The sequence below is a fragment of the Hoplias malabaricus genome, chromosome 3 (assembly GCF_029633855.1).
Source record: "Hoplias malabaricus isolate fHopMal1 chromosome 3, fHopMal1.hap1, whole genome shotgun sequence".
Taxonomy (NCBI): domain Eukaryota; kingdom Metazoa; phylum Chordata; class Actinopteri; order Characiformes; family Erythrinidae; genus Hoplias; species Hoplias malabaricus.
The window spans coordinates 69,931,298-70,075,476 of NC_089802.1; the positions used below are offsets into that span (position 1 = coordinate 69,931,298).

Genomic DNA, 144,179 nt, shown 5'->3' on the forward strand with positions numbered 1-144,179 from the left:
AGTCGGGGCATGGTCCCACTCTGAAAATTAGGAGAAGAGGATTGACGTGGCCCTTTTTTGTATTTGTAAATGTGTATTTATCCTCAGTTTTAAGAAATCCACAATCCATACGATACAGAACTTATTAAATAATATGAAATATAATATCACACAAACCATTACAGTGAAGTATATGAGATTACCTCTAGTACCTGATCCTGATCCTATTGCGTCTGCTGGTCTCCGATGATCTTCTGCTCAATCTGAGACCCTGGAGGAGAACAGGCTAAAGGTAGGAATGCTCTGCAGGTATTTCACATGACTCCTCTATATGTGTTAACTCCATAGCTGTGGGCTATAAGGCCTTCTTACTGTTTGTTGTGTGTTCTCACACCTGTCTCTCTCGCTGTAGTCAGCTCAAAGCTGCCTTTGTGAAGCCCGAGGCCGATCGCTACAAATTCTAAAAGCCTCTCGTCTTTCTCCCCATTGGAAAGAAGCAGCAAAAAAAAGAGATTTCCTTAATGTCTCTGGAGCTTCTCATAGTTGACACTGAAATCAAATTGTAACAAAGACACTTCCTCTCAGATGTAAAAAAAAAAAAAAAGAACCCAGAAGTCTCACGTGCATCTCCTTTTGAGTTTTAGTGGAGAGCTCAGAAAGATCTCACACTTTGCTCACATTTGCTGAGGTAAAAGCACACTCTTTATCCACAATCGAACATTCCCAGGGCCCGAAACGTCTCGTGTCTCCTTCTTGTCTGATGGTTTTTCTCTTGAGGAATGTCCGGAGAATCATCATTAAAGCTCCAGAACCACCAACAATCACCCTCTGAGCAATAAAAACCGTCCTCATGGTCTGTATCAATATTAGATCATGGCCTGAAGGCAAATCCAGGTCGCCACCTACAGCAGAGGTTCCCAAACTAGGGGTCATGGCTCCAGGTAGGTGGAGAAACAAAAACGAGCTGAAATGTTTGCTACAAGAAGTCATTAGGTATAAACCTGAGTAGTGTGTGTGGGGAGCTCAGGTAGGTCAAGCTCCTCGTAGGCACCAGTTACCTTTTACTTGTGTTACACACACAAATGTTATGAGGTACAGTGTCCTACAGAAACACTGGCAAAAGGTCTGTAAAAATATTCTTTAGATGCATTTTTAAAAATTTTATTTAAGAAAAAAAAGTGTATACACACACACACAAATATTAATTGCAGTTCAATGATTAAAAATCCCTAATCCTCATCTTGAAATACATTTTGAGATCCTGGATGGACACTTCTGGATCCACAATAGACTTAGTCCCAATTGGTCAAAATACCACAAGGATCCAACTACACAGACCACAACAAAGCAGGTACGACTGCTGCTGCAGTAATGCTGAGCTGATGGTGAATTAGTGTGGGTTGCACTAGCACGAGTGGATCAGACACAGTAGTGATGCCTGAGTTTTTTATACCCAACCAAAAACATCCAGCCGACAGCGTCCTGTGTCCATCGATTGTTCTAAACAGCCCTGTTCGGAATAATAAGGGGGTATTCCACAAAGCAGGATTCCTCCATTTAGCCAGTTAACTTTAGCCTAAAGGCAAGCTTGTCCAATAGGGACAGGGCTCAGGGAGATTCCTTAAATTTGGGCTTAAGTGAGGTGACTAACTGAGAAATCTCAGGAGCCCAGGAATGAGAAGCAGGGAGCAGAAGCCCTGCTTTTTAGCCATTTGCGCTTAGTTCTATTTATTCTCATGTTTTCTGACTGAAGCAAACAACAGAAAACTGAGAAGGATAATTTATTTCAGTGTGTGTGTGTGTGTGTTTTTGGGGCTGGGCCATAAATGTCTAAAATATTGCCCCCACAATCCTTGACCAGTAAATATCAATAAGTTATGCACCCACCACTGACACATGCACCAGTTGTGCAGCTATTTCCAAAAAGCATGTGATGAAATGGGAGCCTCAAAAGCCTACAATCACTGTAGTCACAGCAAATCCTCACAGCAATGTGAAGTAGAGGGTGTTAATACAGCAGAGGACAGTGTGTACATTTAAAAGTGGGACATTTTAACTGTTTTGAAAATTTGATTTCTGATACTAGCAGATGCTAACAACCAAGAGTAAGGCCTACATTTCGCTCCAAAAGTAGGTGTAGACTCTTCTAAGCCCGCATTGAACAGACAGAGATAGGGTTGGAAATTAATAATACAGAACCAACAACAGTTACACCAACAGAGCCCTCAAGTGGTGAGAAGGTGAAATTTCATGCACACATGAGACAGGACAAGAACAAGTTTGAGGGACATGTGTCTTGTTTTAACACCAGGGAGATGATTTGTCTATAAAAAGTTTGCGTTATATTTTTTTAAATATTCAACATTCCAATATAAAACAGTAAATCAAATGCTCTGACAACATAAATAAATATTTATTTTCTGTATTAGCCACAGGGTGGCACAATGGTGCAGCAGGTAGTGTCGCAGTCACAGAGCCCCAGGGACCTGGAGGTTGTGGGTTCGATTCCAGCTCCGGGTGACTGTCTGTGAGGAGGTGGTGTGTTCTCCCCGTGTCTGCGTGGGTTTCCTCCGGGTGACTGAGTGTGGTGTGTTCTCCCCGTGTCTGCTTGGGTTTCCTCTGGCTGACTGTCTGTGAGGAGTTGGTGTGTTCTCCCCGTGTCTGCGTGGGTTTCTTCCGGGTGACTGTCTGTGAGGAGTGTGGTGTGTTCTCCCCGTGTCCGCGTGGGTTTCCTCCGGGTGACTGAGTGTGGTGTGTTCTCCCCGTGTCTGCTTGGGTTTCCTCTGGCTGACTGTCTGTGAGGAGTTGGTGTGTTCTCCCCGTGTCTGCGTGGGTTTCTTCCGGGTGACTGTCTGTGAGGAGTGTGGTGTGTTCTCCCCGTGTCCGCGTGGGTTTCCTCCGGGTGACTGTCTGTGAGGAGTGTGGTGTGTTCTCCCCGTGTCCGCGTGGGTTTCCTCCGGGTGACTGTCTATGAGGAGTGTGGTGTGTTCTCCCTGTGTCTGCGTGGGTTTCCTCCGGGAGACTGTCTGTGAGGAGCGTGGTGTGTTCTCCCCATGTCTGCGTGTGTTTCCTCCGGGTGACTGTCTGTGAGGAGTTGGTGTGTTCTCCGTGTCTGCGTGTGTTTCCTCCGGGTGACTGTCTGTGAGGAGTTGGTGTGTTCTCCCTGTGTCTGCGTGGGTTTCCTCCGGGTGACTGAGTGTGGTGTGTTCTCCCCGTGTCTGCGTGGGTTTCCTGCGAGTGACTGTCTGTGAGGAGTGTGATGTGTTCTCCCCGTGTCTGCGTGGGTTTCCTCCGGGTGACTGTCTGTGAGGAGTGTGGTGTGTTCTCCCTGTGTCTGCGTGGGTTTCCTCCGGGTGACTGTCTGTGAGGATTGTGGTGTGTTCTCCCTGTGTCTGCGTGGGTTTCCACCGGGTGACTGTCTGTGAGGAGTGTGGTGTGTTCTCCCTGTGTCTGCATGGGTTTCCTCCGGGTGGCTGTCTGTGAGGAGTGTGGTGTGTTCTCCCTGTGTCTGCATGGGTTTCCTCCGGGTGACTGTCTGTGAGGAGTGTGGTGTGTTCTCCCTGTGTCTGCATGGGTTTCCTCCGGGTGACTGTCTGTGAGGAGTGTGGTGTGTTCTCCCTGTGTCTGCGTGGGTTTCCTCCGGGTGACTGTCTGTGAGGATTGTGGTGTGTTCTCCCTGTGTCTGCGTGGGTTTCCTCCGGGTGACTGTCTGTGAGGATTGTGGTGTGTTCTCCCTGTGTCTGCGTGGGTTTCCACCGGGTGACTGTCTGTGAGGAGTGTGGTGTGTTCTCCGTGTCTGCGTGGGTTTCCTCCGGGTGGCTGTCTGTGAGGAGTGTGGTGTGTTCTCCCTGTGTCTGCATGGGTTTCCTCCGGGTGACTGTCTGTGAGGAGTGTGGTGTGTTCTCCCTGTGTCTGCATGGGTTTCCTCCGGGTGACTGTCTGTGAGGATTGTGGTGTGTTCTCCCTGTGTCTGCGTGGGTTTCCACCGGGTGACTGTCTGTGAGGAGTGTGGTGTGTTCTCCCTGTGTCTGCATGGGTTTCCTCCGGGTGACTGTCTGTGAGGATTGTGGTGTGTTCTCCCTGTGTCTGCATGGGTTTCCTCCGGGTGACTGTCTGTGAGGAGTGTGGTGTGTTCTCCGTGTCTGCGTGGATTTCCTCCCACAGTCCAAAATAAACACGTTGGTAGGTGGATTGGTGACTTAAATGTGTCCGTAGGTGTGAGTGAATGTGTGTGTGTGTGTGTCTGTGTAGCCCTGTGAAGGACTGGCGCCCCCTCCAGGGTGTATTCCTGGCCTTGCGCCCAATTATTCCAGGTAGGCTCTGGACCCACTGTGACCCTGATCTGGATAAGTACTTACAGATAATGAATGAATGCATTAGCCACAGGACAGAACGAAACAACTATGTGCACGTCTACATCTCCCTCAGAGTTGTTCTGAGAATTCCAGCCCATGACTGGATACATTGGAAATGCTTTAGCACAGTATATTTTGATCCTGAATCAGAAAACATGAATGTATAAATGAGCTGTGTATTCCAGCATGGTGTACACCATAAGATATCTAGCTTGGCCCTGGAGTACTCTTTCCCTGGAGCATTTATATATGTGTATCTCTTCTTGAATACAGACCTTAATCATTTCATTACAGGAGATCTGAGCTAAGTAAATAAGGTGTGTTTAGCTGGAACAGGGAGAACACCACAATGCAGGACAGGGTGTGCCCCAGGCGTAGGGTTGAGAACCACAGCTCTAGGGAAAGATTGAGAAGATGCTCCAGCAAATAGAAATGGTTCCGGTAATATGTCCTTCTCCAGCTGTTACTCATGTTCTAGGGCAAAGATCAACAGTCGGTTACGGCGGAAACTAAAACTGAAACCAAATGACTGAACAACAGAATCAGATGTGTATCTGCATGAATGGAATGAAACCTTAGACACGGTGACTGCCACTGAACTGGAGACTCCTGCTCTAGAGGTTTAGCGAGAAAGCTTCCCTTTAATGCAAGTTATTTTTTAAACGCAGAGAAAATGCAAATATTACCAGTGAAAGTCTGAGCCGTGCTGTCATTATTTTGCAAAACCTTTAATTAAACAAAAGGTATTTCAACTCCCAACACAACTGCCATTGGTACAGTGCTTAGTAAATTTTTTGTATACGCACCTTATTCTCTGGTTTAAATAGACAACGCTGTAACATGAATTTAAATAACAATGCTCTAGAACATTCAGACATATACTTTTTTTGAAAAGCTGAAAAAGTAAATGCACAATGACATTTAACAGAATAAGCTCTTTTATATTCGTACCTTTTTTTTTGACAGTGTCCACGATAATATGAATATAGCACAGAGTTGGAGGTTGAATGTAAATAGTGGATTTAAAGAATGTGGAGCGATACGCTTACATGTAACAAGTGTGGCACATTTGGTTGAGCATCTACTGACATTCATCTCGAACAGGCCTCGGATCCGGCATGTCCATGAGTCTCCAGCAGGGGGCAGCCAGTACCTGATGGTCACCAATTGTCTCTGTTTGGCAACACATGTGGATATGTCCGTGTAAACCCCTCTGGCTGGCACTCCCACCAGAAACTCTGCATGCTGCGCGAGGGCCTGGGGACTCCGCTACCACTGGACTGTACCATCAAAATGCATCAGAACAAAAGTACCTTTAAAAAATAGGCGCATGATTAAAACACTACACTCGTGAGTTTGAATAATGGGGTTCCTGTGTCTCTGACAGTAGAATCTGAGAAGAGAACTAGCCAAGGCAACAAGCACGTAAGTCTTTAACACTTGGACGAAGGCAAGGTTTATTTTCAAACGTCTTTCTATTATCTGAGAGGACAAACGAATAGAAAAGATTAAAAACAAAAATTAAAATACAAATAAAAATAATACAACTAAACATAGAAGACGCCGACAAGTTAATAATAAAAAAAAAACAAAAAAAAACAACAACAAAAAAAAAAGAACAATCTGCACCACCATTCTCAGTCGGCACGGGTCACTTATAGTCCTCAAATGTCCGGCTTCCTGCATTGGCACTCTGCTTCAGATCCTGCCCGCTGCTGGTGAGAAAACAACGACCGAGGAGAAAAGGAGGAACTAGGCGCAGGAACGGCTTGGCTCAGCGTGAGGTCTGTTTGGGTCCTAAGGCTCATTTGTGGCTGGAAGGTCACTGGAGGGCTTTCACCAGGTAGAGCTTCTCTCCGTGCTCGCTGGTGAAGATGGGCGCCTTCTTGTAGTGCTCCACCAGCTCGTCCATGGTGTTAAAGCGCCGCTGGCCGATGCAGTAGATGCCCTCGGAGCACTGGACCTTGAAGTGCTTGTTTTTACCTGCCGCCTTCAGAGAGATGGAGAAATCGCTCGGCTGCAGGGAGAGAAAGACAAACAAATACGGATTCAGTGGGGGGAGCTTGAAAGCAAACATCAATAAACTGCCCTGTAAATCAGTTCTGCACTTTGTGTACTTATTTCAACTAATTCAAACAAATCATGTAGTGTGACTAGTTGAGCCCACACTTTGCAGACAGTTGCGTGTTCAAGATTACGACACAACACAGTACAGTGGAACCTCTACCTACGAACTTGATCCGTTCCGTGACCCGGTTCGTAAAGGGAAAAGTTCGTTTCTCGAGTCAAGTTTCCCCATTTAAAATAATGGAAAAGCAATTAATGTGTTCCAGCCCCCACCCCGAAAGTCACCCTTTTTGCACTGATATATGTTTACAACGCTCTCAAATTAGTAAAAAATACATGTAGCGTTACTAAAAATGAAAAAGAAACACAGTGTTAACAGTAATAAAAAAAGAAAAAGTTTTAAGTGGTTACACATCGAAGCCGTGATGACTGGGGAATGTGGGGAGACGAAGTGTAGATACGGATTAACTTAGCACGAATTTCGATGTCTGCTATTTACACTAAATTGCTAAAGCTACAATTTGCTAATCTTAAAAGCTCGAGGGTCGAGAGAAAATAGGTCAATGACTCAAGTCTGGGCGCTGGGAGACTCGCCTATTGGGGTCAGTGGCCATTTCCAGCCGCTGGCTCGGCGGAGGCTCGGGTTCGTTTCTAGAGTCATGGTTCGTTGGTGGAGGCAAAAAAATATTCAAATGCCCGGTTCGCATCTTGGAAAGTTCGTTAGTAGAGGTTCCGCTGTATTTGCAGATGAGCAACCTGGAAATGAATGCCATAAAAGTAGTCAAAACAGCAACCTATATATCCGTAGCTCCCAATCCTGGTCCAGCAGAATCACTGCACTGAACTTTCTGGTGCTTTGTTTACTAGGGACGTGACTGATGTTGATATTTGATGAAATGAGAGTAAATTTTAAAATGCTCTGCATAATTTAGTAGCTGAGGCTTAATGGAAAATAAATGTGTATTAATGAGAAGTGAGCCATTGTAGAGAAACTTAAAAAGGAAAAAAACATTTCCGTCTAAAGTGTTTAATGCTTAATATCTGAGAGGGTGGAAACAGTCTGTAGATGAAACCTGGTACAAGTCTCTACCATTAAATATTGCATATAAACCCCTCACTGTCTGATGACGACACTCATAAATCACAGAGTAAACCTGTGGATTGGGCTGGGAGCTAGTCTGTTAAAGATTATAAACTCTCTCCTTTTACTCACAGAAGACTCGCTGTCTCGCACCAGGAAGTCTCCTTCCACGCCCCTCTCATTTAGCGCGCATTCCGCCTGGTGCCGTGTTACGTCTCCATAGTACCAGTCTTTACCCGCAAACCTCCCCGTGTTGGAGGGTCCTGTGTATTGCTGGGGTTGAGACTCTGCCCCCCCGGCTGCTGGCCCATCATTGACCACCACCACATAGTTCTTAGGCACGAGGCCCACCTGCCCACGGCAGTTTTTACACCTCCACCACTCGGGGTCATTCTCAGGTTTCTCTAACACCTCCATGAGCTCTCCCTTCTCAAAGTTCAGCTCCTCCTCTGTGGCTGAGCTGAAAGGGTAGAGGGTCTGCACTGTGTGTAGTGCGCGGGGGCCTTGGCCGTTCACGAGAGCAGCGCGGGAGGCGAGCGAAGTCGGTGGGTCACCGCCGTCTTCTCCCGTCTCTTCCTCTTGGACGTAGTTGGAGGGGAACCAGCCCATCTGACCGTCGCAGCTGCCGCGCCACCAGCCGTCACTGCACTTCTCCATCACCAGCAAATGTGCCCCCTTCACCAGGCTCAGCTCGTCGTCCCGCTCTGCCGTGTAGGCAAACTTCACCACGGCCGGCATGTTTAGGTCATATATTCTCTCTGCACCGCCGCCTCCGCTGCCATTTGATGGGTATTCGGCGTCTGTGCTTGGCGTTGGAGAAGTGTCTCTTGCGCTCGTCTTCCGTTTTGTCTTGCCCAGGCCTGCAATGACAGAAGCAAACGTATGTCAATAAAGCACACGTGCTGAATCATTTTAACATGTCTGACGGTTTCCATTATGAGGGACTGAAATTCCTCTTGCTGAACCCATATCTAATTCCATTTCCTGAGGATACAAGAGCTACAAATGGGGCCTTGCCATTAGCAGAATAATGTGATAGGACGGACAAATCAATTTAATGACCTGGTCATTATACCCCTATTAAGGATGTTAATTCTTTGAAAATATGCCTTGCACATGTGCCTTTTGTCGTGCCTTTATCAGCCGCGTAGTTCAGTAAGGATTCGATCTGTGCAGAGTGAAAAATACAAAAGGCACGTGCAGTGTAAATAGATAAACTGGGGTTTTCCGTTGGTTTCTATTTTGTACATCAAAGGGTAAGAGTCTTTGTACTATACTACATAATGCATCAATAAATACATTTATATATTTACATATTAGCATTGGAGAATACAGCTGTTCAAGCGGTCACCAAGTTAAAGCCTGCTTTTGGAACAAATTTAGTTTATTTTTTTTGGAGTACATTAAAAAGTTACACACAAGAAATGCTGATTAAGTTTAAAGCCGTTCTAAATGCTTCCATTGAGCAGGGAATACTGAGAGCAGTGTGTCGCTCAGTTTTCAGTGGTGCAAAATAAATGCTCACACTTGGAGCCTCTCGCCTCACCAGTCTCCCATGAACGAGTGCAAAACATGATGGGCTGAGAGCTATTTTTAGCCTCCTGCAGAAACAAAAGCTATGTTTGACAGCCGTGGTGCCTTTAGACAGTCCCATAAAATGTAGGACACGCAGGAAATATGTTTTTCTCAGACAAGCCCACATAGGCAACACATGCAGCAGGCTGTCAAAAAACAGCAAATGCTTCCTGAGGAAATGGCAGCAGATGATCCATGCCTTTTATGTGCACACATCTGCAGCCTCCTGCACACGTAACTTCTCAGCCGGCTAACCACAACAACACAACACCCTCTCACCAAAGTATCTTGTTCTGTTGGTAACCCTTACAGGCCCTGACTCAGGAACTCCACACTTCAGCAATGTGCAAGACCAGCTGTTAATAGTATGGGCTCATTAAAGAAAAACGAGCAAATAATAAAGCTTTAAAATGACATCATTGATATAAGATGGCACTGAGAAGACAAGCATTAAAGGTGCTGTATCAATTAACCTTGGGCAGGACTCCCAATGCTACATTTGCCCATCAATGCAAGTCACTGTAAAAGGATGTTTTGGACATTGCTTTGTCCACATTGAATGGACATGAGGAAAGTTTAATTCTTGCATAATTTAATAGTCAAAAAGGAGGTATACATTGCCTAGTTATCCAAGAAGTCTTTTTCTTCTTTAATGTATTCTTCTTCTTACAGAACCCTTTGAAAATTATTTGAACAAACAGCACTGTGATGCTCATAAAACCGCAGCACAATCAAGTCAACAACGAGCTCTCAGAAGCACAACAAATACAGGGGGTTTCATTTTGGACAGCCCTGTGTCATTAAAGGTCACCATTTTCCAAAGAAACCGTTCTCACGAATGTGCAGCTAAAGATGAGTCATGATCAAGCACGTCGTATCCAGAGGCTCCAAACAATCAAGTCCACTGAAAGCAGTAGGAGTGTGAATGTTACAACGTGTCATTAACGGGGTTAACGTTAACAGGGGGCTAATTTTAAACTGTTGCTAATATGTCTGATATCCGTGCAAGCGCAGTCAATTCAGCACAATTACACTGTTTAAAGCAGAAAATTTAATGAAGGTGCCCCAAGCACTTCATTTGGGTTAAGCGGAAGTGGCATTTGCGATCCAGAACTAATTATCCAGCATCAGTACCTCGTGTCTCTAATGCAATCAAATCCTCACAGCAAAAATGTTCCAGCATCTACTATAAAACCTTGTTACTATAAGCTGAGAAAAACTCCCTTTTAATATCCTCAAAGCATGCCCCATTTTAATTTGCTGAACTACATAAGTCTGTTACATTTTCTGCTGTACTTGGTTGTGCCCGACTCTCTCCTGTGCCTCAAGATGTGTTAAACAGTCTGGGATGCCGACTCATCCACAACTCATTAGCCCAACTCTTCCAAACACTACTAGTCATCATCTGATCTGCTTCTAATGAGCCCAGACAGGAATGGAGTGCATCAACAGAACCTGAACCCACACACTCAGTTCTTATGCTAAAATACCAAGTACACTCAAACTAGAAGCACATGAGACCAAATATGAGCTCAGCCCACCACTGATTTTCTCCACACTCCCGTCAGACACGCGTAAGCCTTTTTAAAATAGAAATCTGGAGTCTGCAAATGTCAACACATTATACCATTTGTTTATGATTTGTGGAAGGGGAAAGTGTTAAATGAATGCAAGCTGCTACACTGCTTCAGACTTGCACACAATGGATTCTGAAAGTATGCTAGCCTTCTTCAAAGAGAGTGCATCGTCAAGGTTGAGCTTTGAAACAATGTTCAAAAGCTTCACTTACAAAACCGTGTGTGCACTGGTTTAGCTACCAGGCTTTGGATTAGTGTGTGTGTGTGTGTGTGTGTGTGTGTTGGGGGGTGTAAGTCAGAGGACTTAGTACTCTGACTTCACAGGAATAATCTTGAACAACATTGATATGTGATTCAATCATGCCAAGCATTAACAAATAAAGCCTCTGAAAAAAAACAGAAACATAAACAAAAATACTTGAATATTCAAATCAATTCAGGCCTGTAGTAATTGGCCGTAGGTAAAACCCAGAATGGAAATCAGGGACAGCGGTGGAGAGGGTAAAGTTCTGAAGCTCCAAACTCATACAGACACAACCTTGAGTTAGTTTTTACCTCCTGCCGAAATAAAAGCTATGTTTGACAGCCTTGGTGCCTTCAGCCGGTCGCACAGAATGTAGGACATGCAGGTGGTGTTTTTCCTCAGACAAAGACCCACAGGCTGTCTGAGCAAAGGCTACCTGAAGAAAGTGTTCAATGTCAGCAGAGTATCTGTATTAATCTATTAATAACATGACGTTGCATGATTTCGTTAGTAATGCTGTACACATGAGCACAAGGCACATACTAGAGGTCGTCCCTTCTCACTGTCAGGAGTGAGGTGATGAAATTGAACACAGACTTTACTTCAACGTGACAGTATCTGGTTGAGAGTTACTTATATTGGTCCTGTGTAAATATTTCTGTAATGCCAAAGTGCAATATGCAGAAATGTCATTTCTTGTCTCAAAACCATACAGGGTACTGGGGTTGTTATGAAGAAGATGAAACATTCCTGAGACAATCTAGTCTCCTCATACAGATCAATAGCAGGTCTCCATTTTAGCACATGGATCAATAGAGCAGTCGGTGGGGAATAGGGTGCCACCCAAGGCTAGGCGTTATGGTATCCTGCAGAGGTCTGGCAGTGAAAATGCCTTTATTAAGAAAAGCACTCTCTGTCTCACCTGCTTTTTAAAATGTGAGGTAATTTGGATAAAAAAAAATAAATAAATAAATATGGCTGTAATAATTGACAATTTGTGCAGAAAATAAATAAATTAATTAATTTAAAAAAGCATACGAAGGGGCGGCACGGTGGCGCAGCAGGTAGTGTCGCAGTCACACAGCTCCAGGGGCATGGAGGTTGCGGGTTCGATTCCCACTCCGGGTGACTGTCTGTGAGGAGTTGGTGTGTTCTCCCCGTGTCCGCGTGGGTTTCCTCCGGGTGCTCCGGTTTCCTCCCACAGTCCAAAAACACACGTTGGTAGGTGGATTGGCGACTCAAAAGTGTCCGTAGGTGTGAGTGAATGTGTGTGTGTCTGTGTTGCCCTGTGAAGGACTGGCGCCCCCTCCAGGGTGTATTCCCGCCTTGCGTCCAATGATTCCAGGTAGGCACCAAGACCCACCACCTGAATTGGATAAGCGGTTACAGATGAATGAACGAAAAAAAAAAAAAAAAGCATAAGCAACTTAACCAGGCATCACAGGATTGTGTCAAAACCAAAACCACAAACATTCCAGGGCAACCTGTAATATTTATGTGGTTAACGCTCTTCCTCAAAGCATTTTCAACTCAATTCAGGACTCGTTTAACCTTTTTGTGGAACCAGATGTGTATTGTCACTATTTATGAGCTGGTACAGAGAACTAAGCTACAATAAAATGACTAAATAAAACACCAACAGCATACAGAATTTTGCACTCAGATCTGCCTCCCTCTTGAAAACGTCTCTCCGATTCCCGGTCTGCAGCAGGTAAAACTCCTTCCAAACAGAAGCTCGGATGTCACTAATTAAAGGTGCTTGTAACAAGCTTCTGAGGGAGTGAAGTATTCCACAGTGGAGAGCAAACAAGTTCAATGTGTCCAAAAGCCCACTTAACATGACAAAGCAGAGTTAGAATTTTGATTCAGCCCAGCTGACATGGCAAGCACTTTGTGCACATTCATTATGGCTACTACATTCTCATACTCAGTGGCGTCAGCAGAGTAAAGAATGGCTCCCGCTCAGTAATTTGCTTATATTTATGATAGTGCTCCATTCTTCTCATTTGTCTCACTGTACAAAATCGAAATGCCACTATGAATTAATCCTAAATGGCATTATTGTGACATTATTCAATTTTGTTCTAGGCTGACAGCTTTATGGAAGGGGTGTAACTGTTATTAAAATATTTATTTTAACAGCTCATTTTGACATTGGAAGTGTGCATGTGTTTCCATTACAGATGACACAATTCCACAATTTTCAGGCAGTCAAGTCAAGCCTGTACCAAAACCAAGTTTACCTCTAAAATCTACCAAGCTAAAAAATGCAATATTCTATATATTTATATACGCATAATGATAAACTCAAAATACCCTAATACCACAACTTGTATTGTTACTAATTGGTTTACTTCAGGTTTGAAGGACTACAAGCAATTTCTCTATGATATACATAATCTGCTGATACTGGCACAGTACTGATTGAGTGTTAATGCTGAATGATTTAGATCTGTGATATTTCTGACCAACCTTGTAACTAATTTAAAATGGCCTTTCCCCTTTTAATTAAAGTAGACGTGTTTTTTATAGCCAAGAATATACGGCTTTAGTTTGAATGCTGAATGTATAATTCTGAGTCTGGTGCTGATGAAAACGTGGCAATGTCAGAACAAATATCAGAAAGCCGCCATCATTGATATCCAACGATATGCTGTGTAGTGATTTTTAATTATGTGAAATTAATGGTTTGTCATGTATTCAGACTATTAAGGTTTTCCTCTTATGCTAATTTTAAGAAGACCACTTTGTCATGGTGCCACAAGAGCAAGAATCACAGTATTTTACAGGAATAAACCCCTCATACGGTATCAAATCCTTGTAACTAAGTAAGTGACAGTCATATGACCTACATATGAAGCTACTGAAGCATACAGGTCAAAGAGGATGGGGGGGATGTCATCTTTTATAATTTGGAGTGTGAATTCAAGGACAGTAGGTAGTTATTCCCTAGTTTCCAGCTGACTCTGGAATGCCTAGACCCATGCTATTATTCCTGGCTGGAAATGTTCATTATGGCTGATGACATGGCTGATCGATCAGCCCTCCACTAAGCTGCATGATTAAAAGAGCTGAGAAACTAATTTGGCTTCACAACAAAACCCTCTAAATTAGGCCAACCTCCTACGTACACTTGCTCTTCAAGGTTCCTCCAAGGCTAATGGTTTCCAACTGTCCTCCAGCGAAGACAAAGGTGTTATCTGTAAGACCTTGCAAGCAGTCCTCTCCGGATGAGAGAGGGTGGTTAACTCAGCTAATTAACAATGCTAGATATTTCTTTCTAATAAACAAGATTTCCAACAATAATTACTTTGTGGGAAATTCCTCAACTCTGTGAACATGAATGAATGAACTCATAAGAGATAAGCAGCCCATAGCCACTTACCGAGAGTGTCCTTGAGGTTTTTCACCAGAGAGCCTTTCTTCAGGCTATTCTTGCGCTCCACATAGTTGGAAGGGACGTAGCCCGTCCTGTTGGATGCGTTCCGGACCCTCCACCATGTTTTAGAGTCATCCAAGAGCCACAGCCGCTCGTTCTTCCTGATGTCAAGTTCCTGGTCCTGCTGCGCTGTGTAGTCCCACTTGGCGATAACAATCACCTCTTCTGACATCTTTCATGGAGTCACTCTGTAACAGAAGCAAGGAAGCAGGTTAGCTTGGGTGAGCTTGACAGCCCTCCTATCAGGGTAAAACAAAGATTATTACACGGGGGTCACTGACCACAACATTTTACATAAAAGATCCGGCAGTGGCCCAAAACATTCAAATGATCTAGTTCTCTGTTGCCTTGCCTGTTTACACATTCACAAATACCTATTGATAACAGTACAACAATCGCATTTTTAGATTCAGAGCTTGGTTTTTTGTGGGAATCCAACTGCAATGTTTATAAATAAGCAAATATAATAGTATATAAAAACTTTTCTCTAGAACTCGAAGAATTGCTTTGTAGACTACTTCAATGCCTGGTTTAATAAAACTTGGCTTTACTGACAATTAAATTAAAGATGTTTCAGCTAGAAAATAAGCAGTAAAAAAAAATCATGCAGATAATATTAGTCATGCTCCCTTGCCAAGTGCCTAAATTCTAGCCTCTAATTGATGCAGCAGAGCCATAAGCATGTGTAACTTGTTCAATTATTAAGCCACATCTTGGAAATCCTGATGTACACAGATGTATGGTATATTCTGGGTAATCCCCTCTTCAATGGGCAAAGGCCATGTTGTTAATATCTTAAGATCCAGTCCTAGAAGTAAGCTCTCACTGATGCAGAGGCAGAATATCCCAGTTCCACAGTCACATGTTCACACTGCGATTATGCTACAATAGCACGCCACGGCTTCTCTCGCCCACCATCAGCCTTTATGGATTTGTTTATTGCACTTCTTTTAAATGCTAAAATATTTACCAGTCATGCTGTTCGCACACAGAGTGAGGGCAAGTAGAATCAACAGAATTGGCATGAGAACGAAAACAGGACTAAATTGAAACTATAACAGGGAAACAAGCACACTGTAGAGGGTCATATGTAAAACAGCAGACAGGGAAGCCTGCAGAGGGACATATCCAAAGAATAAAAGCAAAACAAAAAAGGTGTATGAACAGATAAGAGAACACTAACAGTGACCGAATGAGGAAGCTAAGAGGGAAAGAACAACAGATGAACTGATTGCCCTTGAGAAGAACTGGCTGATGTGCAAAGGCATCAATGCATGATGGAATAGTGACAGCTCACTTCCTGCCTCAGGGACCCTCAGCCAAGTCACTTTCCAATCGTGCTGACAGACTGCGTACGTGCCGTCCACGCTCCAGTCACAGGGTAGTAGCGGATAGAGTGGGTGCCCCAGGAACACCCAGGGGAGCAACATACCAGTCATGATACTACACACAAACGCTGGCCACTTGACAGCCAAACTGGCCCTAAAGTCCTCGATTCAACATTTGCCCTTTACCCCTGTTTCCCACCAGAGGGCTACCTCACAAAGTCTGGCACAAAGTGGTGAGCCACAACACAGCTTTGTCTGCAAAGACTGGGCTTTAGTTGGATGAAATGTTTCATTGTGGAATGTTTCAAAAATGTCTAGCTTAAAATTTCTACAAACAGTTGCTCCAATTGTGCCCCTGTTCTAACTGTTTTTGAAGGGTGCTGCAGGCATAAAATTCAAAATGGATTTACATTTACAAACACAAAATCGGGTTGATTTACTGAAAAATATGTCCCAACGTTTCTGGTAAAACGGTTTGTATACCACACATCTTGCACTATTAATTTAATTACAAATATCATTATCAATTACACAGTAATTGAAACCCTTTAAAAGTAAAATGAAGACAGAGGGAACAGTCATACGCTGATACTCTGAAAAATCATCATCCTCAAATAAACCTCCATGTGATCTAAGGAGTCTGCAGTAATTCTGCCACAACTGTGTGAAGAGATCTGTGCAGGCTATAATTGAATGTCACTGGCAAGACCTTGAGGTCAGTGCAAACGTTACAGGAAGCAAATGTACACTAAACAAGGCCTAGGTAATGTGATAAATTTTTCTTTCCTTGGTAGTCACATGTGCTGCTGCAGTTTGAACTATTTGGAACGTATTTAGAAAGACTTCAGGGCAGCCAGCCAATAACACATTACAGCTTCCATTACACATTACAGTTTCTAAAGCAATGAAACCCAGAAATCTTCACTGAGGCTGAGGCGAATGCCTAACTCAATCATACTACTGCTTGTCAAGCAATCGCAATCGGATTTGTTCTATACCATTTCTCAGACTGTATAAGTATAGGACAAATGTAGTAGGTAAAACCATAACATCAGACACATCCCAGCAAATGCATCAGTGGTGGTAAATGATGGCACATTCTCAGCAGGAAACTCCCCACAGCCTTCTGTTTGGCTGAAGGCACGTCAACCTGTCTTATCTGACAGCATCAAGTGATGGGTTTATAATGGCTGTCTGAGGAACAGAGTTTAAGACAGCACAGAATAATACACCCCCACTCCAAATGAGCATTCGAGGCTATAACCACTCTGCTGCATTTTACAGAGCATCTCTGAAAGTGAAACTGCCTAAGCCTCGCCCAAGTCCCACAGGGGAGGGGGGCTGGAGAATGTGTCTATTGAATTTGACGTGCATGTGTCTGACCAAAATGTGACTGCGAGAATGGATTTTTGCAGGAGTATTCTGTGGAGGGAAAAAAAAAATAAAAGAAGATTACATCTATCCGGCTTTGTGGAAAATAACTTTAGTTTAAATCCATTCAGAATAGAATCACTGGTGCTTTTTTGTGCTTAAAGGATAAATGAGGAACCACCATTAAAATAAATTAGAGAATACTTTAAATAAATAAATACTGCATCACATCTTGCTTATTTCTTTGAGAAAGACCAAATAAATAAATGTCAAACAAAAGACATTGGCCATTCATAATTAGCGGACACTTGCTCATCCATCATTGCTTTAGAAATTTAATTTCAAGTCCTTGGGTTTTTACGTGACATCACAGATTAGTAGGTGCCATTTTGAGGACTTCGTCATTACTCATACAGACAAAAACAGGGAAGTTGAACTTGATTTATAGATTCTTTTAGATTTTAAAATGAAATAAACATAACTAAGGAACTTGGACCCATTTTCCCTGCCACATCTGTAAACAGGGCCCCGTTCCCTGTGTCAGTCAAAAGAGGCTCGGGCTGCAGCCCATAGTGCTTTTCACAGAACATAAAACTAAGACTACTACACCCAGGCAGTGGAGCACTTTGAAAGGGAGGTGTGAAGTGGGAAGCATTTATATATAGCCAAATATAAATGGTTTTATAATCCGACACACAATGCATGTGACTGCAACAAACCATTATTTTCTGGACCTACACTGTGCACTACATAGGTTGTAGGAAGGCGTTTGAGATTCAGCCTATTTCACTGTAGATGTGTAGAAAAATCACTGATCAGCTCACATTTTCAGAGTACCACTTTATTCAACATTAAGCCAAAACAGAGAAATTATTTAAGCAGACAGTTATGAAAAAAATCATTACTCCAAGTATCTGTTCCACTCTCAGAGCACAAAGTGTACATAACTAGTCTGTTTACCCTGTAAACAAGGCGAATGAAGAAGAATTTGACAAAAGGATATGCATCTTGTCTCTTACATCTAAAACATGTGAAATAACAGCTCAAGTTTGATTACAATGCAGGAATAATTGACATTCTGTCACAAGAGCAAGCAATGGAAGCTAACATTTTTCGTTTAGAACAATTCTAATACAGCAAACGGCCTTTTCCGCATTAAGTAACCCAGTGGGATTGTGTGTTTTAAAGAGCAGTGAGTGTACCCCAAGCATAGGTAGGTAGTTGTTCCCCATTCATTGCAGTAACAGTCTGCAATCCTCTGGTTCTAAGACTTCAGATTTGGTGTTGCAAAAATGCTGAGTGAATCTGACAGCATTCAGTAACCAGTGCATTAGTAATGTCAGATACTAACATTAGATAGAAGATAACTAGTTCTGATTACAAAAGACACTAACATTTTCCAAATTTTCCAGAGAAAGCTGTTCCCAAGCTGGGAGAATTTTTACCCCTGTAGTTGCCACTTGGCATAGGGCAGTGACATAAGGCTCATGTGTAGCTTCTCTAGAGGGTCCTTTTCAATTTCATGTTCTATCTGAAAGAGTAAATCACACCCTCACTGTTCATGTAACATGCCATGGTGGCAGTATTATGGCAGTATTACCCAATTACAGCTCCAAAGAGTGTTCAAATGCAGCTTAGTTATGCAACATGACCGGGCTTGATGTTCACCTGAAAGCAGTCCTGCTGAGCTGCAGTAAAGTCACTGTACGCTGTTGGCAAATGCATTGAATTAGGCATCGCATCTTAAGGTGCCTTCACTGACACACAACAGTAAGAAAGGGACAAAGAAAAACAAAAATGAAAATACTAAAAAAAAAAGTACACATGATTAATCGTGCAAACAAATCTTGCTGATACGCATGGCTTCAGATAAGTTTTACATGACATCATGTTAACACCCTCAAGTCATTCTGTTCCTAGTACACTAATTAATATAATATATATATATATATTAATATACACACACACACACACACATTCAAACATTTGTGAGCACAAAGGGAGCACATTACACTAATTATCACTAAATATAAGGTGTGTTTACAAACCTAAGCTCTATTCGGTTGGGCTACGTTTTATGTGGGGAGCTGAGGTAACGTAATTTTTCCACAAGGCACCAGTAATAATTATGGTGGATTCACACTGGATAAGAAATCTCAATGAAAATGACAGAGATGGGAGTAACAACTAGATTCAGGCTCTGCCATCACAGCGTGTATCAGACACATCAGAGCTACTGGAGTTTGTAGACTATAACAAGTGTTCTGAGAACAGCCTAAAAACATTTATCGCTGGACGACCTTATCTTCTAGTCCTCCATCACAGATAACGGCTGAGATGGCAGCCAACCTTTTACCAATCCTTTGCACGTTTATTAGACCTGATATTATAAACAGCTTAATGGTAAATTAAAGAGTAGGAAACATGTTCATAATACTAACGGAGGCTACTATTGTGCACAAAACCTACCTACAGCTACCAGAAATGTCTCTTCACTGAGTGATTTTTCATGTCGTTTTGAGGATTTGATCGTGGGACTTCGTTCAAACTTTTACTTAAACTGTATATCCCATCACTAAACACCTCCTCCAGCTCCTCTGTTCTTGAGAAGACCTGCAAAAATCTCCCTTTTCCAGGGGATATGACGCAATATTCGATGGGGATTAAGACACATTGGGGTTATTTTTACTGCCTGTTTTACAGTAGGTAAAAGGCTCGGAAATCTTTCCTGAAGCGGGAGCACGGAATCCGGGAAAACTGACTGAAATGGTCTATTCACACGGGATTAAAACTACTGAAATACTCCGGTAATAATTACTTTACCCCACGCCCACAGGCAAATCTAATTCCATCTGAGTAGGGCTCTAGAAATAAAGTATCATACTAAGATTATGTACATAAAGCAAATAATTATTTACAAAATACCAACTAATACTAAGGGAAACCTTGATGCATTGTAAATAACATACTATGATTAAACAAATGTGATCGCTTTGCTTTATCCAAACATACCCACAAACACACACACACTTTTTTTTGGGCAGTGATTTCTTGTTACTGATGATGATGTTCTTGTTACAGGCTTTTATACACAATGCAGCCTTCTGCAAAATCAGTATTGTTAAGATTGAGCCTGCCATAACGATTAGCAAGCAAACCATTGTGCAGCTCTGGTCCACAATGTATAACAGACCTGTGGGAACCATTGCTTGTCTCGTTCTTCTTACAAGCACATGTTCCGGGTTCAGACCGCAGTCACCCGAATCGCCCTGACAGCTGGAAAATGTGATCGAGGCAAGAGCACAAGAGAGCACTTTACTTTCCACATACAGGGGTCCCACGCTATCTTGTCCGCATGTGCCAGGAGCTGACGACATTAAGCCCTCGTATATCCCTTTCGCAAGTCACCAGCTTATGTTTATTTGTCTTCAGCTGTGGTGAAAAAGGTTCCACCACCCAGATATAGGAGAGACTGGGATAGGCAGTCGTTTCCATCATCTGTTGTGTAGCTCAACTAGTAGAAAACGCACACTGTAAAACAAACACTTAACGCACACAGTATTATGGAGCTTTGTGGTTCAACAACTTAAAAGCTGACATAGTATACCCCGTTGGTACGAGTTAACAGTTCCTTGGGCATCTTAAAAGATGTTTGGATGTGTTCTGGTTAAAATAACACAAAGATTAATTGCCACATCACCATTCTGACCCCTAGGAAACAGTATTCGTCAGAATGTTTTACATTTATTACTTGGTTCAGTCATTTCTCCTCTGGTCTGGTTCACAGGTTTAATCTCAGCTTTGTGTGCTCACATAAAAATGTGTCCAGTGAAGTAATTGGAGATATTCTGAGGTGGAGCAATATCAGAACGAGTGGAATCAGTGCAACTTCATCCTATTTTTTCTGACTTGGGCAGCCCACATAAAACGGACTGTGTAGTCAGTGCGTGGGCAGATACTCTCTGCTCCATATATCCACATTAATGTGCAAATGCTCTGAACATGTCTAATTTAAACAAGAAATAAAACGAGATAACCAAGAACTCAATCATTAATATTAATGAGCTAACACCTTTTAACCTATACTGAAAACGGTAGGGTAATAATCATAAATAGCAAGTTAAAACTGTCTACTCACATTGACAAAACCTAAAGTTTGTTTAAACAAAAGCATTGTGATAAACAACAGGCCAGCATCAACAAAACTCGGGTCTTAGAATACTATAAATATCATTTGATATTCATCTGAAACACCATTCAAATCCAAACATTTTCAGGAATAAACCAAAGATGAAAATAAAATTGAGACAATTTTTCATTCTACTTAATAATAGCAACAACTACAATTGTTTTTCTTCTTCTCAACGGTGTAACCATCGTCCTCTGCCAACAACCCCCATTTCCCTCAAGATCCCACACATTTGGAACTGGAAAACACAACAGTGTCAAACCACAAAATGTGCAAAGGCTGATGAAGACAGTTCAAAATAGACTGATGAGTGGAAGACTTTTACTTTTTAATTACTCCATTCTGAGAAGGGCCATGTTTGCTGCTGTGTGCATGCGTTTTTGAGAGAGAGAGAGAGAGAGAGAGAGAGAGAGAGAGAGAACAGCAGGCAAATCTCAAATCGAGAGACAGAATGAGGATAATCAAGCGTCTGTTAAACACAGCCGCTCCCAGATAAAATGTCTGTATGCCCGCTCGATCCGCCACACACGCAAATTATAATACGCAAACTCACTAATCCCCATCATTGTCAGCTTCATCATTCCCATTTGAACACCATAATTCCTTGAGTCTTTCTGTCTGTTGACACGACAAGCTGAGATGGACATACAGTATGAAACAACAGGCAACAAAACTACAAAAGCAATGCAACATGCTTTCAGATCTCATTGTAATCAATTGTAATTTAGAAAAGCAGAGCCCCCCCCCCCCAAAAAAAACACTACATTTTCTGTGCATGTGCTGAGGGAAATCCTGGGGCTCCTCAGTCTCAGCTCTGTGTGAATGCGTGTAAAGATAAGTACAGAATTAGCCATGCTCTATTTAACAAAACCCAATAGACAGCTCAGGTGTGAGAGTGTGTGCGCCTCATCACCCACACCCCGCCACCCCCTTATCAAACTTAAGGATGTGAACAATGGGGTGTGTACACCAAAAACTGTCATTCATAGAGAAGGCATAATAATTCAAAACCATAAAGACGCGTGCCGGCAAACAAAGTACAAATAAATAAATAATCAAATCAAAGAAGCCCCGTACATTGTTTAAAACATGTTGTAATATCGCCACTTCTTTCCAAAAAAAAAAGCAGATCTACCACAAATGAAACGCATTCCCAAGTACAGAGTCTGAACCATATTGTAAATGATATCGTCTCACTTCATCCAGAGGACCCTGGTTAGTTCCATTTTGTTTAGAATAAACTAAAAATGGCTCTTTCATTTACCAGCCTCTTATTCATAATGTGCTGCTCCACAGCACTTTTATTCTGGCAATGAGCAGGTTAATATTTTTCGTACACCTATGGTGCATGCTGCTATAATGAAATATCCAAAGCTCTTTAAAAGGTGAACAGGAGTCATTAAACTTCAATTAATGATGCTGTGGGAATACTGAATGTTTTTGAAATCATGTTTAAGAGAGATATTTAAAAATATATTTTGTGGGAGCATTAGCACAATAATGTGCATCTGGATCTCCTACCAACTCCTACAACCCCCCCCCCTTCCCTAGATCTTCACAGAGACAGAAAATATCTTTCAAACACTTTACAACTGGGAATAATACACTACACTATCCCAAACCCTGAACCCATTTCCTAGGAGACACAGATAAAGATGGACCTACAACAACTTGCTGCAGTTATTGTTTGCACTGCTATTTATGTAGAGAAAAAAAAAAACATACATAGTACCGTGCTCTTCAGTGCTGCATCACCATGTTTTCTTTCTGTACTCTGATCTCATTGGCTGTTGACGAGACTCATTCAGACTTGAGTTGATGTAGAGGTTTTTACTATGTGATTATGTCCAAAAAATATAAAAACACGTTGAAGTGCTGTGACTGGTCTGAAATGCTTAACACTGACGACACAGTGCCTCATTGCCAGAATCTCTAGGGACCTGCATGGTAGTATGGTACCTTTCATCATTTAACACGGTCAAGAACTGCCTACTACTTCAGGAAAATAAATTTCTCTGGCAAACATAAGGACCAATCATAAATGTGCTATTTTGGCATGACATGTGGGAGGAGGAATCACGTTGGACCAGTAAAAGAGCCAGTACATAACGACAGACTGAAGCACATACACGTGAATGTACAGACAGCCAATCAGAATGCAGCTGGAAGAATCCTGACAGTGAGGCCAGTTTAATGCACTGAACGCATCAGACTCTCCATCTACTTGGGGACAGAGCTTCTGTGGCTGAGACTAGAGGACACAGGACAAAATCAGAATGGCCTGTTTTAGCCTGAGTCTTATGTAGACAGCAGGCACTACAGAGCTGTCATCTCCTCACCTGAGCATGTCCAATCACAAATATGATGAAAACAAGAATGGAGCAGAAATAGTACAGAAAAGGCCTGTCTTTGTGCTTCTTGAAAACTACCGCCAGTGCTCTCAAGCTTAAACGTTAACTAAGGCTCATTCTCAACAAGGAAAATGCTGTGTTGTTTGACCCATGTGTTATTTTGGCCAAAGCTTACCACGGTTTATTGCAACCATAGGGAACAGGGCGCCTATAATATGCCTTATTTAAAGAAGTGTTTGCTTGGACATGTTGCACTGCAAAATTTAGCATTATTAAACATGCCATTTTAATACATATTTTATATTTTCCTTTAAAGCCCCTAGGAATCCATTTTGATTTTTTTTTTTGTAGAATTCTAAATTTGCATGTTATGTGAAAAGTTCAGCAATGCTGAAATTGAATAAAAACATGACCTGTACGGCTCTGCTCTCAATGTAGAATGGGCAGCCCTAAAAGTGGGTAATGCTTATGTCACTATTACCCTGACCAATCACAAGGTTACCAAAGCCACACCCCCTCTCTGAGGCACAAAATTTCAAAATGGGTTCACAGGGGCTTTAATGCACATGTTTTGACAGATTGCAACACGCACATCAAAGTACTAGAGGTGATACAACTTCATAAATGTCTGTGGTGGCAATAAAATGACACAAATTGGACCAGTATGTAAATTAACACATATTAAAATAAATTAGATCAATAAAAAAAATATATATATTTAAAATACTGATTCTAGAAATAGATACATGTTTATTGCTGCCCTTATAATACTATCCACTAATTTGGCAATAAAACCCAAACTCTAAGGTCAGGCAGGGTCTCTCTTGTGTTTATCCACCACAGCTGTAGAGGTCCTAATGATTTTGAATATCGGTTTAAGAGTGCGCGCGTGTGTATATCTCTCTCAGGCTTGGTCTCTGGATACTAGTAGTGTCGGTTTTCAGCGTGCCGTTGGTCAGGCTGGGCCATGTGACTGGAGCCTCCAGTGACCCAGTTGCTGGGAAAGGCCTGACCCGGAGGGGAAGAGGAGGAGAGGGCAGGAACCAGGGAGTGAGAAAGTGAATGAGAGCAGGAGAAAAAGAGCTCTGGAGAGGATTAGGGAGCAGAGAGAGATGGATGGGACACACAGGAAGTCAGAAATGTGACCTACGTGATCCTGAGGGAGGACCCGGAGTTGAAGGAGGAAGTGAGAAGGAATGAGAATGTCATACTCTGGACTGTGAACTGAACCTTTCTCAAAATCTAAATATTTAATTCCTTCTATCCCCCAAGGTCCTACAGCAAAAAACATTGAACTACCGGCACAAATTGCGCACAAACAAACAGTCCAACCTTGAAACACCAAACAAGGATGCTTGTGCCATTGAGAGTTCTCCAATATTGGCCAGCTCTTCCACTGATATTCTTTTAAATCACAAAGTACAGGCAAACCACAAAAATTCAAGAGATAAAATTCAATATCAGATATGTGTCTTTAGAAGAAGTAGTAACCAACTTTCACAAACCATGACAGAACATTGATTAAAACAGTCTACTATAGTTATATAAATAAGCTGAAAGCAATTATTAGATTTTTATATTTTATGTTTCACCAAATGATCTGCAGCAAACAACTGATTGTAAATATATTTGTAAAAATAATTAGTATAGGGCTGGATGATATGGCCAAAATCACAATATATTTCTTCATTTCGGTCGATACAATATAATTCCGATATTGATATAAACAATTAAAAAAAAATCCACTGAAAAACTGCCAAAACAAACAAGAAACATGACATCACCATCAAACACAACCCTCTTGGCTTTATAAATCCAGGGTAAAAATATGAATATTGACAATGTGAGTGCCTTGAACTGATGGTAGCACCCTGTAAAGACTAAGTCAGTGACAGATGCTGTAATTAATGTATATTGAAATACAGAAAATGTGTTTAAAAATCATAAAAAATCTATATATAAAGAACGGTAGGTAGGTAAGTAGGATCTCTTAAAAATCCACAGCTAGAAAACATAAAAACACAAAAAATAATCGACTGTACACTGTTATGCAGAGGTTCAGTTTTTCAGTAGTGCGGACGATACTCCAAAAACATTTTGACTCAGTTGTATATTGACAGCGCATTGCCATCTTGCTCACCACTAGACAGAAAGAGAGGGCAGGACACATTCCCACGACCGTCCTCTTAGGGAAACATCTGAAGCCGAAAGTAAGGCAGGTTGACACTTGTCTGCAAATTCATCCTCATCATAGATAACTAAACCTCTGTGAGCAAACGTGATGTAACCCTAACCCTTGCACACCAAGGTCTCGTTAGCAAAAAGCTAGAAACCAGCAAAAACACTCCACAACTTAGGCAGCCAGGTAGGGCAAACAGCAGGACCCTAAAAGAAAAGGCAAAACTGACCAAATGGAGAAAAAAAACCAAACACCCAACATCAAGCCACATGAAGATCAGTGTGAACCAAATCAAATGAAAACTGCTATCACCTCTGCTAACTATTTAGCTAATCTGCCATGAGAAATATGAAATCTTTCTTGATTGCACCTTTAATGAGACGCTAGTCAAAATGTTAGCAGTCTCCCTGCCAGGTGGTGCAGTAATAGCAAGGCAGCGAGGCAGGAAATGTTTTTCTCCCTGCTGAGACCCGAGTTTGCCAGCTCACTGAATTTCACACTACATTTCATTCGGCTTCAAATCCTCAAGTGCCATCTGGAGCCTGGAAACAACGGCCAACACCTTCACTGGTATCTACTTGGTGAATGTGCATTTATGTCCAGCCACAACAAGCATACACAGAAGCGCCAGAATGCAGCAGGTCCACGTGGTCAGCTCACTGACATGGTCGAATACTAGGGTTTAGAGAAGAAGAAATAAGGCTGGGAACTGACAGAGTGAATATTACTGCGTAAAATCTAAGCGTTTATTATACGTTTTCATATTCATAGCTGTTCATTTATTCATTCATAAATGAATAACACCAAGAACAAGGGTAAATACTTCTAATGTGCTTAATAAAGAGGGAACAGTTACTAGATTTTTTACTGAAGCAGGAGATTAGAGATTGTGAGTATGACAGACACGGATTAAAATCTCTCAGAAACACCATTAATAATTACATTACCTCTTTTCCTGATGTAAAACTAATCCCACTTTAATAGTACATTATAGAAGGGTCAATGCCAGTGATAAATGCCCATCACACCTTTGCATATTCCAGGAACGCAAGGTCTGCATGGTAGAAAACAGTAAAATTCCTGAACTGCCTTGAGACACGCTTGGGATTGAGGCCAGTGACCTTGAGAGTTTTCACATCGCTTTTACAGAGCTCAGCACTCTCTCCCATTCTCTGCTTTCGATACACCAGAGAGTAAACATTCTCTTCCCAGATTAACTTGTCTGGCCATGCTCATCTCCTGCTCGTTGGTGGTTTGGACCGCAGATCCCTGAAGCCCCAGCTGTAGTGTCAAGCCTTTTCAAGAGGCAGGATATGGAGCGTCCCTGCACAAAACACACTGAAACCATCCCTGATCCATACAAGCTGAATTTCAGTCTGAAACTAGTGTTGACAGAGTCCGTGTGATTGCGATCAGTAAACTGACTAGGTTGACCCTTTGATCCACTGTGTATAATGCAGCTGTTCATGGACAATGATAAAATCCATAACTGTACACATCTTTTGTACAATATTACGAATTCAATTTAAATATAAAAAATACATTTTAATCTTAGAAAATATGCCATGCAATAAGCATTTATTCTTTTTTAATATATATTAAATGCAGCCATCTTTGCTATGATTATTTTCTTGTGATGAAATCAAGAAAAGGTGCATTAAGTGAAAAATCACAAGATTCGTTTTCAACTTCATATAAAACCATGAAGAAAATAGTATCAAATACAGTAAAACCTTGACTTACGAGTTAATTCATTCTAACTCAATTTGCTCATATATCAAATACTACATAGAAAATTTTCCCATTCAAATGAATGTAAATGCTATTAATCTGTTCGTCCCCCAAAACCACACATTTTTTTTACAAAAGAAAAATTTAGTTATATAAACAAATAATGTATAAATAAATAATACATAATAAAAAGAGAATGCAAAGAAATAAACTGGTTCTGTTAAGTGTATTTACCTTGAAGATCAGACAAAGATGGTGGCAGAGGTGGATGAGATTGGCAGTGGAGGTTGGGAGAGTCTATCTTTTCTTGCTCTATTGCTTAACTTATTCGCTACAAACTTATCACTAAAATGCTACAAAAGACAGCAGAACGACAGAAATGCTTGCATGGCAAGATAACTACATGAACTGAGCACTTGCTCAGCTACCTAGTGGCGAGTGGGGTAAGCTCGCTCACTCATAAGTCAAATCTCGGCTTGCGTCATAAAACAAACAATCCAACGAACGCAGACTCGTATCTCTGAAAATTCGTAGGTTGATTCACTCGGACGTTAAGGTTTCACCGTACTTTAATGATGCTTTTTCCTCAATGCGCAGCCACGTTCTAATGGTTAGAGAAGCAGGCTTGGAACTGGAAAGCTGCTGGTTAGATCCCCACAAGCAGCAGGACAAGTGGGTACGGGATGAATGAAAGAACTTCAGACCTGCTCTCTCAATACATGGCTGAGTTGCCTTTGAGCAAGGTACATAATCCCCAACTGCTCCCAGGGTGCTGGTGATGGCTGCCCGGTGCTCTGGGTATATGTGCGCTCACTGTCCCTATGCACTAGCATCTGTTTGAGTGTTCACTGCCAAGGACGGGTTAAATGTGGAGAGGAAAATAAATTGTTGAACGTTGTACAATAACATAAAAAGCACATTTATGATTTTTTCCCCCTCATCGCATTCCAGACAATTGCAAGTAAAATCTCAATGCTTCTGGACCGGCCCTAAACTAAAAGCGTGTAGAAGTCAAATACTGACAGAAATGAAAAGAGAAGGGCAAAGAGAGAGAGTGAGAGTGACAATCCTAAACCAATCATTTCCGATAGATAGCTAATGTATCATATTAAGTAATTAATTTTCGAAAGGCATCTTCAAAATGTTCAAGAACAGATTATCATTTCAGGGTGACCCTCTGAACCAAGTTTGCTTCTCATGACAGCTTGCGCATTAAATTGAAACTACATCGTGCTGCAGACAGAGGAAGAAGGCTGACGTAAATTTTAGAAGTGAAAACAACACTTCAACACTTGGTATTCTAGTCACATGCAACCCTCAGGAGAATCAATATCTATTTGCCTTCAGCTGCAAACCCCCCTCTTGTATTTGACCACAGACAAAAAAATAAGTAAGTCATTTTGTCTGTCTGCATCCACACACACAACACTTAAATTGCTTCCATTTGGAGAAAGCTCTCTTTGCTGACAAACACAGGTCAACAGAGTCCCTGTGGGTGTTATGATTGTCATTATAACCAATCAGTAGCCTTCTTAATAACCCTGTCTTTATATATTAACACCAGTCTACTGCAAGTGGGTGTATGTCTCCTCAAACCAAAGTTAGGATTTTAGACAAGCTGGACACAGTATTACTGCACACAGAGGAAGCATTCATAAAGAGCATGATGTGTCCAAAGTAAACCACAGCTACTGCTCTACGCACCCATCCACCCACCCAGACAGTTGAAACACTTGGTTGCACTGCGTTGTCAAAACACAGCCGTTTACAAACTGCAGCACACAGTTCCAAATGGAAAGTTGGCTCAAGTCTAAAACTCATGTGCTTCTAACCAACCATATATATTCTGCATGTGTGTGAATAGGTTTTGATGAGGGCAAAAAACCTGATGCAGACATGCTCCTAGGAAATAGGACCGAACGATTTAGGAAAAATAATTAATCACAATTTTTCTGACCAATATTGTGTTTGTGATTTAAATGGAGTACATTATATACCTTTTTAACAACTTAACAAAATTTGCAGGGGACGTGTAAGAAAGACAGACAGAAAGAAAGAAAAAAACACCCAACTAAGACCTCCTTTGATCAAAATATCACAAGGAACAAAACCACACAGCCTGTATATTCCTCCTGTTTAAACAGCCCTATTCAGAAGAACTGGTGTCATCATCCTGTAAATGCGAATGAGCCACAGTTCAGATTTGGTGCACAGGAATAAGGAACCTCTGATAACTCCAAACACTAGGAGCTCAAATACTCAAATGAGGAGTCAGGACTGTTCCGAACAGCCTTCCGTTGGATCACAATATCAAAATAACTAATTTTATCCCATACACTCAGATCACAAAAAACCTGAGTGGGTTGTTTTATTTCAGTCTGTGGGTTGGCAGGATTTTCAGATACCCAAATAAATGCGCTAAATCACTCAAAGTGGTTTGCTTAATAATATGTTTGCTTTAAGTTGCAATTACTTTTTAACTAATGAAGTAAGGTCCAGGCCTGTTTTATGACTAAGAAGACAAAGCAATATTTAGAGTGCCAGAATTTTATTAGTAGTTTTTTTATGTACACAACAGGGTTTAGTTGACTCTGAAGTGTTTAACTCTGTTACACATTTAGCCAAATGTCCCTGTTCAAAACTTGGTGGTGCTAGCTATCATGTAATTGTAGCTTGTGCGATCTGAATATTATACTCCTTCAAATTGCAATTATGTAATGATTCATTTAAGCCTAAGTGTAACCACACGAGAACAGGCGTTGCAGTTATTTTGCAAAATGAAGGAAAGAATCTACAAAGTTCTTCATTGTAGTTTTGAAATGTAATGCTGTTAGTGGCAAAACAGTGAGGAATTTGTATCTGCTTTGTCATAAATTAACTGATAAAATGGATATATGTTTTAGACCAAAACTGTGTAAAAATAAAATGTCATTCATAACCACTTCATGTAATAACATTCCATCTGGGACCATTTAAATACACGGATGGAGCACATTTACTCCAGGAAAGCAGACCCACATCTCAAAGTTGTGTGGCAAAATATCCCTCTAGCGAACACCTGGGCAGGAGGACCTTAGACTCGTGGGTATCTGTATTATAAGCACTGCAGCAAGAGGCACTATAGCGACAGTCAGGCAGCCTTGTACTACTAGCAATCTCAAGGCAGATCAGCAGGTGTCTTGCAGAACTGGTTTGCTCTTATAAAAAGGTGCGACACCATCACAACCTCATTCCAAAAAACAAGAAAAGCAGCCCACCCTCCTCTGATTTCTACACGTTTATATGTTACAGGAATTAGAATAAAAAAAAGAATATTGAACACTGCCCCTCTAATACACAGATAGCATGATTAGCTTTATTTGAGGTGTATGCACGTGTGTGTTTATGCTTTTCCTAAATTGTAATAACTAAACTAATAATAAAATACTGGCCAATGTGACCCCTGCATCAACATGGGCTTGCGAGTTAAAACATTATTATGATTAATCTCAAATACTCCAACCCTTTGCTTTCCTTTGGTGGGAGATTGCTCTACAACTGAAGTCTAAACCTCAGTGACGTCCCTCTGTTCATAAAACAAAAAACAAACTAATACAGCAACAGAAACAAGACAAAGCCTCCCCAGTAGGACACAATCATTCAGGAAATGTCACGTAAGGTTAGGGCAGAGACTGACAAGAGCAAGTGGATTGAGCTTAGAGAAAGTCACTGAGCCAAAAAAACAGCTTAGTGTAAAAACCATGTACTGAACGCATTCTTTACACATTGGGAACTTTCCACTGGCTCGAATCATCAAATTAAATGATAACTCCCTAAAACAATGTAGACACATTTTGCCAAGTCATAAATGCTAACATTTTTGGAGGAAAAAAATATATATACAAGAACTGAATTATAAAAATTAATATTCCACATCGGGCATCTTTCCAAGTAATCACTAAGAAAGAAGGTTAATTTGCATTACGTTAATGGATTAACTGCAAAAGCCTACAGTGCTTCACTACATTATCCAGAATGTTTATTCCCAGGAACGGAGCCATTTAACCGTAAAACCACAGTCCCATGCTTGTCCCAGCGAGTCATTTCCATGCCTTTCATCTGGAGCTCCTTGAAGTGCCAGGGTTTCACTCTTCAAGAAAGTTACTACCTTCAATATTAAACACATCTGACTGGCTGGCACCCCAGTGCACACACACACGCTTAGCCTCACTTTGCACTGACCTTTCATTTACCCGTACTCCCTTAGAGCCAAAAAGTCCCATCAAATGGAGACTGACCCAGTAGACTCTTCACTAATTTCACGTGGACCTACTGTCAGCTCCCAGAAAATCATGGTCTGAGAGCTCCTGCAGGGTTGGTAAGTCTGCTGTAAAAAGACTTCAAAAGGAACCGCTAGCAGGGCCTGGGGGACTTGAACACTAAAGGCCTATTCACACAGAGTTTGACTTTTTTGGCCAAAAAATGAATGTGATTCTTAACATATTTGGACCATCACACAAAGTCTGTCACTTTTTAAAATACAAAGTCTGTATTTCTTTTTTTAAGTCTAAATACTTCTAAATCTTGGGAAGAGGAAATCAATTCCTTGGAGTAGTAGCAGCAGCAATGATGAACTTTTAAGCCATGCAACTACACGACAGAGGGTACACCAAGTTCTACCTAAAAGACAACAGGGGGAGTTCCACTGCATTTTTCAAGAACTAAAGTTGTATAACAGGCTATATGTGGGAGGCTCTGCTTCTGGTTGCTGCTCAGAGGACCCATAGGCCCCAAGTAGCGTTTTGCTATTTTGATGTTCATTTGTTTGGTATGCAATCATGACCACGGAGCTCTGATTGGCCCTGCAATAATATAATGCTATTTCAGGGTATTTTGACGATAACGATATTCTTGGCGATATGAAAAAACACTGAAAAATGCTTTTATTAATTTCATGAACACACTATTGAAACAAAATCAATGTTATACTAATTAATTATAGTAAATTAAATATATTTCATATATCAATAGTATTACATGGTTACATACAGGAGGTCCTCGGGTTACGTTAGTCCTGAGTTACGATGTTTCGTGGATACGACACATCTCCCATTTACTGTATAAAGCCTTGTTTTGACTTTAGTGGTTTTGCATCGTAAATGTCGTAACGCGAACTTCGTGTTTTGTGTGCACGGCGGAAGAATACACGGTTACGCGGCTCGGGACCGAGGAGGATAGATGTTAGGATAGGATAAGTGCTTACAGTATGTTATTTACGTACAGTATGTACGTATGTTCCGACTTACACCGAAAATCAATTTACGATGTGACGTAGGAACGGATCAACGTTGTAAGTCGAGGACCCCCTGTATATTAAAAAGTTATATTCTATTACAAATGTAATAAACATTAAAAAAAAAAAAAAAAAAAAATCTGTAAACGTTTGCTTATTTTGTAAACTGTAACTTACCAAGATTCTGATTTTGTATAAAACAATAATGTAGCATATAAAGAGCAAATGCAAACAGTTATATAAAAATTAACTATAAAACGTCACAGTAAATAAAAAAAATCAGAACAGCTGCTGTGCCGAGTCATTACTTAAACACTTACTTAAAGAATATCACAATATTGATTTTTTATATTGTTTTAAAATTATGATGATATTATCACAAACGACACGATATTGCACAGCCCTAATGTACATTTTTTTTGTCTTCACAATCTGACTCCGTGTTCACAGGCCGTTAGCTTATTGATGAGGAACATGGGCAAAACTTGCAACAAACTGAAACCACTTCATAATATCAGAGAGCCATTCTACCATTTGATATACACAAATCAGGGTCGTGGGGGTGACAATACTGTGCATTTAAAAAAAAAAAAAAAAAAAAAAATATATAAAAATAAATCAATGCCATAATCAAACCCATGTAAAGATACAATGTCTATTGAGAGAGTTGCCACAGGAACCTGACTGTCTCTCAGTACATTAAATTCAGCGACAGTGCTTTGAACAAGTGCTGCATATTACACAGAAAAACAAGGATCCTGCCACCACTCTTGTTCAACAGAACACAGACACGGTTAACATTCTGTGCAGCGAGCTGGGTGAAGAACAAACACTGCCTGTGTACTTTGCCAGCAATAAGCTGTGTTTAAAAAAAAAAAAAAAAAACCTGAAAATTAAGCAACATTAATTCTAATTAATTAGCTTTCAGTTATATACAATTCTTTTAAATCTGTATCCTCGGATGAGCACTGCAGGCTAATAATGCATTATCTATTTGACTCAGAAGCATCAGCAGTAGGAGACTTGAGAACTGATGGTCTTTTCAGCACTGAAGGATTAGTATTTTGCGATACTAGTATACTGAAATAAGGATCAGTATTTCAGTATACTACTCAAGCAAATGAACAGGAATATTGCAGTTCACATCACTGTTATTATCATCTTATCTATCACATATATCATATACATCTCTGTCTGTGTGAGATGCACAGATAAGTGGATCCTACATAAAAATTAAGGGCAGACACCCATGGGTTAACGTTAGAGAGAAATGTAAAGTTACTCTGCATAGAAAAGGTAAATGAATTATCTGGAGAATATTAGCAAAAGTGGTCCAGAGATATCCAAGTGTGCTGCTGTAAAATACAATTGTTCTAATCAAATACTGTTATCACAAGTCAAATTTAATGATCATTAATGCCCTTCATTTAAGACGAAATGTTGACTGAGCGGGTGTCCGCACTCATTTGACCGTAAAGGTTTAAATTCTTCAGCAGTGAAATGTACAATTTCAACTGTATGAACTTTATAGTGGTTTTCAATTGATCAGAATGCAGCTTATAATCAGAAGGGGCTGCAGTTTAGGGCTTTCTAGAAAGACATATCTCTAAATACTTTTAAAGCATAGAACCCATTAGGGATGTGGCCTTGTTTCAACATAACAATCCTGAACCACCCATCACTATAAAATACTCAAAGTGCACAAAACACAACATTCAACAGCAGAAACTAAATCTGTCTAAATTTAGGATGCTCTTTTGTGACAGTGATGGTATCTTTCAAGGTGGAATAGGATAGCTGGCATATCTGAATGACTGTGGAGCCTTGCAGCGATTGTGTGTGCTCGCATGTTTGAGAGTATTATTCTCTGCTGGGTAGTGTTTCTGGGCTGACTGTGACAGGTGGCAGAGGGCATGGGCCAAGCGAGGGCAGAAGTGGCTGAGCTGTGTCCTCAAGGGAGCATTTGATGCCTCTAGTTTGGACATCTGCATTAAAGGGTCAGAGCATTCAAAGCACACAAGACACTGAATAGGAGTGGGCAATATGGCCCTAAAATAATAACACAATATTTCAGGATATTCTTGGTGATATGACAAAACACTGAAATATACTTTTATTAATTTCAAAACCACACTATTGCAACAAAACAAATTTGATATTAATATCAATTACATTCAATTTAATATTATGGACATATATTTAAGTTTTATTTTAATGTAACAGTTTCAAACATTCAGAAGATGTGACAAAACATATTTGTAAACATTTGCTTATTTTGAAAACAACATCCTGTTCAGGGTCACGCTGGGGCTAGAGCCTAAGGCACAAGGCAGGAACACACCATGTACTGGGGGACAAGTCACTCACAGGGTATTACACACACATACTGTCATTCACACATCCCAAAGGGCACATTTTATACAGCTAATTCACTCGTCAACATAAGCCGTTTGACTGTGGGAGGAAAAAGGAGCACAAAAAGGAAACCTACACAGACACAGAGAGAACACAGCAACCTCCTTATAGACAGTGACACGAGGTAGGGGTTGTACTTGGAGCTGTGCAACGCTGACACTATTAATGCATTCTATTCTGCAGGTAGCTGTCTATGCAGCCAGAATATGCATGCTCTTACGAAAACGACCAGCCTATTTGCAAAGCATTTGGAAGGTACCTTACACAGCAGAGAGCTGCCTTTGAAGGCAACAAGGTTCTGAAGGCAGCTGAAGATGCACCTTACATATTGCATTACTGTGCTGCCCCCTGTACTGGCATAATGAAACAGAAATAAGTGCTGTGCACTGTGTGTGTTCTTGCATATGGGAGTGAGTCATGGGTGCCATTACTGTTGTCACAGCATTGCCTCTAGATGGATGAAGATCCCTAGTGAGCAAGCACACCATGGGAAACCCAGATGAAACACCCAGAGAACAGCAGCATGCTTAGACAAGATGACTTGTCACTGCACAACTACGTACATAAAAGTGAGTAATCCTGCTGGGAATATAGGCAAACAGCATTTATGCAGTGGTTCCAAAAAGTATACTGACATACCGATTCAAGACCAGTTTTTTCCCAAAAGCCATCAGGACTCTGACTAATGACTGACCATTTGAAGAAAGTCTGGAGAAAAACTCAGATCTAACTGCAAAGGAATCAAAATCTGAGGCTTTTTGTCTCACTGTGGTGCCAGTGAAATAGAGTTCATCGATGGGATAATGTAGTTTGAAACGTTATAATTCCTAACAGAATAAACTTGTAGCATTTTCATAACACAAATATCCAAACACTGTATATAGCTTGCCTTCACAATACTAAGGTTATAAGATGCAATATGCAACAGAGCATCAAAACAATCACATGCTGTTTAGATGAATCAAGAATTTTACTTGACCCAGTACATACCACCAAAAATGCCAACTAGTTCATTAATAAATATCATTAATTAATATTGTCCTAAAACATACTGACTTACCACGCATTCATTTGTCATAGACAAGAACTAAGTGTCTTATCAATGTCTAACTGTACTACATGAAAAGGACTGATTTCGATTCCTCATAGGCAACGCAACTCATGTTGATCATGGTGCCCATGACTGGAGTAAAAAACTGTGGTTGCTTTGTGGAAGCCTGTTTGTCACACAACTGATACCAGGATGTTTATGGTTTCATAGTAATGCTACTGTCAATCAATCTGCCATCTGAAAAAAACTCTCTCAGTTCAGAGTGGGCAGCAACTCGATCTTTGGAGCATTTAACTACGTTTCTTATAAATACATATTCAAAATAACATTTGTAAATGTTTATTATTAAAAGCAGTGTTAAGACTTTTTTTCCAAATAAAAACAGGTATACCGTAGCTGAGATAACTAAACGTGTGGTATTTTTAATCAATGTTTATAGTGTATTTCTTGGTGGACCATGTGTGATTTATGTGCTGGGTTGTTGTTCAAAATGGGAGAGAAGCATTTGCTTGGAACCCTGGATAGCTCTGTCCTGCTGTTCATGAAACCTTTCCCCTTATTCACTTCCTCTTCCTGTGTGAAGTCCTGTCCCAGGGGGTTCCATAGACCCTGCTCAGGGTGATCTTGTCACCCTTCCACTGAGTCACTATGACTTGATGAATGCTTATTGTAGTCTCTACTGAGATGGTGATTGACTGATGATGGATCACTTTGTGCTTGAGAGTGAAAGCTTGCCATCAGACTTGCTGTCAGGCTGGGAGAGCTCAATGGATCAAACCAGAAACAAGAAGTGATTTCTGTGTGTAATTGTGTGGGTCATACAGTGTGTGCGTTATAAATCATAGTGGCGATGAATGCAAGACATAAGCATTGCCAGTGTGAGTGTGGCTTGATCCCTACCAGCACTAAGAAGTTCTGTCAACTCTGGGCACAAATGAAGTGGACTTAACTGAACTTTTTACACTGGTGTGACTTTCAACATCTTCTATCCGTCTCTGTCACTCTGTCAAGATGCTCTGCCGGTTCTGTGTAAGACAGAATCCATAGTGTATTTTGAACATTAGAGACAGCCAGTATGACTACAAACATTGTTATTATGTGATCTATTAAGATAGGCCATGCTCCTTCACAATTACAGATTGGCCTAAGCTTTCTTCTAAGGATGGTAAGCAAAAAAGTAAAACCCAACTGATGCCATTTACCAAGCCTTGGGGAAAAATATTATAAATTCCTCTTCATCCATTGGGAAGCTAGACTTTGATCAAGTAATCAAACAACATAATTGTACATATTTGTAGGTATGGGTTTTAAGGTGCTACCACTGTTGAAATATACATTTTAAAAAAGGGTGTGCACACAGCTTGTATAATCTAAATAGAAAAGCATGAAATAAAAGGATTGTTCTAGACTCTAGAGACATTGTACATGAAGCTAAAGTCACCATGCTTAATGCCAAACATAGGCCACCGGGGTATAACACAGTTTAGAACTGGGTTGAGGACCTGTGGGAATACATTCTTTAGCATTATTTTAAACGATTAATCATTCAAATCAAATACCTGCCATCAATGATGTTCTAATTTAAAATGAGCATTTTAACAGACAAGAAAGCAGAGACGCGTTTTCCCAAAACATAATGCTATATTCCTTATGTATAAAAACTAATGCTTGTTGTCCTAGAATGTATACCATAAGAGAGATGACTTTATGTAGGCTACAGCCATGCTGTTGTTTGTAGTGCTGAGCATGTCTACACAGCACAGCCACATTTCTAAAACAGTCTTGTGTGTGCAGGTACCATGAATGTTTTGTTGGTTTTGGTTTTCAAATAACCAAAGTTTTAAAAGATGGAAAGGATACTATCCCATAATAAGATACTGTATGGCTTTGTATGGATGCTGTAAGTGGCAGAAATGGGCTTGTTTACAATACACTATATGTATCTCAAATACTTTTTCTGTGGTTTGTGAATAGCCTGGGATTGACAAACCGAACCCAGTAAAACTTCACTCCCTCTATGGTTGCCACATAGAAGCAAACAACGTATTTTTGTCATGCCACAATATGTTGACAAATTTGCATTTTACTGAAAGGTATTTGCAATAACTGAACATAGACAATGTCATGTACATCCATGTGCAGGTGTCCAAAAGCACACAACCTCCCATGCTACACTTTTATTTCAGCTTCAATTCTTCTACTGTGTTGCCCACTCTGAAGTTGGGTGGTCAGCACTCTTCAAATAGGTTCTGCTGCTCAACAGACTTGAAAGCATGAGCAGCACGTTGAAAAACCGCCATGGGTGGATTAGAATTGGTTCTAATCTGAAATAAATACTGTGTAGCTGTGTAGTTTTGTTGTTTCAAACCAAATATCCATCTACCACATCTGTAAGACATGGACAGTTTTTGCAGACGAATACACTACCTCTATTTCGAATAGGAAAAGAATCCTATTGACTCAAAGGACTGTTCCAATAGAAACCCGTGGGCACAGGCTTCAGCATGTTGTCCATGGTAATTCAACAAATAATACATATGCAGCAGATAGAGGTTCACTTCAGAAATTCTGCAGTCGTCTTCAGTACTCATGCTGGGCATATAAAACTATAGCTTCGCATGCTTATCCAGAATGACAGCAAACCTAAAATAACACAAGAAATGGGTGCTCTAGAATTAGCAAGTTCTTTTACTAGGCATTAGTCACTGTGATTCATAATGCAAGCTAATGAAGACATCAGCTGCCTCATTAAAAGGATGTGAAGAGGGAAGAGCGGTGCTATTCAGACCTCGGATCCGATGAAGATTTTTTCCTGACATTGAGATGGTCTTATAATTGCCCAGTGCAGCGGAGTTCAAGCAAAAGTTCTATTAGTACGAAGGAAGTGACTAATGCATTTAATTTAGTGAAATGTGTTAGTGTTCCCTTTCCAAGAAAATGATGTATTCCATTATAAACAACAAACAGAATATTGTAATCAATGTGTGTTGGGCTGATATCAGGAGAAAATGTAGGACCAGATAGGTTTGGCGTGATTCATGCAAATCCTAGTGCAATTATTTTATTTTAAATATTTTCTGCCTTATTCCAGACCTAAGGAACAGAACTACAAAATGTAAACACATGCTTAAAGCTCATATTAAGGGAAGTGGTTCCAATACAAATAGCGATTTCTTTTCTGGGGATTAGTTTATAAAAGGGACAAAGACTAGATATTTTATCTAGCAATACTTAAGGTTTCAATTTACTTATCAGAGTAAAACTCTCTCTATTGAGTCCAATCTGCTGAACCTTTGGTTACTGCACTCATTTTTTCCCCACACAATGGAAATATATTTATACCTTTACTTTCAGTGAAAATGAATTACTAAAAGAGGGATTCGCCCGAATAATATGCATCTTCAAAAGGGGACATTGAGTTGAGAGAGAGGAGGAAGAGAAGAAGAAGAGGGGGGGAGGGGAAAAAAATAAATAAAATAAAATAAAAAAAGACCTTTTCAGTGCATTTACACAACGATTTACACATCTGAAGCCCACTAAACCAAAAAGTGTGAAACAAAACCACCCAGTGAGTTATTTGTGGTCTGCCCACGTCTGAAAAAATTGGATCAAATGAGGGATTCTTATTTGGTGTTGCTGCTAATGTAGAGTGCAGTCTTTAGATTTGTCCCACATTGTTATTTGAAAGTCACAGTGCTGGAGACGAGGTTAAACAGAATAAAACAACGAGAACAGAGACATTGCTACTGAATAAAAATGATGAAATATGAGAACAGAGAATGAGAGAACAAAGCAAAGATGGCTAAAAACCAGAGCTTCTGCTCCTTACACCTGGCCTTACCTGCTGAACTGAGCCATGTCTCAATATTCATTTAGAAGAACAGTCGCTTAAATCACTTGTTTTGAAGAGGGCTGTTTAGACAGGGGAACTACAATGTTGTGGTGTTAGATCCTTGAGGTATTTTGACAAAGCATTTCACAATAGGTGTTCGATATTGCCATAAAATAATATCACAATATTCCAGGGTATTTTGGCCATAGCGATATTCTTGGTAATATTAATAAAAACACTGAAAAATACTTTTATTAATTTAAAAAAAAAAAACTATTGAAACAAAATGTATTACTATTAATTATATTAAACAAAATACACAATACCATGATTTATTGTACATCGGGTATTTTGTAACCAAACAACCTCCATATAACTGAAGTCACTCCCCTTTTTTTTCGAGAAAATTCATCCGCCTCAGAGCCACTTTCCACTGTGTCTAAATGACTCATGTAAAGAACGTAGGCCGTATTATGGGTAACTTCATTATGTAAACAGGTCAGAATATCACTATTATCACGATTTTTTATACCGTTTTAGAATGCATGACGATATTATCATGAACAATACGACATGGCACAGCCCTATTTCACAGACATATTAAGACCCTATGACAGTATGCACTTGTAGAAAAAGAGGTAGAATATGTCCCTTTTAAGGGATGCAAGATGAATTCCTTGATATGCAGGAGGAAAAAATAAAAAGCACAGAAGCCTTCCACTGTTTCCTCCCCTGCCTCACAAGCACTTCATCATGAAAAGCTGCGTGTCAACTGCAACTTGTTCTCTCAGCCTTCTCAGCGCACATTTTATAAGTAGAAAGAGCAGCTTTGTGCAGCGGTAAGGTGTCACTAGGTGCATATGGATTAAATACAACTAGCAGACTACTGCCTCCACAAGCAGACAACTGTGACTTGACAAGGAGTTTCAAGGAAGACAGAAGTGATTGAGTGAGACTCAAGGGACCAAGCGTTCAGACAAATTGCCTCGATCACAATTAGAAGCTGTATTGCATAGCAAGAAAAGTGGTGTTTTGAACGACGGCTCATTTCGAGTCGAGACAGTCTAATTGCTGACCTTCTTCTCAAAGATGCACAATTAGACACACTCAGATAGCAATATTGCAGAAGAGATACAAATAAATTGAGAGGCGAGAGAGACAGGAAAAAAAAGAGAAGGCAAACTACATCTCTAGAGGAAGTGGGACAAAGCAGGTAAGTGAAGCTCATGAAATATTAGTGGCAATCTTGAACCCAGGAGGGGCCCAAACATTTGCAGCAGCATCACAATCTGAAAATCTGTTATTTGTCAAAAAGGTGGAGGTGCTATTCACTCATACCTCATTATAAGTAAATTATGTACCACAGAGGAGCTCAAACAAGCCTTCTCTGGGCTACTAGTATACAATGTTCCTTGACACAGAAAACACACCATAGCCTTTGTGCCTTGAGCGCAGCACAATAACTGCAGCAACAAGCATCTGCTCAACTATGCTCCATTATGAAACAGCCCACTGGGAACACTGTGATAGTGTGGTGTAATATCACTTTACGCAATGTTCCCATTACTCTAAATGTTTTTGATCAAACAAGAAATGTACTGTATCCAAGTTAAGATGCAAATGTACCTAGTAAAAATATGCACATTGCATGCCCAAATGTTCACATATTTCCCTCAAAATGCTAGAGTAGGCATAACAAACATTAGCTTTACAATATTATGAATATGTTTAGTAAATTATAACTGCGCTGATGTGCTTGTCTGCGATTAGCAGTCACTTTCTCTGGGCTCCACAACACTGAGCTGAATGCTGAAATCACAAACAGGTGGAGGGAAGTCTTGTTGAAAGGAAGGGCGTGGCTGAATACAGAGCATTTGTTTTGGACCAAAATTCTGTGACTGGGTGGAAAATTTATTGGCAGAAAGGATCATGTACAGAATATTTAACATACTGTTAAATTGGATATTATACCACACAGTTACGGGGTCTTAATGAAACTGGAATCTGTAAGGGCAAAACACTGCAAGAATCAAACCATACAGCATTGTTCTCCCCCTGTCTAAATAGCCCTGTTCAAAGCAACCAGTTCCAGCAACTGTTCCTTTAAACAAGAATGAGCCACAGCTCAGATCATCACGAGGTGCACAGGAGTGAGGAACGAGAAGCAGAAGCTTTGTTTTTTAGCCAAATTCACTTGGTCCGTTCTTGGCCCGCTCATTTCTTTTGATCCATTTAACCAGTCTTTGTGCGCTCACAAACACAGGTCCAGTGCCGTAACTGGAAACACTCGGACGAGGAGGCGGGGACGATGCACTAGATGCAACAACAAAATCAGAAAGGCTTGTTCTTGTGTTTTCTGACTTAGGCAGACTAAGAAAACAAACTGGTTTGCCTCGTTTTATAATTTGTGTGTTGGTAGTCACACCAAATTCCCAAGTGTATGGGCTAACGCACTGAAAAATGCCATTTTGTGAAAATTTAATAATATAAAAATATATATGACATATTACTATTAGTAGACAAGTTGCAGGGGGAAAAATAATAATATGAAAGGGGGGAAAATATATAAATAAAATAAAACACCCCACAATCCATATATAACACCAAGGGTGAGACTGACCTTCTAGTACTAACACTCTGAAACCAGTAACAGAGGTAGCGCACAGGACCACTTTTTAACTCTGAGCGCATCTGGAGTGGCGAAGGTCATCCCACTTAATTAAGCTATTTGGAGAGTGAGAGGTCTGGCAACACTTCGCACCCGTTGTGAGAAAAAGAGAGCCAAGCCTGAGCAGCTTGCCGGACAAGCAGTAATTTCTCTTGACAGGTTTCATCATTGCCATACACTCTCCCTCCAACACTTTCTCTTCCTCCTTCCATTCCTAACACATACATCCACACATTCACTAGCTGGTAGTCCCCACACACACACAACCAGCACTCTGGACAGATTCTGTTATAAAGAGATAAAGCTGAACTGGTGACGATAATTCCCTGGCACACCCAAGAGAAGGAATACTTCCTAAGCTGCATACAACCCACATAATAAACTTTTATTTGCACATAAAAGTAACTCTGCTTTTCAATGCAGTTGTGTAAACAGACATATGCTTGAGAGTATTTTGCATGATGTCCATAAAAGTAAGAATCACTCATTGCAGTACAGGACATAAATGCGAGTGTCTAATCACGCTTCACTCCAATTATTCAATATTTTTTCAACATTTCAGCAGATTGCTGAAACTGTGCATGATTAGAAGCCTTTCTGTGCCACTGTTTGAGCAGCCAGTGTTCATCTAAAGGACAAGCCTGCCCACATTCAAAACATACAAAGCTGTGACTCATATGGAATAGTTTCCAAATCAACATGAGCTAGACTAAATTAACAGGAAATCCTTAAGCAAATTTCAGCAGATCAAACTAATCATTTTCATTTGCCATATATGTAGCTTTAATGCAAAGTAGTAAACCATGGCAAGCACTTCTAGACCATTAGTATGTTCTAATAGGCTCTTAGTCCTCTTGGAGAAGTGTAGTTCACATGCTGCAGCATTGATGGCGTACTATTACGGTAGGGCAGGTCTGTTTTACAGTGTATACACTGCACTACATTTGTCCGAATTAGGCTGCATAAAATAGTCCCAGACATTCTCTCTCTCTCTCGTGTGTCAGTTATAACAGTCCGTGTAAAAAGACGGGGATTAAACAAAGCCTCTATTTTTTTGTAATAAAACGTATTCAAGTTACTTGTATAATTGCTTCAGCCCCATTGCCTGCTGATGGTCCAATATGAATGACTGACATATATTACATACCAGGAAAAATTAATCGGAAATATATTGTGTTAGCTGGCGCTAAAGGGGACATACAAAGTAATGTCTGTATCTGGAGCTCCACCAACCCACAAAACAAAAAAGTCCACCTACCAGTCTTTTTTGTGAGCTGCCAACAGAAAAAAAAACTGGAGAAATAAGTGTACTGTTTAAATACGGCAAAAACAAGTACGACAAATCAAAAGTGACTGAAAACTAGTGCTTCTGCTCCTCACGCCCCACCCTTGGGCTCCTCACATTTAAAAGTAAACAGAGGTTCATACACATGCCACAGTTTAGATGAAAGGCAGCTAGTTCAAACAGCTGAAACACTGGTGCTGCAGATAGTACAGTTCTTCCTTTTCATCTTTTCCTTTTAAAACAACATCTGAGAATATGTTGAAGACTGTGGAGAAAAGTTCTTAATGACATTGTTTAAGATAAAAATCTAATATTTCCGGTTGGTGTAATCTGCAAAAGGACCGATAATATGATAATAAAGCTACATGCGTGTGCACTGCAAGGTGCATGCTGTGCCTGCGGCAGATTTTTTTTTTTATTACACCTCAAAAGAAACGTTTAAGAAAATCACTTTGCCATATTCATGAAAAAGGCCCAGGTCCAGCTCTTCCCTAGTTGTCTATTACCTAGTCCGTAATAATAATAAAACATTTTATACGTATATAGTGCCTTTCAGAACCCCAAGAACGCTTTTCAATTTATGTGGGGGTGGGGCTTTAAAGAGAGTGGAAGAAAGTAGAGAAAAGGTAGGATTTTTGTTGAGATTTAAACACAGAAAAAGTCGTTTTAGACAGAAATAAAGGAAACGCACCATTTTTTTGAAACCACTGAAGACAGACTGCACTTCCCATTAAACAAGATGTGACATCTGCATTATGTTTTTAGCAAATCAATTTTAGAATTACGTTAACTAAAGCAAACAAACCCACACACGCTCCAAAACGTTAACTCAACATACACCTCTAAATTTCTCACAAAGCACTGAAATAGAAAGCAGTGTGAACATCATTATGCGGTTGTTTACACTCCCTGAAAACTATTCTAGTAACATTAAGCCAAATGTGCAACATAAGATACGTTACCCAATGACTAACACAATGCAAGCTTTCGTCAGAATGCATCACCTGCAAACGGAACGTACAGAGAATTTGAGTAAGGACATAAACCTGCTTTAAAGTTTCTATTATTGCAGACATATATTTTCAAATATACCTTATAATAATTGTACCACTGTCAGCATATGTTGAGCCAGTTACTATTTTGTATTAACCTAGTAAAATGCATTCTAGTTCACTGCATAGATCCTTATTGCCTAGACTAAAAAGACTACAAGCCAAAGTAATATTCAAGATAATATACTTTATACTATACTAACATAATAATAAAGTCAATACCTCGTTTGTCGAGGTGGCAGCCCTTCATTTTTATTTAATAGTAGTTCTGGGTGCTAACAGAAAGGTTAAGCCAGACCTTTCATTTCTTATCAGCAACACTGCAACGTAAAATTACTTGTGACAAGCGTACAAAACCTGTTTTATTCCCATCTGCATATCTAATGCAAATGTCATGAGTGGTTTGATACTGGAAAAAAAAATGCTGAAATAACAGATAGACTTCCAAGTGAAAACACTCAATTTGTACTTGCCAACGGCTAGGAGAAAAAGGCCTGAACACATGCGCCGAACGTGAGTCAGGGCTGTTCTCCTGCTCACATACAAATATAGGAGATCATATTTTCCAGATCTGTAAAGAGGTATATGTAACAATAGGGGAATTATTCTTGAGGTTCTCTAAAGGCTCTTCTGGTTGCCAATACATACAGAATACAACGTAGAACATCGATAAACTTACAAATATGTCCTCTGTTGAGGGATGTAAACCTGTCTGTACATAACTGATTACAGACTTGTTGTGTAATCAGTTGTGTAATATATTATACCCAAGACTAGTCTTACAACTAGTGCAACAACTACAGGAAGTATTCCTTTATTAATATATGTCAATATCTCAGTTTACAATTAGTACAGCAACAAAGTCAAACTCTTACAAGAGCGGAGAAGCTTCAAAGAAATGCTTCATGATCCCAGCATATTTCTGATATTCCTAATGACACTGAAAATTTCAACTTAGAAGGAATACCTCCCACAGTCCCCTAGAGAGGAGTTGCCGTCTTTGCTGAGGCCAGCAACAGCAAGGAACAAACAAAAAGCCAAAAATAAAATCTTTTGTACTTTCATGAGCCATTAAATTTTATTTTTAGCAGGGGCTTCAAAGTTATGGGTTATTATAAAATCAATGAATCATAAAATGAGCATCACTTAGAAAACCGGTCCACTGAAAAGGTTTGGTCTCTTTTAATACATGAGGTGATATGAAACGTCCGATATTGTGTTCTGCTAAAAAAGAAAATACATGAAAATGGAAGGCGGCACAGCAGGGAGTGTCGCAGTCACACAGCTCCAGGGACCTGGAGGTTGTGAGTTCGATTCCCGCTCCGGGTGACTGTCTGTGAGGAGTGTGGTGTGTTCTCCCTGTGTCTGTGTGGGTTTCCTCCGGGTGCTCCGGTTTCCTCCCACAGTCCAAAAACACACGTTGGTAGGTGGATTGGCAACTCAAAAGTGTCCGTAGGTGTGAATGTGTGTGTCTGTGCTGCCCTGTGAAGGACTGGCGCCCCCTTCAGGGTGTATTCCCGCCTTGCGCCCAATGATTCCAGGTAGGCTCTGGACCCACCGCGACCCGGAACTGGATAAGCGCTTACAGATAATGAATGAATGAAAGAAAATGGAATACACAATAGAAAAAATACAATAATGAATATCCTCAGTAGACAAATCACTATATACAAACACTGCCATCAACTTTTACACATACTGAGTACTTTAAGAAAATGTTCAGATCTTTCTGGCAACTGCCTGATATCCCTGATGACATTGTCAGTGTTGGCTTAGAAGGCTGAAAATGTCCCACAGTCCCACAGCTGAGATGCCATCTTTGCTGACACCAGCAAAAACATCAAAAAAAGTCCTTCATTCAACAGTTCTAACCAATAAAGAAATGCTAAAAAAAGTAACTCAGCAGGGAAATATCTTCCGCAGAAAGGGGTATCCAGGGCTCATAAAAGCCATGGCCCATCTGAAAAATTAAGTAACAAGCCCTCAAACCTCCCTGAAAGGAAACTATTCTGATGAGCCAGCACTTCAACAAATCTCCTTCTGAACTGAATGTAGAGCCATATGTGGAAGTCAGTGACTAAAACAATTTGTCCCCTTCAGAGAAACTTTTAGCAGCAACTATTTTTAGGGAGTTTCATTCTTCTTTTTTTTTCCTGGCACTGATGAGGCACATAAATCCAATGAAATATTGAGGTACTACATTTTCCCAGACAGTTAATAAAATATGCATCATCAACACACGCTAAGCCACCAACCACCCTGCCCCCTGCTCTCTGTGCAGAGGGATGCTAATGGATTCACATGGCCTACAGATTTCTACAAAGTGGTAAAAGGGCTATTTATGTATGGGAATACAGACGGCAATAGCAGCCATGCATAATGTGTTCCTTTTATAAATCATAGCCCAGTATTTAACACCAACACCGGGGCTGGGGGAAAACACTGACATATTACTCCATAGGATTTCCTTGATCAAGGTTGACTTGATAAGGTTTACTTCTTCAAATTAGACATAATTAATGATTTCCTTTAAATTGGAGGTGGAAAAAAATATGCTAGTGTTCATCTATTCATTCATTAGTTCATCTACTGGCATAAGGGTGGCTGGACAAATTTACCTCCAGAATTCTTGCAGACCTAAGTTAGCAACATATTCTCCCAACCCTGTCTTGTAATTCCTCTCATTGCAAGAAAATATTTAATAATCTTTATAAGTACATGCAAATATTTAGCAATAATTTATCAAAACTCCAAAGTGAATCCCAAACAAATGTCATTAGAATAAAGGAATACGTCTACGGTGAGTATGCAATATATATGCCGTACCTCCCTTAAGTTTAGCTCATCCTACAAACAGCCTACAACTTACAAAAATAAAGCTTAGCTATGAATTAAAGCTGTATAATAATGTGTACGTTGAGTATGAGGAAAGTCAGACCAATTTCTTATAATTAAAGGGAAAAAACACAGTTTCCCTCACAATTAAAAATTGCAGCAGCAGGGATTACGGAGCTCAAACACAGACCCAAACGTGTTATTTTTGGCTCAGCTGACCCCAAGCTGGGGCAACAGCAGCAGCGAACACATCAATAGAGGTTGAGGTCAGAGCTTAAGCTATGCTTAATGCGCTTCATACAGATGTATAAGAAGAGGGGGGAAAAATACTGTTATATTTTACAAACATTAATCAATATGATTCAGATATTCAGATCATCTTCCCCATAGTTCTTCTACATAAAAGTCTGTCTACATTAGTATTCCAAGTAGACCTTTGGACACAAATCTTTCTTAGGGTAAAAGGAAAAGCTGTTTTCTCAGGAGTCCCCAACGCAAATAAAGATGTTCAGCCTTTATGTTAAAAGTCACGATGTATATGATATATGCCTAACACTCACAAAGACTCAAAACAACGCTTCATCTGAGATGGGAATGAAAATGGTAATGAGAAGGGTGTATAAGAGATTTAAACGGATTGGTGTGTGGGCATGAGAGAGACAGATTTGTATAAACATTTTTGTTTAGGAACCACTGAGAGATCCAAGACTCGAGAAGCACTGCTGTGTTGGACCCATATCAGTGCAAGACACACAAATACCACCACAAATGTGTGAGGGTTTGTGTGTGTGGAGGAATGCTCCTCACCATTAAACACCAGGAAGAATGGGGACTAAATATATGCAGAGCAAGATGACTGAAAAGTGAACCTGTTTGGTAAGTGATATATAGGGAATGAGTGTACAAAATGAGGTCATTATATTGTTTTGAGTGGATTCCTCTTCATCAGGATGTATATCTGCCTGCCTACAAAAAAACAAACAGGAGTACACAACCACAAAACACCTGTTTAGAAAGAAAGGCTTTTCCGTTCACTCACACTCTCCTGTCATTGTGGAACTGTACAAAGCCAAAACAATACACTGGGGTTTACTGCAAGCATCAAGCAAGCCACCCAGCCTCAGCCAACATTAAATCTTTGCAGGGAAACTAAACGAGGCTGGCCTTTCCCCAAAGAGGGCCATGTACCACAAACCAGCCTTTTAAAAGTCACCATATATCAAACCCGAAGAGGCTGTTCCGAAATTTACTACAAAAATATCAAAACCCCACACTGGCCACTTCGTCTCCCCGTGAGAAAAATCACAGCAAAACTTTCAGGTTTTAATAAATCCAGTCTGAGAGACCGACATGATAAACGGGTTAAACCTTAACCGCGGTGCCGTTTCAAAGCTGGCGTGAAGAAAATACAAAACCAGCAACTGATAAAAACAGCCAGTGAAGATAGGTACAATTTCATGGCTTGTCCTGGACATTAAAAAATTGCAAAAAGGTGCCCTGAACCCTTAAACGGTCATTTTTTCCTCACACAACGAACCGCCACAATGCCTAGCTATTGTACTAACGTTAGCTAACGTTACCGTGGCGTGGGCACACAAAAGCCTCGGTACGGTGCCCAGTATCGGTGAACCATGAGCAGGATTTAACAGCTCGTTTCTCCCACTTTCTTTCTTCTAACTTTACTTCTAAAGCCGCTCTTCGCCTATCGAAAGACTCTTCCCGAAACCACAAAATTGTGGTTTAGTTCAAGCCGCGTATAAAAAAAACACAAAAAGCCCGAACTGCACCTCCCTCCAAGCATGAGGCTGAAGTTGGCTTCTTATCCGATTTTTCCGTTCCACCTTAAATGGTTCGGCAGTTCCCATTAACGTTTACATTCAAAGTCCCGGGAATGAATGCAGCCGCTGGACTAGTAAAGGTGGAACAGAAAATTCGGTTAAGAAGCCAACTTCAGCTCCATCTATCAAGAGAACTTTACAAAGCTAGCTAACGTTAACGTACATTTCGGTTCGGCGGTGCTCACCTTACAGGTCACTTCGAGAGGCAGGACGATGGTGAGAGAATAACCCAAATCGTCCTATTCGGGTAAGGAGTCTTCACACGGAGGTTTTCTGCTTGAAAATCCGTCCGAGTCGGTCCTGGCTTCTTTATCCCGCTCCCTCGAAGTCCTCCCGCCGCCACAGCGCCGAGCAGCTCCGCTGTCCCTACTGCTTTACTGCTGCTCGCCTACTCAGCCCCACGCTGGGTTGCCAGGTTCAACGAAAACCTACAGCTCATCAAATGCTGAAACCTACCCGAAATATTTAGCATAAGGTTCGTGTACAGACTTTATTTAGTCAGCACTAAAAAGGGACATTTTATAAATTAAAATTATATTATTATTATTATTAAAAATAAATAATTACTTGTGTGAAAGATGAACTATTTCCTAACATCTCTTTAAAGACCCCCTCCAGGGGAAATCACATTTTTACACTTTTTAACACATCCACGTGTTGTTTCTTTTAAAGCTAGATTATGTATCTCGGGTGAAATAAGCAGTTAGTGCTATGGCTGAGCATCCTTGCTTTGAAGCTCCAGCTTTCCAGAGACAGTCTCAAATGTGCGGATTCAGACAGCCAGGTTTCCTCATATGATAAACCTAAGGAACCAATCCTATCAACTTGCGTGACTGGGCTATTGAGCTTCAGGTGAGCGATGGAGAAGTGTGTGGAGATAGAGGAGGTGACTAATTGCATATTCATAAACCCATAAGTAGTGAATGAAAACGAAGGTGTAGAGTTATATTTAAGCTACTTTTAAGACATTAAGTTTTTTATCTTGGAAATAACTAATATATGCGTCATTTTGATGAACAAAGATGAGTTGGTACGTGTTTAATAAAGGACAGGAGGGGGCAAAACATAGTTTAGCTAATGAAATCTCCCTGAAATAAAGTGTATTTATGTTTATTATTATTAAAAAATATTTTTAAAGCATAAATACACTAATGGTGCAATATTGTGCTTTTCAGAATTAAGTTATTTTTAAACACTTTCCTTTCAATCTACGACAGGGTACCGATCATGGGAACCTGGCAACCCTGACCCCACTCGCCTGAGGGCTGCCGGGTGACGTCACCGAGGCAACACTGGTCTCTACAAATGCTTACCATCAAAAGTTTAAAAATAAGGAAAAATGTCGATTATTTTTAACACGTCTGTAAGCTAAAATACAAAACTCTCATTGTCAGTTTTATTAGCTCCATTTACCCTGTACGTGTACTCTGTAATTCTCCATACTAGTTAGTAGGTATTAGTTCATTTGTGGTCCTGCAGGTATTTGTGTTGTGGGTGGATCGTCCTCAATGCCTCGGAGACACTGACGTGGTGGTGACGTGTTAGTGTATGCTGCGCTGGTACAAGTGGATCAGACACGGCAGTGCTGCTGGTGTTTTTAAACCCTGTGCCCATTCACTGTCCACTCTCTTAGACACACCTTTACTGGTCTCTTGCCACACAACAGTTTGTGTTAATCATTCCCTGCATATTGATCTATGGTGGATCTTTTTAGTTGGTGGACTATTCTAGGCCCAGCAGGAACAACTCCAACAGTACTGCTGTGTCTGATCCACTCAAATGAGCACAACACCCATTATGAACACCGCCATATCAGTGTCCACCACTCTGTAGGATCCTGACAATTGTTTTAAAGTTTGAAATAGGGCTAAAAAGTATGCAAAGAAACAAATGTAATACAATCTGTAAGTGTAGCAGTACACTACAAAGTGCTGATACAATGTACAGTGAGTTTAGAAACAAAAAGGTAATTGTAAAATTTGACTAGCAGAGATGACTTGGGCACCTAGTGTTGTCCTTACCAAGTGTGTTGAGCTAATCCTGACGATGTACTTCGCAGCATTTGTCCATTTTTAATGAATCATAAGGCAGGAATAAAAGCATGAAAATAAGAATACTATCCCTGGACCTTAAATGTATTCCTAACTATAGTATGACCCCTATATTTTGGCTGCAGTGTGTGGGTATATTTGCTGACTGGCACCACTCTTTTAGTCATTCCCAGAACACAGGGCCCATAACAGAGCACAGGGCCTGGGGGTAGTGTCTGACGGCAAGCGCCTGGTGGCTGGGAAGCCCATGTGACCCAGCCAGGCTCAGCCCAAAAAGGCAACGTGGGAAGATCATGTGGGCCAACCACCATCAAGATCCAGGTTAGGGGTATGGTGCAATGCACATTGGGCACGGAGCAGGGGTGAAGGGGCCCCTGGTGTCATGGAGCTTGGCAGCAGAAACTGGTCCTTGGCATGTGGACCATAACCTCCCTGGGGTGAAGGAGTCAGAGCTGGTGCGGGAGGTTGAGAGATACCAGTTAGATATAGTTGGGCTCACCTCCACACACAGTGTGGGCTCCGGAACCAAACTCCTTGATAGGAACTCTCTCCTACTCAGGAGTTATACAGGGTGAGAGGCGCTGGACTGGTGTGAGGATACTCACAAGCCCCAGGCTGGCAGATGTACAATTGGAGTTTGTCCCAGTAAAGGAGAGGGTCGCCTCAATGCAGCTTAGGCTTGCAGAGAGGAAAACTTTGATTGTTGTGTGTGCGTATGCACTGAACAGCAACTCAGAGTATTCGGCCTTCTTGGAGGTAGTGAGTGGAGTTCTAGGGAGGATTCCATGCACGGACTCTATTGTTTTGCTGGGGTAATTCAATGCTCACGTTGGCAATGACTGGGAAACCTGGAGAGGAGTGTTTGGGAGGAACGGCCGGCCTGATCTGAACCAGAGTGTTGTGACGTTATTGGACTTCTGTGCCAGTCATGGTTTGTCCATAACGAACACCATGTTTGAACACAAGGTGGCTCAAAATGTACTTGGTACCAGAGCACCCTGGGCCAAAGGTCAGTGATCGACCTTGTGGTCGTGTCTTCTGAGTTGAGCTGTAAACTGATCTCCATCTGATGGTGAGTTGGGTCCATTGGCAGGGAAAGCTGTTGGACAGACCTGGCAGGCCTAAATGTCTTATAGTGGTAACCCAAGAACCCGTTGGTGGACACCAGGGGTGAGGGAAGCTCTCAAGCAGAACGAGGAGGCTTTTCAAGCTTGGCTGGCTAGGTGAACTCCTGATTCCATAAATGGGTACCGGCAGGCGAATAAGGCTGCAGCTGTGGCAGTTGCAGATGCAAAATCCAGAACATGGGAGGAGTTTGGAGAGGCCATGGAGAATGACTTCTGGGCGGCCTCATAGAGGTTCTGGAAAACACTCCGACACCTCAGGAGGGGGAGGGGGGGGGGGGGACTGTCCAAGCTGTGCTCAGCAAGGATGGTGAAACTCTGAAGTCTGACTGAGTGTATTGCTGGGTGATGGAAGGAGCACTTTGAGGAACTCCCAAACCTGAGAGACATGCCTCCTGTGCTGGAGGTAGGGGCAGACACGTCTGGGGTGTCAGATTCCATTTCCTTGGCTGAAGTCACTGAGGTGGTTAAAAAACTTGGCAGTGGCAAAGCCCTGAGAGTGGATGAGATTTGCCCAGAGTTACTGAAGGCCCTTGAAAGTGTGGGGCTGTCTTGGCTGACACGCCTCTACAATATTGCATGGACCTCGGGAACAGTGCCTTTGGATTGGCCAATGGTGGTGGTGGTTCCCATTTTTAAAAACAAGATTGCGGACACAAGTGGCCAAAGTGAGCTTTCTCCAAAAGGTTACGTACTCTCCGTAATCGGGTGAAGAGCTCAGTGATTAGGGAGGAGCTCAGAGAAGAGTCGCTCCTCCTTCATGTCGAGAGGAGTCAGTTGAGGTGGTTGGGACATCTGATGAGGATGCCTCCTGGACGCCTCCAACTGGAGGTATATCAGGCACGTCCATCTGGAAGGAGGCCCTGGGGTAGACTCAGGACATGCTGGAGGGATAAAGTCTCCCAGCTGGCCTGGGGATCACCTGAACCCTGAAATTGATTAAGCAGAAATGATGACGATGATGAAGATGATGACGAATAGCAACTTTACAGGAGATACAGCCATCATTAAATATTCAGAGATTATTTCACTGGGCAGCAACGATATGCTTTATACACCTCTTGTCTAGGCATAATGAGCTAAAAGAAACTCCACAGTGTGCCATTTTGTGATGATGCAACCGAACGTGTCCAAAATGGACTTGATATAGTCACCAATTATCAGGAAGATCTACAAACTTGTGGACACATAAAGTCAGCGCAGATCAAGAAAACCTACACAATCCAGCCATAATATGAAGACCCCCTCCTTATTTCACACTCACTGTCCATTCTCTCAGCACTGACCATACAGAAGCACTTGATAGCTCTACAGTAGCAGAATGTATTGATCTGCATATGTTTTTTCCTGCTTTCACCCTGTTCTTCAATGGTCAGGGCCCTCACAGGACCACCACAGAGCAGATAGAATTCAGGTGGTGGATCATACTCAGCGCTGCAGTGACTTGGCGTGGTTGTGTGTGTTGCAAAGATACACATGGATCAGACACAGCAGTGCTGCAGAAGTTTTTAAACCCCTCAGTACCATATCCCCATCATATCCAGCCAACAGCTTCCTAAGTCCACCGATGACCGACTAGACCAGCTACTAGGACCAGGACCAACACAAAATGTGCAGCAACAGACGAGCTACCGTCACTGACTTTAACTGCAGGTGTGTGGACACTGTTTAAAAACCCCTACACTATATAAGTTGAATGTCTATATTTAGAATAGTGTGTACTGTGTATATAGAAGTCTATACATAGACAGCTGTGACCTACCTCATGCACTAGATAAACGCACATTATGATCAGATATAAATGCACACGCTACTCGTTATGCAGGCCCTCTATATTTAGTGCAGCTGTGCTTTATTTTATTTAGTACATATCCTGCGGTCTAATTCATCCAAGTCTATATGTTATTGCGTATTTTATATTTATTATTACCTTTAAATTTACTTTGCATGACCCTCTGTTAAAATTATTTGATTCATAAGTAAAAAAGAAACACTGTTCCTCACAGAAAGATAGAAAGGAGAACTATTTCACCCTCTAAAGTGCATAATGTAGTCAAAAGATTGAAGGAATGTGGAGGAATTTCAATGTATGGAGTGCAATGGTTTAAGTCCAAGCTGAATAATCATGATCTCCCTCCCTCAGATGGCACTGCATCAGTATCTATCATTTATTTATAGTCAGTATAACCACAGGGACTCAGGTTGACTTTGGCAGACCTTCTACAAGCACTACAAGAACCAGTTACATACACAACATACATATACTTTTACGATGACATTTTTTCCAGGAGTGCCTATGCATAATTTCACCAAGACAATGCAAAACCACATTCTACAGGCATTACAAAGATAGTGCAGGAGCTAGAAAAGTCTGCCTGTGATCCTGACCTGTCCCCAAAAGAAAATGTGTAGTGCATGTCGAAACACACAGTGCAAAAAGGAAGACTGTGTATTTGTGGCGTTAAAGCAACTGAATACGGTTTCAATAACAGAGTTGTATTATAAAATCCAGTGAATGTTTCCTCAGGGTTCGCTAGCTCTCCTGTCTGTTTGCACACACTGAAGGGAGGGGGTGGGCTGTTTGTTTTGCTGTCGAGTTCAAATATTAACAGTCAAAATGATATGCAGCACCTTTGGAACAATTTTCCCACACCACCCCAACAACTTCTAATTTGAGGATGTGTAATGTGTGTCAGTGTGCCACAGCAACAAGTGCACTTGCAATAATTAGTAAACAGTCCACAAATATAACCTACAAACTGTGTGACTATAACCAATAGGTTATAAAAACACACACACACACACATACACACATATATATATATATATATATATAGATATATCCTGATGATTCTAGTTGATGTATATTACAGGGGCAGTGTCTGTTTTCATCCATATTGAATGCTTATCTATAAAAATTAATGTTGTGTCAGTGTGATTTTACACTTTATGCTACACTTCTAACATGTCCATGTATTCCCTGTAACAACGTGAGGCTCATTACTCCCCAAACCTTTTTGTGGTCTGTATGTTAACAGTGAGTTTACTCCAGCAGCTATGAGCCGATTGTCTGATGAATTAGCAGCACCCCCTTCTGACAAAGAGCCATAGTTACAACTAAAAATGTTTCAAATTCCTTAGAATTTATTGTAGTATACACCTAATATAAATATATTCAAATATAGCATCTACATATGCTGTTAAATAAAATAAAATATTTTTATAGCGTTAACTACAGTCAACAGTCCATGTGCAATATACTTCCATCACAAACGTCTCGAGAGCTTGAGAGCCAAAACATCCATAGTGCTGCCTTCAGCACACTGGAGTTCTGACGCCGGAGCTGAGGTCCAAATGTTCCTCTCAAATGTCTTTTTGAGCCAGTACGTTGCTGACCCGCAGTCATCTCTATGCCACCTGGAGTTTAGTTTCAGACGCAGCTGGTGCTTCAATGACTTCTCCACACATAAACTGCTCCTGGAAAAGTAGAAAATATCAACACTACGGGTAATAACACAGATTTAACCCAGGTTCATTTACCAACCCTAAACCAAACACTAAAATCACACTGGGTCAAAGTAGGCATGCATTAGCAATGAGTAATACATTAAAAATAGTTCTCTTTCTTCTATTGATGCTGTGTTTTAGATGAAGAGAAATACTTTATTTAAATTAGAGCCTGACTGAGAGATTGATTGGACAATAACATCAGCAAATAGTAGTGAAGACATAGTACTGCCAGTTTCCATAATTATCCTGTTATTAAAACCCTTTTTAATAGCTAAATTTCAGTAGTGAAATATAAAATTTACCAAAAAGTATTACGTTAATGCATGGATTATATTTTTGTATTCCACACAATAAATAATTCAATTGACATATTCACTCTATTCCCTTCCTTTGGAACATAAGTCTTTCAAGGTCTTTGCTATGAGCTGACACTGGGTCTGAGATCCAGAAGCAATCATCCAACATCAGTATTTGACCTCAGTCATGTTTAACATGGCAGAATGCTACCAAATTCTCTCAATATTTAGTGTCCAGCCTTCCCAGAAAAACAGAGGCTGTTTCTGGGGACAGCTTCCCCGTCAATACTCTTGATTTCCGAACTGAAATTTTGGATGAGCAGATGTCCAAAAACATTTGGCTAGAAGCAGTGATAAGCATGACGACAGTGTGTCAACAACAACAAAAAATGAATGACAATCTTGCCTTGTCATAAATGACTTTCACTATAAGTGAGCAGCTGGGACATGTGGCCACCTCTTCACCATTCTCCAGATCCTCCTGTAAAAATAAACAGGAACATATTGGGAAATCATTGGGGAATAAATAAATAGAGGCTTCAGATATGTCTAAGGGAAAGGGGTAATTACATACAATTAACTAGTCTAGACATCAGACGCATCAAAATAATCTGGATAATATTTTGAAGCAAAATTACATTCTCCAATTTATGACACATAGCTATTTGTGGTGACCTTAAATATTACGAGTGTTATAAATATGAATTCGGAAGTGTTTAGCCTTAATAAACATTAGGCCTCAATTATATAACTGGGTATAAGTGTATAATTTATATTATCCACTCACAGGGTTTCTGACTTTGTTCAGTCTAACGTAGTCTTTATATTAATACATAGTTTTATTCGCCTGAGTGAACTTTCAAACGTTAGCTTAGCATAGATAGTTTTACAGATATTTGGAGCAAGCCACAAGAGCACGAAGGCTTTATCACATTTACTCGCACCTAGATATTAAGTTTCTAGAATAATATTTAAAGTTGTATAGACAAAAAACACGACAATTAGGGAAAAAACAGGAATTTTAGTAGTTAGCAAGTCACCAAAACAGCTCCATTTCCCACATGAACCCTTGCCTTGGTGATGGCGAATCTGTCTCCACACGGACACGGGAAATAATACGTCTCCGTCTCTTCGTCGTATTCGAAGTCCTCTATTTCCACCTCGTCGTGAAAAACCGACATTTTAACGTCACCCTCTCACACCGGCTTTATTTTTACATGCGGCTTGTGACGCACAGGCGCAGGCATTTGTCGTAAGAGGAATTTTACTTCACCCGCCCACAACACAGACGTGTGTTAACCACCAGATGCTGCTGTTTCCACCCGATTCCAGTGCCGCACTTTCAGAGCACCATTTAGTGTATACTATGTACATATTCACATATTGCAGGTTCTTCTCTGTGATTAGATGGATTTGGCTTTAAAAGGGACACACCACATCTCTTTTTTGTATTATATATGCACATTAATCCACCTACCAACGTGTGTTTTTGGACTGTGGGAGGAAACCGGAGCACCCGGAGGAAACCCATGCAGACACAGGGAGAACACACCACACTCCTCACAGTCACCCGGAGGAAACCCATACAGACACAGGGAGAACACACCACACTCCTCACAGACAGTCACCCGGAGGAAACCCACGCAGACACAGGGAGAACACACCACACTCCTCACAGACAGTCACCCGGAGGAAACCCACGCAGACACAGGGAGAACACACCAAACTCCTCACAGACAGTCACCCGGAGGAAACCCACACAGACACAGGGAGAACACACCCAGAGGAAACCCACACAAACACAGGGAGAACACACCAAACTCCACACAGACAGTCACCCGGAGGAAACCCACACAGACACAGGGAGAACACACCACACTCCTCACAGGCAGTCACCCGGAGGAAACCCACGCAGACACAGGGAGAACACACCACACTCCTCACAGACAGTCACCCGGAGCGGGAATCAAACCCTCAACCTCCAGGTCCCTGGAGCTGTGTGACTACGACACTACCTGCTGCACCACCATGCTGACTTAAAAAAAAGTGTCTGTAGGTGTGAGTGAATGTGTGAGTGTGTGTTGTCCTGTGAAGGACTGGCGCCCCCTCCAGGGTGTATTCCCACCTTGCGCCCAATGATTCCTGGTAGGCTCTGGACCCACCATGACCCTGAACTGGATAAACGCTTACAGATAATGAATGAATGAATGAATGAATTAATGCACATTAATTTTGGGGTCTGGAAATAAAACAACACATTCAGTCATTTATGGTTTGCCCAGTAATGATGGATAAAACAAGCTGTTTTTATTTTGTGCTTAATTTTAAATACTGTGTGTCTGAAACTGTGCCCCTCTTCATCCAAGTCTCTTCAATCCCAGTGACCTGCAATCACTGGGTGCAAGGCAGGAACATGCCCCGTCAGGGTGCAAGTACATCACAGGGCATCACACACTCACACTGCTGTGTTGCGTGATCTTCGTGGTATTTTGACCAACCAAAGCATTTCACAGAGTTTAATTAAGACCTCAGGGAACTCTTAATTTGTGGGGAAAGTGGAATAATACGTTCAGTTTCAAAGCAATGGTGCATATTTAAATGCTGAGAGCATACACACCTGGGGACATCTAAACCACGGAGAAATAATAATAATAATAATAATAATAATAATAATAATAATAATTTAAAAAGTGGATTAGCAGCAGTCCACAAATATAGTCTATGTGTGTGTGTGTGTGTGTGTGTGTGTGTGTGCTCTCTCTCTTCCCCATTACAGACTAAACTGACCAAACTAAAGAGTTTTCAGTCAACAGACCACTCTTACATAACAGAGGCTCTTCACTTCAAACTTTATTTCAGTTTCTGTGAAATGCTAATGTAGTAAATAAAGAAATTAGGTTTAGAATTAAATTAGGTTTTTCAATTAGGCTGGCCATCCCCCTGAGATAAATATGTCTTGTTGTCTAAGAAAAGGCTGACTTAAAAAGTAAAAAAAAAAAACAACATAATAAAGTCAAGACATTCTAGATACGCTTACATAAAACATTCTAAGAACCAGAGAATGTTTCATGACTTTCTAAGAACTACTGCCTATGGGAAAACATTGGGTAGGTTTTTACAGGACATGAAATTAGGAACAGAAATTAAATCCTTACATGTTTTTAAGGTGGTGCCCATTCTGTTCTTGTAAACCTTGTGCAGTAGGACATTCATTTTAACAGCTGTGACTCTTCATATTCTGTGGGGTTCCGGTGGGAGATTGTTTAAGGAAACATCATTGTTTCGTGTTTAGCATCCTCTGGTGTCTGTGAAAACTGCACAATGTGTCTGTAATTAAAGGTGAAGGAAAGAAAAATGATGTTATTAATTACAGTTAATGTTTCATTTAGGGTTGCCATGACATTCTTTACTGAATCATTCACTCATTCGTTCATTCATTCATATTTTATAATGATTTATATTTGCTTAATATCAAAAAGGCTGAAATAAGTGAAGGACCACATTTAGAGGATGTTGACCTAAAGTGGTTGAAGTATTCTCTCAGTGTTTGCGTGGGTTTCCTCCAGGTGCTCCGGTTTCCTCCCATGGGCCAAAAACACATGGTACGTGGATTGGCTACTCAAAAGTGTCCATAGGTGAGAGTGTGTGAGTGAATGTGTGAGTGTGCTGTGGTGCAGCAGGTAGTGTTACAGTCACACAGCTTCAGAGACCTGGAGGTTGTGGGCTTAAGTCCCGCTTCGGGTGACTGTCTGTGAGGAGTTGGTGTGTTCTCCCTGTGTCTGCGTGGGTTTCCTCCCACAGTCCAAAAACACACGTTGGTAGGTGGATTGGTGACTCAAAGTGTCCGTAGGTGTGTGTCACCCTGTGAAGGACTGGCGCCCCCTCCTGCCTTGCGCTCAGTGTTTCCGGGCAGGCTCCAGATCCACCACGACCCTGAATTGGAAAAGTGGTTACAGATAATGAATGTTTACTACGTGGAAAGATATATTATAATCTTAAAAACCTCTGTGTATACCTGTGGAAATGACTGATAATATGTCATAAAGTCATCTTTATCTGTTGTTTTAAGAGCAGCACCAGACTCATGTTAGGATCTCCTTGGCAGCCTGTAGGGGATATGATGAATGTGTATTAATTTCTAATAAGAAATTTTGACTTTCTGAAGATGTGATTTTAAATACCCAAGCTTTTGCTAGTTTTCAGAGACATCTCTAACCAAGATCGTAAGGTGAGATAAACCTCCAGAGCAGGCCCGTAAAACCCCCTCCAAAGACCCTTTTTATGACTTAAGGACCCCCAGGGTCAAGGAAAGAATGCAGAGAGACACAGAGACTCGATCTTGATTGAAACCCACAATGCCCTCTTTAAAGGACACCTTTTTAAAGACTGTTAACTCTAAAAGACCCAAAGTTCTTACATGGAAACCAAGTTGTATATGGGCACAACTGTTTGAAATTAATCCCGTTTTGACAATCAAAATAGGTGGAATCAATTTACATGTGTTTAAAGTCATTTTTGTTTATATGAATTTATGTAGAACCAAGGTAGTCACATACTATGTGTTTAGTTGGTTAATAATTATAAAGAAACATGGTTATCTTTTTCTTAATTATATTACTTTGTGTTAACATATAATCTTTTATATTGCAAAGTATTCACTCAGGGATGGTCAAGTCTTTGTCTTGTCAAGTGTCATAAATTCTATGTGATGCCACTCCCAAGGTACAGGAAACAGCCAATCAGGAGCAAGAAAAGCTCCAATTCTCCCTCATTGAGGACGAATCAGGTATTCGGGGCGGGTTTTCTAAACTCTAGTTAAAAACCTGTGGCGCCAAATGGCACAAGCTTTTTTCCAGCTTTTGAGCTTTGTAAGGTTTTTCAAACTTTTTGGGCTTCTGCCCCTTTTTCTCCGATGTTCGACTCTTCACTTGAAGGCTCCAGACACTTGGGGCGTTGTCTCTTTTAGCTTTTTCAAGGCTAAAAGAGTAAAATGACCTGAGTTTTGGGAATGACTCTGCAGGCGTCAGACTCATGGCTTTCTTAAACAGTCTTGGGCCTTTAAAGCGTGGTCCAGATAGAAACTACAGATTAAGAAGAGCTATAGTTTAACGCTAGCAAAATTTCAACGCCACACCCAGAGCATGAAGGCAACCTTAGACCTCTGACCCTCCAAACGACGACAACGCCACGAAGAGGACTGCTGCACGCACCCTCAGAATGACCTTCTGAGATGTGGAAACCTGCACAGGAGAGACCTGCATGGACGTGCCTCTCTCTCTCACACACAAGGCAGCAGATCAGCGACGACGAAGAATCCCTACAGAGACCTTCAGAACACCACCAGCTCCGACGGCTGCGTCTGAAAGCCTCGGGAGAAAATGAACGCCCGCGGTTGCAACCTACAAGGCCCGCGTCTGCAATTCTCCAGGAAGTCGTGCCGGAAGGCACCGTCAGCGTCATGCTCCCCGTTCATCTCCGGATACGTAAGGTCACATGGTTTCATGTCTCTCATGGCTCATGGGTTGGTACTGAAAGTTTGCTGGGATAAACAATAGCCTTTCTTAGAACTTAGGACAATAATTATCATAGAGAAATTCCCTCATATATTAATCTCCCTGTTCCCTCATATATCGCGGTAATCCATTTTATTATATGAATGTCTAATCAATATTCATTATTTGATATTATTATTAATAAACCAGTTGTGTGATAAAACCAATCCTTGGTTATTTGTTTGTGTGTGCACCTTTCTTGTATGGAATTTTAACTTCTAGTTCAGATTCCATTTCAGAGTCAAGAACCCACGGCGGGTCAATAAGCATAATTCATTAATAATAGTTAATTCTAGCTACTTTTGCTGTATAATATGTGAAGATGACCTATTTGTCTAAGTTAAAATTAAGACAGGTAAGGACACTACATATTAGTTAATGGCTCCCAAACATGGAGCTTAGCAAAATGAATTAAATAATTAATTATTAATTAAATAATAATGAATTATCATTGACTCCGCTATGTAGTGCAAATGCCACAGCAATGTGTGCATACTACTTCCACTACACAGCCCCATCACATACATTCCCAATAACTTCCTGTTGTGTAAAGCCCAGTACTTATACCAGCAGTCTCAGTTTTGCGAGCATTTGGCTGTCCCTACATAAACCGAGACTTTGCTTTCCTAATGCTTCTTTAAATATTAAGCCATGTCTGCCCAATTTGACCTTTCCATTCCACCATAATTAGCGCAGCAGTGTCATTCATAACTATGGCCACATTGTCCAATTTTGAACCAAACATTTTATTAAGAAGTAAATGCAATTTTCATCAGAACTGATCATATGATATACACAATCACACAGGGTACCCTGAGGCTCTACACAGTTCACTGAATCATCCAACTTTAATAAATAAATCTAAGGTAATGTTTCTGTATTATTCATGCTCTCTGTGAAGACGTATCACTCCCCAACTCCTCTGTATATTATTAAGGATTTCCCTGGCACTTCAGGATGGATTCTGTACTAACTACATTTATATTTTTTACTATATTTTTAGTAGGGCGGCATGGTGGCGCAGTGTTGCAGTCACACAGCTTCAGGGTCCTGAGGTTGTGTGTTCAAGTTCGCTCCCAGGTGACTGTCTGTGAGGAGTTGGTGTGTTCTCTCTGTGTCTGCGTGGGTTTCCTCCGGGTGACTGTCTGCGAGGAGTGTGGTGTGTTCTCCTTGTGTCTGCGTGGGTTTCCTCCGGGTGGCTGTCTGTGAGGAGTGTGGTGTGTTCTCCCTGTGTCTGCGTGGGTTTCCTCCGGGTGACTGTCTGTGAGGAGTGTGGTGTGTTCTCCTTGTGTCTGCGTGGGTTTCCTCCGGGTGGCTGTCTGTGAGGAGTGTGGTGTGTTCTCCTTGTGTCTGCGTGGGTTTCCTCCGGGTGGCTGTCTGTGAGGAGTGTGGTGTGTTCTCCCTGTGTCTGCGTGGGTTTCCTCCGGGTGACTGTCTGTTAGGAGTGTGGTGTGTTCTCCCTGTGTCTGCGTGGGTTACCTCCCACAGTCCAAAAACACATGTTGGTAGGTGGATTGGCTCAGATGTGTAGATGTGAGTGTGTGTGTGTGAATGTGTGAGTGTGTGTCAGGACTGAGACCCTCTCCAGGGTGTGCTCTGTAACAAATATTGTCTCTGTTTTACATTTTAGAACCTTCCCACTTTCATCAAATTCTAGACACATCTGACTGAGAACAATCAACATATGTGCTGAAATTCCATCTTGAAGGAGTCAAGTCCGTCTTTGAACTGTTTCAACTGCCAGTTCTCTCGTTGGCATCAGGTTTTCCTTCAATTAACCAAGTCTAACAGCTCATTAATGTCTGTTTTGTAAGCACTCTCTGTAACCACAGTCAAATTACAAGGTGATTCTTTATTTTTTCCTGAACATTGAGTCCATAATAGCTTCCTCAACCTTACTGGACACCAAAAATGCCATTAATTAAACTTTTTAGCTATAAAACAATAATTGATGAATTTATTTGCTTTTAAGTCAATTGTGGCATAGTAAGTTTGGAATAGACAGCATAACACTGTTAGCTTAGTGCTCACAAAACATTGAAATCCACATAGAAGCATAAATCCGCAGCACTGTAGCGGTGGAACGCAGACTATTTATACAATGAAAATTTCTCTGTTTAATACCGATTCCTAACATATAACTGACTAGGCTGCTGCAACATAAACTATTATTCACAATACAGTTTTCTCTCTGTGAATATTAAGCAAATGCATGTACATCATGATGGAGACAAACCTTCCCCAAGGCCTTGTGACATTGATGAATTGTTAATCCCATTCAGTAAGGCTGACGTGAAGGCCTTTCATGAGGCAATGAAGCCTGATGATTTGAAACAGAATAAAGGCTCAGTCAATAATAGAGTGTAATTCTGTTGAACATGTGAAATCCAATCTGTGGTGACAAACTGGAATAGATATTTTCATATTAGAGAAACTGCATATCCTTAAAGGAACCGTGTTTATGTCTATTATTTAATGTTCCGAAGGTTCTGCAGCTGGGGTGGGATTTCTGTGAACAACACCAAAATAAAACATTCAGAGTTGTTTTGGGTGAAAGGAGCTCTAAAGGAATTCAGCCAGGCTAATTGCATAAACATGAATAGCAGAGAATTTGTCCAATTAGGTCCCGTGAGCAGTTCAAATGCGCGATTGGCTGTGAACGCAATGACGAGATCAAAAGCCTCACATTTAATTCGGCCACTTTGCTTTGAACGCAGAATTCTGTTTGCAGAAGCTCAGCTAAATGTCGGTAGATTGGTAGATTTTTTCAGATTTATGAAGTCTAGGACTTCTTCGAGAAGGTCGTTAAGTTTAATGATTAGCTGGAGAGCCACTGACGTGTATTTTTCATCAAAGATGCCACAGTAAATTGCATTTAGCTCTGGGAACACTAGTGATTTCAGGTACTAATTCTGGACAATTAGTTCTGGATTACCAACACCACCCAAAACTCATTAAAGATCTTGGATGCTGGGGAGATTCATACCCCTCAAGCTGACACTAGGCATTGAGCATTATTGCTTTAAATACCGTGCTTTCCTACTTTCTCTGTGCACAGTTGAATATCTGTGTCTGAAATGTGTGCAGTGACCACCCAGGAGCACTTTGCCGTTCTACAATTACAGACTGGGGTCCAACTGTTGCTTTGCATAATGCAAACATACCAGTAACTTTCTCTGACTTCTACAAGGTGGACCAAAAACGCAGGTGTGTCTAATGGAGTGAGTGGGACGCCACCAAAGTAACACATGCTCTGTGAAGGTCATGGGGGGGTCCTGACCATTGAAGAAAAGGGTGAGAGAGGGCAAACCAAACATGCAGAGCAAAGCCTGGACTACAGTCTGTTATTGCAGAACTACAAAGTGCACCTGTATGGTCAGTAGGAGTGTCCATAATATTCTGATATGACTGTAGAAGACTAAGAGTGTAATTTTCCCAGCTGTTGGAATCTAAACCTCCGGACTTCTGAACGGCTGAGTGCCAGGCTTTGATTTATTAAATGGACCTAGCTGCAAAACCTAATGCAACTTTGGAGCATTTTATCTTTCATCCAAATGAAAAGGGAGAGCCAGGCGATTTAGATGAGGTCATATGCAAAACCTGTGCCAGAAAGGTAGCTTTGAAATGGGGAATGAGACCTCATCTAGCTATCTATCATCCAGCTATCAAAGCTCAACTGCCTCCACCAGCACCAAGTCATAGAGCAGCCTCAAAAGGAACAGCTCAGGCCAGTTCCTGGGAGGATAAATGGTCTAATTTTGGGGCGATAATACATATCACAGTGTTGATCCCTGATAAAGCACATTTCCACAAGCACGGGAAATACTTTCACAGCTCCACATGGGTCTAAGCTCACAATGCCTCGTGGCAAGTGCTGGCAAAAGGGTTATAAATCCTTCCAGCACTGGGCTGTGGGGCACCAAAACTGTAGTTAAATTTAATTCATATAAAGCAGCAATGAAAGTATTTATCTGAGCTGAATGCATCATGAGGTCAAATAATCAACAGTTAAACTATAAATTACATTGGCTCTTATTAATAATCCCTTATGGGCAAGGATTGGGGAGCTATGTGGTTGATCTGATTTAGACCCCATTGGTCTGGGATTGATTAGTAATATTAAGTCCCTGGATAGTAAACTGCTTAGGCTTGTTTCCTCTTGATTCAATATGGACAGCCACGCTAAAAAGCCTGTAGTAATGTGATTTCCTTCATGCAGTAAATATATCCAAGGTCTTACAGAATGAAGAAAATCACATTACAAGTTTCTGTGACATGTTTAATCATGTTTGTACCTGCTCTATAGGTCAGGTTCAGATCAGGTACCTTTTAAAAGCTGTGATTCCCAGCTTTGTACATCACTATAAGGATCTGGTCACTGATGTCAGCGAATGCAGCCGTGCTGTGTACTCAGCGTAGGGTGAGTTTGTGACTTCTTCTCCTTCGTCGCAGTCCAGTGATGGTCCATGTCTTAATCATGACACACAGACACAACAACCATTAAGTACAAACATGGCTCATGGAGGTCAGACATAACAGATGAACCGATCAACCATAACATTATGACCACCTTTTTGTTTCTACACTCACTGTCCATTTTCTCAGCTACAGTGACCAGGAGGAGCATGCCGTAGTTCTACAATAACAGATCTAATCCATCAGGTGCTCTGCATACTTTGTTTGCCCCCTTTTACCCTGCTCTTCAGGGCTCAGGACCACCACAAGACCACCAAAGAGGAGGTATGATCTTTCTGGTAGATCACTCTCAGTGGTGGTGTGTTAATGTGTGTTACATTGGCACAAGTGGATCAGACACAGCAGAGATGCTAGAGTTTTTAAAAATCTTTGAAAAACTAAGTAGGACTAAGTCTTGCTAAAAATATTTGAATCTTTAACATAACAGACACAATTAGGATTCTATATATGCATTTTCAAATGATATGTATATTTTTGTGTATATAGTTTCTACACTTTTTTATTAATATCTTTAAAAAAATTTCGCAGTCACACAGCTCCAGGGACCTGGAGGTTGTGGGTTCGATTCCCACTCCAGGTGACTGTCTGTGAGGAGTTGGTGTGTTCTTCCCGTGTCCGCGTGGGTTTCCTCCGGGTGCTCCGGTTTCCTCTCACAGTCCAAAAACACACGGTGGTAGGTGGATTGGCGACTCAAAGTGGCTGTATGTGTGAGTGAATGTGTGTGTGTGTGTGTTGCCCTGTGAAGGACTGGCGCCCCCTCCAGGGTGTAATCCCGCCTTGCGCCCAATGATTCCAGGTAGGCTCTGGACCCACCGCGACCCTGAACTGGATAAGCACTTACAGATAATGAATGAATGTTTGGAAATGTTTGATTATAAAGTTTAAATACACAAAATGGAAGAAGACACAGACCAACTGCCCTATTTTTGTTGTGTCTAGTGTGTGGGTTTTGTTGTTTTTGATTTTTAAACTGCTTCCTGCTTCAGGCTTTATCTGATAATCTAAATTTACCTTTTCTATAGTTTCAGGTTTACAGAAGGATAACTTTTGTTAAAACTTGGAGCACAACATGGTGTTGTAGGAGCATGATATTTTATAACTGAGGTGTTGGTATTCTGAACAGAGAGAAAGTCATAGGTGTGTTAGTCATATATGGAACTTCAGCTTAAATTCATCTCTAGTTTTAATATGTTTACGCTAATGTGCTTATTATCAGGAGTTTAGAAGAGGTCAACTGGAAAAACGTCCCCAGATATCCAATAAGCCATGTATTTGTTGTGTATTAATCATACATTAAAGTTGTAAACTTTATTTGAGGCAAAAAGCCTTTAAAGATGACATATTTAACCACCTTTCCACAAATTAATGCAGAACCCTGGGATCTCAATAAAATGTCTGTGTCATGTTTTGTTCAAAATTCCACAAGGATCAAACAACACAGCACCATTCTCCTCCTATCTAAAGAGCAATGTTCAGAATGACTGGTCTCAGCTACTGTTTTTTTAAATAAGAATGAGCCTCAGTTCAGTTCAGCGCCGGAGTGAAGAGTGAAGAGCAGTCACTTCAGCATTATTCTCTTTCTCATTTTCACAATTTATTTACACATTAAACTTATTTCTCAGCGCTTGTCAAATTTGTTTTTGCTCCATTTAACCTTGTTTTGCTCTCTCATATCAACATATGTCCAATGCTGTGATTAGAGAGACTCTGGCAAGAAGGCAGGACAAGTCTACAGTCTGCACATTCTATGTGAGAAGCATCACAACATCAGAATCACTCATTTTAACCAATGCTTTCAGATTTAGGTCAGTCACTGGGTTGGTTTACATCACATTTTGTAGGTTGACAGTCTCCAGATCCACAATATGATGTGCTAATGAACAGATATTTAAAAAAATAATAATATATACTCATCAACATTTAAATAGTACTTTTAAGGCAATCTAAACAGTGGCTTCATGACATATTTAAAAGTTTGTGTGTGTCTCTGTGTGTCACTCTCGGTGTCCTCCAGGTGCTTGCAAATGATCACTGGGCAAAGCGTTTGTTCTCTTTCCTAGAAAGGATAATACGGGCATTGGTAGCTCACTGCCATTTGGATCTATGCCCTGGCCACTGGACTGGCCTGGTCTGCCAGTGCTGAATAATTTACACAGCGATGCTTCAAGAGGATCATTGCTGACCTTTTCCACATCTCATTAAGCACAATGCTATGCAGAGAGCTTTAACAGCCTCTGAGGCTGAAATCTAGACAGCTGCTGGACTTATCTAGGCCTTATTTCTGGCAGAGATGATGGCACAGTGTTGAGGTGTCTGGCCACAAAACACCTTGCTGAGGTTTGCTGTGATCCTGAAATACTGTGGAAATTATCAGTATTCGATACCACATGTGATACCATAGAACATGGGGGTCCAAGAAATGAGGGACTTTTGTAGGTCATGTAGAAGGGGACGGCTTATATCTGTCACTGTTGGACAACTGTCAGAAGTTTAAGGAAGAATAACTGTATTGTTAACTAAAGGAAGGGAATGTCAGAAACCAAACATGTCATGTCTGATCAACTACTTTACACTATATGTCACTGTGCAGATAGTAAGCTATTTAGTTAGTCAGTGAGTAATGGTTTTGCTAAACCCACCAGGGACATCTTGGATTTAAACACTAGACATAATCTGTCCCCTCTCAGAGGACATCATATTTTAATTACCAATGGACTTGAGGTTTTTGGCCCTGCTTAGTGACTGTGATATGTGAAGGAGGTCATAGCAGGGGGCAACAGGTGTTGGCCCCCCCCCCCCCCCCCCAGCTCAATACAGTGTTCCCTCGTTTATCGCAGGTGTTACGTTCCAGGACCACCCGCGATAAACGAAAATCCGCGAAGCAGGGACGCTATATTTATTTAAGTATTTATACACTATTCTAAGCCTTTATAACCCTCCCCCACACACTTTTACGCTACATAAACCTTTCCCATTTCCTTAAAGGCTAAGCACCAGCTATATGAATGTGTTAAACAAATGAATACAGTGGAATTTGAGTTCCTAACTTGTGTTTATTGATAAACATGTTATTTCTTACTAATTCAAGGAATAAGGTTTAAAAGACCGTTGGTCACCCCCCCAACGGTGTTCGGAAACTCTAATAGGCGTCTTGCCTGTGACGTAGATGGTGGACAACGACTCTAGAAGCTGCACTTAATTTAATGCAAAATGACGAAAAGGTGTGTTGTTTTTGGCTGCAATCATTCAATGTACAGTGGGACATCTGTGAACAAACGGCCCAAAGATCACAAAATATCCAAAAAAAGGACTACATTTGTCACTTTGGAAAGGACCATCCGCTCACTCTGTTATCTGTAGCTCATTTCACTGGCGCTTTTCCAACAATATGGGTCAAACTCGGTGGCTCAGATTATACTCGGCTACGTAGCTGCATTACGGAGGTTTATAGTGTCGGATGAATTCGAGTTCGACTTCGATCACATTTACAAGAATAACGGTACCTCTACATTTGAGTTTAGCTTATTGCTAGGCTATTGTCATGAATAATGTTGGTTATTTAGCTAGATACTGTCATAACAGTCAGTCATAACGGTGTTTTACTGCAGTGTTGTTCGGCTGTTGTCCACCAGTGACGTCACGGTTGCGTTCAAGAATTTCCGTAGCGAGCTTGGATTTTTCCGTCAATTTAATAAAATTGTCAGCTTTAAAGCAAATTAAGCTGCTATTTTCATTTTAATTCATACTTATATCTGTCAGTAACTACAATAATGTGAAATATTCATGGAGGTCCATTAATTGGTGCTTAGCCTTTAATAACCATTCGTTTCCGAGAGTAAATATGCACTATTTACTGTAATTCGTAATATTTTATGATTTACAACATTCCTTTATTGTTATAATTAATATTTTTAATATATTTTTATACATTTTTTATCATGTAAAAATTATTATTCCCGCGAAATAGCGAAAATCCGTGATTTATTTCCCCCGATGCGGTGAACCGCGAAGTGGCAAGGGACGACTGTACACTGTATGTCTAAATGTTCATCCAAAATTGACTCTAAAACTATAATTTATATTAGTTTTGGTGTCAGTTTAGGCATTTAATTATTGCTAGTAGACAATAACTAAAACATTTTAGTGCAGTTTAGGCCACTAAATAAAAAACTGGCTTAAGTTTTGTCATGCATTATTAAAGGTTTTTCTACTTTCTTATAAATAGCTTAAAAGTTAACACATTAACATCCAAAATTATGGAAGATGGCCATTTTTTTCTTCAGATAAGTTTTGCATTTTAAGTTCATAGCTGCAGAGAGCTCTTGCAAACCGAGACTGTGTCGACTCTAGGATTTCATCTGAGGGTTTCATTGGCCAATAGTTGATATGAGAGACACCTAGACATTTGAATAAATGATTCTTTCTGATTCGACTCCTCTTCACGTTTTAGCGTGAAGTTTTACTTTGAAAATAACTTTGAATACTTCAGACCAATATTTACAAAACTGTGAGAAAGCAAGAAAAAAAAAAAAAGCTCCTCACACTCCTAAAGAAAATTTCTCTTTCTTTCCCAGAATCATCTGTCATAACTGCTTTTTTTTTTTACATGTGTAAAATGATTTCAGAGTTTGGTTGCCCTGACAACAGCCAACAGTCAGAGCATTTTTCTGTTTTTAATTCTTTGCGATATTCAGTTTTCACATCAGAAATAACTGGCCATTGATCTTTCACATTGCCATTTAGTTTTTAATTGTTGCTGACCAGTGTAAAACCTTTTGTCATAAAGCATACCTTCACATATATTTATTTAGTTCTTGGCTATTTTTTTGCATGAAAAATAGGTGGTGAACAAATATTTTTCGTCATAATTTTTGTTAAAGAAATTAACACTGAAAGGGCTATATATTTTAATACATTGCTATAAAGATTTGATTGAATTCAGTCACTCTGTTTCATTACAGCGGTATTAGATGGTTCTCCTATGCTGTGTTGGGGTGTTATACTGCTCTAGCCAACACTTGGCATTCGGTGTGGTGAGCTTACCGTCCTGTGCCAATGCTCCCAAGCATCTATAATACTGACTCTATTTATCTATAGAGGTTGTAAATGCATTGTAGTCTTTGTTAACAATGGGTGTGTCTACTAAGACCTGCTTGTGCTGGCCACCTCTTGTTAAGGTTTTAGGTTCAATGACTTCCATGCAAGACCTGGAGCATGCAGAGAATCGTACAGGGCTTTTGTCCAGATACTGATCCTCACACCTCTCACTAAGTGAAGTGTGAATAAGGGGAACTGGCTGTTTATCTTCGGTCCTAAAGCCGTTTTCCAGAGGCTGAAGATAAGGCAGTTTCTAGTGCGCAACAATAATGTACTGAGACGTGTGTTGTCTCCAGTTTACACCAAGGAGTGCATTAAGGCTATATAGTCTTTTCTTGTATATTATACTGTACAATACAATACAAACAAACATCTATGTGTCTTTGCCTGTTCGTCCATATTTACATAAGTGCAGCCTATGTGTTCCTGGAGTACCTCAGTGCAACAGAGTAGAGTTTCGTGTTTGTATTTATAGTCCATGATAAAGGGACTGTCCCATTCTGGTCACCCCACTGCCCTGTCTGTAGGGGGAGTAATCCAATAAAGAGCAGCAGCATAATCAGCCCTCGGCATCTTCTTCAGCCAGAGAGAAGCCTGAGGAACACCGTAGCCCAGCAAAAGCCAGCAAAGCAGAAACAGGTAGGAGCAGCATCTTCTCTTCTCTTCTCTTCTCTTCTCTTCTCTTCTTTTCTCTTCTATTTATCCATCTTGTCCAATCTTTTTCTTATTCCTTCGCATTCTCTTCCCATCTGCTGTTGTTCCTTTACACCTGCTTCCTAAGACAACACTCTTCACACGTTTTCTCTCTTCAGTTTGTAGTGTTAATCCACATTCAAAAGGCTCCCCGAACCGCTTACGTAGATATGTTGTGCTATTCATTACTGAAGACAGTGAGACCATTTGTAGAATAAACACATGTAATATTGCCATACGATTCCAGGTATTTCAGAGAAAATGCTCTGTCTTGTCTTTCACAAGCAGATAAAGATAACAGATAAAGAAGAGGAGCTGTATTTGTTTTTCTGCCCTTTCTGTCTGTTTTCATGTATGACTGGAAATTATGTGTCACTCATTCAGACTCAGGCTTTTCAATATACTCCATATTTAATACAAATTTAATTTGATATTTGAACATTGAACGTTTTTTTTTTATTACTATTTTATTATTATTTTTTTTAATGGAAGGGAAGTATAAAGTATATCTTCAACAACTGCAGGCCATTGTTCATTATGCATCATACGTCTTTTATAAGCGTAATATTAACCATTAAAAATTCTTATTCCAACAAATGGAATAATGTCAGTTGTCGTAAATGCTACTTTAGGCAGTTTCCCACTAGAAAGTGTTCTTCTGCTTGTTCGAATAAACGTTTATAAATTCCAGTCATCATAGAAGGTTTATGTAAGTGTAACGTGACCTTATGAACACTGACCTATGGCAAAGTCATGGCTATATTCCTTTGACCATCTCTTGAGGGGTGGCACGCTGGTGCTGCAGGTAGTGTCACTGCCACACAGCTGCAGGGTCCTGGGGTCCTTCTTACAATTGAAAAATACATTTGTAGGTGCATTTGGTTGTGTTCACAATGTGCCTGTGAGTGTGTGAGACTAGGTGAGTGTGTAATTCCCTGCGATGGACAGGTGTACTATCTAGGGTATCTTCTTGGTAGACTTCAGACGACCATGAGCAGGATGAAGCGGTAACAGAAAATACATTTTGAACTTGTGCACTGTTTTGAGTTAGATGTGTTTGTGTGTTGTGATGTGTGTGTGTGTGTGTGTGTGAGAGAGAGAGAGAGAGAGAGAGGGAGAGAGAGAGAGAGAGAGAGAGAGAGAGAGAGAGACTGAAAGGGCCTTACTTTGCCCCTAGATGTAAGAAGAAAGTGCTGGGGGACAGCTGGCACTTTAGGGACTTTCTTAGATCTACTGCCCACTGCTGATGCCAGGGTGCTAGGTTGAAGACAGATCAAAGAGACCCTTTTGCAGCAGCAGGGTGGTGTGTCATGGGTTTTGCCTGCAGATTTACCTCACCCTTGACTCTAAAGATAAGTGTTGCTCTGTGTGGCTAAAGTTCAGTACTTGGACAATTCTGCCACATAGTTAAGAGCATAACATTTAATTTATTTACTCAGTGATTTCTTCTATTTTGTCTTTTCAAACATCAACTGCTACCTATATCTCTCACATATTGATATCAAGCTGGGAGAGTAAGGATTAGGACATAGAAATAGGATCATGTCAGTAGACAGCTCAACACGCTTGGAGGAGAACATCAACTTCCCATTTTTTTATGAGTTTGTTACCATTTTGACTAGACATTCAGGGAGAGGCAGGGCCATCCTACCCACAGAGAGCAGTTACACTATGTTGAGCTTTAGGCCAAAGTGGGTGTGGCCTCACAAATGCCCCCAATACTTAGATACGATGAATGTATCACTCAGATTACATATTAATAATTGGTGTACTACACTTATAAAGCATATATTTCAGCCATGTACTTTGGCTACACTAGTCAAACTTAACATGCCCTTTCAGTGAACAAACTCACTCAATTAAATTAGAAGCATCAGGAATTTTCCATTTCCTTTCACAAATGTTTACAGTGTGGCCAGTTACAATGGGTACAGTGTGTGAGTGAATAAGAGGTCTCATATACACACCCTAAATATAGCTTCCTCTGTGAGTGGCAAGTTAAAGCTAATCAGTTTTGAGTGCTAATAAAAGGGCTATATCGTGTTCGTTGGTAAAAGCTGAGCTAGTGGAGCTATGTGTGGAGTCCTCTTTATTATTATTTCCAGAGCAATGTAGTTTTCAGCTACTGCCTTTGTACTGCAAAAGCTTATAAACAATCTTGGGTGGCTAGCATCAGGCTGTCCAATGCGTCGAGCTCTTTCAAATTCAATCAGTGTCCAATTTAAAGTCAGTGAGTAGCTCATGACTTTGGCGGCTGATTCCTGCCAGGTCTCTGATTTTACATCATGTACTCCATATTTAAGATGCTGGTTCTGCAAAACTAATTTTCCAGGTAGCAGAGAGTTTGGGTGTTCACTTTGTCATTTGACATGGGTTTCAATGCATTCAGACTGAAAGCAGATTCAGATTTTAGATCTTCTATTTCTGAGTGTGAATAAATCAGGCTGCCTTTCAATTCCTGAACACCCTTAAAGAGTTGATCAGTTCTGAGTTTGAATCCATTGTTATCTGAATGAATGATTTGTATTATTTTTTTCTGTTGTTTAATGATCTTGTTTTTTGAAGTTATTTTATTGTTCTAACAGCTCGTTTAATAGTAAGATTTTTGAATGACAAGATTATTGCTGTGAAAAGACATAGCGTATCCCGTGGCCTCGGCATAGCATACCCTACTGCCTCTGTGTAGCGTACCTTGCAGTCCTGGCGTAGTGAATCCTGCACCCACCTCGGGGAGTACCCTGTGACCTCGGCATATCATACCTTGCTGTCTCAGCATGGTGGATCCTGCACCCTCACTGTGGCATAATCTGCTGCCTCAGTGTGGCAGATCCTGTGGTCTAACCTGCAGCTTCTACGTAGCCTGTTGTAGCAGACTTTGCTATTTTTACTGTGGGTCATTCAAGAGCCAATACACAAGAACAAATCTTCTTGATTGTTTCCGAACAGAGTTTCATAATCAACCAATTGTGCAGTCACAATTCATTGCAAAGCCTTTCCAGAAGAGTAGATGATATTTTAAAAGCTAGCGAGGACATGATGCTGATCTGGATGCAGGTCCAGGGGATAATAAGGGGATATAGACCCGGCTTATCTCAGGGAATCACATAACAGCTGATAATTATACACACTACTTTAAAAAGTTTGCATCATCTGATAGATGTGCCTAAATCAGAGTCCACTGTACCCGCCGACATCACATCCAATCAGCAACATATCATTCATGTTTATTTTCCAAACTTGTTTATTATCTTGGAAGCATTTTGTTTTTCTGGAGTTATTTTGGGTTTTTTGAAACCCAATTATCTTTCATATTTCAGCAGTTTTCAGATCCAAAATGGCAGAGCGCTATGACTGTCACTACTGCAAAGAATCCCTCTATGGCAAGAAGTATGTTCTACGGGAGGAGAACCCCTACTGTGTGAAGTGCTATGAAAGCCTCTACTCCAACAACTGTGAGGAGTGCAAGAAGCCCATTGGCTGCAGCAGCAGGGTAGGTACCCTCATTATGGTTCTACTATGCTATGTCTTACATAAAACACAAAGCCATAGCAATTATATGGATTCCTAGCCTAAATGTTACATGTTCAGTTCATAATTAATATTATAGTTAGCTCCCTTGGGATTCCATATAGGCTCTGGACCCACCACGACCATGAACTGGATGTGCTGTTACAGATAATGAATGAATGAGTTAGCTCCCTTGGTTAGCCAGCTAGCAAGCTTTTATTCCTACAGCGCTATCGGTCACTAGACTGTAGTCTAAGTCTAGTTAATTTTATGACTGTGCAGTGTCTTTCCATGGTCCACCTGCACCTGTGACAAACATTGGCCATTAACCTGGAACCCTGAAGGACAGCAGAGAAGGGAGGTGTGTGAAAAGGTTGTTGGCGTTGCTTGGCTGGTTTTGTAGAGCTAATGTGTGTGTGACATTTATCAGCAAAAGGAGCAAGGGCAAAACAACTGCGTTTGATTGTGGCCATCATAGAAGGTCACTAGCCCTTGAGGAATGTATGTAGTGGGGCTTGTGACAATGCCCAGCACAATGTGCCAATCAAGGTATGTTAGCAAGAGCTAGTCTTGTCCAGGAGCACACACAGTGGCCTTGTGACCCCATGGGCTTAATTATCTGGCAGTTTGGCTCGAGTGAGTGTGTGTCCACTCATTAGATCTCCGGCCCAAGGTCCAGTGCTCTGAGGCTGAGTGATCTGGCTGCGGAGTGAGAGATGTGTCGGCTAAAGAGGCCAAGGACACGGACACGATGTGTCCCACCACAGGCTGGTCCTGAGGGCCAGTCGCAGCCTCCTCACCGAGGCTAATGACCATGTAATGTGACACTAATGGCGGGAGCCTGCAGAGAGAGGGGACACACAAATCCATGCGACAGGAAGTGCTGGGCTATATGCTGTTATAGTAGAATGTTCATTCTCTTTGTCTATGGATAGAACAGGACATATACCGCCAGTAGATGCTGCCTTCGTGGAATCAGATCATAAATCATGGTCGTCCAATGGAATACAAGCATTTTAGATTGGACTAGCACAGTACTGGAATGTTTACTGATGTAGGAGCAAGCAGTACGTAAAAATGACTAAGATGGCATTTGGGTAATATATTTATTTAGATACTCAGGTAATAATTACATTATCCCACTTCCTAAAACTAATTTCCTTCTGTATAGGGTCTTACTCTTAATGAGTCTTTTACTCATCCTCTATTGGGCTTGCACCGACAGAAATCCTTGTGACTTTTTTTGTGATGAATTTATAATATTTTGTCCTTGAAATGTCATCAAGCGTCTGTATGGATCCCCATTCATCTGACAGGTGTGACTGAGTGTTGGAAATACCAAAGAAAGCTTGCAAAGCTCCGTTGGCTCTTTTTATCTCAGTCTGGGTCCACTCCCCAGCCATTTCCTGCTGGGCTCTACCCAGAGAGATTGGTTTGTCCTTCATTTTAATGAGAGCTGCTGTACTCTCTCCATCCCAGACCCTCTGATCTCCTAAAACACTCGCCCACATAATACTTCAGCAACTAAAAAATGCTTGATTTGTGGTGAAATAATAAAAACTATTATGATTATCACCTATAAATTCAGTGATAGCAACAGTAATGCTAATGACAATAACACTAATACTGTGCAATTTTATTTAAAGGATTTGGCTTTATACTGATATAGTTGCCTCCCTAATAGTACTAAATTTTCCGTAGGGGGCTTCAATAAAACTACCTCAAACTTGGCCTCAAACAGCCAATGTCTATGAAAATGCTTTAATATTAAATAATATTAAGCAAAGCACTCCCTGCTAGACCCAGTCTGCTTATGAGGACAACCATTGGCTCAGGAGCTGTTAAATACTTTTTCTGTTATTGATTCAGAGTCAAAATATCAGCAAGGATTAGGGCATGCTTTGTGTACATTATAAGTACATATGTTATTCAGAGCTCTTAAACCTGCGCTAATTTTATGCCACTTTGATGAATAAGGGCCAATGTTACGGATCTGATCTACCAATAAACATCAAAACCATTTTCCTCATCATAATAGAAGTGTAACTGCCAGGACACTCATTTATTTTCATGGTTAGCAAAGCTCCTAATTATATATAGGAAGGACCAAACTGGAACCACCAACATCAGGCAGGTTTTTTTTTAATAAAATTATGAATACATATTTGTGTAATTGAATAGGAAAACAACAGGATCACCTTAAAATTTTAAATTAAAAATTCATTGAATAAACATAGAAAATGATATATTTTTAGTATTTCAGAGAATTGTAGTGGATTATTCATTCATTCACTCATTCACTTATTATCTGTAACCATTTATCCACTTCAGGGTCAGTTGGTCCGGCGCCTACCTGGAATCATTGGGCGCAAAGCAGGAACTCACCCTGGAGGGGGCGCCAGTCCTTCACATTGTGACACACACACTCACACATTCACTCACACACTCACACCTACGGATTCTTTTGAGTCGCCAATCCACCTACCAACGTTTGTTTTTGGACCATGGGAGGAAACCGGAGCACCCGGAGGAAACCCACGCAGACACAGGGAGAACACACCAACTTCTCACAGACAGTCACCCGGAGGAAACCCACAGGAACACGAGGAGAACACACCAAACTCCTCACAGACAGTCACCATGGAGCTGTGTGACTGTGACACGATCTGCTGGTCACCCTTAATTTAATTAATTGAATTTATTTGAATTTAATATAATTTATTATATTTAGTGATATTAAAAAATGTAAGTTACCGTAAGAGTAGTATCTTTCTAAAAGATAAGACCCCCTTGTTTTTTTATCTTTTTATTTATTTATTTTTATTTTTTGAAGCAATATTTTATCACTGCAGCTGTGATTGACTAAATGTTTTGATGTGTGTGACATGGGGATGGACCCCATACACTTGCCATGAAGTCAAATATTCCATCTAGACTTGCTTGGTCTTGTTTTGATAACGATAACTGACTTTGTTGATGAAGCTATCGATGATCTTCCAATGCGGCTCTTTTGTCTACACAGGACCTCTCCTACAAGGACCGCCACTGGCACGACGAATGCTTCCACTGCTTCAAGTGCAACCGGTCTCTGGTGGACAAGCCCTTCTCGACCAAGGATGAGAATCTGCTTTGCACTGAATGCTACTCCAATGAGTATTCCTCCAAGTGCTTTGAGTGCAAGAAGACTATCATGCCTGGTGAGAAATTTAATCAAGAACGCGGCTGGTCATTGGTCGTTTTTTTCAGGGTAAATATGTCTAGTCTCTTCTAAAGAGAGCGTGAAAATAATGCCTGGTGTCATTACCAAGAGTAGACACACCACAGAGGAGACAGGGCAGAGTTTTGTTATGCTCCCTTGTTCCTGGATGACCCCAGGCTAATAGATACTTATATAAACACTCCAAAAAAAAAACATACCAGATTTGGTAAATGTGATTACCGTATGTAAGACAATGAGGTGCTTGTGAATGATTTCCAGAGGAAGAATCACAGCTAATTATATTACTACTGTTATTCATTAATCTGTGCATAACTGCATACCCCTCTTTCACAGGCTCTAGGAAGATGGAGCATAAGGGCAACAGCTGGCATGAGACCTGCTTCACCTGCCAGCGATGCCAGCAGCCCATTGGCACCAAGAGCTTCATCCTCAAGGACAACTGCAACTACTGTGTGCCCTGCTATGAGAAGCAGTTTGCCATGCAATGTGTCCAGTGCAAGAAGGTGATACCAGTGCAGATGAGAGCCAAATATAACAGCAGTCACTCTCTATCAATAAGCCACTTAGCTGAGATATTTTAAGTGGTGGTTTGGCCAGAAATACATCAAATACAAGCTTAAAATCACCCCCATTTTTCTTATGCTTCCCACAGCCAATCACCACTGGAGGTGTAACCTACCATGAGCAGCCATGGCATAAGGACTGCTTCCTGTGCACTGGCTGTAAAGAGCAGTTGTCCGGCCAGCGCTTCACTTCTCGGGATGACTTCCCCTACTGCCTCAACTGCTTCTGCAACCTCTATGCCAAGAAGTGTGCCTCCTGCTCCAGCCCTATCAGTGGTAAAGTAATATACACATGACATGCACAGATGTAAACCAAGATCTCACAGTTGTCTCATTGCTGTCCAATTAAAAACATGTATCTCCAATTTTGTCGATTTTTAGTTTAGTGTATTTGAACACAGCAGCTGACCTTCACACTGTGTGAAAAGTTTCTGAATGGACCAATAGAAATGCTCCAAAATAGTTTACATTCATTTCCTTTGAAAATAAGAGGAGTTTTCCCTAAACAACGGTGGTGCAGCAGGTAGTGTCGCAGTCACACAGCTCCAGGGGCCTGGAGGTTGTGTGTTCGATTCCCGCTCCGGGTGACTGTCTGTGAGGAGTTGGTGTGTTCTCCCCGTGTCCACGTGGGTTTCCTCCGGGTGCTCCGGTTTCCTCCCACAGTCTAAAAACACAGGGTGGATTGGTGACTCAAAAGTGTCTGTAGATGTGAGTGAATGTGTGAGTGTGTGTGTTGCCCTGTGAAAGACTGGCGCCCCCTCCAGGGTGTATTCCTGCCTTGCGCCCAATGATTCCAAGTAGGCTCTGGACCCACCGCAACCCTGAACTGGATAAGTGCTTACAGATAATGAATGAATGAATGTTTTTAATTGGACAGCAATGATTTTTGAGTATGGGCCCTGGAGCTGGGGGATCAATGCCTGCTTCAGGTCATTGCCCGTGAGGGGTTGGCTGTGCAAAGGTGTCCATACGTGTGAGTGTCTGTGTGAGTGTGTGCTGCACTGTGATGGACTGGGACCCTGGGTGGGCTCCAGTCCTAGAGCGACCCTGAATAGGATTAAGCTATTACAGAAAATGAATGAATGAATGAATGAGAAAGTCAGAAGGAAAATCTCATTTGACCAATTGTACTGGGCCTTCATTTTGTTATTTCCTGAAACCTCCTGATGATATGCAAAGTAGCTAAAAAGCTAGTGCATTTTTGGCAGAATCCCAACATTTATAATATACATCCTCATAAATGTCTAATCCTTTCCTGAATCCTTCTTTAATTTTTATTTATTTAATTTTTTATCTGTAGCTTGTATATTTGCATGTATTGTCTTAATTGTGTTCCCTGAAACATTGTTAAAGGCCTTGGAGGAAGCAAATACATTTCCTTTGAAGAGCGCCAGTGGCACAACGACTGCTTCAGCTGCAAGAAATGCTCTGTGTCTCTGGTGGGCCGTGGCTTTCTGACCGAGAGAGACGACATCCTCTGCCCCGACTGTGGCAAGGACATCTGAATGGAGGTCATCTGCAGAAGCTTCCAGAACCAGTGCCTCAGCTAACCGCATGTGAAAACAGATTACTGACATCAGACAGCTATTTTAACCTCACCACAAAAGTATTCAGCCTTAATGCTTCATCAGATATTTGCCTCATGAAATTAAATCAGTGAGACTGTTTCATATCATCACTATCCAAAAAAAATAAAAAGTATACACAAATATTTTCAGAATGGCAACTTGCCATTTTGGAGTTCTCTCTCTCTCTCTCTCTCTCTCTCTCTCTCTCTCTCTTATTTATTTATTTTTTTTGGACAGGGATGATATCTGTCATCTTGATAATCCCAGATAATAACTTTAAAATATCACAGTAATGTATAATAATAATAATAATAATAATAATATAAAGATGAATTTATGTGAAGGTTTGAAGGCAATGCCAAATAAAGGGTACAATAAAATAATTATTTGGTTGAATGTTGAAGTATATACTTCTTATTTATGCAGATTTTCAAGATATATCACATAAACTAATATTTTATCTTCACTGAACTAAAAGCTATTGCTGAAGCTGTCAATAAAATAATTAATAAAAGCACTGGCTTGTGTTCTACCCGTGTCTGTGTGGGTTCTACTTGTTTAGTATTCCTGCTTTTTCAGTATGTTTGTGACTTGTTATTTATTCTTACTGGATGTCTATGATCACAGGTGAAGAAGGTATAAAAGAAACATCTATCCACACAAGTGTCAGACACTTGCAGCTCCTTTTGATCATAGGGAACAGTGCAGTGCATTCAGGAGAGGAGATAAAAGAAGGACACTTGTTTTTTAATCTCCAGAACCCAGAGCCGTTTATGACATTACAGTGAAACACACTAACGCATAAATTCTACAGATTTGGAAGTTGATATCTAGAATTTATGCTTCTTCTGTCTTCTGTTATAGATATTTTAAACAAAACAGATGAGATGCAGCACGTCACTTTCTATTTGTCAATACAGAGGACTTTTATTTCTGATAAAATATCAACATCAAAAATGAAATATGTCTGAAATTAAATAAAAATTTGGTGCTTTGTGAGATTTGACCAGAGACACTGAATTTGCATGAAGATGAAGATGAAGAAACTTTATGTACATTATTGGTGTTAATTTTACAGTGTTGGAACTATCCACTCTTTGTTGGGGCTATATACCCAATATCAGAGCTACAATATATGGCCAAATGTTTGTAGACATTTGTTCATCCAAAATATGTTCTTAAATGGTACACTGTAAAAGCTAGTGTTTAAAATAATTAACTAGATGGAGTGATTCTGACTTAAAATATATTGAAATGTTGCACTCAATTTAACAATGCAATTATCTTCTAAGATTTCTTTGTTCTGAGTTTGTGAAACTGTAAAGGTTTCATTAGCAGAGTCCTGTTTGTGGTTTTAAGTCAGGATCGCTGTATATAATGGATTTAACTGACCTTAAATGTTAAGAGTTTATGCAGCATGGCATCTGAAGTCACAGATGAACCCGTGTTTATTTCAGTGGGAAGGGCGGTGGCGCAGCAGGTAGCATCACTGTCACACAGTCCTGGGTCACTGCCTTGAGGAGTTTTGTGTGTTCTCCCACATTCCAAACACTGGTAGATGGCCTAGCCGTGCAAATGTGGCTATAGGTGTGAGTGTGTGAGTGTGTGGTGCCTCGTGACAAACTGGCGCCCGGGTGACAGACAATGAATGAATGAATTTATGAATTAATTTATGGTTAGGTTAAAAAGAACTATTACACAATAAGATTAGACAACATTCAATATTTATTTAAATGACCTAAAATCAATTAGTTAATAGTATTGAGCACCAGAAATTAATTTGTTCATTCATTGTCTGTAACCGCTTATCCAGTTCAGGATCGTGGTGGTTCTGGAGCCTACCCGGAATCACTGGGCACAAGGCGGGATCATACCCTGGAGGGGGCACCAGTCCTTCACAGGATGACATATTCACTCACACCTATGGAACTTCTGAGTCGCTAGTCCACCTACCAACGTGTGTTTATGGACCGTGGGAGGAAATGTGAGCACCTGGAGGAAACCCACGCGGACACAGGGAGAACACACCAAACTCCTCACAGACACCTGGAGTGGGACTCGAACTCACATCCTCCAGGTCCCTGGAGCTGTGTGACTGCGACACTACCTGCTGCGCCACCATGCCATTAATTTTGACACCTTTGCTGCAGTAAAAACCTCTATTCTTTAGAGAAGGATTTAGGTGCATTTGTGTTAGAACAGAACCTAAAGAGTAGTAAGGAGAGCCAATTATATTTTTAGCATTTGTTCTGAAACAAAAACATGACTTAATCTCATCCCAAATGTTTCTGGTATTGATCCATCCTTCCACAAAACAAATTCTGGCCGAATTCTAGTGAGTCTTATATCACTTCATCTGACGTTTGGCATTAAGCATGGTGACCTTAGGCTCATATACAACATTTCCTGTTCCAGTTTTAAACTGTGTTTGGTCAATTAAACATGTGCCCACCTTCAGTGCACTTTAAAGCAGATGAAGTAATGGGGGTTTTATACATATAATGTAGCAGTTTTCCATAAGGTTTCTAAAAAGCAGGCACAATGTGTTATTTAAAATGTATGTGTACGTAAACTGAACTGTGAAAGCTACAACGTTTTACAAATTAAAAGCCTGTGTATATATGGTAAGTGAAGTTTTAGGGCAGAACAAAATGTGATGTCTGGCGCCCTCTAGTGGTGTGTATTGAAACCTGAACGAACAAGAAATAAAATATTATTTTTTTAATGAATTACTGCAGTAACCATTTATGAAAAAAATAATCTTGTTAGGCTTGGGTTTTGTTTTTTAGGTAATATTTTTTCATGAATGTTTACTGTAATCTTTATTTTGCTGTTTGTTCAGATTTCAATTTCCAATCATCTGTGAAGGACAATCTGTGTGATATACACAGTGGTGTTTGAAAGTTAGTGAACCCTGCTTTATTTCTGTCGACATATGGCCTAAACCATCAAAGCGCTCAATTTCAGAATTCCTTCAAATCCAAAAAGATAAAGAGAATACAATTAATAGAATAAAACATATTCATTCATTCATTCATTCATTATCTGTAACCGCTTATCCAGTTCAGGGTCGCGGTGGGTCCAGAGCCTACCTGGAATCATTGGGCGCAAGGCGGGAATACACCCTGGAGGGGGCGCCAGTCCTTCACAGGGCAACACAGATACACACACACACACACCTACGGACACTTTCGAGTCGCCAATCCACCTACCAACGTGTGTTTTTGGACTGAGGGAGGAAACCGGAGCACCCGGAGGAAACCCACGCGAACACGGGGAGAACACACCAACTCCTCACAGACAGTCACCCGGAGAATAAAACATATAAACTTGGTTATTTGTTTATTCAGGAGACTGTTCCAACATTACATTTCTGTGAGAGGTAACCCGGTAAAAACACCTCTCGATTAGAAATACATTTGAAGGTGAAACTGAGTCACGGGTATGAGCTGCTGCACTGTTATAAAGAATAGGGTGCTATCAAAATCTGAGCTTCATAGTCCTGTTTAATCTGGTCGATTTATCAAGATAACTGTCAGCAAATAAGATGTAGTGGGTCTTTTCCCCACTAATATTAGTTTTACTATTATATCAATTTATTTTTAAATTATTCAAGTTCAAGAAGGAATTAAAAGAGCATTCTTCATGTGTTAAATATTGTGACAAGACAAAAATATTGTTATAAATATTTATGTTAAAAATCAGCTTTACTGTTGGAAAATAAAATTTTGTTGTACACTTAGCTGTTGTACTTTTCAGGATCAATATTGAAATATTTTCTTGGATATGGAGTGGCACACCAAGCCTAGTTTGGGAAAGCAGGGGAACAGCTGGTGATATCACGGCTTCCCATGATGCACAGGTCTCCCACCTCTTATTATTACGTCATAATTTCTTAGCTGTTTGGTCGCGCTTATGCTGTTAGTGTTTATTGCAATTTGGGTGCATTGTGTTGTGTGCTACTGAGTTACGTAGCATAACATTGGTTTATGTGTGTGTGGTAGGGCAGAGCTATATAGTGATTGTCACATTTAAAACGAGTTGCAAAGAAACACCTGCTGACATCCTCGGCATCTTGTTTGAGAGCTTCACAATAATAAAGTCAATTTTATGCAAGAGATAATTGCTCTCATAATAATAATGAACCCGGAGAAAACACAGTAATTAATTTGCATTAGTGAAAACTGAATCTTACAGTATATCCGTGACTGACTCCTACACGAAATGTATTTTTATATCAAATGAGACTTTTATCTTGGGGTCCGAAGCGGGGGCCACACGCCGGGCCTCCGCCTGCTCTGTGGGTGAACCGTGCGGATGAAATCCAGACGGAACTCTATCACATGAGCGGATGTAGTCCGTTGGAAAGGAGAAGCAGGGCGGGGAGAGGAGAGTGGAGAGTATGAGATAGGAGTCCGGGGGAGAACCGGGGGAATACGGGGAGGAAGCGGAGTTTCTCCGGACAGCACCGCGGCGCACACAGCTGGGGTACGGAGCTCCTTTCCCTTTTCTCCCGCTCTCATTTGTCAGCGTTGGAGTTTCGGAGAGACGTTCAACTCCAGTGTTAGCCACAGCGAGCAGCTGTTCACTGTTTTCCTCAGCTGAACTGCTCCGCTGCTTACCCCTTCTCCAACTGCACACTTAACGTTACTGTCTACACGTAAATGCTGTTTGTTTTCATTTGTGTCGGTTCTAAAATGTCGGTTCTACTGAAATGAAGCTTCCCTCCTCAGCAAGTTCATATTTTGTCGTGTTTTGGTAGCGTGTGCTAGGCTAATGGTTTTGCTAACTGCGTTAGCTGTTAGCTGGGTTCTCATAGATGAAACGTTATTTATTTGGCCTTTGGGAGTATATTGTTTATAGGAAGCTTTACGAATGGCTAATGTGTGGCGAAGAAGCCTTGGTTTTGAAGGTTCGCCGCTGAGATGTGGAGATACAGCTACAGGTTGATGGAGTCAGATGACTTGAGTCGGGTCAGGTGTATTATCTACATGTGTATTAGATAGAGCTAGCATTTAGCTTGTTCTGCTGGCCTGCCTGAGGATGCTTTTTATTATCAGCCCAAGTCCCGAGGAAAGAGGCAAGTGAACACAAAATGTGGAAAGCTCACATTTATAGTGTAAGAGTTAAATTATTTCAGACTTGTGATGGTGTTCATTACCAAGAGCATTAAACCTCAGGGGTTACATATGTGCCAGTTTCTACAGACCTTATATAAACTGACTGCAAGCTCTATGCATTCACTGACACTCAGTAAATAAATACTTGAATATGCAGTTATGAAAACGACATTTTCTTACCAATATTATGATATAAATTGGGATTATTTTATTTAGCTTGAGTTTCATTCCTGTTTTCTGGTAAGACCAGCTTGTCTAATTTGAGTGACTACAACCAGTTAATCATTTTATTTTAGAAGCCCTCCACTGAAAATTAGTGTTGTTTCTTTCTCGTTAACATGTCCATGTAGTTTTTCTTTTTTATATCAGAAGAAATATCGTGTAGATTCAGATAGCCAGGGTTTCTTACATCATAAACCTAAGAAGCCATTTAATTCAACTGGAAGGGCAGGGCTTTCAAGCTGCAACCAAGCACTGGAGTGACTGGAAGAGATGGAGATGGGGAATAATTACATATTTATAGATTGCAGGTAATATATAGAAAGGTGTAGCTAAAGAGGTGGCCACTTTTAAAACAGTAATAGATTTGATTTCATTGGAAATAAGTTCTAAGTATGCTTAATAAATTTGTTAAATAGAAATTAGTTTAATTGATGTACAGGGTGGAATATTAAAATTCAAATATATTTTCTACTTCAAAGGCAATGTATACAATCCTAGAGAATGACTGAGCTCGATATTGGGGCAAACGCGCCTCTACATTCATTCGTCCTTCAGACGTTTTGTGTTGTGGTTCTTGGTTTATTTCCCGTTTGCGGAGTCGGACCTGGGTACACACGCCAGACTTTTGTTGATTGCACAAACAGAACTAAGAGCTGGTGAACTGTGAGGAAGCATTTGCTGAATGTTACAAAAAGTATATTGGATGGAAATCGTATATAGCCCTTTTAACAGTTAGATGCTTTTAAATAGCCACACAAACATAATCAAAGGTGGTTTAAAAGAGAGAAAGATAGAGAGAGTCTGGTTGTGTTATATAATGGCAATACAGCGTCATCTGGAAAGTGAAACTGAGCGGGTAAATAGGCTGTATCTCTAATGTATAAAGAAAACCTCCAGACAAGCCACCTTTTTTAATTTCTTTCTGAAATATGATTAGTACAGCACAAGCTTTTCTTAAAATTCAAGCGGTGACTGCTTTGATGTTGTGGCCCATTTTGCATGTGAGGTGTACTTCATGGAGTTGAAAGAACACAATTTTTGTATGTTCCTCTGTCTGCTCACATACTAATGCTACACATGGACCAGAAACAGTTCTAGGCTTGTATCCTGAAATTGAAACACAAAGCTGATGATGAAAAATCAACTGGCCTCAGTCTATGAGCAATGTGTATTAGACTACATTTGTTCTTATACCTGACAACCTAAATTGTTTTACCTGTGAATTGTATGTGTTTGCACCTATGTGGTAATGCTTGTCCCACCTCTTTCTTAGCAGATGTGAACGGCAGAATGAGTGTGAAAGCCTTCGAGCTGGTTCCCGCAGTGGAGCGGGAGCAGTTGATGGGGGAGAAGGTGCGCATCACCATAGAGTGCATCGAATGCTGCGGTCAGCACCTGTACGTGGGCACCAACGACTGCTTCATCTATCACTTCTTGTTGGAGGAACGCACCACGGCTAAAGGCAGGCTCGCCTACAGCAGCCAGAAGCTCCTACAGAAATACCTGGGTCTGAAGAAGCCTGTGGCCGAGCTTAAGGCTGCTTCAGCTTTGGAGCGCCTCATTGTCCTGTGTGATGCCACAATCTCTCTGGTGGACATGGTCACTCTAGAGCCCTTACTTTCTGGTGGGGCCAAATTAAAAGGTGTAACTGCGTTCTGTATTAATGAGAACCCTGTGACGGCTGACCCTTTCTGTGCCGAGATGGCAGTGGTATCAACACGGCGGCGGGCGGTCCAGATCTGCAAAGTGCACGAAGACCGCGTCCAGATACTGAAGGAGGTGAACACTCTTGAGCAACCGTGCGCACTCAGCGTTGATGGTTATTTCCTCTGCCTGGCTCTCCCCACACAGTATATGATTCTCAACTACAGTACGGGAGCCTCGCAGGACCTCTTTCCCTATGACAGCGAAGAGAGAAAACCCATCGTCAAGAGGATTGGCAGGGAGGAGTTTCTGTTGGCTGCTCCAGGAGGACTTGGTGAGTTCAGCTCAGGGAACAGAGTACCACTGCTGTTCATGAGGTCTATGTGGAAGTTTTGTGGTTGTGATTGTGTATTTTGAGCATTGTATGTCAATCTATGAGAGTTACCTGTGATGAATTTAATTACCCTTCTTGTTGGGGTACCAAGAGTGGTAAGCTGTGTGTATAAATGAAGCCTGAAGACATTTTGTAGAGCCTTTATTGGATTAACAGAGTGGTCATCGATTTTAACTTTGATCTTATCTTCAAAAGGCAAGAGTTACTATAGGTTTTTAGCCACGCAGGACCACAAGTTACGAATGAGATCAGATGAGTTAATAGTTGGAATCAGTTGTGCTTGAAAACCTGCAGCCACACAGGCTCTTTGTGGTTATGATTGTTGACCCCACTCTAATGCAATAATTAGACAAATTACATGTTAAATATCTCGTCAGTACTGCTACCTGTGACACTGCACATAAAATCACATCTGCGCTAGAAACTTCTCCATTGTTGCTTGTGTTTACTGTTAACACAACAGTTTCATGGGAAATCTTGTCACCACTACACAGCCTTCTTAGAACACGAACTAGAATTTGGATTAATAACACACTCGTCTTAGAAAAGGTGTCTCGGGGTTGAATAAAGGGTAATGGATAAAGGACAAAAAAAGTAAACTGTCCAGGGCATAGGTACTGCAGACCTATTAAGTAAGAGGCCTTCCCTTCACATTACCAGGCTGAAATGACTCAAATCTGATTTTATTTTGGTTTATTAAATAAAATCAATATAACACACTACCTGATTGCAGAAACTGTTATTTTATGAACTACAGTGTGCACTACAAAGGGTGTAGGGAAGCATTTGGTCGATCTGTTGTCAAAATCTGTTATTTTGTTTTAATAAAAAAAAGTATTTATTTATTACATCATTTGTATAATGTAATATACATGAAAGATAAATACAGGCCACTTACATTTATGAATGTGAACAGTCTAAACAGCAAATCCAATAAAAAAAAATGGATTTGATACCATTAGCATTCATAATAGAATGTCTGGTGTTTGGCTAATGAATACTAAATTAATAATTTGAGCATGTGCAATAGTGTCCAAATCCCACTAACCCTAACACCCTAACAAAAAAAAGTCCTTGTTTCTTTTCATCCTGTCCCCTGTTGTCATGGTGACCAGTTGAGATGAGTCACAGTTTTCTCTTCCTCTACCTTTGTCTTCTTCAGGGATGTTTGCTAACGCGGAGGGCATATCCCAACGTGCCCCAGTACGATGGTCTGAGAGCATAATTGGGGCAGCTGTGTGCTTCCCATATGTGGTGGCTTTGGACGAAGGTTTTGTGACTGTTCACAGCATGTTGGATCAGCAGCTCAAACAGACTCTCTCCTTCAGAGAAGGACATATTCTGCAGGACTTTGAAGGTTAGGACTCTATCACACCTGCTCTGCCTTCTTTCTGTAGATATTTTAAGCCCTTGTTTACCTTCAAGATTCAGGTAGGTTGAATTTTTTTTATTTCTTTTGTCCCCTCCTCTCCACACTTTCCCTTTAGCCCTCTATCAAAGCACCTCATCACTCTTTAAAATTTGAAGATAAAGCCACAGGAAACTCAGATTAATTGGATCTTATACACATACTAAGTATGCTCTATGAATATTTGATTCAATGTGCCAGAATATGTCCTCCTGTACACTCACAGCATCCAGGATCCTGTTATGTCCTCACACTCTGAGGCTTTTAGAGAAAGCAGGCGAAAGCTAACCTTGCAAGCTTTAATAAGGTGGCAAGCCTGCTCATCTTTCTAGCTGTCATCCATTACTTTTCTGATCTGTCCATCCCGCTATCTGTTTCCTGGATGCACATCCAGGTGTAAATTCATTTTACAAAAATTTGTGCCATAATTTCTGGGTATGTAGTCTGATGATATTGACAACAGTTGGTATAGACCTGTTGTACTGTTTTCAAGTTATTTAACATTATTAAAGTCATACACAAAATAAGATATAAAATATCCTATGCCAATCCATTAAAGCTTCACACAGTGCACACCACACTCTCCTTCCTGCAGCCACCAAAATTCCTGTTGAATCCTGCACCTCAACACCAAGATTGCTGTGGCCATTTATGATCCGATCAGCAACCGGCAATCCTTAACAACTACGGTGACTCATGAGTACCCAAACCAGCCAATGTATCACTAGCTCTTCACAGGGGTCATCGGGCAGGCCCTTTCTTTTGTTGGTGTTTTGCTGAATAAAGCCCACAACACCTCCAGAAAGCTCAACAGTGAAGTCTAGCGTCACAGACCCACCCCCCTCTAAGCTTTACAGTCCTATCTTACCCTTTACCATCATCAACCGTAAATCTACACTGGCCTCCCTGTAATGCATGCTCAGTGCCACCGGTTCCATGTGAACGTTACATGCTACAACACCAACAGTCCCAATAGCATCTCTACAGTGCATTTTCCCAAGTAATCTGTGTTCTCCTTATCCACAACAACTGACTAGACCTTTCAAAGCGAACTATTTCATTACTACAGCCACTCGTAGTAATGCGTTAACCTCTAGCCTCTAAACATGTTAAAACCCTTAGCACCTGGTTATGTCTCCGTGTATACTACATTGATTTTACATACTACAAATCAAACATACATTTTCCTGGTGTGATTTTTAGAAAAAAAAAATATTACTGTAACCTCTCATTTAAACAAGTGGTGAAAATGAAATCTTCAAAGAATTTGGCTTGTGTCTTACACATGTTTAGCAAGATAAAGGTTCAACACAGTGTAGTAGTCCTGCAACTGGTCATATCAATGACACTCTATATTTTTCAATCATTTACTGTATGATCCTTGAGACATTTAAGTGCTTTGCTAAAGGACATTGAGGTGTTTTCACACTAGAACTTTCTTCCAGACTGGGGTCCATTGGTTCTTGGGTTTGGTTCGTTTTGTCAAGTATGAATGCTGTTTTGAGTCTGGACGTGGTCCAGAGCATTCATCTCTGGTTCCTTTGAAGTCTGGTGTCTACGGTTCGCTTCTAGTGCAAGGTGTGGAAGGTCTCCACTTCCGATACCGAATGTGGAATGTATGGATTGGTTCATTCTGTAATGTGAATGCTTCAACTCATTGTGTTACTTCTATCTCCCATGCTCAATAGACCCACACTTTCATAGGAATGGAGCAGGGATACTGTAATAACATGAGCTCTTTGGAGTGAGTGTGTGTCCTGAGAGAATGGAGGAAAAATGCACTGACCTGCTTGGATAAAAATCTCATACAAGAATGGCTCCATTTTGCATTGGCTCATGCACCTCAAAGCACTGTTCCTTGCTGTTTTTTGTGCCCATGGACTCACAATATAAAATGTTCAATGTTTCAATAACCGTGATATGATTTTTAAACACATTTTCAGCATTTCAATAAGCATTATTTATATCTGTCATTGAAGGGCAGTTCATTGCACTCACATTTATATTTAGTTTATAAATGCCAAAAGATTTATGTTTGATGCTAATGTGATGTTTCTATGGCTTTTATACTGTTCATCCCGATGTCTGAATTATATCGTATCGACCAAAATTAAGAAACATATCTTCATATAAATTTTGGCAACAACATTCAGCCTTAATTCTACCTGCCATTTTGCCAAACTACACACAGAAAAGTAATGTATGGAACTGCTCAGTCAACACAGTTCGTATGGAGTTCTTGTGTGTGGAAGCAATCGGTCCTCTGTGTGGACTCGAGTGTTTGGGACTCCTATACAGTCATTCAGCGTACAAGCTAAATGTATGTGTTCCTGACAGTTAATGATCTCAGTTCTGTTTCTGGTTAAAGAATTCAAATGTTATGATACATACATACTTGTGTTACAGTGCCAGAGAGGTAAAAGTCTTGTAAATGTCAGGTGAATCTTTTGTCATCTGTAAGTGGCCTTTGAATGAAGTAGGACGGGACATGAATGATGCTTCAGAGTGTTTTTTATTATTATTATTATTTTTTTAAATAAAGCCATTATTGGTCTTTTAAGGTGTCAGTTCTGCATCAGATAGTGAGCATTGATTTCGCTAAAGGGCTGAGATGAATTTTCCTCACATGAAATCAATCCTGACTCTGTCCCTTTGCTGCTGTATACAATTGAGTTAAAAGAGGGCAAAACTGTCAGTTGTTTATTTCTGATTGTTTTCTTAGAAGCAGTTTATTGATGTGTTATGGCAACAAAGTGCTGACCGCACAGACTTTTATCTAGTGCATCGAGACACCTACAGATTTTTCACATACAGCCAAGACTGAATTTTAATGCAAGTTTTCTCAGCCAGTGAATGGGCATTTACCACAGTAGAGGGCTATGGATTGACACTAATATGGTGTTTTGTGTAAAATCAAATAAGCTCAGGTTTACTTAACCTTGCTGAGTCATCCAGTAATATGAGTTACAGTTGTTAATGAATCTAAGCCATTGATGGATTACCTAGTTTAAGCTCTTTTTTTTACCTTCACCTTTCAGCATCTAGGCACTCAACTGAATCTGTTTTTCTCTGTTACCAAAAGCAATGGTATCTTTACTGAATCAGCAGTTTACGTGCTGCTCTTGCATATTCTCTGACAGCTCTGGGAATTAGGAACTAGCAGAAATGACAATACCCCAGGCCATATTTATTGTAAACATTTAATTCAACTACCCTTGTTATCTAGGTCTTATTGAGTAGTAGGTGAAAACAAAATGGACTTTTTCAGTGTTTATTACTGTGGCATGTAAACATTGTATTTGCAGACTAAGGCCCTGAGTAGAGGTTGAATTTAGATCACCTCTGTCCAAATTAGGTAATAGACCAGTCTTGTCAGTGCCATATTTGCACATTTAGAACATATCTTTATTGGTTTATTGGTTATTCTGATAAGTTGTCATAATAATATGACACAGACTACCTGGGTATTTCATTATAATGTACAATAAGTCCTGTTTAATTGGATGCAGTTCAGTTCATTTTATAATGTTTTAAATAATAATAATGTTCATGTTTTTGATGGAAGCAGAAAAGTCTCTATTTGTTAAGGTTAATAGTTGCTTATAGAAAATGTCAAATTAATTAAAATCCATGCATTATCTGTGTATTCTAATGTGTTTGTAAACCCTATTGTATCATATTACTCTCTTCCAGGGAAGGTGGTGCTAGCCTCTACAAAGGCAGTGTATGTTCTCGTGCCCTTGCCCCTGGAACAACAGATCCAGGACCTGTTGGCAGGACACAGAGTGGAGGAGGCACTGACCCTCACTGAAGGCGCACAAAGAAACATTCCCAAAGACAAGTTCCAGGTACAAAATCAGAACATACCCCACCTTTCAAAAGTTCAGATATGTCAGTATGAATTATCTTCCCATTATTAAAGATGTTAAATAAAGGCTTATGCTTAAATGTTTGCCATTTATTACTAAGATAAGTGTACATAGTTATGGAGATGCCTGCATTTAGCTAATTTTCATTAAAAAAAAAAAAATTACAAATGCCCCCAACCAGCAGTTAGAGATTTTGTGTAGACTTGTTAACCACAGTCTTTACAACATCCTGATTATTGTGTGTGCCTCATTAGAAGTTATTCAGTGGATTGTCTGCCCTTGTTGGAGGTCTGCAAGTGCACGACCTGTACCTGCAGCATTTGTCGTATTTGCACTTGACCTTTAACATCCATTTATCGTTATCTGGCCACAGTGGTCAGGTCATTATTAACAATGTATTCCAGAATGTATTCATTTAATCTGCTGTTCAAAAGTTGGATGTTTTTACTAATAAACTAAAAGGCATTTAAGAAGCAAAGCAAAAAAAACCCTTTGGATTGTTGTATCCAAACTTTTGACTATTACCATAGAGCACATGACAGTTACATTATTGCCAGTTGAACGCTATGCATGGAGCACATGTCTTTACACCTGCACTTGAGATCACAAAGAGCATTTTAGCTGATGTTTGTTTTTACTTTGCACCGTTCCAGATTTTGCACAAAAGAATTCTCCAGCAAGCGGGATTCATCCAGTTTGGACAGCTTCAGTTTTCAGAAGCAAAAGAGCATTTTAGGTGAAGTGCATCATTCTGTCCTGCAATTAACATCTTTAACCGCCACTCGGGCACAGATGTTAGAGAAGCTGATTGAATGGAGTTAATTAACAGCTCCTCTAATTGCTTCATCTCCCTCTGTGCACCTGACCCTAATGGCTGTATGCTTAATGACAGGAGAGCAGAAACTTGTCTGATAGCTGAATAAATGCCCCATGTGATGTTTCTGTCATGCAGAATTCACAGACTTTTTGAACGCGTGGGATCTCTAATGCTGCAGGAATACTAAATGTTACAGAATCACAGGCTTCCAGTACCACATTAATATTTAATGCTTTCCACTTAATGCGGAGGTAGAGATGGGGGCGATATGACTGAAATAATTTATAATTTTAAAAGCTCTCCTGAAATAGCAGTGCTGATTGCGTTTGTGCAAATGACATTTAGACTTACCAGTATGCAGCTAAATGCTTTGGGGGCGGGGGGATTTTTAGATGTGCAACTGTCCGCCGGGTTTCATCCAATTTTATATACGTGTTCTAGATTAGAGACAGACTTGTTGGAAAATTGGTTGCAAATTTCATGCTAGCACCAGACAAAACACAAAAACTTTGTAAAACATAGTCTAGTTAAATGCGGTCTAATGTTACAATTTCTGTGCATTCTGTTAAACCATATGAACTCAGAAGAGCCATTTGGCATTGTTCCGTACCTGTGGATATATATATCTCAGTCCTGTGGAATCAGATTTAAAATGTTTGCAACCACTGTTTTTAGTAATTACAGTTAACTTGCATTACTGCAGATATTTTCATATATAATTAAATGCATTGCTGATCCCAGAAAATGTAAATGTAGTAATAATAATAATGATGATTTTAAATCAAAATCAAAATAAATAAATAAATAAAAAAGCAAATAATATTAAATGTATACTATATAAAAATACTAAATAAAATATTATATACCAATGCTCAATAAAACATCAGAAATTATTTATTTGACAGATGACGTATGCCCTCAGAACACAAACATAAATTGATAGTTATGATTTGGTCTTGTAACATTTTTCTGATCTAGCACCTAAACTCTTGAGGCCAGGAGATCTGCAGGAGCTAGATTGAATGTTGCTGCTTTAGAATCTGCTGATTTCTCATGGTGTCTTCTGTGCTCATATCCTTAGAAAGGGGCAGTTGGATGTGCGGGAGCTGATCTCCTTGTACCCACTGCTCCTACCCACCTCGTCCTCCTTCACAAGGTGCCACCCTCCACTTCACGAATTTGCTGACCTCTACCACCTGGCCCAGGGTGATCAGGAGAAGGTGCAACGTTGCAAGAATTTCCTGATCAGCTACTTAAGAGAGGTCCGCAGCAGCGAGAGTGCTAATGGCTTCCGCGAGGATGTGGACACAGCATTGTTGAAGTTGTATGCTGAAATGGGCCACGATAGCCTATTGGACCTTCTAGCATCTGAAAATGCTTGCTTGCTGGCAGACAGTGCCCCTTGGCTGGAAAAACACCACAGGTCAGAGCTCAATTACCCATGACATGATAAGCATTAAATAAAATATTAGCAAATTTTGTGACTGGCACAGATGCATATATTCACATACTTTGTTTGTGGACTCGTGCTCATCCAACAATCCATCTGGATATTAGAAGGCAGTTTGTACCCCTTTGCAGCTTCTGCTCTCCTGGGAAGGCATTTTCTATGACGTCTGATGGCTTTCATATACTGGAATATTAGTGAAGTCAGGTACTGCTGTGGTGATTAGATTTGAAGCGAATATGACAGTGCATCTCATTCCAAAGTTTTGAGATCACTCATCATGCTAGAGAATAGTCTGACTGCTCCGTAGCCCTGTGTTGGTCGGTTTACACCCAGTACCTGGCTGATTATCACCCAGTAATAAGCTGGTTTTTGACTACATCTGTTTACATGTATCAAATTATATGTATACTACGATTCATTAATATGCTCACAGAACACTGATTAGGAAAAATGGATATTAGTCAGGGCACCTGCAATGATTAGTTGCATTTTATTGTATTTTAGGATTTAGTTAAGAGCAAAAATTTCTGGTCTTAACTATGCACTGCTTCACAATTAGTTGTTTTCAGAAGGAATGCAAACAATCTTAAAATTGAACCCTGAGGGACCTCTGCTTTCTGGAATGCTCAATCAGTGCATATCACACATCGTCGGGTGAATATGATGTTAAGACATTGCTATGCAGCACTCGTCCATGCCCCTCTGTCCTCTCACTCATTGCTGTTGAAGAATCTGCTGTTGCCATGGCAGCTCATAGATACAGCACTGATAAATGTCACTGTTTGACAGTAGTTTGGCCTCACTAAACAGCGAGTATGTTTGTGTGGGTGTTGAACGCTAATGGTCTTTCTCTTATTGTTTAGGTACTTTGCACTTGGGCTGCTTTACCAGTACAATGGCCAGGATGCAGCTGCTCTACAGGTATTGAACCTGCTTTCTCAAAGAATGAGTGCTGATCTGTTGTGAGGCTGGGTGGCATATCAGCATTTTCCAGTATATCTTGGTATTTTAAAATGAGATACAGAATGAGACAGTAGGGTTGTCACAATAACAATAATATTGGAATACCACACTATGTATATGTTTTTTCCTTTTTAAATGCAAGGTCCTTTTGTTTTACACCTTAGTGCATGTGAAATGAATGTTAAGTAAATTTGTTTTAAAAATCATTAAAAAAAAAAAAGATTGGGTAGCCTTTCTCAGCTGTTGGCTTCTGAACTTCTGCTGCTGAATGGCTGAGGGTCTTATTTATAAAATGGCAGGAAACTTAGTCCCAAAACCAAACGAAACTTTGCCAGTTTGGGAGAATTTCAGATTTCAACCAATTGAAAAGAGAGGGCCAGCCAATTCAGATGAGGCAATATGCAAAATCTGTGCCAGAAATGTCACTGAAATGGGGAAATGCATCAAATTTGCAGTCTCATCAAGCTAACTGTCATCCTATAGCTATTGATGGCCAACTCCCTCCACCAGCACCATGTCATGGAGCAGCCTCAAAACAAACAGTTCAGGCCAGTTCCAGCTGACAATTAGGAGTGTTGCAGCAGAATCAGTAATTTGGGGCGGTAATTTCGCATATTGTTGAGTGTTGAGAATTCACAGCAGCAGCCCTTTGAGACAGTGACTTTTATACAGATTTAGGCTACCTTCACAAAGCAGGTAAACGTGGCCCAAAGTCGGTCATTTTTCTTAATATGTGCCACATGCCTTAATCCAGGTTCCTGTCACTCATTTATGAGAAAATAAATCTGTGGAGTTCTGTGTTTACATAAACAAACACAAGAAAAACGTCTGTCGTCTTATTATTTTTATCAGCCTTATATTGTCAATGTCAGTATGAAGGCTGCTTAAATATGAATCAGGGGAGTTATGTCACCTGTGTCCTTTTTTGCGAGCCTGTTTGCGAGACACCTGGCAACACAAATTCAAGTTTTAATATTCTTTTAAGCCTTTTATTTATACCTTGATTTTCTTTATTTGGAATAAAGAAAAGGGTGGTTATGTGATACAGCACTGAACAATAAAACACTAGTCCTGTTCCATTCCATTCAAATGTTTGTGTGACATGATTTGGCCAAAAATACAGAGGTTTTATTTTGGTTCATAGCGCCCAACCCTAATCTAGAGTGAGTTTTGCTTCAAGTGCTCAATGTGTAAAGGTCCCCAAGGCTTCAGAGAGATGATTAGGATGAAAGTCAGCAATAAGTGTTTTCTGATTAGCGTGTAAATGTCACCAGTAATTTGACTAGTTAATGATCTGCAGGAATATTTCACTGAGATATTTCAAGTTGTGTGAATGTGAATGTGCATTTTTGCAGCTTTGGGTTCGAGTTGTTAACGGTGATCTCCAGGACTCCACCCGGGCTGATCTCTTTGAGTATGTGGTCGACTTTCTTAGTTCCTGCTCTAACCTGGACCTGGTGTGGAAGTATGCAGACTGGGCCCTACAGAAAGACCAGAAGGTGAAAGAGAGAACACTGTGTTTACCACTTAATTGATCACTGTGTGTTATGGCTGTAAGAGTGATTACACTAATAAATATTATATACATGTTATGTAAGACTTCTAATCCAAAATCATCACTTACTCCATCTGCTTGTTAATTTAGTTCATTGATACTAATAAAAAGCACTATCCCAGATCATCTCTACATAGTAAAGACCTTGTACTGTCGCACACACATCCTTTATTTACTCATTAGTGATGTTCCTGTGGGTTTTTTCTTATAGGTTGGGGTCCAGATGTTCACCAGGAGGCCTATCTCTAAAGAGCCTTCAGGGCAGCTCAACCCAGATGATGTTATCAAGTACCTAGAGAAGCATCACAAGGCTCTAGTGCTCTACCTGGAACACCTGGTTCTAGAGAGGAGAGTACAGGTGGGAGCGCTTCATTTCCTAACAACCTCCTTACCTCTAATCAGAGCTTTTAAATGGTTTAGGTTTACTCTGTGCAAATGTGGTGAAATGAAGACCTTAAAAGACACATAGTAATTGCTTTTGTAAAAAAAACAATAGTGGAAAAAATGAGTAAAAATCAATTAATAAATGACAAATTTCCCGATTGACTGTTTTTGGTCAATCTTTTATATATTTTTTGGTGATTTGTTGCAATATTAGCTGCGCTGTGTGTGTGTGTGTGTGTGTGTGTGTGTGCACACACCAAATAGTACAGTACATATTTATGATAACCTCTTGATTAGTGACAAATGTATGTAAATTTAAACACTGTTTAAATTGTAAAATTAGGCGTTCATAATAATGTCTCCAATAGAATTCTACAAAATGAATGAATGACACTATGACTTGAATAAAGAAGTCACTACTGTTTTTCTCCATTCTGGATATGTATGCTTGTATGCAGAAAGAGAAGTACCACACACACCTGGCTGTGTTGTATGCCGACCTTGTGTTGAGTCTCCTCTCACGAACCTCAGCCACAAGGGAGCAGCTGTCCTCAGCCCGTGAAAAGCTGCAGCGGTTGTTGAGAGAGTCCAACCTGTACAGGGTGCAGCTGCTGCTCGGTGAGTTTACTGTCGTCTTCTAAGGTGTATTACTGGCAGGTTTGTTTTTATTAAAACAAATCTTGGTTCAATTTCTTTGTTAGTGCACTTCATTACGACAACAGTGAACACTGCCATTTGAACCATGGTGTGGACCAAACAAGTGGACCATCTCTGGTGGATCTCTGTTTACTTCCAAAAAATTTCTGGTTTGATTTAAATTAAAGCAAAGTATCTAAACGGCTACAATCCGGATTTACTTGTCGACCCCTCTGCTGTAGCTTGTAGAAAAAGAAGAATATCTCCCACTGTTCTGACAGGGGAATGTGTTTTTATCTCACTTCAAGAGCTTGTTGGTATTTATAGACTAGCTTCCAATTTAAATCAAGGCTTTGGTGTGTTTGACAGCAGTTTAAAAAGCTCATGTACACACACATTAATTATAATGTGTTAATGCACAAATTTCATAGAATAATGTTTAGTCCCTGCGCCTTATTGCTCTAGAATACCAAACAGGAAAAACATATATGTACAAAATGTACAAATTTATTAGCATGTTTGGTGGATACTAAGGCAATATTTGCTGCCAAATGTGCATCATAAAAATCTGTCCATTCACTTGGTTGTTTTATTGATTTATTCATCTATCATCTCCAGTGTATGGGTGTGAATGCCAAATGAATTTGGACTAAAACTTTTAGTGCTGTATCACAGGGCTGTGCGAAATGATGATATGACAGATACCAGTGCAGAGAAAGCCCATCGGAAGTGCATTCGCCGTAACGGTCCTTTCTTGAGCGTTTATAAGGAGCTTTTAGCAGCTCATTCAGGTTGTGTCTCAGATCACTTCCCATTCACTACATAATGCACTAATATTACATGTTAGGCATGACTATGGGTTTAAAACCGAGCATAAAATGTTTAAAATTAAATCATGCAGCCATGGTTCAGTATGGATAGTGTATGACACAGTTAGGCTGGTTAAAACCGCCAAATTACTTCCCTATTTATTGTCCACTACAAAGGGAATAGGTGGAAATTTGAGTTAGTTGCAGCTTTTGGACAGAAGTAAGTTTGTCTGGAGTAGTTTATTCAGCAGATTAGTGGTGTGGTTAGTTCATGTGACAGGTTAGTGATATTGTAGTGAGGTGTTAGTGAGCTGAGGCTGATCCAGTCTGGACAGAGAGTACAGTGCTGTGGAGTTTGTTACTGTGAAATAGCAACAAGCTATTTGTTGAGGAACTATAATTTGGCAGAAGGATTTACCAAATTTATAAACATTTCACACCACTTTCACAGCTTCGTTTATTTCATATTTTATTTTTTACCTGAACTGTTGTATAAAATCAATAGAACACTCAATGCCATGTGTTATCTTGAAATAACTAGAGATGCATGAATATCGATACTGGTATGGTGTTCATTTGCTCATACTCGTAATTGCAAATGAGGCTCCGATACCAACATCTGCTACCTTCTGCCTAGTGCACGTTGCTGCGTTTCACTATCAGTGATGGTAACCCAAGCAAAGTGAACTGCAGGGAGAACCCAAGAGCAGTGAGAATACTGCACTGTTTTGACAAGGTGGATTTTTGTGTGAATTTTACACCCATTTGCGAGAGCACTTTTTCGTTGCCGGACTTGGTTTTTCCTTAAACTAAATTATTTTCTCCACTCGCGAATTAAATTGGATCCAAAGCCACAGATCAGGCTGCTGCTTTTAAATAAACACAGCCAATAAACAAACACTCCCAAGTGCCGAACTTCCCAGACATTACCGTATAAAGGAAACTGTCCAATGATGCTCAACACTGTGCAAATGCATATCAAGAGCTGGTTGCATCTCAAGTTGATAATATATATTAATAGATACTTTATTGATCCCAGAGGCAAATTCAAAGTATTGATGGTGTAATGTGGGAAAATGCTATATAAAAGATGGACAGTTCCAGAAATGAACAATAAAGCTCATAAAAGAAACAATAAACTACACTATTACACATTGCTCATGCTTCTTAATTCTAAGTATTGAAATGGGTATCGGCAAGTACAAAAATACACACACTCGTACCCGTACTCGGTTGGAAAAAAATGGTATTTATGCATCCCTAGAAATAATAGCATGGCATCACAGCGGCGTGCTTAAATACACACTTTACTGCAGTCTTTCTGTTGTTTGGATGACAAGTTAAAGCGGCACACACAAACATGGACATAGTTTTGCTGCTAAAAAGGAATTAGATGTTTGCTTTTGATATTTTGGCCTTTGACCATGAAATATGAACACTACCTAAGCTACTCTCATTCTACACAGCTGTCCATGCAATGCAGATAAGTTCTCAAATACAGTCGTAGTGTTTGTGCCTGTCAAAGTATCTGAGTCACTGATTGCAAGCATAATAGATTTTCCCAGCAGGAAAGGATCGAAATGGGAGAAGGGTGAGAACACAGCAGGTGGCTGTATTGATGCTAGCTTCGTTGTCAGTTGTAGAACTAATTTGGTGTTTTCATACATGAGGAATGATACTACGTAAACACACACACACACACACACACACCCCTCATTACTGTGATTGAAGGTGAACTTTAGGAGATTTCAGATATAGAGTGAGCAAGTGAAGAGTGAGCAGTATGGTGATATTTATCATGCTAATTTGTCAATATACTTTTCTGAGCATACATCATCAGTTCTAACTGTGGTCTGAGCAACTGTTTTATTACAACATGAGCAGAATTGAGCAATAATACATGGGAGGGAGTGCTTTAACATGAGATATTGACACTGGTGTATGGCTCCTGAGTGACAAAGATCAGTACACCAGTGCCAGTATCTCACATTATAGCATGAACTTTGAGATTATTACGATAAAGAGGACAGAATTTATTTTTTTTTCTACGAGGTAAAATTCTTTTATATCTTCACACATTCCTTCTCAAACTGGTTCAAGTCAGGATTTTTTTAAACCTTGGTGATATCCAGTGAACTGTCCTGCATTTCCACCAGTTTTAATGGGAACTGGAGTTGAGGCACTGTTTGCTTTTTCTTTTTTTAACCATCAAAGCTCCAGGGCCACAGCAGGGGAAAAAACAAACAAATCAAAAATAACGCAACTCACGCCGACCACACCCCTAAAAAACACACAGACGGAGCATTTTTTCTTTTGTTTTCAAATTGGTAAGCAAACAACTGGTCCGCTGCAGCATAACTGTTTAGTCTATGTGCTCTTTCTTGAGCTTCTTTAGTTTGATGGACATTATCACAGAACGTAACCAGAAAAAAAAATCACAAGTATGTTACTGCAAGCTCTGCTAATTTTGTATGTTTTGCAGGTAAAATTCAGGAATCGAGTGAGCTGTTAACGGAGAGAGCGACACTGCACGGCAAGCTTGAAGAGCACGACAAGGCTTTGCATATTTTGGTGCACCAGCTAAAAAACTCCACAGCTGCAGAGAACTACTGCTCCTGGGCCTCAGAGTCCCATGACCAAGCTTACCGACAGAAGCTTTTCCATCAGCTGTTGAGTGTGTATTTAGACCCAGATGTGCCAGGAGGGGCACAGACAATGGAGGCTGTGGACTTGCTCAACCGTCACGCTGATGTTTTTGATGCCACCCAGGTTTTGGAGCTCCTCCCTGAGTCGTGGTCTCTACCGTTACTCCGTCCCTTCTTATGTGGGGCACTGAGGGCGAGTGTACACGCCAGCCGTACTTCCCAGATTGCACTGGGGCTGGCTCGAGCTGAGAATGTGCAGCTAAAACATGACAGGGTGAGTCTGCTGTCAGTGCCAGAAGTGTTCACAAAGTGGGAAGGGTGTAGAGTGCGCAGAATGGTAGTTCAACAGATATTGTAACTGTTAATATAGCTCCAGAGTCCTAGGCTTTGAGGTCAGGTCATGTTCTCCCTGTGTCTGTGTGGGTTTCCGCTGTGTGCTCTTTAATTTCCTGGCACTGTCCAAAAACAAATTTGTAGGTGGAGTTTCATTAAGGTCTGTCCCAATCCTCGACAGCTGCCTGTGTGTACTTAATACTGTTGATACATGCTGATAAATGACTAAGGGATGGTAGTGTCTCATGTTTATATTCCAGTGAAATGGGAAGTTGCTTAAGAGTTCCTGAACACTCAAGTGGACTTGAGAACATGAAATTCTTAGTGTAGTTTTGTTTAAATCTATACATTTAAGTTACAGTTTTTAATATCTTCAGAAATCCCATGTCAACATTATGAATTCTTGGTGCTAACTTTTTTGTTTCTGTGCAGTTAAAATATCGAGGTGGACCAGTCTTCATATCAGAAAAGAGAGGATGCCAGCTGTGCCACAACACTTTCAAGGAGCCTGAATGCGTTTGCCTGCCGGGTGGCACACCCGTCCATGTGCACTGTGCCGCCCAGAGGATTCAGGACTCGCCCACAAAACGCTGGCTAGACCACCCCCACACCAGCAATCACACATGAAGCTTGCAGGATGTGGACATCAATGCAGGGTCTTCTATTGCAGATCCCAAGTGTAGGCGGCAGAGGGCACATAGAATGGAGATGGATGGAGAAAGGGAGATGGACGAGTGCACAGATCTTGAGTAAGAACCAGGACCCATGCTACACAAACCACCGTAAGGGATGATGCATATGTCTGTAAGAGTGTAAATGAGTGGGTGTGTGGGAGCGTGTATGAGATGCTTTTATTTGTGCCCACGCCCCCCCGTGTGTGTTCTAAACACTGATTGTGTTTAACGGGTTACCCGCAATATGAGGATCGTCGTATCTGAAATAACCACATAAGCATCAGCTAGTGGCTTGGACACAAAAATAGGGCTGCACTATAAGAACATAAAAATATTGGATATCACGATGATATGATGACTGATACATTATGATTAAAATAGTGGCCTTTTTTGTGTTTAGAGAAATGTAACTAACCTAAAATAAAAAACATTTACAAAACTTTCATACACTGATGTGCAAAATTTAAACAATGAAATACTAATAGCTACGTACTTAAGCACATTATGCTTATTTCTACAGGCTACAAAAACTTTTTTTTATTACTTTGTTTTTTGTATAGGCCCTAAAACAAATAAGATATTTACATTTTTCATAATCTCCTGGTGGTGTAAGTGTGTTGTGACAATACTGCTGCTCACACAACTCAAACTTTATTATTTTTTAATTGGCCAGTTCACTAAATGGTAGGTTACTTGCTTTCTGTACCAGAGAGCGGGGTTCAAACGTCATGCATGACTTGTTAGAATATTTTTTTTATGTGTGCCAGTCTAACTGCAACTCTCCTCACCCATCAAAGCACTTAAGTGCATTATTAATAAAGCTCGCGTTGTGATAAATAAATTGTAAATTGATAAATCATACAGCCCTACTGTTAAAATGAGCTAATTAAAGTAAGTACACTTTAATGTTTGGTTTCTTCAACCGTGTTTACGTAGCTATTTCAGTTTTTCATTAACACCAAAGTTGCTTTTCTTCTTAAGGCTTTTGGTAAAAATGGCATGTATTTGAATAATACAGACTGCAAAATGAATTCACTATATTTCTCTATTGAACAGAAACTTTGTAAATCCATACAAGTGAGGAATAATTTGAAATTTGGAATAAAGAACTGAGTTTAAGTGCCGATGTTAGAGTTCTCATCTTAAGAAAAATGGCTGACTGAACCACCATTGTACAAATCCATGATGAGCACAATTCAAGGAGGACATTATTTTTCCAGTTTAAAATTCTCACATCCCTAATCTGTTAAAACTCATTTTTTAATGTGACTTTCTCAGTCACGGGGCTGTTTTTATCTTGAAATCGCTGTTCATCAAACAAGAGGCTGGACTGGAACTGAAAGCTTCTGTTGCCTGTTTACCATTGAACCCGTAGTTTCCCCTCATGCATGTGGTGAAGTCTGAGTTTTCCTGCGTCTTACGAATGCTAAACTGTGACTAATTCTGATCAAGCAAAATGACAAAGAACCTTATTTTTCATACGGAAGCATTGTGATTTTTAGGTATCGAGTAGCAAAGGCCCTGTGAGATAACGATGTGTCCCCTGATACTTGAACACATTTTTTGAAAAATATTTCTTAATAATGGCAAGCGATGCATTTGTGTGTAGCTTATGGAAAGTATTAAGCAAAGTGAGAGGTCCAGGATGGAGCTGCAGGGGAAGGATCTTCTTTAATAAGGATTAAAAAAAAAAGTCAAGCACAGTAGAAACACTGCCTACAACTTCAGTACTAAACCAACCTGAGATGGGCCAGGAACCTGTAGAGACAAGCATCTTCGCTGTTGACAATATTTTATTGGATGTAAGCATCTGCAGATGTTACTGTACAAACCTGAACGAAGAAACCTGTCATGCATATAAAAACTGCACAAACAGTCCATGTACACAGTAAAAAAAGGGACAAATCAAATGAAACCCTAAGATCTCTTTCTGTTCCAGCTTATGTGCAATGTGAGGAATGTGTGTTAAATCTGGGGCCTGTTTTCTCAAAAGTCGTGATTAAGAACACCTTAAATGTTGAGAGTGTATATCAATGGATATCGAGATCCATTTTCTTAATGTGACTCATTCTGCTATGTTTTTGGCAAACCAGGCCCAGAATGTTTCCTCCTGACTTTAACAGTGCAGCAGTTATCCTACTTATACATGTAACTCAACTGACCACCTAACTACAGCCCTCTGCCCACGACTACTGCAGATGGAATTCTTCATCTTTCTATTTAGCCACTGAAGTATTTTATAAATGCATATATACCCGTGTGTACATACTGTATTTATAAATGTTTGTTGCTTTGTAAATCAATGCCTGTGTAGGTGGAATGTACAAAATGTAAAGACGTCCATTTTAATAAACATGACTATGCTTACGTTGCTCTGGCTCCATTGAGTTTGTGTGTATCATATTAACAATTTTTAGCCCATCCATTCAACCCTAACCAGATGAGCTGTAGAGTGGGTTAACAGATTTTTCAGAAGTACTACACTGTTAAAATCGAGAAACATATCCACTCAGAGTGAGTTGCTGAGTTTTGGAGAAACCTGCCAGGTCAGAATTATTCAGTGCATCACTGCAGTGGTGATGGGAATCATGCTGTAAACCAGTACTCAAAGAAAACGTATTTTATTTCTCATTTTGAATGGTAAATAAAATAATATTTATTTTGATGACAATGACAGTTAACGTTGTCTCATGGATGTCACAATCTGATTTGTATAGCCACCACTATTAAATATCTGGGGCCAGATAGTTCCTGTATATTGAAACATTTCAGCAAACCACCTTGACTGTTAGGATAATTGGTGGGGCATAAGTGTGATATGGGCGGCACGGTGGTGCAGCAGGTAGTGTCGCAGTCACACAGCTCCAGGAACCTGGAGGATGTGGGTTTGATTCCCGCTCCGGGTGACTGTCTGTGAGGAGTGTTCTCCCCGTGTCTGCGTGGGTTTCCTCCGGGTGCTCCGGTTTCCTCCCACAGTCCAAAAACACACGTTGGTAGGTGGATTGTCCGTAGGTGTGAGTGAATGTGTCTGTGTTGCCCTGTGAAGGACTGGCGCCCCCTCCAGGGTGTATTCCCGCCTTGCGCCCAGTGATTCCAGGTAGGCTCTGGACCCCCCGCGACCCTAAATTGGATAAGCGGTTACAGATAATGGATGGATGGATGGATATTACTTGTTGGCATCAAGCTCCAGTGCAATATGATTGGTGCATGAGGTAGGGGAGAAACGTTATTTCCTATTGAATGTCCAAAAAAAATATATAAGACATTGTCCCACTGTAAAGGTTTTGCTGTTTGTATACCTCTGGTCCATTCTCTCTATTCAAGGATGACCCTGCTGAAGCTTCACATAGCCGACTGGCTCTCTGCACAGACGTAGATGCTGCAGGGCCGGACCCTTCGCCGGCTGCGTCCAGGGATCTTGGGCAACCTGCAGCTCCTGGGCACAAACTCCTCGCAGGCTTCGCGGAACTTGCGGATCCTCCAGCAGTAAACTGCAGGGTTAAACACTGCCTTCAGATAGCTGAGCCACAGTGCCCCCACGCCAGCTGGGTAGAATCCAGCACTCAGGTAGAACCTCCGGCTGAAGGCAGCCAGCAAGCCAAGCACCGTATGTGGCAGCCAGCAGACGGAAAAGCCCACAAAAAGGATAAGAATGGTGGTAAAGGCACGGGTCTTGAAGCTCATGTCCACGCTGAGCTGCGGGGGCCGCCGCAGGACAGCTAAACCTGCTTTGCTCCCTTGGTCAGACCCTGGGCAAGCGTGGTTGTGGATGCGCAAGGCGTTGCGACGGACAGTGTTGAGGATGCGCAAGTAGGAGAACAGCATGACACTTACAGGTATAAAAAACACAGCAGCTGCAAGCAGAACTGTGTACCTCCGGTCTGGAAGAGACTCGATGTAACCCAGGACACAATGCCCTGGTTTGGGGCCCAAGCCTTCCAGAGCTGACCAACTGGCTGCAGAGGGCAACGCTAGACAGAAAGACAGCAGCCAAGAGCCAGCGATCAATAGTCGCGCCCGGCTCGGAGTCAACTTGTCCTGCCGCCGCACGATGATGAGGAATCTGTCCACGCTGATTATCAGGAGGATGGCTACCCCTTCCAGAACGAACAGCCAGTACAACATGACTGTGACACGGCAGAAGTCCGGCCCAAAATGCCAGTCGTCAGAGACCACGGTTACAGCGGTCACAGGCATGCAGAAGAGGGACAGCATTATGTCAGTGAAGGCCAGCGTGGCCAGCAGCAGGTTTATAGCAGAACGCATGGCTGGCTTCTGGTAGACTATGAGGCAGACTACAGCATTGCCAAGGAAACCGACAACAATGATGACCATCATTACAACAGACAGGGCGACTCTGAGGGTGACTGGTAAAGGGCCAGTGGTGGCTTCTTCAATCTCTGTTAGGTTCATCACATACTTAATCGTGTGACGTTCTGAGAAACCACACCCAGAACTACTGTTGCAGCTCATCATGAAGGTGGAGCAGCCAGTGAGGGTTCAGGATCAAACTAGGTATCCCCTTTGTCCATTGTTACGTTGTCCATTTTAGTAGAACCTGTAGACAGAGAATAGGACATGGAAATACATAAAACCAGTAAGGAATTCAGAATAATCTGAGCAAATTTTAGAAACATTCAGCATATTTCAATTAATATTGCGTGGTTTGATGCAAAATGTGCTAAACTAGAGCAGAGTTTTTCAGCTGGTATTTGCTGTTTGTCTTTGTTACTGGTGCCGCAAAAACATTTGGACAATGCTGACAAAAATAAAAACGATAGTCACTTGCTACAGAGAATAAAGTTGGAAACACCCCTGTTGCACCCGAGTCTTGCAGAGTAAGTCTCACATATGACTGGAAAGTTTTCTATCCAGTTTTGGCGCTGCTAACAACCAAACGTAGCTGAGTCTCAGGTGACAGCAGGGAAAGGCACAGCCAATCACACTGGCCATATGAGTTATGGGGAGGTAGGACTCGAGTAGAGAACGTGATTTAACCTTTTAACTTTTTTTTGTGGAGGGGATCAAATTATTAGTGGGGACAATTCCATAATCGCTGGATATTGGTGGAGACACCTCACCTACGTCCATGCTAATTCTCTACACCCTTTCATCCAAGTCTTTTCAACGGAGTTGAACGTGGGTTCATGCTATGAGTGGCAACAGAGGACGCAGCCAAAAATGCATTTCGTTCACAAGCAAATTATTCAATAAAAATTCACATTGACCTGTTTTTTTCCCACAATTACTTTTTTAAGAAAGAATTAAAAAAAAATACACACTTTGTTTTTGCTGTTAGACAGAGTACGATTTTAAATACATTTTAGACGTGTGAAAGAAATTAGCTCAAAATTGTATCTAATACTGTTGATACCTGACAACCAAGGTGTTTAAAGCCATTGTCCATTCATTTGTAGTTATATAAAATCGTTATAATAAATGTTTTCCTAAAATAAGGCGGTTAAATAGATTTTTATATGATCTAAATATCACCATCTGCTGTGCTCTGAGCTGTGAGGGCTGGTTATATTTGAGAATGACTGGCTGTGGCATTGCCATATCAATGTAAATAAAGTGCGATCAATAGGGGAACAATAGCGCCAGTGAGAAACTAGCCATATTAGCCTGGGTTTGGACTCTCCTGCATCAAATGCAGGCTGAGAGGTGTCCAGCAACGAATCTGGAGTCCATGATATGCAGAATATACACACACTGTACCTCTGTGACACTGCACTGAGGGCCTATGTACTGTTCAACAATGCCTCAGTACACTTAATGCTGGCCAGCTGAATGGAACCTGCTCCTAGAGGCTTAAATACTGGCAACGTACCACCCACAAAGTCAGGGGGCTGCTGTATGTTTTAGAAAACTTAACACGTCCTTTAGAAATTATAATACGGTATGGATGCGTGCTTTTATCGCTGAGGAGACGTATAAAATATTACCATTCAATAATCTCCCTGAGAATCTCCTTTAATCACAAAAGGCTTTAGAAGCTGAATGCACTGGATGGCAGTGTCTTTTTTTTTTTTTTCTTTTTTTTTAAAGGAGACTAACATCAAAGTATCTGTGGCAGACCTGATGTCATGTACGCCAAATTTAGAACCCCCCCAGCTGCAAAAAATATTTGTGAATTTTGAATTGAGTGAACAGTGGGTTAAAGCCTTTAAAGGCTTCCTCCCTGAAAGTTATTTTATAAAATGTTAATGAATACACAGCCTAATTATATTGGTTTTTTAAATAAGGTTTTCATCAAACATGACAGAGCGGCTCACACAGGGTGTTGTAAGGCAAAGTAGCACCAAAGGAAGCATGTTTCAGATTTGCTGCTGATTTACCCTCATCAGCATCACATAAAATACTCAAGTCCTGCAGTTTCACAGAATGTCTTGAATAGTACACCCATCTTAATCTCATTTTTTCCCTTAATTTCAACGTACAAACATGCCCTAGATGTAAAAACAGAATACATTTCTAGACTGCTTACTGTTGTCATGGCCACAGACAAAAGATGCAGAATTCATTGTCCATGATGGTGGTGATGAGCCACAGCACCATGGAGAGCACTTCTGCAGCTCCTAGTCCTCTTCATGAGATGAATCAGTGCTCTGAAAATAAAAAGTGTTATGGAGAAACGGTAGAACAATTAAATAGAGAAGCTTAGAAACATCTTGTGTGGTAAAGGAATGAAGGTGCTGGATTCCTGTCCCCACTACCAAGGAAACTGGGGAGCGGCTCCATGGCAACACAAGCTCTTAGGGTGCGTGAAAGTGAGCCATGTCCAAAAATAGGACTTTCACGAACGTCTGTAGACAGAGCACAGAAACGTAGGCTAATGCTGCATTGTACAGGCCTCGTATTCCTTATTGCCCTGCAGCAGCCTTAGAGACAGCATACAAGTACTGATATGTGTTTGTATCAAAAATGCTGAACCAAATTATGGAAAGAATCTGATTAAGTCTGTAACAAATGTAGACTGAAAAAGCCCACAGTCAAATGATGTTAACTGACATTTTTTCTGTGTTAACTATAACCCCCCGCCCTTCACAGAGGCAGTACAGTACATTTGTTAAATTACAAAAAGGGGAAAAAAAAAAACAAGGTTATACAGTATCTAGCTGTACATTTCTTTTTTGTCTGCAACACATTTCATACTAAAAATGACTGGTGAATCTACACATATTGAAAAATCTACATATATTTTTAATGATGGTAAGTTAAAAAAAAACAATTGGGTACCATTTGGCTTTTAAAACATTGGCCCCATTGTGGAGAGAAAAAAAACATAAAGAGTCAAATCCAAATGAAGCTTATTTAATGCAAGCAAATATGAAGAATTAAAACACTCCAAGTCACTAGTGTAATTTTTCTTGGAAATAACTTGTAAATATTTAATTCCGAAGACAAACAATGAATTGTTGGGGTTTAATTAATGAACAGAGGGGGACTTTTATAATGCTTAATACGTCTGATTTCTGTCACCAAACCTAGATTATTTTAGACTTTGTAAGTTTCTCTGTAAAGCAGCTTTTCACAACACGGTCTGTTACACCTTAAAAATGATTTTTAAATTTACTGAGACATTATGTTCCAAAGTAACTCGACATTTTCTCTTCTTCCAACATTTTGTCTCCTCTGTTGCCCCTTGGCAGCAGCACTAAACCCTTCAAGACTGTATTACAAAGACTAAAATACCAAAATGTGGAATTTACCCTTCAAGTTATTACAAAATTGTTTTTTTTTTCTAAAAAAATAAGTGAAAACAACCGAGTAGCTGTTTGTATCGGACAAATCTTAAGGTTTTAATATCGATATCGTTGAGGTACTGGGGAAAAAAATGGCGCCACCTGTAAACGACATAGGCAATTTTTAGGTCTGTTTTGTGGGCGTAAATACATTATAAAATCCAATATTTTTATAAGTAAACACACGGATATATTTTCTAATAATACGGTAAATAAAAAAGAACAAAACACTTAATATAATGAGAGCCATAGTGAGGCTCTAAAGGTAAAGAGTAATATTATGTATCAATTACTGAAGAACCGTTACGAATACTAACGTTCATTCGCGGTGTTACTCCTTTGTTGGGTTAACGTTACCTCAGTAAAATAGCCTACCGTCTCTTCTACAGATGTTTGGACTCACCTGAGTCCTCTTGCGGAGCTCCATGTGCTCAACGCCAAGCCCCCGGCCCCAGAACCTCGCTCCGGTTCTGACTGTTCTTTAATAAATGGCAGCAGAACGACAGGAGGATATTTTTCTCCCGGTGCTGGATTCGTCTTGGATCGGTCCTGTGCCCACTCACAGTGGGATGAACGCACGCCCCCGCAGCTGAGGCGCGTTCTCGTTGGCTTTTTTCACCGTGTGCAATGACGTTGTAATCTCAGTTAAAGCACCACAGCTCCGTCATTCACTAAATATACAACGTACAGGTCAGATGAGAGAATCATATGTAATATGTATTTAATAAGTGCCTTTTATGACACCCAAGGACACCCCAGTAAACATTTAGCCGTTGATTCAACGTTGAAATAACGTAATGACTGCCGTCTAATCAACGTTCTCTTAAGGTTGAAAAGACGTCCAAACACAGACATTGAAAAGACGACAATTAGACGTATTTTGGACGTCCATTGATGTTATTAATTGGTCCCGAAATAAATTACTTGTATAAAACGGATTTTGGACGTCCACTGACGTTACGATGTGACGATGACGTTACGGTGACGATTGGTCACCACTTAACTAACTTATTAAGATGGATTTTGGGCGTCCATTGACGTTTAAAATATGTCCTTGACGGACAGACTACTTTGAGACCTATTTTGAATGTCCAGGGACGTTTCTTGTTTACTGGGACTGTACAGAGAAACTAAAACACACTGCAATAAAACAATAATAAATGTAAATACAGTTAAAACATTAAGACCTAACGCATAGAAATACAAGAAATAACATTAGGCTCGTTCAAAGGCCAGCTGAAACATGTTTCCCAATCACTCCAGAGAAGCCTGGGGGAATTATAGCCTATGTTTGGCATTAAGCAAGGTGACCTTAGATTCCTGTGCTGAGGCACCGGAGCATCCTGTTTTAGTTGTCATTGCTTATCAGTGAACATTAGCCCATACAACCTATAAAAATCCAGTTGTCCAGCATCAAAAACCTGACAAGTCTTTTTCAAGGCCCCACATTCATTCACCTCCCAACTTGTATTTACCAGTTAAATATGGATATATATTTTCTGGACGCAAAAATTGTGTAATATTTTCCAGGATAATAACACTGTAAAAGACTATGAATAATATGGCAATTAATGACCTGGGTCACAAAGCAATACTGTGTGCTTTGACATTTTTCTCTTAAGTTGTCTTACCAGCCACCCAGCCAGTCCTCCTCCACATCCTATAGCATTAATTTGATTTATATTTTTAAAAAATTATAATGATAATAACAGTGGTGCAGCAGGTAGTGTCGCAGTTACACAGCTTCAGGGGCCTGGAGGTTGTGGGTTCGATTCCCGCTCCGGGTGACTGTCTGTGAGGAGTTGGTGTGTTCTCCCTGTGTCTGCGTGGGTTTCCTCTGGGTGCTCCGGTTTCCTCCCACAGTCCAAAAACACACGTTGGTAGGTTGACTGACGACTCAAAATGTCCGTAGGTGTGTGTGTGTGTTGCCCTGTGAAGGACTGGCGCCCCCTCCAGGGTGCATTCCCGCCTTGCGCCCAATGATTCCAGGTAGGCTCAGGACCCACCGCGACCCTGAACTGGATAAGCGCTTACAGATAATGAATGAATGAATGTGTAGTCTCAATGAATCTGATGTGTTCATGCCGTGTGGCAGACTGGCCATTCACAATATAAAAGAAGACGTAACTCATCCAAACAGGCCACACTTTTCCTTTTCGCAATGGCCTAGTCTTGGCGTAGATAATTAAAGTGGAACACTATCTGTCTTTAATTATCCCCTCAGTTACAATGATTACCAAGAGCATTGTCTAATTCTCTGGTCTAAAATCTCACCTCAGGTGTTCGGCTTGGATTAGATCTGGTGACATCCAAAGCCACAGCATATCTACTCCGATACTTGTGGAAAATGAATAAGAATACTTCACAAGATCAATGTTCCTCCACATCTCTATAGACTAGTGCTAAATGGGTTTATAGCGCTGAACTCTCAAATGTGCTTTTGTTGATGAGGCTTTAATGCACTGCAACTGTACTATAAAGTTCTTGCTGATATTTTCAATGACTGTTGTAAGAAATTACAGCATGGTCCCAAATGTGAGTGGCTTACCTCGCTGCAATCAACAATATTAATATCATAATAAATGTTCCAAACCAGTGTGTCTTCCTACAGATAGAGTGACCATTTGACTTATTTAGCATAGGAACAGGCACAGCAGGAAGGGCCACAACAGCTCTCACTGTGGGACCAGAAGACCTTATCGATACCAAAGGATATTTTATTACTGAGTAATCAACAGCCATCACAGACAAAGGGAACTAATTTAAACATGAAGGTGGCAGAACTCAATTTCTGAGTTAGAACTTGAGTGGTATTTGCACATGAACTGTATTCAGACACAACTGAGCTTAGGGGAAGGCGGTATTGTCAATCATTATATGCTGTGTTTCTACTACTCAATGTTCAGTCCAGCGCCGCTGAATCCACGGTACATCGTTGTATCTTGCTTGCTGTAATAAAGGTTTTCTATTTTTTATAAAGTTTGAGAGACGGCCCATTTTCCTACACTGGATAAAGCTGCCTTTTTTCTCCACAGAGAAATCTGTGAAAACTAAAGCCAGTTAAATTGTTAATCCGTCTTAATGTAGGCAAGTAAAAGTACCACTAATGTATGGACAATTTTGGGGGTAGTTTGAAAAGGTAAAAAGTTTGAAAGAAAAGAACATTATGTAGATGAATCCCTGAAAAAAAAAAACAATACAGAAATGGTAATTTCTTGTGGTGCAAGAGTATCTTGAAACTGGGAATATCAGCAAATGACTATATGAAAACACTGAGTTTATTGGAGTACACATTATTAAAGTTATACACAACATAGAGATGTGTTCATTTCTCAAAAAAACTGAAGCAATGTGTACGACGATCAAATTTCCGGATTCGAATAGTCCCATGATGGTTCCTGTATCTTAATACAGTGCGTCTGTGCATAAATAAATTGGTGGTTGTTGCTGGGGTAAATGAAATTGTATGAAAGTCTTGTTCTTCCATTTCCAGACCCCCTGCTTCTCATCGCTTTTTCCAGGTGAACTTCTTTCGTGCTCCGGCCTGGCCAGGCTTCTTCCTCTCCTTGACTCTGGGGTCGGGTGTCAGCAAGCCAGCTGTAAGCAGCCAGAGGTGAGTTTAAAATATATTCGGCAGTATTTAAAGTACTTTATTTTATTTGCAAAGTCTCCATTTGGTTGCCTCTACACAGAGTGGACAGTTTAATAGGCAATTCTCAAACTTATAATGAGAGAAAATGATAATACAAAGTGGGCCATTTATATGGATACACCTTAATAAAATGGGAATGGTTGGTGATATTAACTTCCTGTTTGTGGCACATTAGTATATGGGAGGGGGAAAACCTTTCAAAATGGGTGGTGACCATGGCGGCCATTTTGAAGTCGGCCATTTTGGATCCAACTTGTGTTTTGTCAATGGGAAGAGGGTCATGTGACACATCAAACTTATTAGGAATTTCACAAGAAAAACAATGGTTTTAATGTAACTTTATTCTCGAGCCACACAAAAAACTGAACCTCAGAATCGAGCTTTTGATATGGAGATCCCAGTGTCCTGACAAAAACTCCAGTGAAGACATGCAGTAAGCTGAAGCGGAGCGTCAAGAGGAGGTTGGTACAGAGAGATTCTGTATTGCTGAGTAGTGTCCAATTCCTTGCACAATCTCATCAAGACACATTTCTGTTCAGGAAACGGGAACTTGCACAACTTACAGAAATGCAGAGGTGGTAATTATTATGATATGCTTTTGCCCAAAAACAAGGACACTGTATCACTGATGAAAATAACTGAATAGTGCCCCCTTTGGTGCAGGTCCAAAAGCTAGGTCCTAATAACCTGAAAACTGTGTGTATGTGCAGTATTCTTGCTTTTGCATTCCCACAAGCAATAAAGCAACAGTCTGTGAGTTTGTATGTGTTCCTCACCTTGCCTCATGGACTCCATGTCTCCCGATGAGACAAAGCTGAGCAGGGCTCGAGAGACGGCCAGCCTCAGAGCTCCAGCCTGGGCAGAACGCCCACCGCCTTCCACACTGGCCTCCACATCAAACCTGTCCAACATGCCCACAAAGTGCATAGGGAACATCAATTGCTCCCTGAGAGAGAGAGAGAGAGAGGGAGAGAAAGAGAGAAAAAACAAACATGAGTGCGAGAAGGAGGTAGACTGCAGTGTATGAAGAAAGCACTGTCTATTAAAGGGGAGATATGCTACGTTTGTTATTTTTTATTTTCGCCCCTCAGTATCCAGTCATTAAACCTTTGCAGGAATAACCATATTTTATAACTCTGAGGAAGTTTTTACTGTGCCTTTATTATAAATGAAATAACAGGCATACCATTATATATTCCATATTTAATACATTTAAAAAAATCAGATTTTTTGAAATAATCAAAATGAAAATAGCAAAAAAGGGCATCCATAACAAAAAATACATTATTGCACGACCTCAAGAGGCATTTACTGCATACCCCAGCACCTGTCAACAGGTAAATGACTTCCCGACTGCAAGTTTCAGATCTTTCTGCAGATATTTGACAGGATTCAGTACAGAACTCATAGCTCACTTTAAAATAGTCCTGTTCCTAGTTATTCTTAAGTGTCTTTAACTATGTTTTGGGTCAGTATTTTGTTGGAAGACCCATGACCTGCAGCTGAGAGCTTTCTGACACTGGACAGTACATTTTGTGCCAGAAAGCCTTAAACGTTGTTCCATCCTCCTCTCTGACTCTCAGTGGGCATGGTGTTCTTTTCTTTGAAAGCCTCTCTCTCTCTCTCTCTCTTTTTTTTTTAAATATATAAAGAGTTGATGTGACTTGTCATACAGTTCCAGTTTTGTTTCATCTGTTCAAAGGACATTTCTCCCAGAAGCACTGTGGCTTGTCTGTATGCATACGAGTATGTTCAATTCTGTGTTCCATGATTTGAGCTTTTTAATACCTTGCGAAGTCCCATTCTTTTGCCATTCAAAGAGTGTCATCTATCTGCTGGGCACTTTCACAAATCCCCCCTTTTGAGACTGGCACGCTCGTACTGAGACAACATTATAATCCCACCTTTGGATGTGCCACTGAGACGATGCATGAAGGCCGTGAGTATGTATACATATAGTTTGCATTTATGCATGTGTATGTATGTGCACACAATGGCGGGTCTAGGGACACTGTAACAGCCCTCTGTGCTGACATTGAGAAACGTCACTCGTCCTCTCGGGTTAAGGACTGAGAGAGGCAGGCCGAGATGATAACAGCCCAGCCAGTCCTACTACTCACTCAGCTGTGTAATTAACTTTCCTCCAGATTAAATAAAAGGTGGAAAGTGCAACAGCGTAAAGAGGGAAAAACTGCTGCATTTTGACATTTTCTGTTCGGAAAGGCATGAGCTTTGCCTTCTGTGTGCTAACCACTGTGAAGGCTACTTCTGACACAGCAAACAGACTAAGGGACATATCTAAACAGTGGAGTTGCTGCATCGAAGTTGTCTGCAGAAACAGACAGATATAAAATTTTGCACTGGCCACTAAGTCAAAGTGAAGAATTTGAGGAGCAGAATTATTGACGTGTGTTGTATTATCAGTTAGATGTTTACTTTTGGTCCCCATGTTCATGTTTTCTTCTTTATAGTAGCCCCAAGGAATGTGAAGGGACCCCTGCATTTTGCAATATAGTCAATCAGATAAAAAATTACTCTTAAATCATACTTGGTCAAATCCATCTTCATCATGGTTTATAGACGACATATTAAACCCATTTTCCACAAGTTAAGACAATTCCCTGAGGTCTGTGAAATTCCTTGATCAAAATACCACAAGGATCAAACAACACAGCAGGGTCTAAACAGGCCTTTTCAGAACGGGCGGTTTCAGTGCCTGTTCCTTTAAGTGAAAATGAGCCACAGGTCAAATCAGCATGAGTGTATAGCAGTGAGGAACAAGGACAGAGTAAAAAGTCCTAAAAACCAAAGCCTCTGCTCTATTTTCTTCTCCTCACTATATTTAACCTGGTATTTGTGCTCTCACATAAAAGCAGATCCCACACTATAACTGGAGAGACTCGGACAAAGAAGTGGGACAAATCTAGTGTCTGCACTCTATGGAAATATCAGCACAAAATCACAACTTCTTGTTTTATCCCATTTTTTTTAGATTATGCAAATACACAGATAAACTACCCCCCCACCCCATAATATGCCCCATTAAAACAGTTGAGCTTGCACTATAACAGTGCTCATATTAAAAGCAGAGAGCTCAATTTTTATAGATATTTTTATATAAACTTATTTCTTAAACATTGAACCTGGAGACATGCCCAATATCATTCTTCAGCTTCCACTGGAAAGGTGTATTTATTAAACTGGACAATGAGTATTGTTACAATCTCCATCTTGTTTTTCTACACACCTGTCCTGTAGAAGGGGAAAATGCATCAGGAAGGTCTTGCCATTGACTGTGATTTTTCCAGAGCCACAGTCTCTGAGTGTGACGCTGGCCTTGGCTGTTTTCCTCCGGCCTGGTGTGAAGAGACGTGAAGCATGTAAATATATTTGACAGTTATCTATTACTACCTGATAATAGCCCTATGAACTATCTGTTAAGGCTCCAATAACGAACAAAAGGGCCTTGAGACTCTCAAGAACATCTTAGCATCTCTATTTCGGCTTGGATCCTGTAACAGATTCTACCTTGGAATCTCAGTTATGTGGATTATAGTGTAATAATTCTGGATATTGGTTCTGAATTTATAATGTTCATTTTCCTTTAGTAGTAAGTCTCTACTTGTCTGATAAAGCTTACACTGGATGCTACAATTTTTTATGGCTCAGATACTTTATGAGGTCAGATACTGTTGCTGAATGTAAAGTTCTGAATCACAAACAGCACTCCATCTAGATGCTGGCCTTATAACCCTTCTCTAAATGGTTCTATTTGTTATACATTTTATTTTATTTTTGAGAGAGACTTAATGTCTGCTGTGTTAGTTGCATTGCTGGTGTCAAAATAAAGTCTTTACCACATCTGCAGATTATTCCTTAGTGGGAGGAGGACATGAAGTGTCCTTAAATAATGTATGAAGACCTGTTTAACTCTTTGTGTGTCCCTTGGAGTGACTGGGTGGACACTGGGCAGCTACCAGAGCACAGAGGTTCATCAGTCTCTCCACAGTGGGAAAGCTGTTGTGCTGCCAGGTCAAATCAGTACAGATGTTCACTCTGATTAATATGACTGTCTAATAGAGATATTAAATACTATTAATATAATAATAGCGCAATAATTACATTTTTAAAATAATAATGTATACTATTTTTATTATTAATAATATATTACATGGTTAAATATCATAACTACATAATATTTCTCTCCATGTACTCGCCAATGTGTTTCTGCTGTACCAAATATTAGCTTTTATTATGTCCAAAACTGGCCAAAAATCTTGCACATAAATCTCTTGAAAGCATGGAGCCAATCACAGCTCTGAAAATAAGGTGGATAGTGTATTAGGTAACATATGCCCACATTCGTAACATGATTTAAAGTGGCTCTGGGGCTGTGTATGTGTGTGTGTACCATCAGCCTGGCTGAAGGCCACTCCGTTCTCATCGTGCTGGAGAGCAGGGATCTCTTGTTTACTGGACTGCACCTCCAACTGCCGGCGGAACCGCTGCACAAACTCCTCCTCCATAGCACAGTAGGGCAGGCACAGCAACCTCTCCATCAGCTGGAGAAATCGTGAGTACTACACACACACAAAAACAAACAAACAGGATATGAATGTACTCAGGCTTGTTAAACAGCTCCCTCTTGTGTCTGATTTGGGAAAATGCTCTTGGTGTGTTTACTTATCGTTTTTTAAACTGACACAAAGTAAGGAGCATCTGTAAAAGCTTTACGGGGATCAGTGTGTGGACAGTGAATTCTTACGTCGTGGTCAGAGATATTTTCAACCAATAATTCCTCCAGCTCCTCCTTCACCAACCATCTGCTGCCAGTCAGAGAGCTGAACACACAAACACACACATGCTTTTAATAGAAACTTCTGCATATAATTTAAATGTTACAGACAAAAATCCACTTACATATGGTACTCACATCTGTTTGGCATTCTCTGTGTGGAGTCCTTTGTTTATCATATTGTCTCGATATCTCTCAATTGCCAGAAATTTCCCATATGTGTCCTGGAATTAAAAGAGAACCATGTTTATTTCAACAACAGATATAGCACGGGTGTTCAAATGTTCTAACCTTGGGGACAAAGTTTATAGTTTATGGGGAGCAGAGGTTCAAATCTTAAGAAACAAAATGTTATTATTTACATTATGTTTATACAACAATATTTGTTCCCATGTTGGATGCTGAACAGTGGGGAGTTGGGACAAGCCTCTGATGGGCTACATCAATACATGACTACAGCTCTGAGAGTTAAGAAACCCAATATACAGGCTAATTTAACGAGGCTTAAGTTACTGTCCTGCTTCATTGTTTAGTTTAGTAGTTTTTATTTAACGCCATATCTAACCATAGGGCCACACACATGGAAAGAAAGGTAGTAAGATGCTATTAATTTACTAATATAGTGTTATTTGAGGCTGCCACCTATTTAAATTTGTCATACGTGTTGCTTAAGTTTTGTTACTGACAGGAATTTTAGGAGTGCTTTCGTATTGTTGACTAAGCTGCAGCCTGCTAAATATGCGCGAGTGAGTGAATTACAGCCAGGTCTGTAATGTGAAAGGATATTCATATTCTTTTTCTGGAATTCCAAAACAGAAAAGGTGCACTGAAGCACAGGGTGCAGGGAGTTCTCTCTCTCTCTCTCTCTCTCACCTCTTATATGAAGGCAGATTCTATCTCTGTCTGTCAGCACTGACTGGATTTAATTGTGTGCATGTGTGTGTGTGCGTGTGTAAATTGAATTGTGGAGCTATTAGGTTGTCGCCCCCCCGTACACACAAATCTGTCTCTTTCTCCCTTTTACAGACAGACAGACAGGCAGAGATAGACAGAGACAGACACATACACACACACCCCCTCCTGGCTGCAGGAGGAGCTGCCATGCGGAGCTGGATGGCGTTCTTGGGCATGCTTGTCTAAATTGGCATCGCGCCCACCAGCCTGGAGTGCCCGTCAGGCGTCATGGCAGTGGAGCGGAGCGGGGCACGGTGGGTATGTGTGTGTGTGTGTGCATGCAGCTCACGTCGGGCCTTTCCCCTCAGCCGCGCGAGAATTCATTTCCCCCGCAATTATTCCACAGCTGTTTGTTTAATTCCGTCCTGATAGAGTGCGTCTAATCCACCGACACTCGCCAAAAAAGCAAACATTCGGGCAAAAACCAATTTTCAGCACAAAAAAGAAGAGGAGTAATAGAAAAGAAATAGATGGCAGTAGTGTGGGTTGAGGAGGGGGAAGGGGAGGGGGTAAGATGAGTGGAATGCACATTACACGTTCACAAGCACACACCCATAATGGAGCTGGAGAAATTCAAAAAGAAGAGGTAGAGGGAGAAGTTGTTTTATCTGACAATGTCTGAAAGGGTGCTTTGGTGAGGCAGGAAAAAAATAGTGGTGGGGGGAGGGGGGTGAGGAGTGCACAAGCTTTGATATGAGCTCTGAACAGGCCCTTTAGGTTGGTCTGGGCTTTTCATATTCAATAAATCTCAAGAATGTAAGTACAGCAAGAGATCGGCCACTTTATTGTGGATTTTTAAAACTGGATTAGAATATGTATGAACTGCAAATATTAAATCTGCTACACTGTGTGTCCAAAAAAGTTGATGACTTACTTTATAAATAGTAGCATTCAGTGTATATGATTTCCACAAAAAATTGAGTTCAACAAGCCCAGTAGCCCCAGAACTCAGAAGACTCGACTTCACTCAACTTTATGATCACAGGTATGTGGCTTTATATGTGTGTTTTGAGCCTCAGTTTGCTATAGTAAACTATAAGTGCCTGTTAGCTAGCCAGCTGTGCTTTTAAACACAGGGTAGAACTACCTTATTTCACTTATTTTCAAATTTTATGTTCCTCCAGGACCAGTCACAAAATTTGCTTTGTGTACTGTCAGGCTGTGCTGAGTTGAACTGCACAGCGCAAAAAACCCTTCACTTGATTTTGTGCTCACAGATGAGGCTCAGCAGCTGAACGACCTGTAGGTATGTTTTGTCCACACTAGTGGCCTCCATGCGTGTTATGAACGTGTGTCGTTACCATTAAATGGTTTGTAATATTGGTTATTAAACCGTGTGAAGGATTAGTAACGTTTTTGCCACCTTTTCACCCATTATCTGTTATAGATATCTGTTATGACCAGAAGATAAAGTCGTTTAGGGCTGTATGCTTTGGGTGGGAGGACTGATCTCAAAACAGCTGTGACACTCTAAAAACTCAAGTAGCTCTGCTGTGTATGATTCACACTGTGTGACGGCAGTGCATGAATCGAGTAGCTCCTCCCACCTCTGTCATTTTCACCGCGATTTCTTATCCAGTGCGAATCCGTCATAAACATTACTAACGTCTTGTGGAAAAATTACATTACCACAGCTCCCCATGCAAAACTAATCCCGTCCGAATAGGGCTTTTAAAGGGTTAATCCAGCAAAAGTAAGAAAGCCTTTCGTATCAGGGCTGGCCAGAAAGAACCCTGTCTGTGAGAACTGTTCTTTATAATATGTTAACATTTCGTGACAGGTGTAGTGTTAAGAGTGCTCCAGAATCTCTTCAAATTACATTTTTTAGCATAAAATGGAGAAAGTATTTGTTAAACTTTCATAAAGTTACTATTTTGAAGATAAATGGCTTTTTTGTATTCTCCCAAGAAATGCAGCAGTGGGTCCTTTGCATTAGCAGCATAGGGCCAATGATAGTAACTAGGATTTGAACGTGTATGCATGCCTGCTGTGCTTGCGATTGTGTGTGTGTGTGTGTGTGTGTGTCTCTTCTCTCTCTCATCCCTGTAAAATATTGCCGTGCACCGATTGGGGAGCTGTACATTATTTTGTGGCCGCCATGGGGTTTGGGGTCGCGAGGCACCTCCTCGTGTTCCGAAGCTTACTCGGAGCGGCCGATTTGACACACCTATTTAAATTAACAGTAGGGGTCCCAGCTACTGCCGGGCAAAGGGGAGGCTCGAGGGCTTGGGCAAGCCGAGGACAATGCCACATTAGTCAACACGCGCACACACACAAATCCACCCTGCTACAGTGCCGTGTCTTAGCCCAAGGTCGACTCCAAAAGATAAACGATGGAGGGGAAGGAGAGAAGGAGATATGCATAAAAAAGCAAAAGGCAAAAACTTTGAAAGGGAATTAGCTGAGGTGACAAAGAGCCAGTTAGAGAATGCTTCTGCCGTCTCTGGGGCTGCTTCCCCAAAATCCCCAAAGCACAGCTGTACCCCTGTAACTGCGCACACACACACACACGTCTGTAATAGCACAAAGCCCAGGCGTGCCTAGTGAAGTGTGTGCTGCTCCCTGCTGTAAATGCGATTTGGGGAGGAGAAACAGAAGACCGTCACAGTGAACAACCCCATTTCCTCTCTTAACCACACACCTCTCTCTCTCCCCCTTTTTCCTCCTGATTCCTGCCTTCTCAATCCCTTCTTGTCACATCTACTCCTCTCCATCTATTTGCTTTCATTCGTTCCTTATATTATGCCACTCATAACTGCCACTAACACTGTCCTATCCAAACTGACCAACTGACAAAACACTCATACTCTATTTAGTCAAAAAGGGTTCTGCCCATCATCTAATTCAACGTATTCCTTTATGCTTTTACTCATTCTGTTCTTTTACAGCACTGATGATGGCTGTAGATATTGGGCAGGATTGTGGGGGCTAGGTCCCCTCACTTGGAAGGCTCCCAATTTCTCACCTCTCCAAAAACTGCAATTTCATATATATTTCACACGTGACACTCATAATAAATAAACCAATACGCAAAGAACCTCACACTCTTGGTCTGTGAACTGAGAACTTTGCTGAGCTGTTTGGGATCTACCACTCACCAAGCTAGACTTTTTTTTTTCAGTCTAAACAGCAGCTGAACCAGAGTCTCTTAAGGAGAAACTGTCCTCATTACCCACCCCCCCTTGTCCTCATCACCCCATCACCTCCAGGGGATGAGAGCCCCTTGCTCCCCCATCTAATCTACCTCCACCCTTCAGTTATCCGTCAGACAAAAGCCCCACACTGCTCTGGACAACATCTCAGAGCTGAGCTCTTCAAACTCAAACACCTTTGTGCGTTTACTCCGACAAATATTGAAGTACCAACAGTTAAATGACAAGTAGAGGTTTGAGAGAAAACTTACATGCATTAGTGAGTAGTAGGCTGGTTTGCCGGTGTAGAACAGGTAATGAAACGGGCGCCGATCCTCACCCCACTGGACCGCTGCACAAGAACACACAATGTCCATTGCTTGAGTTCAGGTTAGCAGACACAATAAGCCACAATAAGGGTTATTAAAAAGGGACACTCCAATAAAAACATGTAACCTACACTGGGTGGGGTACTGCAGTAGTCTCTTGATAATGAAAACGGATGATGTGAGAATCTTCTAAAAAAAAACTACAACTATTTTTGAGTCGGAAGCTGAAAAACGAGTCTTTATTGTACTCTACTTCATGTAGTTGAGTAATACTGTAGTAGAAAAGGAAGAGGAGGTTAAGTACTTAAAGAGTGTGCTATAGATTAATACATTATTAAATAAATCCAGTGTTCTCCCTGTGTCAGCGTGGGTTTCCTCCGGGTGCTCCGGTTTCCTCCCATAGTCCAAAAACACACGTTCGTAGGTGGATTGGCGACTCAAAAATTGTCCGGAGTCATGTGAGTGAGTGTGTGTTTGTGTCAGTCGCCCTGTGAAGGACTGGCGCCCCCTTCAGGGTGTATTCCCGCCTTGTGCCCAATGATTCCAAGTAGGCTCCGGACCCACCGCGACCCTGAACTTGATAAGTGGTTACAGACAATGAATGAATAAAGAAATTAATCCAACATTATTAAATATATGTTGTTGCCCTATACATGCATTCTTAAATCCAAAACTGTCACGAAGATATTCTGGTTTACATACCTGCCTGTTTCGGGAATATCAAGTCCGGATGCTATAAAAACAGACAAAAATAAAGTAAAATAAAATAACTGACAAGTGCTTTTTATGCTTCTTTTTATCACGCAAAGAGATGGGGCAAAAATCATACCTTCATGACGGGTCGTGCTCGTTTCTCAAACAGACCGGAGGGGAAAAGGTAGGCTATGCTCCTCTGCAGAAAAACAAACAGAATATAATTGAAAATGCAATATTGTTCCAATCAATCTCCACTCTACTTTGACACACTAAACGAGTAGGCCATATAAAACATGTGTTTAATAAAACAGCCTTTCAAATGTCTGCACTTATTTTGACAAATAATACATACTGGGCTATTTGTGAGCGATTTGGGATGAAAATGAATAAGTAAAAAAAGGTGAAAGCGAAGAGGGGGTGAAGTGAGATGACAGCAGATGCACTGGAAAAGGACACGCAGTCATGTATCACACTGTCAAAATTGGTGGAAGAGAGAGTGTGGAAGAGAGAGCAAGAAGGGAAGAGAGAGGGAGAGAGAAAATGATGGAGAGAAGAAAGCAGAGAGAAACAGAGAGGGGAGAACGATACAGAATGCAGTGACAGATGAAGGCAGCACCTGGTAATATCTTGAAAGGCAATATGGCACAACTCCCTGAGGGAGGTATAGCCTCGTCATACTACTTCACAAAGCTCTGCTGCCTAAACTTCATACAAGGCCTGTTGTAAAGGATACACGCAGCTCCAGCTCCAGCTCCATCCAACTTTGTTAAGCAACTTGCCTGCACATTTCAGCCTGCCCTATAGTGGACAGTGAAACTGTGAAGGACCCTGACCGTCTGCTCTGACAAGGGCAAAACTGCTAGTGAAAAGGAAATATGGTCTCCACTGGCACTGTAGATACCATCGACGACTGCATGTCTAACTTGTGATAGCTTGTAGAAAGCAAACGAGCAGGTGGAATTATGACAAAAAAAATGCAAGCATAAAAGCAATGTTAAAACAAGTGAGAATATGTAACACATCCGCTACAGAATCCACACTGATTTTGCTGTGAATTTCACATAATGCGGCATACTGTCCGAGGACAGTTTATCATCATTCCTAGTGATTCATAATAAGGACAACCACATCACACCCAGAGCTCACAGAAAGTGCAAAACCATGAGAGGAATGCTCCATTTCAGCTTGGTTCTCTTTGTTCTCCACTTGTCTTTGCTGGTTTTGCACAGTCCTTTCATTTCTCTGCTGTTGGCTTTGCTCATTTTTCTCATGTCTATACTCTGGCTGTGTGTTTTACCGAGTTTAACCCTTCCACCGCTCACAGGAACTTGGGTCTGGCGCTGTGGGGCAGTATAATTCTAAAATGCGCCTGCACTTGACATAGGAACTGGAGCTTATTATATCCCATGTTTACCGACTTAGGCGGCCCGCATACAACTGACTGGATGACCTTGTTTCAGAGTTTGGGTTTGCAGCCAAAAATTTATGTTCACATGCACTGAAAAAGTCTGTTTTTTCATAATATGTGCTCTTTAATACATTTCAAAACGACATTAATGTATTTATGCAATGTTCCAAAAAGGATAAATTAATCACAACCCGGAGAGATGGGAATAAGATATGTTTTAATTGAAACATTTCATTCAAGATGAGCATTTCAAACTAGGCTCAGACTCCTAAACCAAACACTAAAATACAGCCAAGCAAGAAACACGTGGCTAACAACCACCCGACACTGAGAATAAACCATTTTTTGTTTGTTAAAATGCCGTAGTATTGGGGAATATAACCGCAAATCATTATCACAATTAATTGAATATTTTACTTCAAATGCAATCAATAAACGTTTTTTTTTTTTCTTGTTATTTGCCCTCATACTTCTTCAGGCTTAAATTGTAAATACGCTCAGGTATTAAAGCTGGGATATATATATTTTTGTCTAATGTTGCTGGGAGCTTGTCAGTCTCTTTTTTTGAGCCATGCACAGTGATGTGATTGTGGTTTTAACACTTTTTATGTTCAGTGTCGTCAGTGTTTAGGCAAAAATTACATTGATTAGAAATTCTGAATGTCAATTTGGATGATTGCCCAGCCCTAAAAAAAAAAGAAAAACCAGATTAATGTGTGTTCTCTCTGATATCTGACCCAGCCTCCAATACTGATCCAATGCAGATGCCTTGTTTTGTGCTGGGTACAGTTCTGAATTCACTCTGGTACCTATAAGCATCGGTGAAGGTTTCATCCCAGTCATCAGTGGTCTTGGCACGGAGTTTCGAGATCTCTGAACCCACCTGATGAGAGGGGGTGTGTGCGTGCGAGTGTGTGACAGCGTAGAGAAGGCAGGTGAAGCTTGCAGTCTTCATTAATTACTTCCTGCTGGCAGAGCTCGGCGTGCAGCTGTTTCACACCTTTGCCGCGTTCGCAGGAACGTCACGTCGGACGAAGCGGCTGGCAGCGAGGCGGGCGTCAGCGCCAGTTCAGACGGCCGCCCGCTGCCCCCCAGTCCGAGCCATTTTCCGCTTGCGGACCCCCACTCATCTGGCAGAGGTATGGCCAGCGTCACTCCCTTTTAGCCACGCTCCCGCTGAGCGCTCCATTCATTAACCACGTGAGAGGTTTGGGGATAAACATGGAGGTGCTGCAAATTGGGCCAAATTTGGTGGGATGAATCAATTACAGATAAAGCTTCGACTGGAAATGACAAGAATCAGGCATGAAACCATCCTGGAACCATCCTTTTCATTCTTCTTCTGACCATGGAAGTGGGTCTGAACGGTCTGTTCCCAAAAGACATGCAGCCATTTCAAAACCCTATCCATAAGCACCATGAATGTAGAATCATATAAACAGAAAGCAGTAGGTGGAATGATACTAATTTTGCTTCTTTTCCTGAGAAGACTGTATGGCTTATAAAAATTAATATCTAATTTGCTATTTAATGACTCAGAGAACTGCCATTGTTTTACAGCCTGGGTTTAAACTAATAACCCAGAACTTGAAACATAAAGTCACAATCTGGCACCTCTTTCAGTGCTCAAGCCTACAAAAATTATACAATGATGTGCTGATCTTGCTGAAAAAATAAAAGTTCTATGTAGTAATTTATGAAAATAACTATATATATCAAATTATTTCAATCACACCTGCACTATCTCTGAGAACTATCACAAACATTTTCCCCATCTCTTTAGCTACTGTCATTTATACCACAAAATAAAACATTATTAAAAAGGTATTCCGGAGCGTATATTTTAACAAATGACTCACTCTCGTAAACTGTGCCGAACTTTCTGGAAACATGTCGATCTATTAGTTTCAAAGCGGACTGACTCTGCATTAATGAATCTACAATGGAAGCAATGGATATTAAAAGTGCAAATATTTGTCCATATCATAATTTCACAGGACAAGTGTTTTATACATATCATGTAAGTGTGTATACCTGTTATAGGATGTGTGAAAGACTCCGTGCCAAACACTGCCTACATTCTTAATCCTTGAGAAAATTAAACTAACATTGCATGTCGTTCTTGGTGTCACTCAACAGCTCATAATCACCCTTCAAAATTCACTGCTAATGATCATGTTCTTTAACCAGTTAACAGGAACGCAAGCAATGTTCTTTTAAATGACAGAGCCAGAGAACATACACAAAGAGCAATAGAACTACAAATTGGCCTAAAAACTGGCAGTAACTAGGACTTCATCTCCAAACTGAGTCAAATACTAATGCCAAAAAAATACAACAACAACAAAAACGCGCATGGAAAACTACGTACATAACAACAAAACAGACACACATTCTACAAAGACCAATAGATGCAGACTTTACTTGATAATAGGGGTGTAAAAACTCACTCTGGTCAAATTGTGATTCGCTTCAGGTTTCTGAATATTTCAAACTAATTTTAATAAAGAAAATTATTGAAATCCCTTATGAATCTATGAAAATATTCCCATCTGAATGATAAAGAACAACAGTTATTCATTCATTCGTTGTCTGTAACCACTCATCCAGTTCAGGGTCCCGAGCCTACCTGCAATCACTGCGCGCAAGGCGGGAACACACCCTGGAGGGGGCGCCAGTCCCTCACTGGGCGACACACACACACCGATGGACACTCCTGAGTCACCAATACACCCACCAAAGTGTAGTTTTGGACTGTGGGAGGATACCTGAGGATCCAGAGGAAACCCACGTGGACACAGGGAGAACACACCACAGACAGTCACCCGGAGTGCGTCTTGAACTCACAACCCCAGGACACTACCTGCAGCACCACCGAGCCAACCAACAATAGTTCTGCCACATGTTAAAGTAGACTGGCATATTGTAGCCACACTCCCCAGCAACAAAAACACCATGCATTTCTATGTTCCTCCATGTCTACATCTCACATTTATTCTTTTGTGGAGCCAACAAAATTGGTGTGACCAGCAGATTTTTCTGGATTAAAAAAATTGGAATATTGTCAAATAAATCACTGGCTGGGGAGCCAAGCCAATTTAGATCATTTGGTTTGCTATTCCCAGCAGACCACAGATTTGCCTTGAAGTTTGCCATTAAGAATGTAGTCAAAGCCATGTGATTGTATGTGGAAACCGGATTTTATCAAACTTCAAGAAAGCAAAGTGTGAGTGAATGTGTGGTTACTTAAAAACACCAAACATCGCAGTTGAGCTGGAGGTGCTGAAATGACAAATCAGTTTTATGCAAAAAACAGCTTGTAGTTTACACAAAAAAGTGTAATACTTGGGATTCTTACTTTTCTATTTAAAATGACAGACCACAATTTAAAGATGGTCCTAAGATACTTTGGTGGAGGTGTAAATGTTAAGTCTAAACATTTTTGACGATTCTGAAATGCTGATAGTTCCAAGTCTTACTTTGTTCTGTTCAAGGTGTTTTGCAAATCTAGAAAAACTGCCTGCAGACCAGTTCTCAGAATAAAAAGATCACAGATGACAATGCAGTCAAACACTGTGAAAATGTGCATCTTACGTCAATGTCCTCCTGCGTGAATGCCTCTGGGTCTTCTCCCATCATGTTGGCTAGGTGTCGTTTTCCGATGTTGAACTCCTCAATCTGCTTCTTAATGTGCTCCTCAGAGAACTTCTCTGGACCAGCCGCTGCCAGGTTTTTCCGCCATACTGTCGAGGACGTGCATATCTGTCTGCTGGGCAGCTACGGATGAAAAGTAAGATTGCACTGTGAAAAATATGTACAATAACACAGTGAAAATTTAAATCATGTCATTGCTGTTCATTACTCTGAAATCAAAGTAAAAACATGTCTTTCAATGAAAGCTGAAAAGATAGCATTCCAAATATTTTTGGACCATTTCTACAGGTTCTTTCTGATATTGCTAACAATGATTAAGAGTTTGTATCATGTTTAAAGCAGTATAATATAGTAAAATGAATGAACGTTTCAGTTGAAGGTCACAGGCACAGTTCCATCAGACACAGCAGTGCTGCTAGAGTTTTTTTAAACACCGTGCCAACCCACCGTCCACTCTGTTAGACACACCTGCCTTGAGGGTCCACCTGGTGGATGTAAAGTCAGAGACAGCCTCTCATCTATTGCCCACAGAACGCTGTTGGCTGGATATTTTTGGTCAGTGACACTGGGGGTTTTAAAAACTCCAGCGGCACTGCTGTGTCTGAGCCACTTGTGCCAGCACGACACCACCACTCAAGTGTCACTGCAGCCCTGAGAATTATCCACCACCTAAACAGTATCTATGAGCCTCAAGATCCGTTCCAGCTTAAATGAAAAAGCGATAAATGTTCCATTCTAAGGCGCCGGAATGAATGCACCGTTAACCGCTGCGCCATTTAACGTGGAGTGAATGGTTTCACTATAAATCCAACTTCAGCTTTATTATTTAAGCTTCACACCCGCTGTATGTACTATTTTAGAAGTAAAAACAGCCTAGATAAGCAGTTATTGTGTGTATATATAAATCTTCACACGAACTGTCCCTTTCTCAACATAAACATAGACACCAGAGCAGTCCACTTTAGCTTTAGCTTCGCCCACAAGGACAAGGCTAATATACCGACAGAAAGGACACGACCGGGCGATAAACACAGACAGACACTCTCCCGGAGAGGGAAGAGACCCTCGGGTACCTGTGTGTTTGTGTGCGGCGTTGAAAGGGAGACTGAATTCCTGCTAAATTTCACACAATTCGCCAGAACACACCGCACAGATCTGCTGCTGAGCGCCGCCATCTTCGCGCTCTCTCGGGGGGAAACGGCCCTTACATCACATCCGACGAGTGGCAGGGCTTCGGCTTTTTTCGTTTATTTGTTGTGTGTGATAGAAAACATCCATACGGCAGTGTACCCGAGTGTGTGTAACCCGACTGTATTTTGTTTGTGGTTGAAGTTTGACTTGTCTGTACATTTTTAATCACTGTCTGAATGACCACAGTAACCAGAGCTGTTTTGTAGCACTGAGCAGTCTGTGTTTACTTTCATGCAGTTATGCTAGTGGTCTCCCAAATTTGGAAATCATTTCTACCTTAAATAATGATACTGTAACAAAAAAATGAGTAATATTTTCCCAAATATCATCTTTTTTCATGCTTTTTTCAACTTTGGAGGTCTCTCCACCATTTCAGCACCTCCAGATGTGGTTTCTCAGCTGTGGCACAGCTAGCAACACAGAAACACCTGAGCCATTTCAGACAGACGCTTAAGCCCTGTCCACACTGAGCCATTTATTTTTAAAAATTGAGATTGTCCTCTGTCAAAATATCCATGAAAACGGATGCATTCTCATACCAGTTCAGGAGGGGGCCATGGTGCCTCTTAAAGCAAGGCATCCAAACACCAGTGAGTGAGGAACTGACTGAATTTCAGCTAGAGACTGTCACGCTGTGTGACGTCAGCTTTTCTGAAAATATCACTTTTCTCCACAAGAGAACTGCGGCAGAAGGCTTTTTCAAAAATCTCCACATTGGAGAGCGTTTTCGAAAACCTCAGTGACCTAAAGTGGCTTTTTCATGTGGACGAGAAGCCAAAACAAATACAAAAATTTCAGGTTAAAAAAATAACGGACCAGTGTGGATGAGGCCTTAGCTTGTTTCCCATTTACAGAGCCGGGTTGTGTATTAACAATGGAACTAGCAACATCTACTAGGAAACATCCTCAGAATTTTATAAACAGTGTATTAAAATCATTAACATCACCTTTAAGGTGGAAGATACAATCGATAAGGGAGATAACATCAGCCTCAATTAGTGACACATTTAAAGTCAATTAAATAAGTAAATCCTATGTCCAAACAATAGCAAACTGCAGATTTTGAGCAGGACTACAGAGCTTCAAGTGCCTATTTGGATAGACTTGTTATTTCTAATAGGAATGTCTGATACCACTGATCTTGTAGAGCAATTCCAACACTACTCTCTGTATACCAGTATTAGTAGTGTGGCTGTCAGACAGCTTCAGGGTTCTGGGGTTGTGGGTTTGAGCTTCAGTCCGGGTGACTGTCTGTGAGGAGTTTGGTGTGTTCTCCCTGTGTCCGCATGGGTTTCCTCCATGTGCTCCAGATTCCTCCCATGGTCGAAAAACACATTGGTAAGTGGATTGGCGACTCAAAATCGTACATTGGTGTGAATGTGTGAGTGTGTGTCACTCTGTGAAGGATGGTTGCCCCCTCCAGCACTTGTGGCAATGGATGAATGAAGACCAGATATCCTCATGTTATCACCACCATGTTTAACTGGTTTTATGATGTTTTTATTTTCGAATGCTGTCCTAGATTTTCTGGAGATAGACCAAGTTTCTGAAATGTTCCCCTTTAGATTCGTCACGTCAACAAAACATTGTTCCAAAAGACATGTGTTGATGCATTTCGGCAATTGAAGACCCAATAGATGATATTTTATTAGTCCTTTTTTGGATGGTGCACTCATGATAACTCACTTTTTCTGAGGTAAATAAGTCCATATTTCATGAAGAATAAACCAATAAAATGCTTCAAAAAATTAAGACAGTAATAAGAATTAACTGAGCTAATCATTTATTAATGCTTATTAAAAGTCTTATTACTTAATAATGTTGTAGGTACTGTTATCTATTTGATTTCAAATGAAAGATGGTAGCTCATGTGAGAGATGTATATTCTTTGGACAATATTGTTTATATTTTTATGCTATCTTTTAATTTTTTTAATCATTATTATTCAGTACTTAACCTGGGCATCTTTAACTTGTGATCACCCGTCTCTAGCCCAGGATCAGGGACATGAGCTTGAAGCTGCCACAAGACTGGCCAGGCTCCAAAGGAGCAGTGTGCTGTGTCACAGATCAATGCTCTGTCTTCACCCACTGCACAGTGATGGAGCTGGAGCAAGTAGCCGAGGATATTCATCAAAATGAAGGGCCGCGTGCCTCTGGCTCGTGCCAGTCTGTGGGCTGCCATGATGGACTGTGTTTGCTCTCAGACTTTAGCCACAAGCTCACCGCAGCTCGGTAAGACAAATGAACTCGACCTCTGCTCTCTAATTCACTGTGGGGGGTTAGGGGGCCAAGCATAAATCATATGCTAGGACTAAGCTAGTGCAGGACAAGGTCTTGGTGTTTGTACTTTGTGTGGATGGAAGAGTTCTATGTTTGCTCCCTTGTGTAAACCATGAAACATTGCTCCATGTCTCAATTACAGCAGAACTGAGCCCTGTACAGGAAACACATTGAGTTTTTAAAGGGTTTTCACTGCTATTTCTATAAAGATTCTGAAGATTTTTACCTCTGTATCACAGAAGACAGACCTAACTGAGGAAGATAAGATGTGGTTGTTATGGAACTCTTAACAAAGATGGTAAACCCCAGAAATAAAGACAAATTAATGGATTTTGAGGGTGTATTGGTCTGACATAATTGGGCAAGAGGGTGGCACGGTGGCGCAGCAGGTAGTGTCGCAGTCACACAGCTCCAGGGTCTTGGAGGTTGTGGGTTTGATTCCCGCTCCGGGTGACTGTCTGTGAGGAGTTGGTGTGTTCTCCCTGTGTCCGCGTGGGTTTCCTCCGGGTGCTCCTCCGGATTCCTGCGGGTTCCTCCCACAGTCGTAGGTGGATTGGCGACTCAAAAGTGTGAATGTGTGAGTGTGTCTGTGTTGGGACTAGCGCCCCCTCCAGGGTGTAGTCCTGCCTTGTGCCCAATGATTCCAGGTAGGCTCTGGACCCACTGTGACCCTGAATTGGATAAGGGTTACAGATAATGAATGAATAATTGGGCAAGAGCGTATTTGGTCAATTTTTGTCAGTTATTAATATTTACTGAATACAACAATCAGCTGCAGTACATAGATGACGAGACAATGCAAAGATACAAAGTAAGGCGTAATGCTTGAATACATAGCTTACCAAGGTAAAAACAAGAAACAGGACAGGGTACCAGTCCATCACAGGGAATCACACACTCATAGATTCACTCAAACACTTACAACTTTGCACAATTTCACACAGCCAGTCCACCTACCAACATGGCACACTCGTGACTTCGCAAAACAGTAACAGGAACCTCAGGATTTGGAAAACTCAACATAACGTCAAGTGTTTTTTTTGTTTTTTTTTTGGATGGGGAATGAACTCACCTTAGACATACATTAGTTCTGAGAGGTCACAATAGGTTTTTGTTCCATGATGGATACTTTTGTTAGTCACCAATCCAAGAAATGTTTGTTTCTCTTTAAAAAAATGAGGTTACTGTGTATTTTTTGAGCTATTGTTGTGAGTCTGATTAAAAACATATGTGATCACTGCTGTATTTTGGAGAGTTTGCAACTGGCTACATTCTCTCTGGCCAATCAGTGCCAAACAGTTTGAGGAAAATTGAAAGAACAAGCAAGAGATGAGTTTAAGAACACTGGACCTTAACAGCTAAGAAGAATGTGCCATAATCAACATATTTACAGACAAAAGTGTTCATCATTTCACTAAAAGATCTACCTATGCAAGAGAAAGGCAAAAAAGTGAATGAGTGGCTGCCATTTCCCTGCATTTACAAGCTATTGCTGTAAATCCACCTTAACTATTTCGACTAGACAAGACTGGTGTTACCTGTCTATTTTCCCTTTCACCATATATGTCGTTTAGGAGGAAGATCTTTGATTCTTATTCACAATTTTCATAGTTGAACATTTCGTTCCACCTTACATGTGTCCGTTTACGAGTCTTATTAGTGTTATTCGCCAGATTGTTGAATTCTCTGTTCCAGCTGAAGCTAGTGCTATAGCCTTTGAAACTTTTGAAGTGACTGTTATTCCACTTTATTCATTTAAATCACACAAACCAATTTTATGTGATATCATTAAACATTTACCTATTTAAGTAAAAGGCAAAAGTGGAAAGAGCCACCACTGTTTTCCTTCCATTTTCAAGAATATTCTGTCTAAACCACCTTAAAATTTTAGACTTGACAAGGCGACAAGGCTGGTGTTGTTTTCCCTTGAACCATAAAAGTCATTTTAGGAGGCAGATCCTTGCTTCTTATTCTTAATTTTCATATTCAAGCATTTAGTTCCACCTTAAATGGGTCAATTTAAGAGTCTTTTTTTGCGTTATTCTCCAGGTTCTTATTGAATACTCATAGGGTGACCAGATCTGAGATAGTGAAAAAGAGGACACGTATCCGGGGGCTGGAGAGGTGATGAGGTCATGCCCCTCGCTGCCGCTGTATGCTTAGCTGAACCTATGTGTGCTTTTAAGTTCTTTACACCTTTATTTGCTACACAAGACATGGGAATTTCTTTTTTAATTCATCCGAGAACTTACATTTATGTTTCAGCATAGCTGCTCGAGATGAGGGTAGGTACAGGAGCTTTGCCTGACGTAAACAAGGACTACTGCCGTGCAGACTGACCAATTAAATGTTTACAGAGAAGGTTATTGACCAATAACGGTAGCTGTACAGTCAGACCGTCCAATCAGAAGATTTTAGGCTACTTCACCACGCCCCCTTCTCACTCAAGTGAACCAATTGGAGTAGGGGAGGGCGGGACTAGTTTGTGAACAAAACGCTTCTCGAACTTCTATGTAAGCTCTAGCATTACCCGGACATTTGTGAAATTCCGCCCGGACATTTTTTAAGTCTAAAAAAGAGGACATGTCCGGGTAAAAGAGGAGGTCTGGTCATTTAAGAGTCTTATTTGCGTTTTTCTCCAGCTTCTTGTTGAATACTCATCTCCACCTTAACTCTGTTTACTTGGTCATTTCATGGCTACAAGACACTATGTTGGGGCGGCACAGTGGTGCAGCAGGTGGTGTCGCAGTTACACAGCTCCAGGGGCCAGGGTGTGTTCTCCCTGTGTCTGCGTGGGTTTCCTCCGGGTGCTCCGGTTTCCTCCCACGGTCCAAAACCACACATTGGTAGGTGGATTGGCGAGTGAGTGTGTGTGTGTTGCCCTGTGAAGGAGTAGCGCCCCCTCCAGGATGTATTCCTGCCTTGCGTCCAATGATTCCAGGTAGGCTCTGGACCCACCGTTACCCTGAACTGGATAAGCGGTAACAGATAATGAATGAACGAATGAAGACACTATGTTTGTAGATCTGGCAACGCGGTGGGTTTGAACTATTTGTGATTAGACAGAGGGCAGGACTGGATCACAGGAGCTCCTCCGGACTGGACACAATATACTGCTTCAACAAATGCTATGAGAGACAGCAGTGTTTTAGCTTTGACTGTTTTCTTAATCTATGACCACACACCCTGGACATTTTATGACTAATTATAGTAAATATCTTACAGATTGCTCCTTTAAGAATGCACCTGGCTTTGTATTACGTAGCTCTGTATTACAGCTACTGGCAGAAAAAAAAAAAGCCAAGACACCTCCAATGTGTTATTGTGTAATGCGCACTCTTGAGTAAATGTTAAGTCAGTGCTTCATATGTCATTGACTATTCACTTGATGAATACTAATTAAGCGCTTTAGTTTACAAAACAGCATTCAGCGGCTTGAGAGCCTTTTTAGGACGTAGAGGGGTTGCCAGTTCTGCCCAATTTGTTTTTTTTTTTATTTCGTTCGCAGTTCCTCGCCAATTTGAGTTTGGGATTAAGGAATTAGTATTGCGGGAAGTCTCCTGCAAAGATGGTTCAGTTGTCTTCGCGGAGGATTAATCAGTGTTCTCCTCCTTTCAAGGAATTTCGGGAAAAGTGGGCTCAGTCCAGTAAGCAAGTCATTAATCCTTGAAAGGCAAAAGAAGCGTGTCTATTTCAAGAGCATGAGCGGAATGGTAGATTCCATGTAGAACATTTGAATATTAAAAAAAAGAGGAGCAAACAAATAATGGGAGTGTATGGGTGAGAGGGAGAGAGAGAGAGATTGGGCTGATCTGGGGCGCTTTAGTGGTTGTGGTTCAGGGCTTATTGTAATCATAATTTCCACAGTGCTTTACAGCGATTTCCTAATATCCTTACTGGCTTGTGCCGGGATAAGCACATCTCACCGTGCTCGCCTGTCTCGCCTTAAAGCTGTTATACTGCTTAGCTCCGCCGCTGCCTTACGGCCAACACAATCACAATCGCGGGCCAGCCTGCTCCGAGCCGCTTTTCCGCTGCCATTTTCCGCCCCGTAAATCCCCCGCGCTCATTCATTGAGCATTCACCCCAAAACCATCTCAATGACCTAATATCAGAGCTTTAGCTTAGCTCTGTAACATGAGTAAAGTCAAGGCAGCCAAGACCCAATCAGGCCTTTCAGAAAACAGAAGTGTTCAAAAGTGGCCCAAAACGTGATGTGTTCATTAACAACGTAGGCCTACATTTTAAGGCATCACTGTATTAAGGACATTTAAAATCATTTAGCTACCAGACTATGTTGCGTTCTGTAAGTTACGTTTACAAGCCGACAGAACACACATCTCTGTCCGTGTTTTTAGAAGGGAATCAAATGCAAATTTATGGGGTCCCTGTCACAACAATGTCAATAAAGTAAGGTACTAATGTTGGAAAATTAGTCCTGGATCATAATTAGCATCACTTTACTGGCCAATGTGCTTACACACTTACGCATTTAACCCAATCCGTGCAGTGAAACACACATTTACACACACTATTGAACACCAGGGGGCAGTGAGCACACATGCCCGGGGAGCTGGGCAACCCTAGCCACAGCACCTGGGGAGCAGTTGGGGGTTAGGTGCCTTGCTCAAGGGCCTTTCAGTCATGACCTGTCGGCTCTGGGGACCAAACCGTCAGGCCATGGCTGTCCCCTCATAAACGCCACTCCACTGAATGGAGTTCAACTGCTCCACAGATCAGTGGCGGAGATGTTTATATATTGCTTTTATTTTTTGGAGATTAAACAAGCTGTGCTTTTATTGAACAGGGATACATATAATGCACCAGTGAAAGGGGTCCAAGATCACTGTAGCAGAGGACCACTGGTGTGCAGGTGTTATTAGGAAGAAGGAACATCTTTGGCACAGAGCTGAGACAGACATGCTGTTGGCGATAAGTGAAATAAGGAATTAGTGCATGGTGTGCTGGCACATTTATAAATGATGAAACACTAAGTTTTGTGCTCAAATGTTCATGCGCCTCAAAAAAGGACAAAGAACGTCTATGTGTCTGTAAGTGCATGACTCACAATGAATCAAATCCAAAGCCCAATTCATCAAAAGCTTGGAGAACTATTGATCGACACACAGATGCTGGAGGGAACAGAGAGAGAGAGAGAGAGAGAGAAACAACAGACTTCCCCCCTGTCCTCCAAATGCAGTTGCGATGAGTATGTGTGAGTATGTGTACTTTCTCAGCTCTGTGTGTGTGTGTGTGTGTGTCTTTGTCATGGGTGCCAGCGAGCTGTTCCTGCCCCTGGGCCATTCAGCCTCCCCCCAGACGCCCCTGCCCTGCGTGAACCAGCACATGTGCCTAAGCCAGCCATGATTGGCTTCTTATCTGCAGGGAGCTCTGAGAGAGAGAGAGAGAGAGAGAGAGAGAGAGAGAGTGAGTAAGTCATGATTGGAAAAAGCAGCCGGGGGACATTGTTGCGAGGGCCACATGGTGTCCTTGCCACAGCGCAGAACCACCCAGAGACCACAGGCAAACAGTTATTCACACAAGACCTGTACAGTCCAAGAGACACCAGCTGAATAATATAGACCCCCTTCCCCACGTACACGTACACACATGCACACACCAACCAACTCATACTGGAAGGGTAGCATGCTGAAAGGAAATGCAAACCAAACATTTGGCCAATTTAGTATTCTCGTACCTGATCTGTGCCTTTGTATTTCCTAATTCGTTTAGCTTACGCTCCTTTTGTCCCACATCATTGCTGCGTTGACTCCGCTCCTTCTCATAGTGATGAATAACTAGGGGAATATATGCCTCGCTGTAGCTGGGTTTCTAAGCGCCCACATGTTGGTATGGTATGTATAGTCACTGTCACACAGCTCCAAGTTTATGGGGTTGTGGCTTCAAAGCCCTCTTCGGGCTGACTGTGAGGAGTTATTTGGTGTGTGTGTGTGTGGGTTTCTTATGCCCGCGTGGGTTTCCTCCGGGTGCTCCAGTTTCCTCCCACAATCCACAAATGCATGGGTAGGTTGATTGGCGGTGTGCCGTGGTTCATAAGTATGAGTATGTGAGTAACTTAGTGAGTGTTTTATGTGTTGTAATGGACTGCTGCACTGTCCAGGGTGTGCTCCTGCTGATTGCCCAATGATTCTGGGTACGTTCGGGCTCAACTGCAAAACTGATCAGGATCAAGAGGTTACAGAAAATGGATTAAGGATCTGTGGTGCTCTTTTTTCTGTTGATCATTAAATTATAAAAAAGTGTATACTGTTTTTGATATGGGCAGCAGGGTGGTGCAGCAGGTTAGCGTCGCAGTCACACAGCTCCAGGGACCTGGAGGTTGTGGGTTCGGGTCCTGCTCCGGGTGACTGTCTGTGAGGAGTTGGTGTGTTCTCCCTGTGTCTGCATGGGTTTCCTCCGGGTGACTGTCTGTGAGGAGTGTGGTGTGTTCTCCCTGTGTCTGCGTGGGTTTCCTCCAGGTGACTGTCTGTGAGGAGTTGGTGTGTTGTGGGTCTTGAGCATTGAAGAACTGCGTAAATGTGAAGTAGCCAAGTATGCAGAACAACAAGTGGACTATAGTCTGTTACTATAGACCTTATAGGTGTTCTTGTATGCACAGTGGAGCTGAGCGAATAAACAGTGTGTGTATTTGTATATATATTTTTAGTATTGGAGCAGAAACGATGGTTTTAATCATATTTGCTTTGTTCTCTTTCTTTTCCTCGTCTAATTAAAAGCTCCAGATCCCCAAATTAATGTGGACATGCAGTAAAATAGTGATATTCTTTCATAATACATCCCCTTCTAAAATATAGACGTTGCTACAAGGTCTTTCTGCAAACTCGTCAGCTTCTACTCGTCACTGTTTTCCTATTATGCCTCTACACTCCACCCTTCCCTGATTCCCATGCTTCCATATCTGCCCTCCTTTTAACTGATAGCAAAAGCACACTAATAAATAGAGACGTTTGGCAAAGGAGCGAGGAGAAGCTGGAGCGCCACCGATTAGCCGCTGGAATCAGGCCTCATCAATATCAGCCTAATTACAAAGCAACTGTGGCAGCGTGAAACAAATGGAGCGCTGCAGCAGATTGGGACACGGCCACGGCCGTCCTCTGATATTACAGCTTTTGGACCAGGAGTGTGTGTGTGTGTGTTAAGGAGGGGGCCCTATGGGTGGGTGAGTGGGGGGTGGTTACCTGAGTACTACTCGCAACACACACACACACACACACACTGCTACTGATAAGGAATAAAGGAGAGATTTCCATCAGTCAAGTGCTCGGCCCAGGCCCAGCTCCACTAACGTCTCCACAGGAGGATCATGAGATATGAGCTCCACACAAACACAGTCTATTATACTCATTATACTCTTTCTCTTTCTCTTTTCTGTGATATTTGTTTTCTTACTTTATATCTCTCTCTCTCTTTCTTTATTTCATTTGTTCATTTTTCCGTTTTTACTTTCTTACTTTCCAGTTTTCTTTTTCTATATTTTCTTTCTTTCCCTTTGTCTTTCATGTCTCCTTTTTTTATAACGATCCACTGATTCATTTTTAATGCTTGCTTTTATTTATTCGTTTATTTTTTCTTTCTTTTTTCTTCATATTTTATTTGTTTTGCCTTTTTTCATCATGTTGTTTTCTTCCTTTTTATAATTTCATAATTTCTTTCTTTTGTGTATTTTGTTATCCCTGCTTTTTATATTTCTGTTTCCCTAGATTTATCCTTCATTTCCTTTTTCCTTTCTGAGAGTAATTCATTACATTATACTGTATAAATCTAAAAAGGCCCGTCAGGTACCTGTTACAGGAGTCCCCCCCCCCACCCCCCAACACACTCTCTCTATCAGATGGAACCACTTACTACTTTTCAGGTCTCCTCCCAAGCCCCCGCCAAGTGGAGCGGTAGGATTGGGTTTCCAGCCAGAGACGAGTTAAAGGTTCCTTCCCTGCTTCCCATGGATGAAAAGAACAGTGTCTCCCCCCTCTCCCTCCTCCTCAGTGACTTACGTCTTATTTTTTCCCCAGGTGAGTGTCTGAGGAAGGAGGGAGGTGGGGTGGTCTGGGAGGAAGGAAGCCATTACTGCTCCGAGGGGCCGTGGGATGCAGCTGCAGGCCACTTGGGAGGAAGGAGGTCTGGGACCCCAGACAGGACAAGGGTAACCCTAGACTCTGAAAGGATTCGGGAATGACCCAAGAAAAACTTCCTACTGCCTCATCCCAGGCACTTTCACCGCCAATGGCCAGCATCCGAGCACCGTGTCCCCTGGGTACGTCCACCACGGCCCTCCTCCTCTCCCAGCTCCACAACCTGCTTAGAAATGCTTGTAAGTGTTGTGCAATTCATCTATTTTATTGAAACCGTTTCTGTAAATTTACAGGCTTCACCAGGGTTTAAACCCTGCCTCATGGCACTGTGTATGTTTTCTGTGTTCCATTCCACACTCAGTTTACACACAAACAAGCGCACAGCATCCTCTCCACCAGGAATGACCGTGCACCTCAACGACTGGGCACTAGGGAGTTCACCCAGGGCAAAGTGCTGATTCAAACAGACATACATTCACAAATACACACTCATATAGGTTCCCCCCACCCAGTTCAAATAATCTCCATGTTTTTGGACTTTCAGAGGAAACCCACACAGACACTGAGAAAACATGGAAATTCCACCCAGCCCAGATCCCTTGGGATGAAACACGAATGCGCTACCTAGGTATACTTAAGTATAGGGGTGCATCAGTGCCCATGGCATTGGGTACCTGCATTTATGAGAAGGTACCATTAATGCAGGGGCAAATATTGGGATTTGAAAATGGTGACCAATGGCTGCTGAGCATAATTCCACTTGCAAACGTGCAACGGTTGGTAAACTCAGTTCCTGAATGAAACACGTGCTTCTGTCCCTACATTTAGAATGTGATTCAGGCTTCAGAACCCTGAAAGATGGCGTATCTTCACAAAATACACATGGCATTGAACACGGGGACCTTGTGCTCCTGTGAGTGTCCTATCTCAATTATAAGAACATATTGTGTATTTTCACATCATTTGACCTTGTGCTCCCAAATTTAAATGCAATTGTACATATTTATCCGTGTTAGTCGGCCAGGATAATTGGCTCCTGATGTTTCTACAGAGAAAACGAAACTGCGATTATTCAAGAGAAGCCATGAATTAATGGTCCACGGATGGTCAAGACCTTCCTAGCATCAAAAGCCCTCTACCCTAATTATAAACACTTTCAAAAACAAGGCAGCCACTGATGACATGATGTTATTGGGGAAGGAATTGCTCTGCATCGGCCAATCAGACGTAGAGACGGCTTCCGAACAAGAGCAGCATAATAAGGGCCTTTTGGTTTGAAGACCTGGTTTGGTTTCCGCGCATGTTTTCTGATGAGAGGACAGGAGTTCTCTCTCTCTCTCTCTCCCTCTCCCTCATTCTCTCTCTTTCTCTCATGGCTCTCGCCAACATCTGCCAAGGCAATTTAAGGCCCGCCGCAAACCGAAGGAAAGGTTAAAGCACTAAAATCTAATATTTGCCTGGAGGGGGTCATGGCACCGCAATTACTAGGTACAATCGGCAGAGCTAATCAGCTGGCGGGGCTTGCAGGGGGCCGCGGGGTGATCAGACGGGCTCCTGAACAGAGTGGCTGTCCTCCTTGCTCTCTGTTTACTTATTAAACTCCATCTTGTGCTCAAGGAGCCATGCCGCTGCCCCCCAGCCCCTCGGCACCGATTGGGAGTGTGGTGGTGGTGGGGGGGCGGGTGCCAAATACAGCTCCTGTGCGTCTCTCTCTCTCTCTTTCTCTTTCTCCCTCACTCTCTCTGTACTTCACAGGAACTCCCGTTAATCAGTATAGTTTTGTTCCCAGTCTACGAGGGAAAGGGCTAAATCTGGCAGTTATTAACACGTCTAATGCCCGGCCACAGCCGGCGGAACCTTATCGAAAGAGCCGGGGAATGTGCTTGACACTGTAAAGAAAAAAACAATCGCAATTGTTTCTGTTGTATGTTTTTCTTTATTCCCACTTTGATACCCAT

At 41.1% G+C, this 144,179-nt stretch overlaps 6 protein-coding genes across 12 annotated transcripts; 2 read left to right on the plus strand and 4 right to left on the minus strand.

Annotated features, from left to right (window-relative positions):
- Nucleotides 1-5,081: 5,081 nt before the first annotated feature.
- nck2b (NCK adaptor protein 2b) lies at nt 5,082-50,100 on the minus strand. 4 transcript variants are annotated; one of them, XM_066664803.1, is made up of 4 exons: nt 49,900-50,100; nt 14,264-14,505; nt 7,615-8,342; nt 5,082-6,351 (listed from the first exon to the last, which is right to left on the minus strand). In XM_066664803.1, exons 2-4 carry the CDS (start codon nt 14,487-14,489, stop codon nt 6,157-6,159), a joined length of 1,149 nt encoding a protein of 382 aa, XP_066520900.1. In that variant the 5' UTR covers nt 14,490-14,505; nt 49,900-50,100; the 3' UTR covers nt 5,082-6,156. The 4 variants fall into 4 exon arrangements, with proteins under 4 accessions (XP_066520900.1, XP_066520901.1, XP_066520902.1 ...); XM_066664804.1 differs by having other exon boundaries at nt 49,878-50,100; XM_066664805.1 differs by lacking the exon at nt 49,900-50,100 and adding an exon at nt 37,155-37,211.
- A 4,971-nt stretch (nt 50,101-55,071) lies between these two features.
- Nucleotides 55,072-57,999, minus strand: dph3 (diphthamide biosynthesis 3). 2 transcript variants are annotated; one of them, XM_066665977.1, is made up of 3 exons: nt 57,736-57,999; nt 57,102-57,176; nt 55,072-56,366 (listed from the first exon to the last, which is right to left on the minus strand). In XM_066665977.1, exons 1-3 carry the CDS (start codon nt 57,874-57,876, stop codon nt 56,298-56,300), a joined length of 285 nt encoding a protein of 94 aa, XP_066522074.1. In that variant the 5' UTR covers nt 57,877-57,999; the 3' UTR covers nt 55,072-56,297. The 2 variants fall into 2 exon arrangements, with proteins under 2 accessions (XP_066522074.1, XP_066522075.1); XM_066665978.1 differs by having other exon boundaries at nt 57,769-57,979.
- Nucleotides 58,000-75,847: 17,848 nt separating this feature from the next.
- Nucleotides 75,848-81,308, plus strand: fhl2b (four and a half LIM domains 2b). The gene is made up of 5 exons (XM_066664871.1): nt 75,848-76,003; nt 79,043-79,217; nt 79,574-79,743; nt 79,893-80,079; nt 81,157-81,308. The coding sequence occupies exons 1-5, from the start codon at nt 75,848-75,850 to the stop codon at nt 81,306-81,308; spliced, it is 840 nt and encodes a 279-aa protein (XP_066520968.1).
- A 4,441-nt stretch (nt 81,309-85,749) lies between these two features.
- Nucleotides 85,750-106,714, plus strand: tgfbrap1 (transforming growth factor, beta receptor associated protein 1). Its single transcript, XM_066664458.1, has 12 exons — nt 85,750-85,859; nt 87,990-88,691; nt 89,914-90,108; nt 93,853-94,007; nt 94,682-94,764; nt 95,927-96,268; nt 97,159-97,216; nt 98,614-98,757; nt 99,025-99,171; nt 99,656-99,815; nt 103,125-103,561; nt 104,053-106,714. The coding sequence occupies exons 2-12, from the start codon at nt 88,004-88,006 to the stop codon at nt 104,245-104,247; spliced, it is 2,604 nt and encodes an 867-aa protein (XP_066520555.1). The 5' UTR covers nt 85,750-85,859; nt 87,990-88,003; the 3' UTR covers nt 104,248-106,714.
- A 172-nt stretch (nt 106,715-106,886) lies between these two features.
- Nucleotides 106,887-112,571, minus strand: LOC136691727 (high-affinity lysophosphatidic acid receptor-like). 2 transcript variants are annotated; one of them, XM_066664460.1, is made up of 3 exons: nt 112,443-112,571; nt 110,782-110,902; nt 106,887-108,852 (listed from the first exon to the last, which is right to left on the minus strand). In XM_066664460.1, the coding sequence occupies exon 3, from the start codon at nt 108,768-108,770 to the stop codon at nt 107,637-107,639; it is 1,134 nt and encodes a 377-aa protein (XP_066520557.1). In that variant the 5' UTR covers nt 108,771-108,852; nt 110,782-110,902; nt 112,443-112,571; the 3' UTR covers nt 106,887-107,636. The 2 variants fall into 2 exon arrangements, with proteins under 2 accessions (XP_066520557.1, XP_066520558.1); XM_066664461.1 differs by having other exon boundaries at nt 112,415-112,535.
- A 2,685-nt stretch (nt 112,572-115,256) lies between these two features.
- Nucleotides 115,257-131,863, minus strand: mrps9 (mitochondrial ribosomal protein S9). 2 transcript variants are annotated; one of them, XM_066665592.1, is made up of 11 exons: nt 131,732-131,863; nt 130,599-130,781; nt 125,730-125,792; nt 125,603-125,633; nt 124,844-124,923; nt 120,625-120,710; nt 120,457-120,532; nt 120,103-120,271; nt 118,939-119,047; nt 116,468-116,637; nt 115,257-115,636 (listed from the first exon to the last, which is right to left on the minus strand). In XM_066665592.1, the coding sequence occupies exons 1-11, from the start codon at nt 131,831-131,833 to the stop codon at nt 115,545-115,547; spliced, it is 1,161 nt and encodes a 386-aa protein (XP_066521689.1). In that variant the 5' UTR covers nt 131,834-131,863; the 3' UTR covers nt 115,257-115,544. The 2 variants fall into 2 exon arrangements, with proteins under 2 accessions (XP_066521689.1, XP_066521690.1); XM_066665593.1 differs by lacking the exon at nt 115,257-115,636 and adding an exon at nt 115,715-116,222.
- Nucleotides 131,864-144,179: the final 12,316 nt, after the last annotated feature.

What these genes read in the sequence shown, in the direction of transcription:
- nck2b (XM_066664803.1), bottom strand. Translation starts at nt 14,489, where the DNA reads ATGTCAGAAGAGGTGATTGTTATCGCCAAGTGGGACTACACAGCGCAG. An exon ending in AAACCTCAAGGACACTCTCG is followed by an intron (nt 8,343 to 14,263) that starts GTAAGTGGCTAT and finishes CTGTCATTGCAG; the next exon opens with GCCTGGGCAAGACAAAACGG. An exon ending in TGCGAGACAGCGAGTCTTCT is followed by an intron (nt 6,352 to 7,614) that starts GTGAGTAAAAGG and finishes CTCTCCCTGCAG; the next exon opens with CCGAGCGATTTCTCCATCTC.
- dph3 (XM_066665977.1), bottom strand. Translation starts at nt 57,876, where the DNA reads ATGTCGGTTTTTCACGACGAGGTGGAAATAGAGGACTTCGAATACGAC. An exon ending in TGGGAAATGGAGCTGTTTTG is followed by an intron (nt 57,177 to 57,735) that starts GTGACTTGCTAA and finishes TTATTTTTACAG; the next exon opens with GAGGATCTGGAGAATGGTGA. An exon ending in TGAAAGTCATTTATGACAAG is followed by an intron (nt 56,367 to 57,101) that starts GCAAGATTGTCA and finishes CTACTTTTCCAG; the next exon opens with GAGCAGTTTATGTGTGGAGA.
- fhl2b (XM_066664871.1), top strand. Translation starts at nt 75,848, where the DNA reads ATGGCAGAGCGCTATGACTGTCACTACTGCAAAGAATCCCTCTATGGC. An exon ending in CCATTGGCTGCAGCAGCAGG is followed by an intron (nt 76,004 to 79,042) that starts GTAGGTACCCTC and finishes TTGTCTACACAG; the next exon opens with GACCTCTCCTACAAGGACCG. An exon ending in CTGCTCCAGCCCTATCAGTG is followed by an intron (nt 80,080 to 81,156) that starts GTAAAGTAATAT and finishes ACATTGTTAAAG; the next exon opens with GCCTTGGAGGAAGCAAATAC.
- tgfbrap1 (XM_066664458.1), top strand. Translation starts at nt 88,004, where the DNA reads ATGAGTGTGAAAGCCTTCGAGCTGGTTCCCGCAGTGGAGCGGGAGCAG. An exon ending in TGGCTGGAAAAACACCACAG is followed by an intron (nt 96,269 to 97,158) that starts GTCAGAGCTCAA and finishes CTTATTGTTTAG; the next exon opens with GTACTTTGCACTTGGGCTGC. An exon ending in CAGGGTGCAGCTGCTGCTCG is followed by an intron (nt 99,816 to 103,124) that starts GTGAGTTTACTG and finishes TATGTTTTGCAG; the next exon opens with GTAAAATTCAGGAATCGAGT.
- LOC136691727 (XM_066664460.1), bottom strand. Translation starts at nt 108,770, where the DNA reads ATGATGAGCTGCAACAGTAGTTCTGGGTGTGGTTTCTCAGAACGTCAC.
- mrps9 (XM_066665592.1), bottom strand. Translation starts at nt 131,833, where the DNA reads ATGGCGGCGCTCAGCAGCAGATCTGTGCGGTGTGTTCTGGCGAATTGT. An exon ending in CGCCGCACACAAACACACAG is followed by an intron (nt 130,782 to 131,731) that starts GTACCCGAGGGT and finishes TTTCATCCGTAG; the next exon opens with CTGCCCAGCAGACAGATATG. An exon ending in AAAATATCTCTGACCACGAC is followed by an intron (nt 120,272 to 120,456) that starts GTAAGAATTCAC and finishes GTGTGTGTGTAG; the next exon opens with TACTCACGATTTCTCCAGCT.